This window comes from Equus asinus, chromosome 24, assembly GCF_041296235.1.
Source record: "Equus asinus isolate D_3611 breed Donkey chromosome 24, EquAss-T2T_v2, whole genome shotgun sequence".
Taxonomy (NCBI): Eukaryota; Metazoa; Chordata; class Mammalia; order Perissodactyla; family Equidae; genus Equus; species Equus asinus.
In genome coordinates, this window is record NC_091813.1 from 19764501 (window position 1) to 19908679 (window position 144179).

Consider the following 144179-nt stretch of genomic DNA (forward strand, 5'->3'; position numbering starts at 1 on the left):
TTTATAATTAGGCAATGTCTCAGCAGTTGATACATTTATATGTTTTCAATTTCAATTGATTTACAAATAAACCAATGGTATACTAAAACACAAGAACTGTCTTCTACAAGGAAATGAGACTGTCCATTGACCCAAAATGCAACTTTCCTCAAATGCAGAAGTGTGCAAAGGATACTCTCGCTAACATAGAGAAGAGAATGTTCTAAATCCATATCTCTCCCTAGAAATGGAGCTTTCTTGTGCAAGTTCACAGGAACTGTGATAAGGATTGTTGTGTCACAATCGGCAGAAGAGCCAGCCCTGAACCGTGCCATCCGCCCATGGTCCACAGCATGATGTATTGGAAATGCCAGCCTCAGACAAGCTACTTTCAATCAAGACAAGCTAGAATTGAGCAAGTGATAGGTTTTGCTGGTTTCATCCTCAAACTGCTTCTCAATCTCCCTAGGAAAACTAGCATTAGGATCTCATGAAGCCAATCAGGTCTCAGTCTATATTTCCAGCTCTCAGCCCTTCCCCGTAGACATCCTGCAGGCACCTCAAAATCCACGTGTCCAGAGATTAATTCAACTTTTCCGCCTCCTATGACTTGTTCTGCTTTCCTTTTCCTAGTTAATATCCAAGTTAGAAAGTTCAAAGCTACCTTCAACTTTCCCGCCTCCAAACACTTTGGCCATGGAGCTTAGGTGAGTTATCTCACCTGTTGTGTCTTAGCCTGGGTTTTGTTAAATTGCTGAATAGGCCCCTTTCTTCTCAAGTTAGCGATGAAAGTTAAATGAGAAAGTGTGTGGGGAGTGCTCAGAGCAGCCTCTGGGTCCAGTAAATGCTCAGGAAAAGGTGGCAGTTTCACGATTATCCCTCGCTGGACAACTGCGCGGGCTCCTAATCCATCTTCTGAGCGCAGAACTTCCCCACATTTTCCATGCTTATCTCTGCTCCCTTTAGGGCCCCCGTGGTGCACAGTCTATAATCATTTGCCTATTGCAGCTTTCCTGTCCTTGTGTCATCATCGCATGTTGGGTGTATGGGGAGCAGAAAACTTGTCTTCTTAGTTCACAAGTTTCCAGATGGAGAGAAGCATGCCCGAGCAGCTGCACACAAGGGCATGGGAATTCATCCCTCCACATTTGCACCTGACTCGGAGGACTAGATCCGGCATTGGGAACAGACGAGGTAACAGGATGAACCACAGAGGGAGGTGGTGATTAGCGTATTTTGCATGTGGGAGGAATGTGAATTGTTTTGTTAGGAAGTGGAGCATAATAGATGGTTTCCAAAAACGGCTGCATCAATGTCTCCCATCCCACAACCTTTTCGTAATGTGACTTTGCCACTTCTCTCCTCAAAAAGTAGAATCTGTTTTCTCTTCTCTTGAATCTGGACTGGCTTCCTGACTTGCTTTGACCAATAAAATATGATGGAAGCGACATAGGTCTCGTAGCTTCTGTTTAAAAGCTTTCGTAGCTCTGCTTTCACACTCTTGGAATGCTCTCCTGAGAACGCTGCCTTGAGACCAGTGCCCTGTAAGAAAGCCCAAGGTGGCTGTGTGGAGAGGCCACAAGCGGTAAGATCAACGTTCCGTGGCTGCCAGGCCCAGCCGAGCCCAGCTGCCAGCCAGTCTGTCACGTGGGTGCAGCCACATGAATGACACCAGGCGAGATCAGCAGAAGAATCGCCCAGGCAGCCCACAGGATTGTGAGGAAAAAATAAGTTGTTGAACTGTGAATGAGTACCTTAACCCTGGAGGAATACCCTCATAATCTAATCCGTTATGGTTTGATTTCCTACTCCCTACCCTTGAGGTTGCATGAGGAATTATTTTAGACAAATATTAAGAGTGTAACTTTTTTCACAGAGTATTATCCAAAACTACCTTCAATTTTCGATGTTGTGGTAGAGCTGTAATAGTCATAGTAGATTTTCCAGGGTGGGGAGTTAGTTCACTGGAGACCCTGATTAGCATGGGGAAGTGCTAAGGTGGACGCTGCGGCCGAGCGCTGTGATGATCCTGCAGCTGCCGCTGTGCCGGTCACCGTGTTGGGGTCCAAGCGCAAGTTTTGTTAAGAAAACTTCGAACACTTGTGGTTATGACAGTCAGCTTGATTAAACACATTCTAAAGAAAAGACATTCCTGCTCAGCGAATTAGGGGATGAAAACAAGGGTCTGAAAGCCTGAGGGTAGAGTTGGTCATCAAGAAGCAAATTTCACCTGGAAACATCACCTTAGTGGGAAATTTTACTTTGGTTAGTTCTTCTCCTGCACATAAGATTGCCAGTTTAACCATATTAATCCCCAATGGACAGAATTCAGAGGCTTCTAATTTAAAACAAAGAGTGAAATGAAATTTTATAGTACTATTAGATTGGTCTTCAATCTGACTTTGCAAGTAGTGAAGTCGATGCTAAGTGGTAGAAAGGGTCTTTCCAGAGGTGGGAGGTAGGCCAGCAGAGCGACCTGAGGGGCGCTCACAAACCACCTGGCGCCCCATGGATCTCGAGCGGGGATTACAGAGCATCCCCTGCTGAGAGAAAGGACCAGGCTGCCCTGCTTCGATCTCTGGGTATGCCTGAAGTCTCAGGACAATCCTTGCACTAGAGTTTTAGGTTTTAGGGGGTGGGGCATATATTGTGTTTTTCCTAGCTCTTCTTAGTCATATCCACATCTACAACTACATTCTTTTGTATTCTCAGCTCTCTGAAAATGTATTTCCTTCCTGTTGGGCGTTGGATCCCCTTGCTGGAAGAGCTCAGACCTTTCTGTTGCTGTGATAATAACACTTGCACTGCGTTCCTCCACCACGCTGAGCACCGCTGGGGAGCTGCCACTGGGAGTGACACTCGTGAGCATAGAAAACCATCTGACCCTCAGTGCTGGGCTGGCTGGCAGATCCTTTAGAAGCCATTTGCTTTTTGGTTAAAATGTCACAGGTTACTGGGTCAAGGAAATTTTGTTTTTAAAGACTGGCACCTGAGCTAACATCTGTTCCCAATCTTCTTTTTCTTATTCTTCTTCTCGTTCTCCTCCCCAAAGCCCCCCAGGACATAGTTGTAGATTCTAGTTGTAGGTCCTCTGGTTGTGCTATGTGGGACACCACCTCAGCATGGCCCGATGAGCAGTGCCATGTCCGTGCCCAGGATCTCAACCTCGAAACCCTGGGCTGTCGAAGCAGAGCGCACGAACTTAACCACAGGGCCACAGGGCCAGCCCCTGTGTCAAGGAGATTTGATCTTTGGCTTTTTAGAAATCAGAAATCCACATACCCCCCCTCTTTTTACTAGATACCATATTTTGTTGTCATTTAAGCTCAGGACAATTTCCTTTTTCACATGAGTTTATATGAATTAACAATTTTTGTCACGTATTTACACGCTAAAATCTAGATGGACAGTTCTGCGGGTAGTACACGTCACATTAGCAATGCTATTACCTACTACCATGTTCTTTTTTTGCCTAAGAAAACGATTTCAGTTCTGGATCTTCATTACTTTCAGAATTAAACTTTGGACTCTGGTTTCAAGATAGACATAAATACTTTTTCCTAGTTGTTTGAAAGGAAAACATACTTTGCTTCTTCATTAGAAGAGAAACAACCACCCCTCTGCAGTATGTTTTTAGAAGTCTTCAGACCTGGGGCCGGCGCTGTGGCCCAGTGGTTAAGTTCGCCCACTCCGCTTCGGCGGCCCAGGGTTTCGCTGGTTTGGATCCTGGGCACGGACATGGCACCACCCGCCAGGCCACGATGAGATGGCGTTCCCCATGCCACAACTAGAGGGACCCACAACTAAAATATACAGCTGTGTACTGGGGGGCTTTGGGGAGAAAAAGGAAAAATAAAATCTTTAAAAAAAAAAGTCTTCAGACCTTTAAAGGGACTTTGCTACCAGAACCCCATCTGTTTTCTCCCCCAGCCCTCATTGTGTAAGGACATAAACGACCTTGTTTCACAGCACACCCTTTGCCCGTGGGCCTTGGCTGCTCCTGATTCACTGCGATCTCAGTCGATGCAGCTTGGTTCAGCTGCTCTTAACATTTTCTGCGGTTTGGAGCCTCCTACCTGCAACTATTCCCTATAGCTTCAAACCCACAGCAGCAGAACTCTGGCCTTGTGATAGAGCACGCATAAGTAAGAAAACCAGCAGTCTGATGGCTCAATCCAGGGGTGGAGAGCAGAGCACCGGATATTAGGCTCAGAATGCACAGCTGGGCAAATAGCACATGCTGCGTTTCCAACGTACCTGCAAAACAGAATTCGTGGCTCCTCTTATTTCTTTCTCTTTTATTTTCACTATCACCATCTCCCTCACTTCTTTAAACTCATGGTCCTGTTGAGTACTTACCCCACAGGTTGGCAGCCTTATTGGATATTCCAGCCCTTCTTCCCAAAGAGACTGGGAAGTGCTTCCATCCTTTTCAGTTCTGACACTATTGGGGCAGCGGGACCCAGGCACATGCACTGCACCCTCAGGCATTTCATCAATCATGAGAAAGAGAAGCTGCAGGACACTGGGAAACGGCCCTCCCTGGCCTCCTAGGAGGACAGTTACCAGCAGCACTTGGACCAAGATGTGCCAGGATCGTCCCTTCAGTACCTCTGGCTCTTTCAGTCTCCAGATTATCATCTGATTATTCACGTATGAGAGTCTTATTTTCCACAGTCTAGACTCAGTGTAGCTTCCTGTAAACAGGAAAAACATGTTTAACCCACTGTGTTGCCCAAAGGGCGTGGCACATGGTAGGTGTTCAAGAAGTCCTGACTTAGGATCCAGAACTTTCTCCAAAAAGATTACAATTCAAACTGAGGGCAGTAACATACATAACATGGGACATAACATGGGGCATTATGACAATGGTTTTATAAAGATTCCTAGAGTGTCTCAGCAATTATTATTCAGGGGGAAAATTCTGTCTTATGACCTACAAAATCCTGTTTTTCCTCCAGAATTCAACCTAGGAAGCTGGCTTCCCATTCTGGCTGTAGTTCAGAACCCCCTGGAGTGCTTGCTGGACCTACAGCGGTCCTGCCCCCACTCCCCTCTCTACCAATTTTGACTAATTACATGTGGGACACACTTGGAAAATATGCATTTACTTTCAGTTGCCCAGGTGATTCTCTCCTGCCTGACAAGGTCTTGGTGTCCCCAGAGAATGCTAAATGCAGAGCCGTGTGCAAAGCAAAGTGGCGAAACTCACCTTCCACACCCTGCAAAATTGCTGGGGAGACTGAGAGTGTAGCACTCTGTGGTCGTAGCAATCTTCTTCCTATCAGGGCTGGAACAGGGAGGGGTGGAGATTCAAGTTGATCATTTACACTAAATATACACTCACTGTTGGTCCTCAAGGTGCCTCCTCATTGGTAAGCAACAGAATTTTCCCTTGTGTGATAAGCCCCTTTTCAGTTCATGACATTGGACATTGGAAATGTATTTGAGGCTGGTGCGCTGATAGTCAAAGTAATTAGGTAGTACTGGCTGCCAAATGAAAGTTTTATGAGGGGAAAATGTATATAAAGGGCAGGAATCATGTACTATTTGAAAAGTTTCTGTTTGCCTACCAGGGACATGGCTTAGACACAACCCGACGAGTTTGACTAGAAAAGAGGAAATGATCATACCCGATACTGGCTTTAATTCAAGAATGTGCCCTGCCCCCAAAAAACAAAGCCTCATACACTGTTGGAAGGAATGTAAATTGGTGCAGCCACTATGGAAAACAGTATGGCGGATCCTCGAGAAATTCAGAATAGAACTACCCGTATGATTCAGCTATCCCACTTCTAGGTATTTATCTGAAGGACAAGAAAACACTAATTTGAAAAGATAAATGCACCCCTATGTTCCTTGTGGCATTATTCACAATAGCCAAGACTTAGAAGCAACCTAAGAGCCCAGTGATGGATGAGTGGATAAAGAAGATGTGGTAGATAGATATACATACAGTGGAATACTACTCAGCCACAAAAAAAGATGATATCTTGCAATTTGTGACAACATGGGTAGACCTTGAGGGTAGTATGCTAAGTGAAATAAGTCAGATAGAGAAAGACAAATACCATAAAATTTCACCCATATATGGAATATTAAAAAACACAGAATTAATGAACAAACAAAACAAAAACCACATAGATATACAGAATAGATTAGCAGTTTCCAGCAGGGAAGGAGGTGGGGGGAGGGCAAAATGGGTAAAGAGGGTCAATTGTACGGTGATGCGTGGAAACTAGATTTTTGGTGTGAGCATGCTATAGTGTGTACAAAAGTCAAGTTATAATGTTACACACGTGGAACTTATATAATCTTATAAGGCAATGTTACCTCAGTTAAAAAAAAAAGTGTGCCCTGCATTTTCAGGCCCAGAGTCCTGACCTGCACCAACCCTGCCCTCCTCCCGCTGACAGGTGGCTCTCCCAATTAGAGACGCCTTTTTCTTTTACTCCTCATATTTCTGTCCAGCCTCATCCGTCCCCAGCCCCATAGCACAGTTCAGTCAACAGAGTTGACTGAGTGGGCATAATCTTTTTTTTCTATGGTGATTGTTAATGGTTGATTCATATACAGTTGATCCAATAGCCATATTGATCCAAGCAGTCACATAGCTATATTTCCATTAAAAACTGAGATTCTAAATCACTGAATCAGTCATGTCTCAGCCTGGCTGCCTTTATTATCAAGATTGTCTTATTTTTCACTAATGCATCAAATACGCTTGTGGACACAGTCAGAGGAGACTGGCTAGAATCTTCTTATCCATTTATCTGACCAAATAAGGCAGGCCCTTCAAGCTCTCCTCTCATGTAGCCCAGCAAATAGAATTATTACTGCAATTCTGCACATGGAAGGTACATTTCCAGTATTAAATTAGAGAATTTTAGAAATGTCATTCTGCAACCTGGCCCAGTTTTAGACCGTGCTGCTGAGAGAACGCCCGCCTTTCCAGACGCAGACTCTATATTTGCTTCTTCAGAGATTGCTGGACACTTTGCTGACTTTCTTATTCTGAAGCAAAGGAAGACACCCTGTTGCCATCCTTTTTCACAGTGTCAAAAGATGGTCAAAGAAGCAAGTGGCGAGAATGAAACAGAAATTGGATGGAGGCTTCAAGTCTAAGACTGCTGCTACTTGGTTATATAACCATGGATAGTCAACGCATTGAGCTCACTTCTCTCAGTCATGCATTTTTCCATTCAACATACGTTTCTTCAATTATGTGCAAATATTTAGAGCCAAAAGAGTCTCAAAAATAAAGTGCTTTGGGAGTCCATGTTTTCGGCTTGGAGAGACAGAGAAGGTCTCCTGGCCTTGAAGCCCAGCCCTGTGCCTGCCTTGTGCACAGTGCAGTGGCTCTTATCTTCATAAATCCCCCAGCAGTTCACGAGTCATGAACTTGATGAATGTGGCCCTTTGTTGTTATAGAAACAGATAGTTCCCATTATTCTTATTAGCTGTATTAAAATAAATCATCCAGTGAGGTTCTAGTCAAAAGGCTTGGACTTCATTTCCTGCAGGGCAATTCACTCCAAAAGTAAATCAGAATGGTATTTTTGACATTCACATTTAGGATCAAGTTATACCTGATGCTCCAGCTCTGATCCCTCCCCTCTGGCTTCACAGCAGGCTGAAAATTTTTCTCACTGACTGTGGTCAGTCCCACGTCTTGGCCACGCAGCCTTCTTGGCCACACCTGACGTGTCCTGCCTTCTGAATGAGTGGACACAATTCCCTCTTCAACCGCTGTCATCGCCTGTTCTCTTTACTCTTCAGGCTGCAGGGCTGTCTCCTGCAGAACTGGAGGTGAGCTTCGTGACCTCGGGCCCCAGGTCCTGCCTTCTACACAGGGTCTGACAGAAAGTGTCCTGAGTCTGGGAGATAGGAGACCTAGCCATGTGTGGCACATAATAGGCACTCAAATCAAAATTAACTAATTGAATCGAGCCTGTATTCTAGACTTGGGTTTACAACTAACTAGAGCAGGAGGTTCTAAGTTTGCCCACGTGTAAAATAGAAGAGTTAGACTGGGTCACCTTGACTATCTCTTGAGGCTCTGAGATTCTATGATTTACATCCTGCTTACTCACAGCTTGGACCCACAGTTTAATCTTCCTGTGTGGGACCTGATAGCCCCTGAACTGATCCATGAAAGGGTGCTAGGCAACCTCTCTAAGTCTCAGTGTCCTCATCTATAAAGGTGGACAACTATCCTGAGGTTGTTTTGTGGCTTAAATGAAATAAGGGATATGAGGTGCCTAGAAACATTCCTGACACATAGAAGGTGCCCAACAAATGACAGTTGTTGCTGTTTTCGTTACTAACTAACAGCTTTCCCCTACTCTGTTAACTAACAGCTTTCCCCTACTCTGTTAACTAACAGAGCTTTGCTAAGTCATTTGGCCTTAAGTGAACTAGAATATATAACTCAAGTCTCTAGTTTGAAAATATTCAGTCACAGACTCCACATTGGGCAAATTCAGACTCTAGTAATCACTCAGACACTTGCTAGCTGTGTACACTTGGAAAGGTCACGTCACCACTTAGAACCTCAGTCTCCTCATCTGTAAAATATGGATCATTATGCTTCTCTCTGGTTTTCTGTGAGGATTAATTGTACGTAAAGAATCTGGCATAAGAATGGCTCAAAAAATACCACTATGATCACAAGGCCATGGTGTTAGGCAAGCCTGGGCTCTGGGCTTTTTATAACTCCACCATCCACTGGAGAAAACAAACGTGTGTACTCTATTAAATTCCATTCTACAATGCAATGTGCAGTGATTTCTGCCAGCCTTCTCCATAATGGTTTTATTCCCCTCTCCCCACCTTATTTGGGAACTTCCAGATTATTATGAAGAATGTTGATAATAAGTAGGTGAGAAAATTTAAGCGGTTCCAACAATGAGGATAGTTACTACAGCCTACTCCCTGTTACAGTACTGCTAAAACACCAGCTTGGGACAGCTAAGTAATCCAAATAAGTGAGTAATACAAAAATCATTTTGATTAGACTTTGAAATGAGGCTTGGGATGTTGCAGTAACAAACTTCCTCTCCAATTAGTTCTGCCTATGATGAAGTCAATTCCTGTTTGCTGAGCTCACATCAGTGGAAAGCAGGAAGAGACAGCTCAAAAACTGACTAGGTTTCAGAGAAGCCCACCTTGCTCAGTGTTAAACATTTGCCACAGAAATCCTCCAGCGATCTACAACATCCGTAGAACCAAAAATTGTCCACTCACCAAGTGGGAAATGTGTGGAGAACTGACTCTGAACCCAGCAGGCCCTGGCCGTCCCACGCACAGGCATCTGGGTCCTTCCTGGCCATCTAGGGGCCTGGATGCAGCCCTCGGGGACATCGGACTGCAGACCCCGCTGTCAGTGGCTTTGTCCATGGGACCTCAGGCTCCCCGCTGAGGAATGCCAGAGTCACTGGGAGTTTCATCACCTGAGAGGGGCTGGGGACACCTCTGCAGGGCTGTTAACCCACAGCGAGGCGGCCTTCTGTTTAGATCACAGCTAATAAAAGACCAACCAGGCTGTCCTTAGAACCAGAAATGAAAACAATCTGCAACTCAAAAGGAGGGAGGTTTTGAAGGGCCTCTCTTTTTATTCTTATTCCAGCATCAAAACCCACATAAATATCCAGCGATTCAAGTGCCTGAAGGAGGTCTTGGCCCCCAAGGCGCCCGAAATAGGTCAGCTGCGACCTAGGGAGGAAAGAGCCGCGTTCACTTGAGTGAGTGAAATTGAGCCTTTTTTAATATTTTACTTTAGTTCATAGTATATTAAATTATAATCCATGGTATCTGGGAATATTTGGGGGAAAAATGTGGAGAAGGAGTAGACGCCTTCTCAACACCTGACAGTGTTTGTACTCTGGACATGAGGCTTTTGTGTGAACTTTAGAAACTCTGGATGAACTTTGGAACCCCCACCCGTCAGATAATTCTACTTCAGTTACTCCTGAAAAGCAAATTACTTTGAACTGATTCTTTTAGTGACATTATTGTCCCTTCCCTGAAGGAAGATGAATTTGGAGCACTAGATGTTGTGAAACAGGGGCAGCTGGAACCTGAGCCCCAAGCCTGGCCAGGGGGCAGTGAGAGGGGAGAAGCCACATCTGCTATCCTAAGTGTTGAGAAAACTCCCTGTGCAGAACATTGCGGCTGGAGGATCGTCTGAACCATGAAGTTCTGTTCTGTCTCCATGAACATTCTCTGTTCTCTCCCCTACCCACCTCTCCCTGTTCTGGTTCTGGTTTCATTGCCTCAGAGGAGCACAGGCAAGATAGGAAGCAGGAGGGTCCGTAGGCCCTTCTGGGTTTTGTTTCCTAAAAGCCAAACCCATGGACAAGGACAGGGTTTGAGGGAGAGGCGGAGGCCTGGAGGACACTGGAGGGAGGTAATTAGGCTTTGATTATGTCGTGAAAATGATACTCTTGTGAAAGATGACACGAGTGGAGCCATAGTAAAAAAGAGCTGGAGCAGCCATGTCAGAGGAATTGCCTCACACATCTTGTTTTCTTTAGCTTCCAAACTGCACCATACCACCAACACTCGGAGAAGTCAGTAAGGACAAGAACATCCTGTTTGTAAGGGCTGATGAAACTGGACCGAATCACTAACCAATCAATGAAGTACAAGTCTACTCTTTTGCCTGATGACCGAATCTCAAGCCAATCTCTGATGTACAAACCTAGCCACACCTCATCTAGTACCCATGAACTCTTTCTTAATACAGTTCGCCTCATCTTCCTCCCTTTTCCCATAAACACCCTGAGCCCCTCTCCTGCAACTGGGACACTATTTGGGTTTCTACCTTAATCTATGTTCCCCAAATTGCAATTCTTCGATCTCAGATCAACACTTTGCCTCTTAAACTAGTTTCTGTTTTTGTAGGTTGATACTGTCATGATGAGATTAATATCCTTTTAAGAAGAAGAAGAGAGATCGTAGTGACCTCTCTTCCCACGCACATGCCCCGAGGAAAGACCATGTGAGCACACAGCAAGAAGGTGGTTGTCTGTGACTGAGGAAGTGGGCCCTCACCAAGAATCGAATCTGCCAACACTTTGATCTGGGACTTCCCAGCCTCTAGAACTCTGAGAAATCAATATCGAGTGTTTAAGCCCCCAAGTCTCTGGTATTTTGCTATAGCAGCCCGAGCTATGGGGCTATAACACACAGGGAATAGGTTAAAGGCGGTTATTTAGAGAGCTTTTCATTACTTTTAGCCCTCTGTGAGCCTCCCTTCCAGATTCTGATGCAACCCTGGAAGGGAGAGAAAGGGCCCCAGTACTGACTAAATGAAGTCCAGGTCTATTCAGATAGAGGCTTGAAGTAAAGATTAAGTCAATGAATGAATTATAGAAAAAAACAGTATTTCTTGCATAAATGCTTTTGTGGATGGAGAGTCATACCAGCAAGAATAGATGGTGCTATGGTCGGTTTCTGTGTCTCCCCACCCCCAGCCAAATTCATATGTTGAAACCCTAATTCCCAGCGATGATGGTATTAGGAGGTGGGGCCTTTGGGAGGTAATTAGCTCATGAAGACAGAACTCTCATGGATAGGATTAGTGCTCCTATGAAAGAGACCCCACAGAGCTCCCTCACTCCTTCCACCATGTGAGGACACAGTGAGAATCCTGTGGCCCAGAAGATAGCCCTCACCTGACCATGCTGATACCCTGATCTTGGACCTCCGGTCTCCAGAACTGTGAAAAATCACTTTTCATTGTTTATAAGCTACCCAGTCCATGGTATTTTGTTATAAGAGCCTGAACAGCTTTTTGTTTTCAAACCATCCTGAATTTAAATTTTTGTTTTTTATTTTTTTTAATTGCAGTAACATTGGATTATAACATTATATAGTTTTCAGATGTACATCATAATATATTATGAATTCTGTGTAGATTGCATCACGTTCACTACCCAAAAACTAATTATAGTCCATCCCCTCACATATGAGCCTAATCACCCCTTTTGTGCCCTCCCCCACAACCATGGTAACCACCAATCCATTCTCTAATGCTATGTGTTTGATTGTCGTCGTTTTCACCTTCCACTTATGAGTGACATCATACGGTATTTGACTTTCTCCCTCTGACTTATTTCACTCAGCATAATACCCTCAAGGTCCATCCACGTTGTCACAAATGGCCAGATTTCATCATTTCTTAGGGCTGAGTATGCTGAATTTAAATTTTTTGAGAGTCCCACATTTCACTGATCAGAAGTAATAATAAATGAGACTCTTCTCTGTCTATCTTTTGTATTTTACCAAAAAACAGCCACATTCGTCTGGAGCCAGTGTTCTTGGCACCAGAAGAACTGTTTTTCTGCCTTTTGTCCTGCATTTTAAAAGACATATGAAGATGGGCAGCTTATTCAACCCCCCTAAACTGTGGGTTTTCATCTGCAGAACTGAGAAGGCACTTACTGAACTGACAAGAGCCATGACGAAACGAGGTCTTGCTATGCAGGCTCTCGCTGATCCACCCTTGGGCTCCATGGCTGTGCCACCCATGAATTAGCTCCTTCACCCGGCTTTAGACAGTGCTGGGTGGACAGGGGGTAAGTGGCAAGGAAATTGATGATGAAGATGATGATGAAGAAACTGCATACTGATAAGAACGGCCCTGAACATCTGTCAAGTGTTTTATGGTTCACAAGGCAGGTCCAAATATGTAATGTGATTTGATACTTCACAGATACTCTATGAAATAGGTACTGTCCACAACACAAAGACCCTTGCTTAGTGCCTGGCCGTTAGAAAGTGTGCTGTAAATGTCAGGTGCTGCTGTGGTCACTTGGGAAAGCCATCTCATCAACTCATCTTGACTCGAGAGTGTCAGGCTGTTTTTTGTCACAAGCTCTTTTACGTTTTGATTTAATGCTCTAGTTCTCAAACTTAGAGACTAACCGGAATCCCTGGGAAGCTGTCCACCTTCCTGGGTTCTGTGTCGGTAAGTCTGGGTGAGGTCAGGGTGGCTGCCCTCTAAGTGGGCCTGAGGGGACCGATGTTAAAAGCCACAAGTATAATGTGAAATGCAAAGGCTCTGGAGGCAGACCAGAGTTGGTTTCAAGTCACGTGACCTGGGACCTGTCACTTAACTCTCCACCCCACACCCAAAAACTAGGCCTAAAAATACCTCTGTCGTGGGGTCATTGTGAGAAAAAAGCCAAAAGTCTGCAAAGGCCCTAGCACAGCGGGATCTCAGTGCATGAGGACAGTGTACATGGAAGGAACCTCAGAGAAGTTCTGATTAATCCTGTTTGTATTAGAAAAGGAAAAATAGACATAGGAGGTTAAATTAATAAGTCCTCAAAAAACACTCATTGAAAGGTGACCCTGACGTTGAACATCAGAGCTGGGACTTGAACTTGTCTTTCCTGTGACGGTCAAACTCAGGACCTTCACAAAAGTCCAGGCTCCAACACTTGACCACAGAGCTCACTCTCATGTTAGATTGTCAGCGTGGAGCCCTCTCAGGACCATTAGAAGCCGTGGTGATTACACACAGCGCTAGACTGGTAATGGTGGACATTTACGCAGAACAGAGGGAAAAGATACATAATTGTAGTGTGATCTGGGAGAAGGAAGTATTAACTTCTCCCCCTCCCTCTCTTCCTCCTCTTCTTTGTCTTCCTCTTCCTCCTCCTCGTGCTCTCCCACCCCCCCCCCCCACCCCCCACCCCCCCCACCCCCCCCCCCCCCCCCCCCCCCCCCCCCCCCCCCCGGCGCCCTACTTCATTGAATGCGTTGCGTTCAATATGGAACTGCAGCCAAAGGGAAGATTAACCCTTAGGGCCCTGGAGGGCTTCCCTCACTGCTCCCCGCAAGCGTGAAATGTTGAGCTAGATACTGTGTTACCCTAGAAATCCGGTGCTGTCACTGCGCTATCATGAGCAATTTCCTGAATTGAGGAAGCACAGGATAACTGCCTGCTTAGCACAACCTGAAGTTGCTGGCTGTTGGCATAGGTAATTCTTCCTTAAAAATAAAATTTTTCTGCTCATCTCCTTCTTCAAAGTTGCAAAGAAAAGTTGGAAATATTCTACACATCTTGAATTTCAGAGCTGGATCTAAAGAGGAGTGCTTTCAGTCCTTTTTGACCATGATCTATAGTAAGAAATACATTTACATATGACCCAGCATGTGCGTGCGTGCATGCACACACACACACACACTATCTAATACGTATTCTGTTCTATTTTACATTATTTTGTTAGTTGTTATTTATTCTATTTCGTTTTCTACTGTTTGTTTGACCCATTAAATTGGTTTCTTGACTCATTAATGGGTCAGGACTTGAAGTTTAAAAACTACTGTTATAGAGATTATAGTTAAACTTTTCCATGTTATCCTAGAAAACACCAAAGCTCAGAAAGATGAAGTGGCTTTGCACATAGCAAATAGTTACAGAGAACAGCAAACTCCAAAGCAAGGAGGAGTGAAATAGAACGTAGGGGAGGTGGGCAGAGATGGGAGAGAGGAGGATAGTGAGGTCAGTAGAAGCAAACCGGAAGCTCTGTGTGTGCCAACACACATACATGCTCACACATACAAACTCCACAAACTATGGGAGCCAGGAAAGGATTTCAAATAGGCAGCTAACCAACAAAGTTTATGTTTCCAACTTTTGGTGGCCAGAACGCTGAGGACATAATGGGAGTGGAGCAGGGCAGGGACAATCTCTCCTTTTCTCAATGCCATGCCTTCTCTCCTCCTTTGTAGCATCTTCCAACGCTTGCACACATTCCCATCTGATGCAAAGATCTCATCCCTGGACTTCCTGATACCAACCCTGGTGACTTAAAAATCCATTTGGGTGATCCCTCTAACATCAGGGTTCATAGGTCTATGCTTCCTTGACTCTGATGACCTCCAGTCAAAGCCACGCCTTAGCCCATACCAGTGCTGGAAACTGTTCTCAGGTCTTATCCCATGGAATTCCCATATTCCTTTCACTTCTCCATTCACCCACTCCAATTCCAGCAGGCATTTATTAAATTTATTAAATTGGAATGTATGAAGAGTGGAAGATAGCAAGTTGTATAATACACAATCCTTGTGCTCAAGAAGATCCCAGCTGTGGGAAAGACAGACAAGTAAAGAATTACAATCCAGAGTGAGAAATGCTATGCTGCTGGTGGTGGCACTAATAGTAGTAGTAATAGTAATAATTAACATCTATTTGGTGCTATTACCAGGCTGTGTTCTATGTGCTTTATGGGTATGAACTCAGTCCTCCTAACTAGTACAGGTAATTTACATGGTAGGTGTTGGAGCCAGGATTCACAGGCAGATAGTCTGGTTCCAGAAGTCATGCCAATAACCACCACCCCATCATCAAGAGACACCTGTTGCTGTGGGAGTCCATTAGGGGGCTGCCTAATGGAGAACAGCCTGGAGAAGGTGACCCCTGACATGAGTCTTGAAAGGTAATTTAGATATAGCCAGTTGGAGCTTTGGGTTGAAAGGAGGTGATCCAGGTAGACAGAACAGAGTTGGAGGTGAAAAACGATAGAGAACATTACGGGTGAAGCAAATGGTTTAGGCTGGCTGGAATGTAAAATGCATATGTGGGAATGGCAAGTGATAAGGTGGGCAAGAGGTGAATTTTGTTTCTGTCCCCTGACACATAATGTTTGGGGCTCAAAAATGTTGACAAATGCCATGGCCACCTTGAAGTCTTTCTTTATCCCTGACAACCAGAGGTTTTCCTTCTGTTTTGAACTCAAATAGCATTTTGTTTGGTATTGTTCTTGCAGCATTTGCATTGGCCCTGTGCCCCACGGCCCCCTCACACTGTGACCCCCTCTGCCTTTGTCTTATCCTCTGCTGGATTTTAAGCATTCCCCTAGAGTAGAGCTTTGCACAAAGCAGACAGTCATTTACTCACTTACCCAACTCCTTCCGGGAAGGATTCAGGGGAGCGAATGAGTACATATTTGGCACATTTGGCCTCTGGTTCAAACTGAGACAAACCCGAGTCAGGTGTGTTGATGCAAACAAAGCATGTGTTTCACGGGTCGTGGAGGTCAGTGGCCATAGGAGAGGAGAAAGGAAGTTTTAGGAAGGACTAGGACTGCAACCCAGGACAGACAGCAGCCAAGTACGTAGAGAAGAGGAGAGCTGAAAGCCACTTTCTGATTTGGTGGGACTCAGGGAGCTGAGTCAGCAGAAAGAACCACAGAAGAGACCCCAGGTGGCCTGGGCATTTATTCCCTGGCTACTCCTGGGTCCTCTCTCAGGGCTCAGCCCAAAGGTTGCTTGCACAAGGGCCTGACGCAGGCCCTGAGTCCAAAGGACTCATCATCAGCGTCTGCAGTGGACAGTGACCTCGGCGCCAGCACTCACACACTCCTGGGTTGCCTGGGAGCCACCTCACTGCTCGGGAGGCCATGAGGCCCCCTGGTTGCTTTCAGTTGGAGATCCCAGTGCAGGCATCACCCCTGGAGTGAGAGCCAGGGGCTCAGACGGAGCTTGGGTTTCACGAGTCAGCAAGCAGGGCTGGACAACATCGTGAGTTTACGCCTGGACTGTACTCCCTGGCTGATGTGGTCAGAGAAAACAGCGGCTGGAGTCCAGCTGAACGGACCCTTATCACCACAGTGAGCTCTGTGAGGCCGCATCTGTGCACCTTATTGGTTAATAAAAGTGCAGGCCTTGGAGTGGGACCCACAAGTAAAAGCAGCTCTGCAGCCTACCAGACAAATCACTTGGTCTCTCTGAGCCTCGGCGCCTCATCCATAACAGGGGATAAGAACTCCCTTGAAGCGTCCCTCTGAGGATGAATGTGATCTCACCGTCAAGTGCCCAGTGCAGTACCTGATGCGTATTAAACACTCCCCTAGTTATGGTTGTGTGTTTTTCCTTCAAAACCGACTGGCTCTTCCTGTATATGAGTTGTGGAAACATGATAAACTATGCATCTAAATGTCAAATGATGTCTTGATTTATATTTTTCTTAATATTTTACATAATATTTTAAAAACTATTTTAAACCACTCCTGATTTTTTCAGGGTTTTATTTTGTAAGAATGTGGGCTGAAGCCCATATCTTTTGTCGTGTCTGGGAGGCATGAGGCCCTGAACAGCTGTCAATGACATTTCCTGAGTGCAACGGCACAGCGGGGCTCACGTCAGATGGCAGGCAAGAAAGCCCCGAGGAGAAGCAGGAGCCCATTTGCATTATGATCCTGCCCGTGGCCTTTCTCATGAAAGCCCAAGTGACATGGATGCTGGAAAGCTGAGGGAAGCAGAAAAATAGAGGGTGGTGAGGAGCTGGAGGCAGGGGTAATAAGACCCCACATTTCCTGGGATTCTTGGCTACGTGGCAGTTCTTCATACACATTTTCTCACTTCATCCTCGTAATGGTTATGTGAGAGATGGCTTATTCTCCTATTAGGAGGATATAGGAAGAAGAAATATCTCAGCGATGGTCAGTGACTTGCCCGAGATCACACAAGGCCTTTGCATCTGTGTCTTCCCGATTCCAGAGCTCATTTTCTTACTGGACAGAACAACCAAGGCTCTCCGAGGCTGGTCCTGAGTCTGCACCAACCACTGTGTTCAGGGACCAGACTTCATCTTCCTTCTTTATGGTTAAATTAAGGGGTTGGACTGATGATCTCCACAATCCCCTCCACCTCTCACCTGCTGCCCTTGTCACTTTGGAAAGCTCTGCTGAGTGACCCAGGGAAGCAAAAAGGAAATGCACGGAGTGAGTGCCTATTGACTAAATGCCAGATGTCGTCCTTTACTCTAATTAATATATGAATTTCCAGCCAACTTTTGATTATGAAAAATATCAAACACCTTGATTCAATAATTATTAAAACTTTGCCATATTTGATTCTTTCATAACTGTTTCTACTTCTATCTATCAGATATCTGAATATTTGAAATTAAGTAACGGACATGTTGAGATTTCACCCCTAAATATTTCATTCTGCATCTCCCAGGAATATTTTCTTACATCACCACAAACCATTATCACATGAAAGAAAACTAACAATAGTTCTCTATTTATAACCAAGTGTAAAAACCAGTCCAGATTAAAATTCCCTTCTTTCCAAAAGCTTTTGTAGCTTTTTTGGGGGACCAAGATCCAATCAAGTTTCACTCATTGTATCTGGTAAACAAACAGAGCAATCCTTCAAACTTTGGTGTGTGTGTTGGTTTCATGGCATTGCCCTTTAGAAGGGTGAAGGTCAGTTTGGTAGAATAACCCCTATTCTGGATTTCTCTGATTGTTTCTTGAGGCGTTACTTAATTTTTTCCCTCCAATTTTTCCTGTAAACTGGAAGTTGGGTCTAAAGGCTGGGCTGGAGTTAGGTTAAACATTTTTGGCAGCCATACTTCAAGGTGACTTGTGCTTCATGTCGCTTCAGTCAGGAGACAGAATGCAGGTTGTCCAGCAGGAGTGATGCTAAATACGATCACTTGACTAAAGTGACCACCCACAGGCTCTTCCATGTAAAGGTGTGGGATTCTCTTGAAAATCTGTGTGGCAGAGTGTGGATGGTCTGTTCCACAGCAACCTTGTACTCAACAGTATCAGCGCCTGTTGCTATTTACTTAATTGTATATATAATTTAATTGACAGTTGTAAAATGGTGACTTTCTAAATTATCATTTCTTCTTCATTTATTTGCAGGCATACCTCTGTAACTAAGAGCTTTTCCTTACGTATTGGGGATGAATTACAGCTCTTTTTAAAAAGGCAGGGTAAGTGCCCCTTTCTCTTCGATTGCTGACTTTGAGAGCAAGGAGTTGCTGTAGTCACTTGCAATGGTGGCATATTGGTTTTTTTCTGTCTCTCTTTCTTTGGACAGTCCTATGGACTTGTGGTTTTTCATTTATTTAATTTCTATAATGAGTTGCAGTCATTTTTGGCGTTCAAATTGCCCCAAATGTGGCCAGTGGGAGCTCCTTCAAGCTGGCTGGCTCCTGTGTCCTTTGAGATGTCCCCATCATTCTTTGAGCATTTCCCTGCTTTTTGGCACAGGAAAATGTCCTGGACTCATTTTGTACTTCCCATGCTCCAGACCCAGAATTAGCCCTTTCTCCAAAGAGCCCTGAGACCTTTCACTGGAGAATAGTATTTAAAAAACAAGATCTCTGTACTCAGTGAGCCCATTGCTATTGGAATGTCATTGTCTTCAAGCTCTTTCAGGGGATAAAGCTAAGAAATATATTTATTTACATCATAGTTCTTACTGATACTTCCAGTTCAAATTTAATATTACACGGCTTTTCTTAACTTTTTTGATTTTATATTTGTACCTCTTTTCTCTTACATAGAAAATCTCAGTTCCTAATAACATTAATGTATTTTCTTATTTACCATAGTCTACAATACACATAAAGTAGATTTAAAATTGAAATATCAGAAAATTACTCGGTGAATTTTAAACTGTTTTAGGGGGCATTTCCTTTTTGTCCTTACAATATGTTTGATTAAAGATGAACAGTGCATACTGTGTTCCAAAGTCACTTGAAAGAATTATTTTCTGTGTATATGTTAAAGTAATTTGTTTCAGTTTGATTTCAAATTTGGTCTGCCTTTCTTTTTCTTTGTGATTAAATTTGATTTTTGAGCAGGTAGAACATGATTGAGCATTTAAATGGCTCAAATTCAAAACTATATACAAATGTAGTCAGAGAAATCGACTATATTCATCCACTTCCCCTCTACCGTGCCTCTCTTCATCTCAACACCTGGCCTCTATGGGTAACCAATTATTTTATTTCTGTTGGTTTGATATTTTATATCTGTGTGCACAATATCCTCTCCCTCCTTACACAAAAGAAAACAAACTATATTCACTTCTCTGTGCCTTGTTTTTTTCCTCCCTAACAATATTAACAATATATCTTGAGAATCCATGTAAGCACATCCATATCTTCCTCATTCTTTTTTGTGACTGCATACGTTATTCAGCAGTCCTACTCTGCTGTTGCTGTTTAGCCCAAAACAAGCAGTTTTGCCCATTTTGCCTTTGTTTATACCCTTCTAGTCCTCATGGGCATTTGAGGTTGCGACCTCTGCTAAAGCTCTCCAGCTGGGCGAAGGCGGAGAACGCCAGGTACAGTTGATTCCCAGAGGATTCATCGCATCAACCCACTTGCCTTTCGTGGAGATGATGGTGAATAGGAACCGCAGGGTTGCTGTTTGCCCTCAGTTGCAGCCCCAGCAGCTGGGCTTTTTCCTGCTCAGGCGGAGAGCTGGGGAGTGACGAATGAGGGGATGGGTGTGGCTTTAACACAGCTTGGTTTTACCTTCTGCATCTACTCCCTTCCCCTTCTCCAGGAGGCACAAATGGGACTCATTTCCCTCTTGTGCTGATTTAAAGGCAATTAAAAAAACAAAGGAACGCAGGATTTCACTAACATTCAGAAGTCATACCATTTGGTTGAAGAAAGATTTTACTGCACACTGAAGCTGGAGCTTCTATTTTCAAAAATAAATATTTTATATTTCTCAGAATAGCTATAAATATACAGCACTCGAGTTCTTTTTATGCTGACTTTTCCCCTCATTCATCTCCAAAGCTCATATCACACACAATCTTTAGTTTACTTTTTCTGCTATATGCCATTCATCATTCTCAGAGAAACCAGGGTCTCCCTTTTTTTGAAATGATAAAAGTTCATTTCTCAAGTTATTTGTTCTGTTTCTGCCCTACTCTAAAAAAAAAAGTGGATAAACCAATTTGATTAATTTAAAAGGTTTTTGCCTTTCCCTAAAATGCTTTTCTTTTGACCTTTACGAGAGTGATATGGCAAAAAGAAACTGAGGCGATGAGGAGCACTTGCCACATAATCCACGCGCGCCGGGTGCGTGACCACCGCCCGGCTTGTGAATTATTTATGCTCCAGCACATGCAGAAGAAATTAACCTAGCTCTGAATACATCACCGATTAGTCCTTGCAGGAGAAGTGTCTCAAAGGAATCTGAAGAGTCCTGTGTGAGGGTCATCCTCCTTTTTAGCTTTGGAGTCGGGAGCAGGGTGAAGCAATGATAATTTCCTTTTCTAAAGGGAAAGGGAGGGGATCATGAGAAGGAAAAGGAACACGTGTGGGAAAAGAAGATGGAAAAGTAGATGTGAGAAAAAGTGGGGAAGAGGGAGAGAGGAGAACGGGAGAAAGAGAGAGGAATGGGGCATATTGCAGGGAAAGAACAGAAAGGGTGAAAACCATGTCCCAGACGTAGGTCTGGCGGGAAGATCTCTCCGCCGAGGGTCGGAAGGCATGTTTTCCAGTTCTGTATCCCCTGTACACGGTGCAATCCAGGGAATCTGAGGAATTTGGTTGTAAATCAAGCACTTTGGGAAATATAGTGCCTCCTTTTATTAGCAGCTAATATTTATGAGTGCTTACCACGTGCCAGGCACTTGTCCAAGCACTTGGCGTGGATTATGTCATTTAATTCTCACCCCAAGCCTAGGAATTAGGTTTTATTATTATCTCTGCTTTACTGATGTGGAAACTGAGGGACAGATGCTATGCAATCTACCCAAGGTCACACTAAGCACATGACTGTAGCAGTCACTGTTGTCTTGTTTGCTAGCATAAGCCCAGTAGTTTGGGTTGGCAATATGCCCACCCTCCACCCTAGTCCCAGGGGATGAATGGTAACAGACCTGAACCCACCTTGGCTCTCCCATTCTTTTTCCTGGTATACATTTTCCCAGCCTCCCTTGCAGTTGGCCATGTGACCCAGTTCTGACCAATGAGGTTTAAGGAGGAGGTCACTGGGGGCTTCTGGGAAAGCTTTTCCTTCAAGATAAGAGGAAAACCTATTTTTTTCTTGCCCTCTTCCTTCTTCCTACTTGGGATCATGGCATGAAGATGCCATACTTGCGGTTGTGGCAGCCACCTTGCAATCAGAAGGCAACAAGGCCAAAGGAGAACATCATCATGCTGAGGTTGGCGGAAAAGGAAGTGGAAAGTGTCCTGGGCTTTGAGGACGCTGTTGGATTGCTACAGTAAACCTGGATTCACCTCCCTGCACATTTCTTGTTATGTGAAATAATCAAGTGTCACTATGGCTGCTGGAAATTTGTCAGGTTTAGCCAAACTTGCAGCTGCATGTGTATCAACTGATTTGGGGACAGAAGTGGGTTTTGGACAAAAGAAGCCTGCCTCTGTTTCAGGCTGGTAGGCTGCCCTGCAGCATTGCAGAACTGTGTCCTCCAGCACCTCCTGCCTCATCCTTGCCTCCGAACAGAACACACTGCTGTTACTCTTAACCAAGGAACCACGGCAAATGTAACAAGTTATAGGAAAATAGACCCCGATGAGATCTTAACTACCTAAAATATTATTCTACTTTACTATCTAAAATGATAATGATGCATATTGCAAGTAAACTTTAGGTCATACTACAGAGGTTCCTTTCAACAGACTCCTAGTCCCTGTCTCCGCATTGTTCTCACACAACCGCTCACTCACTGACCTTTGTCCTAGCCGGAACTTTAGTTTGTGCTAAAACTGTTCATCCCGCCCCCGACGCACACTCTCTATTTTATTAATCTTCACATTCCAGCATCTAGTAGAGTGCCTAGTGCATAGCAGGAACTTGACAAATGCTTGTGGTATGGAATTAAAATTGCATAATACCCCCTCTATTGAACAGCTATCAAATTCATAGGCTTCTCAGGAATTACAAGGATATATTAATATTTTTCTGATCTTGAGAGATTATTTCTTAATAATTATTAAAAATTTAAAGAAATGCAAATTGCTGAAGACAGGAAGTTTAATAAGTTATTGATAGAGAGCAGATGTTCAACAAATTGAACTGCAAGATGGGGCTTTTAAAAAGCTGTATGTTCTGGGCAAATGTAAACTGTGGTCAAAGTAAAACAGACATTTCACTATGTTGTTCTTGGGCAAGAAGAAGTGAATGAATTTTTCAAATACTTCTGGTTTATAATCAGGAAGCAATTGAGACTGGAAGGACTACAATTCCACTACTAAGTGCTTCATCTTGTCATAAACTTAGTAATATCTGGGTTAGATCATGGCTTCTGAGTATGGTCAGTGGTATTCATAGGAAGTCTTGCTTCCTGACATCAGTGTTAAACGGAATTCCACTTCATGCAAAAATGCTCTCCTCTCGAAAGATGCTATTTAAACCCAACGCTCTCAGTGCAGTGGAGACCCAAGTGGAGCAATCTCTGCAATTTAAGTGGCCTCTCAGTGAACTGGAGAGAGATGGATGCAAAGAACTGAGGAAAAAGAGTGGTAACCTAATGGTAAAGTGCTCTACATTTTTGAAGTCCGTTGATTTTAATTTTAGGAAAGAGTTGAGGAATTTAAAGGTAAAGATCTCATTGTTCTTTTCAAAATCATTATGGCTTAAGGTATGAAAAAGTACTGAGAGCAGATGTTCGTAATTTCCATTCAGCAGACCCTTCAAAATCACAGGAAAAACAATCACTAAAATAATTGCTGCAACAATAATTAACACTTTGTTTGTTTAACCTGACTTTTCCATTTTCTCTAATTGTAGCTATGTATAAACATTTTCTTAGACTTCCTCTGTTGCAATTATTCTAAATGGCCTCTATACCTAGCATAATGAGAAATTATAATGATCTGAAAACACATTAGCAATGTATTCATGAGTCAAAATAGTTTCTGAATTCAACAATAGCCTAAATGTAAATTTTTGTTTATTATAATATGGTAATCATTCACAAAGCAGTGAACTAATAACCAAAATATTGCAGAATATTGCAAGTTCCTCTAACTCGTGTTGCCTAGAACTATTTAGGCAATATCAACTTTAACCTTTATTTTGTTATCATGCTATCATCTCCTGACCTGGAATATACTCTGGGGGTGGGGGGAGATTATATATATATATAGCTCCAAAAAAAAGTTCATTAGGAGAATCCTACAAGATTAAAAAACAAGACAAAACAATAAAATCTAGCCTTTGCCTCCGAGCACTCTTGTTCGATGCTCATCTTCTCAAATGAGCCATAATCTCCATGCGGGCAGGGAGCGTGTTTGATTTACTGCCAGCATCTAGCACGGCCTCTGCACACACTGAATGAACACAGCAGCAAGAAATGAACTGCACACCAGGCTTTCAGGCCTTGCTGTGGTTATCAGCCAATTTCAGAGCCTCCGTGTCATGGTTCCAGGATGGTGGCCTGTGCCACTCACCTCTCTTCTCACACCTTTTTTCTCATTTTCTAGCGGGAATAAGGCGTGGGGGAAATGAAAGTGTTTTCTCCTGACAGAGAGGATTGGGAAACTATTGAGTGGGTTGAATGTGAACTGATTTAAGAATATGTCCTGAAGGTTGGTTTCAAGCCTAATTCCTTACTTTATGATCTGTCTCCAGTCCTTAACACGAGTGCTGCAAGTTCCATCCATTTCAAGGATTGGTTAGTATGGTTCCTGTTAATTCAGATTTGATTTTATGAAGAATAGACAGAATGGGCCTGATGAGGCAACATAAAATCCAGCGGCTGGATTCTCTTAGGAACGTCAGGCTGCATATTTGACTTTACTGCTGCTTCATTTAACCAATATTCCTTTTATCTTAAGTATGGCCTCTAAACTTCATTAACATCAAAAATATTTTGTTAAGAACTTTAACTGAACATGGCACTGTACCAAGAGGCTTATACAAACCAGATCCTTGTTATTTAGAAAGTTAAAATCACAGACATGAAACAGAAGTATTTATAGGATTTATAAGCTTTATGCATGTAAATTTATTTATAGAAAACCATTCCCTGATTTACTTTGCATGATTAATAACAGCGATACTTATTGAGTCCTCTGTCCCAGGCACTGTGTGAAAGAGCACTTTCCATACATGTTCTCCATTAAGCCCCCAACAACAGGGTGGGAGGTGAGGTATCGGCAAGTTAAGAACATTGTCTAAGTCATACAGCTGTGACATTAATCTAGTTCTGGCTTGGAGGCCCATTTCTTAACCACTCTGACCTCCTCCTGCCCTTTGGCTTATAACCTCCTCATCCACAAATCTGTCACCCACTAACAGCCAAATGTGTCAGCTCAGCTTTCAGAAGAGCAACTGCCTCGAGCAGAGCAGGGATTGTGACAGGCATGGTGTGGTGACTGAAGTTCCTTAAAAAGTTAAATCCTCGGGGAGCTAGACAGTATTGGATGAAGTGCTGTTAAGAACAGGGCGGCCCTGACAGAGCAGAATTATCAATCAGATTCAATTCCAGTCTAAACATAAAATCTGGACAATTGAGGCTCCATATGGTTTAAAAGAGCTCTTTATTTAATCTGCAGATAAACCTTCATGAGGAATGTTCATGTTCCCTGATTCCCCTTCAAGCTTCTGTCCTCGCTTGTCCCCTGTATCACTCCTCAACTTCCAATTAGAAGGGACCATATCGTTGCTGCTACTGCCTCATCAGCCATCAGCCCTCAGGCCGCAGCAACCTGGCTCCTGCCTCCCCCCTTCTGCTGGAAGGTCAGCAATGACAAGAAACCATCATGATACTAACACCCCGTGCTCCTTGCAGATTTATTGGGAGCCAAACTCAGGGCTTTCTTTACCTTGGAGGGAGAAACCAGGAGAAGCACAGGGCCGATCAGGACTTGCAGACGGTTTTACCTTAGTTGGCTCAGTTTTTAAAAATTAAGTTGACACTGAAAAATCAGAATATTTCACACAAAAATGTGAATATTGGAGACGTGTTGTCCGGTTTGCTACAGTGCTCCTGGTGAATACATGTGCACTTGGATCTTGCTATCCTCTTTCATTTAAGTTACCTGCCCAACCCCTGTAGGAATATGACTTACTACCCGGTCAGGATTGTACAGTTGCCGGGAATAGACACCTGCTTAAACTAGCTCAAGATAAAAGACGGGGGTTAGGAAACAGCAACCCAAGGGCAGGAACTGTGGCAGACCTGGATTCACGGAGACTGAGACTGGCAGTAAGACGCTGCCAGCCTCGTTAGTGTCTCTGCTTCTCACTCCATAGCGGCTCCATTCTCGTCTTGTCACAGACAGACTTCCTTCTTTTTGTTCTTCATTTCAGATCCCTCAGTGCCTCAGCTTGCTTCGAGCTTCTCATCCCCACCCCACCCGCCTGGCAGCATCTTCCTTTATAATCCTACTGCTAACTGCCTTAGTCTTTCGATCTTCCAACTGTAAATTCCTCAAAGAGGACCAACATGTATTTTCAAGCCTGGTCATACGTCATAAATTATTTTCAAGCTGAAATAGGTCACATCAGGGGAGGTACACAGATGTGGTCCAAACATCTGTAACCAGGTGGAGTGGGAATGCCCTTCAGAAGGGCTGTGTGTTGACAGACACTATAATGCATAACTTAGAGAACATCCTAAGCATAATTAATCCTCATAACAATCTTGACTGATACCCATTATTTATATTCATTTTATAGACATGAAAACTGAGGCTTAGAGAGGTGACAAAATTTGCCCAAGGTATTAAGTGGCAAAACTGGAATGTGAGCTCAGGCTGCCTAACTAACAAACTCAAAGCCTCCATTTTCATGAGTATCTTTCTAGACTTCCATGTAAGATGTCAAGTCACTGCTCTCTTCTTCCTGTAATTTGAGACTCTTCTCTTGGGTTCTCTTTTGGTCTCGTACTTTTCTGATTGCCTTTCCACGCTTAAATTCCTTGTTCTCCTTCCAATTCTTAAACGTCGGAGTTCTCCAAAGACCTTCATGGCTTCTTCTTGTGTCTTTCTATACTTTCTTCTTAGGCAACTCCACAGGCTTCTACAGATTTGGATCCAGTCAGACACCACAATTTCTTAACCTGGGGTTCTTGGACACACACGCCTCCCAACCCACAAAGGACTGTGGATAGAATTTAGGGACTTGATGAATAAGAAAAAAAATAACATCTTCATGTTTTCACTAAACTCTAAACAAAATTTACCAATTCCTTTAATTATGAATGTAGCAAGAAACCATGGTATTAGCAGCAAACATTTGTGATTTTGTTACCAACAGAAAGCACAGGTGTTTTAAGATTTTCCAAGTGTTGCAAATATCTCAAAATTTTATTTGTTCCCGTTATATTTCAAAATTATGGTGGCTATTTAACCCACCACTAAATCTTGATATTTAATGTATTAATAAAGAAGCACATATATTACCCTATCAAAATTTAATATTTTGATAACTGTTTTGTAATATAAGTAGTTTCCTTTGTAATCCTGTCTCTTTTAGTTTCTGTATTTAGAAACTTTTTTTTTTGAGAAAGGGTCCATAGACTTTATTAGACTGTGAAAGGTTAAGAAACCCTGCTTTACAACTCTAGCCTATTAACTAACCTCATTACGGTGATCATTTCATAATATACACGTATATCAAATCATCATGTTGTACATCTTAAATTTACGCACTGTAATATATCAATTATGTCTCAATAAAGCTAAGGAAAAAAAACAACACTGTAGCCAGATGGACTAAGGCTTTAGTCCAGGGGTCCAAAAACTATGACCTGTGTGTCAAATCTGGCTGTTTGTTTTGTAAATATTTTCATGAGACTGCATTCCTTTTCATAGGAATGACTCCTAAAGGGGATCTAGCCTTAGGCAACGCGGGAGTAACCTCTCTGAAGCCTAATGACCTACTCAGTTTTCTGAGTTCTGTCTTCAAGTTTCAGCTGCCTGCTTTATCTGCAGACTTTACTTGTCAGATGGACATCTAACCCTCTCTGTGGGATGAGAGCCTGGTGTTGATCTTGGATGGCTAGCTTATATCCCAGATTTGCTTTCTCTTCTTGGTCACTCATCCACTTTGGCTACTACTGACACTGGGTCTCAACTCCGCACTGGCCCTGTGCGTTCCTGGACTGCTAACACTTTGTCCTGCATACAAGCTCTAGAGATAAACTTTTTCAGGGTGGAAAAACCAGAGCTAACCATTATCAGCGAACTATAATCTTTTCCAAGTATAGTTCTGATGATATCCTTCTCTTCCTCAGAATGCTCACAAATTAAGCACAAACTTCTCAGGACACCTTTGCTTGCACAAAACAGAAACTCATTTATGTTTGTCTTGTAGGTAAGTAAGGAACGAGGAATTTAGGATATGGATACAGGGACGTTACACAGGCCTCAAGAACACGGCTATAGGAACAGGTTGAATCATAAACAGGGATTGGCAAACTTTTTCTGTAAAGGGCCTGAGAGTAGATGTATTAGGTTTCAAGGACCACATCGTTTCTGTCACTCTGCCATAGACAACATGAAAAGGAAAGTGTTCCAATAAAACTTTATTTACAAAACAGACAACCAGTAGGATTTGACACACAGGTCATAGTAGGACTTTCTGAAATTCATCTCTGTCACCCTCCACATGTCTGATTTGTTGTTCTCTTCGTCCTGACTAGCTTCTTCAGCTTCTCTGGTCCTCATGTTGGAACATGGCTTCCGAAAGCTCTGAGCTTCCATATCACAAGTTACTCTCGCTTTCCCAGTCCTAACTACAACCCCTTAGGGTAGGGAGGTTGCCTGCCCTTACTTGGGTTAGGAGCTCACCCTTACACCAACCAGCCACGGCCAGGGGTCTGGGTCTTGCTGTACCAAACAGGGCTTTGGGGCACCACCCCTCAACCTCTTGGATCAGTGTGGAGGAACAGATTCCAGAAAAGGGCAGGAGCTGGGAAGACAACCCAGTGAGAATCCCTTGTGGTATGCATTCAAACTTACGTTTTCTGCATTGTCCCCTAACAGTCCCCTTATATGCCCCTCTGAAGCCAAACCGACTCTTTGCTGTTCTCACAGACTCTGCATATTCTTACCCAGCATCCCCTCTATCTGCCAGCAGAAATTCTACTCATCTTTAAAGTCTCTTCTAAAAGGCCACCCTTTCCCTCTCTTTCATTTATATCCACCCAACACTCTATGGGTACAGTGCGTCTGGTTCTGTTGCTATTTCTGCACCTGTCGTTTTCTTTTGCAGACAATAGGTGCTATGCTGACTGAGGAAATGACTTGTTCAACTTGTCATCCACTCGGCTACCTTTCAGACAATAGGCTCTGAGTTCCTATTTGCTGAGTTTAACCGTATCTTCAAAGCTGAAAAACTCCAAACTGAAGAAAATGTTGAGTTTTATAAAGTTGCATTTATATAGAAAATATAGTGTCTATCTTTAAGAAAATTATTTTAAAATTTATAAACATTTCCACATTTTTAGTCGTCAAATTAAAGTACGTTTGCAGAGAAATATTAACTACAGCAAAACTTATATTTAAAATTGTTGAATACTAAGAAGAAATAAATTTCCATTAGAATTGCATCTTCTGTTACTGTCCTAAATTAAAAAGGAATACTACAGAAATGACTTAAGTAATAGGAAAGGTTATAAACTTGGAATATTCAAAGCTGTTCTAAAAAACAAATGCTCCAAAACAATTAGTATTTGTGCAAGAAATTTGCCAAAGACCCAGAGACCTCGTCATCTAATTTCTTTCTTTCTAGAACGTTAATTAACATTGTTCCCAGAACTCCGCTAAGCTCCCCTGCCGAAAGGAAGAAAGTAAATACAGTGCTGCGAGGAAAACTGGTTCATTTCCACGAAACTGTGAGAGGCTGCGCTTTTGTGAAACAGAAAACACTTGCTAAGGAACTATTCCTAAACTATTAGCAACTACATAAAAGCTTTTTATCTAACAGCATCCTCCTGGGAGACTGCGTTGGAATGTGCCGCAGGTCTGAAAAAGGCACAGATTTGGCTCAATTGTAAACATTAAGTGCACAGAAGCGAAGCCATTGTGTAGGTTAGAGGGTGGGGCGGGCGGGGTCCTGACTCCCAATGCTGATAGAAGGATTCTAATTTCGCTTGGCATTTATTTTTTCCTACTACAATTACAGTTTTGCTGAGAAAAATAAAATATCGGTTGTGCTCTCATCTGGTTTCTACTTTTCAGTGTCTACAGAAAAAGAAAACCCCTCATTTACCTAAAAGAATCACTTTTCTGCAATCTCCAGAGCCGCTGGGAAAACAGAGGAGAGCCCAGTCCCGCCGCCCCTCGCCCGCCCTGCCGGCCGCAGGTCTTGGGGGCTCGCCCCGCGCGCCTGCTGCCCAGAAACGGTGGGTCCCCGCGGCACGATCGCGTCCAGTGGCGTTTCTGGGTGGGGATGCTCCAAACCAGTAAACCACAACACAGAACCCAAGCATGGACTTTGAACCAAGCCCTTTAGCCTAGTTTTCTTTCTCCTAGTCTCACCGGGATCCTCGCCACCCCCCTCCATAGCTTCTCCTGGCTTCGAGGTCCCCTCCAGCCACCTGGGCGCGTGCAGGACCGACGCGCAGGGAGGAGGGGCTGGAAGGAGCTGGGTCCACCAGCCGCTCAGGGGAGAGACCGGGACTACGACTCCCAGCATGCCCCGCAGCCAGCTCTCCCTCCCCCCCTCCTCTTCGTCCTCCTCCCCTCGTCCCCCCGCGGCCGGCGGCCGGGAGGCTCCGGGCTTTTATCTGCGGACCAGGCGGGAGGGAGCCGGGTCCCCGTGATCTTCCCGAACCGCAGCGCTCAGCCCCGCGGCGCCAGGGGCTTGTAGCCGAGTTTTCCCTCCTTGCCCGCGCCAGCCCGGAGCCCCGCGCGGGCAGACGGTCCGTCCGGCGAGAGGATGGTCATCCGCGTGTTCATCGCCTCCTCCTCGGGATTCGTGGCGGTGAGCACTGCGGACACCGGTGGCCGGCCGGGGTTGCGTCTGCGGGGTGGGGCGCGGGTGCGGGTGCTGCGCGGGGCGCGGCGCTCGGCTCTGCACGTCCCGGCGCGTCCGGCCGCGGGAGCGGGCGCCCGCAGGTGCTCCATCACACCGGGACCACAATGGAAAGGGCGGGCAGCTGAGGTGGGTGGGGGACCCCTGCGCACCCACATGCCCACCCTGCGCGGCCTGAGAGGGAGACAGCGCGGCGGGAAAATGGAGTCCGCGGGATGCCCCCCGCTCTAGTTGGGTGTCTCAGGAATTTAGGGAGGGGGTGATCCGAGAGCTTCGGGGGTCCCGCTCCCCTTGGTGTTAGTTCTTGATTTGGGACATTCAGCTTGGTTAGGTTTTGTACAGGAGCTTTTTAAGCTGCTTGGTTTGCCAGCCTAGCTCCCGAGTGAAACAAGTTGAAGTGGAAATTGCTCTGCACCCTCCTTTCCCCGCCACCAAGTATATTTCTCTAGTTTTATACCTGCGCAAAGAGAAGAGTAAACCAGGTTTATCCTGTCGTGCAAGGGTTTTTTTTGTTTGTTTGTCATCATTTTGCCTGGGGTGCTGTAAAATATTTTTACTTCTTTCTGTAAATGTGTGTGCGATTGGCTCCTTTCTCCCTGTAATGCTATGGTCAGTTTCTTCTTGGGGTTGTATAAATAGTGGTCTCTTTAATTATTTTAAGCTGTTTTGTTCGGTCGATATTCTGGAAATGTTTTTAGGAGGAAGAGAAGTTAAATAGCTAGATGTCAGACTTTAAGGAAAGATTCAGTAGTACACTTGATGGCCCACTGAGTAAGTTAGGTAGCAATATGTTTTACGTGATTATTAAGACTTGGTGTCCTTAGCTAGGAGTTAAATTATAGATTTAAGAGGCTCTTTGGTGAGAGATATAATCAAATACGTCAAAAAGTGCAATATCGATTGCTTAAAATTTGGTCTGGCCAGTTCCCTGCCCAGCAGCTCAACCAGATTGTCCCAAAATTTGTTTCCGAAGCGGGTCGGATGGGAGATAGTATAAAATATTGTTTGCAAATCCTTATAAACCACTGAGGCTTTTTATTCAAAAAGAAATTATAGTACAAAAAAAGACACCCTTTTGCCTTAAGAACAATAGATGGGAAACTCCACCTTATCTTTACGTGCAGGCTGCACTGTTCCCCAGACTCCTGGTAGTTTTGTGGTTGCTTAGTCATACCTGCCTTTTGTAGATTTCTCCTCTGGAGATAGGCTTAATGTGTTTGGATACCCATTCTATTTCATAGATAGATTTTTTCAGATGCACTGCTTCAGAAGAATGCTGCAAAACTTTTGGTTTCACCACCAACTTGCACGCTTCAGTAATTGTTCCAGTAGCGTTTTGTTGATTGAGGAGGAGATGCCCTATAGTATTAAGAAGCCAGGGCTATGTCGGACAAGCCAAAGTGAAAACTTAAGGTAGTTCCTTGGCTTATGCTGTCAGTAGGTGTAATAGCAAGATAGTTCTGGAACCCTGACTCTCTGTTTCCTCAATTCCATTAACAAATATTTATTGCCTGCCTGCTATGTGCCTTTTTAATTTTTAAATTTAATATTATGTGTTCTGCGCGTGAACCTAGACTCCAGAGACCCGAGTTTTAACGCGGGCGGTGATGGTGGTGTCAGCTTGGCTGAGGTGCTCCCTCTCTATCACATCTCTCGTCTGGAGAATGAAGGGTTGTGATGAAAACTCAGAAGTGCGCTCTAGCTTTAAAATGCTGTGACTTCACCACTTGGGAAAATGTGGATAAATCGTTGTAATAGCTTCTTTCACTTGAACAGTATCCATATTAGCCTGCAAGGTGAGTTTGTTCTTGTCCTTCAGTGTTTTCCTGTGAGGTCTCAGTCCTCTCACTGTCCTCTTGGTAGCATGTGTTCTGACTTGGTTTGAGTTAACCTGGAAGACATACTCTGTTATCACATAACGTCCAGCCTGTAAACGCTAATTATCTATTTTAATGGACCTGATCTTTTTCAGTTTCAGACAATGCTCAGCCAGTGAGTCTCTCCAGTTATAGTATTCTCTCTTGTATCTGTCTGCAGTTTTTCTGTAATTATGTAACATTGATACTTTGGGAGATGTTAAGTTTATGCTAATATACAAGAATAATGATTTCTAAGAGATAATGAAGTTGTTGAGGGCGACTGTTGGGCTGGCGAGGCGAATGGGGCTTATAGCATTAAGCTGCGTTAAGCTTTGCTAGCCTGGCCGTAATGTCTTCCCTCCAGCGGTGTTGTGCTGACCATTGGTGCTGTTTATTCCGTGACCAACAAGTGCATGGGAGAACAAATAATTTGGTTCCCAAGTTGGTTTGGTTTTAGCTGAAGTTTGTTAAACCACAAGGAAGGAAGGTGACTAGAATTAGACTTAGCTAAGTAAGTCCCGAGAATTTCCAGAAAGATACTCTGCCCCGATCAGCAGTAGATTTAAACAACCCACTTAGAGAAAATCTTCCTATCTTGTTCTGATTTCTCTGAACTCTCCAGCTTCAACACGTAACAGTGGTAGTTGGAATAATTAACACCACGGCGTGATTGCCCTCTTACCTTCCCCAGCTCTAGGTCAAATCTACTTTTACTGTGAAGTAAAAGTGATGCCACATTATTATGCTATGGGTACCTGAAAATCAGATTTCTTATGCAGCTGATAATGTTGCTGTAATTCATATTGTAGTGAAGGACATTTTATTTCAGTCCTAAGAAAATAGTGTCTTCATAGAAGTGTCATTTTAAAATTTAATTTATTCTGGTTGTATACCCAAAAGGGGAGGTCTTGGTAACTCTATTCAGGAAATATATTAACATGACTTATTAATTTAAAAACATTGAAATCAGTCAGTTCTTTCATCATTCATTATTTTATTCATTAAACCAGTATTTTCTAGGGGTCTGCTGCTTGCTCAGCTCTGTCCTTGGTCTCCTGGGGAGCTGGAGGAGGAGGGAAGGTGTGGGCCTCAAGGAATTCAGGCGGGGAGATAGGAAAGGTAAGCCACCTGCAATAAAGTACAGCCCAAGGACACAGGCCTCTTTCAGGAACCTTCTCTCCAGAGATAGAAATAATATAGGCGGCAGAGAGATGCATTGCAGGATGTCAGATAAGGAGGAAATGTGCCAGAAATCATAAAATATGCATGTGGGAGCCATAGGCAGATGGCAGGGAGAGGGACTGGCTTAGATATGGAGCCTGGCAGAGAGCACACGCGCCCACCCCGTTCAGGCTGGAAAGGGAGGGCAGGCAGCAGAGGTCCCTGTGGACCTCTTTTGAGGACAGGGGTGCCTCTAAGTCCCTGAAAGGAGCCCTCGATGACAAATCCATAGTGCTCAGCATCTCAGAGATGTCTTTAGCATCTGCCCCTTGCGTGCTGTCTAGAGCCTGTTGTCCCCAGGGAGCAAGGTGCCCTCTGGCAGGGAGGGAGCCCTGGTGTGTGATTTTGGAAAAATCTTTACCCCTGTTTGCTTTGACTCAAATTTCTCTAAAAGGAAATAAAGTCTTTCGTTCTCTGTTCAAGTTCCTGGGTTCAGTTCTTAGAGCTGGAAGAAAACCTGAAGAGATTTTCTAGTGACCTCCAACCACCTAGTTTCACAGAGAAGGAAATTTGGGTGTAGACATTAAGTGTCTTGCCCTGAGATCATTTCTGTCAGTCAGTGCAGAGCTGAGGGCTAAATGGAAACCAGGTGTCCTGACCCACGAGTGTATTCATTCCTGTATTCATTTAGCAGTGCATTCATTCCTGCCTTAGCTGACTCTGGCATTCATCAAACAATCATTGAAAACCTACTAAGTTCCAGGCTGTGTGTTAGGTGCTGGGTGTATGTGATCGTCAGAACAGTCTTAGGCTCTGGCGTCATGGCACAAATCAGTGCTCTCCACGACCCAAAGACTTGGCATGCAAACTGTTTAATCGGGGACCGTGAAGGACTGATGCTGGCCTGGGGGAGGTTTCCATGGGGCATGGTGAAAAGAGCTGGACAGCAGTGGATCCCTGCGTGTTTGAGAGGGACCCTCCCTGGGAGCAAAAATTAAGAAGTTGGAAGCAAAGTTGGAAAAGGGGGAGCTTTGTGCAGGGCTGCAACTATGTTTCAAGTTGGGGTGGGGGTGGCGGGGGAACACACAGAAACTGCTGAGAGTTGTCTGGCTCTGCAGCTGTAGAAGGCATGCCCTACTGGTTTGCATGACTTACAGCTATTTTAAATATGCATTGACTAGTTAAGCTGTTGCATCTCCGCACAGTGTATCCAAGGAAGCTTCGCTGTGTAAGGATGCCCTGGAAAGGAGTTCCTAGGCAGTTAAAAGTCAGGGTGTGACCATGTAGAACCAACTGGGCGTGATCCTTAAAGTGATTCTAATGCCAGAGTGAACTAGTCAGGGTAAGCCTGGGCTCGTCAGAATGTTTAATTCACTGAATTTTCAGTCACTTGGCAAGGTAGTTTTTTCCATTTTACAGATAAAGAGGCTGAAGTTAAGAGACCTCATTGAGATCATATGCAGTAGATGGTGGAACCCTGAGTCAAACTCTGGTGGGCTCCAAACCTTCTAGAGCAAAAGTTCTCCACTGTGGGCACTGTCGCACCCTTGGGGGAAGGAGAGTACCAGGGATGCTCTGCATCCTGCAGTGTGCCAGACTGTCCCCCATAAGAACTGCCCATCCAAAACGCCACTGGTACCCCTGACAAGAAACGGTGCCGAAGGGCATTGGCAGGGGTGGGTGTGCAGTGACGTTAGGGAAGAGGTGGGAGAGCATACAAGAAGTGATCAGGAGAAGCAAGGATAAGTTGGGGGCGCAAGGACAAGGATGTGGTTGTAAGAGAAGGTCAGATTAGGATGGCCTGTGTGTTAGTTTCTTAGGCTGTCGTTAACAAAGTACCACAAACTAGGGGGCTTCAATAGCAGAAATTTGTCTCTCATTCTGGAAGCTGGAAGTCGAGATGAAGGTGTCAGCAGGATTGCTTCCCTCTGAGGGCGTGAGGGAGACTGTCCCGTGCCTCTCCTATCTTCTGATGGTTTGCTGGCAATCTTTGCCGTTCCTTGGCGGGTAGATGTATCGTTCGATCTTCTGTCTTCATTTTCACATAGCGTTCTCCTTGTATGTGTGTCCTGCTCTCTGTCCAAGTTTCCCCTTTTTATTAGGACACAGTCATGTTGAACTTGAGCCCACCCTAATGACCTCATCTTAACCTCATCATCTGCAGAGATCCTGTTTTCAGATAAGGTCACGGTAATAGGTACTGGAAGTTAGGACTTCTGCATCTTTTTGGGGGGACACAATTCAACCCATAACAGCATGCAAGCTGAGGGTTGAAATAGGAAGGTTAACTGATGGAATTTTCCCCCTTTAATTGGAAAGATTGTGGGCAAATTTCTTGAATCTTAAAGTCAGCAGCTTGATGTGGAATTATAGTCAATGTATAAGGCTTATTACTAGAAAGAGAGATTTATTAATAACTCAAGTGAAGACCTGACTTCGGTTTTTCTAGTTCGTTTTATTTTATTTATTTTTTTTAAAGACTGGCACCTGAGCTAACAACTGTTGCCAATCTTCTTTTTTTTTTCTGCTTTTTTTCCCTCCCCAAGTCCCCCAAGTACATAGTTGTATATTTTAGTTGTGGGTCCCTCTAGTTGTGGCATGTGGGACGCTGCCTCAACGTGGCCTAATGTGCAGTGCCATGTCCGAGCCCAGGATTCGAACCGGCGAAAACCTGGGCCCATGAAGCAGAGCGCGTGAACTTAACCACTCGGCCATGGGGCTGGCCTCTCTAGTTCATTTTAATATTTCCCAAATTTTATATTTTTTCCATTCCACAATCGTTTAAACTTTTAAATATAAATATAATCATGGGCATGGACTCCTTCATGAAATTAGGGACTTTTTATCCACTTGCATTAGGACACTTGAAATAAACATTTCAGTCTATTTGAGGAAACTAAATTTTGACAACTGTTTATAATACGAAGTATAAGGTGGTTTCCACATTGCACGACTGCGAGACTACTTGGGTTGTGTTTTTTCTGGTTTTCAGTTTTTTGGGCAAAAGCAGGAAAGGAAAACAACTATTGCGAAAAACTCAGCAGTTCTGCGGGAGGCAGTGTGAGATACTAAGTCTAAAGAATGTTTCTTCTCAGATTTTTTTCATGTTTAATTTATAAAAAGTTCTAAAATGAATTGTGTTTTTTTTGTCAGTGAAGTTAGAAATGGGTGACAGAATAGAAAAAGTCTAGAGTCTTAGGAAATGTTTCACTTTTAAAAATAAAACTTAGGATGACTTTTCATTATATATGAAAGTTTAAAATACTTTATTTTGAAATGCAGATGTAAAAAAAATGGGATCAAGAAATTACTAGTTCAGCTGCTAAGTGTTAATTTTTTTCAAAGTTACCCTCCCGACTCTAAATTCAGAAGGAGACCCTTTTAGGGTTCAGCAGATTTTCATCAGGAGCTCCTATTAGGGGTTTTATTTTAGCTGTAGAGTTATTTAGAAACTTATTCTGATTTAAATCACATTCCTGTATTCATTATTTTTCTGATTGATTTTATATTATACTCTTTATCCATTGTGTGAAAAAGGATCTTAGCTTTCCAAATTAGAAGTTTAGTGAAAACTTATTTTTTCTATGAAGTGGCAAATGCTTCTTAACATTTGAGGGAAATTTTCCGCTTCTGATTATGTCTGATTGTCTTTTTGGGTCCTCTTTCTAGTTGTAGCTTAAAAACATGTCATTGAACCTCTCTGGTTCGTGTTTTTTAGACCAATAGTGGTCAGTCTGTGGCATTGCCAGGTTTTTGATTGGTGTTTGGGGTGGTGGGAGACGTGGGGTGGGGTGTTAGGGACGATTTGGGGGTTGGAAGCCCGGACCAGCTGCGGCTGAGCAGTCTGCTGCAAGGCAGTGTGGTGTCCCTTCTGTCCTGGTCGTAGGCTTATCTGAGTTTATCTGCCTGCACTGGCTGGTTATTCAGGAACTGGTCTATGGTAATTTAAAGTTAGTGTTGTTGTTTCTTTTGTGTTTTATTGTTTTTTCCAAACTCTAAAATAAGAATTCAACCTGGGGAAAGTCCTTAATTGAATGTTTTCCATCCTGGACTCAGGACAGCTTTGCTGTGGGACTGAAAGCTGAACTACGTGCTGGCAGATGGGGGCCCCCACCTGTAGACCCAGGCGCTTTTAGGCTGGTACAGCCCCCGGGAGAGTCTGGAACAATTTGATTGGTCTCCTAGATCTGGTTCCCTTTGTTATTACCATTGACAACTTACGTCTTCCTGAGGGGGCCTGACTCTTTGGGGCTAGCTCTGTACCTGGCAGAACCCCAAGAGGGGTTTCCTGGAACTGACCCCTGAGAGTGGAAGGGCAGGGCACAGCACGGATCAGGGTGTGTCACCTGGTTATGGGACCTTTGTGGGCTCTCTGCCAACTTTGCTTCAGAGCTCCCGTAGCTGGAAATGGAACGTTGGCTGTGACCGAGGGCAGAGGGTTCCCAGGGCTTCCAGGTGCATTTCCCATCTCCTACCAGTGAAGGCCCAAATCTGGAAATGGCTTTTGTTGTCTTGGATCCAGTGGCTTTGGGAGTGGAGGGCTGAGTAAGGGACCCAAGTCGGTGGCTTGCTCGACAGGTTAGTTCAGTGGTATTTGGTGAATGCGAGTGTAGTTTAAGTCAGCAGCTGTTGCTGTGTACCAATTTTTGTATTAAAAACAAAGCGAAGCCAAACAAAAAGCCCAAAGCAACAGAAGCAGCATAGCTTTTGAGTGAGTTTGTTTTCCTCCTGTGGCTTGCACAAGGAGTGGGCGTATGGTCTTCATTCATGACATTCCCTTGGGGTTGAAGCTTACTTTCTCTGCTGTAGTATTTGTGTTCATTAGGACGGGTTCTTTGAGGGGAATGGGCCACTTCCATAAGCTGGGGTCCCCAGTTGACAGGTGTTTTAGGTTGCACTGTCCTTTCACGATAAACTACTTACTAGCCAAAGTAGGTGTCTGGGTTGAATATTTGCTAATTTGTTTAATTCTGGAGATAGGTTATGTTCAACCCAGGCACCCATTCTGCCTCATCTGTGGATGGTCTGTTGTGGGAGGGCAGTGTAGCCTAGTGGGTAAGGCAGGGGCTGAGTCCGAATCCCAGCTCTGCCTGTTGATGAGGGATGTGGCCTTAGGCCAGTCGCCTCTGTGTCATCATTTGTAACAGAGGGATCGTGATGCTGCCTTCTGTCTAGGGTTGCGGTGGGCCTTGAACGAATGAAGTATTCCTCATAAGGCATTGGCAGAGTGCCAGGGGCATAGTAGTACTCAGTGCGTGTTAACTGTTATTTCTATTATATCATTGTTAGCAGCAGGAGTAATAAAAAAATAAAAAATTATAAAACTTTGGATCATGTAAGATCTTTAATGATCAAAAAAATTATGTACAATACATAGTACTTACTAAGCCGAGGCGGCATGCTGGTATAATTTTAGAGTTTTTAGGAAATTTAAGTATAAAGAATTTTCTGGTGAAATTTGAATTAATAAGAATGTTACAATTTGAAGTCATTCCCTAAACAAACCACTTAGAGTTCTTCTGTAATTTTTGAACATTTTATAGGTACACAGCATGTTGTGCATGAGTAACTAAACCATATTTCTTCACTGCCTACACAGTGCTTACTATGCAAATAGGCATGATTCTTTGCTGTAAGTAGTACATGATTTTAGAGTCCTGGTTTGATTTAAGGCTTTGCAAACTTGGCAAGTAGATTTCATCCTAAGTGACAGCTCTGATTGATGGATGTTGGCTGCCTGGAGAGCTGGGAGAGGGGTTTTGGAGCCTGGTCTGGAATCAGCTGGAAAACAAACAGCGTGATTGATTCTTGATGTCTGCCCTGGCACCGGGGGAGGGAGGCCGGGGCTCTGTCAGGTGTTTGCCAGCCCTGTCTTCCAGTCTGTGTACTTGGACTCTGCTTTCACATTTGTGTAACAATGTAGAATATTTTGAGTCTCTGAGTAAGAGCGAGGAGAAATATGAGATACCAGCTTGAATTGATGGATAATATCCTCTGCAAACATCTCAGCTCAAATTTTGGGGGGAAGGGTGGTGGAGAAGGGCCAGGATTTCTGTGTTTAGTGAAGATGAGTGATACTTCCCAGAAAGACAGTGATTATCCCAACCATGAAACCGAACACTGAGTCTTGACGCTTGTGAAGTGTAGGCAGAGGGCTTTCAAATCGGGCAGGTAGATGGTCGTAAAGAGATAAGGGGACTTTAGGGAGAAAGGTGCTGGAGATAGGAGAGGGAGCGAGACCTGGAATGGGGGATTCTGGGTGTGCGTGTCCCCTGTGCTGAGCCTCGGAGCACTGGAGGGTCAGGTGAACAGTTAGAGGTTACCTGTGCCCAGCAACGCGGTGGGATTTTCCCTGCCGCTTGTTTAATCCTTACAGCGATCCTACAAACTATGGTTTATTATGCTGATTTTACAGATGAGAATATTGAGTTACAGGGTGATTAAGTAACGTGCCTAGGATCACTTGGCTCAGTGAATCCAGATTCGAACCCCTGTCTTCTGATTTTGTGTCTGGTGCTTTCTTCATTGCCTCCGCTGCTGCCAGAAGAGCCCCTGACTGGAGACCAGTGAGAACCAGAAAGCAGGCTGGGATAACAGTGTGTGAGAGCAAGCTAAAGGAAGGGGGACGGGCAGGGCTGCTCAAGAGCAGATCTGGGGGTTTCCGCTCAGCTGTCAAGCAGGTAATTGTGGGCACAGTGTCTTCAGGGCATGTCAAAGCAGTGGCCTTGCTTCTGCAGAGACTGGTAACAGCTATAAGGAGCATGGGCTGAATCGGAGAGCTAATGTTCATAAAAATAATAGCAGCAACTACATTCACACCATGGACAGGAGGTACTAGGGGCTTTGTGTTTGTTATTTGTATTCCTTAAAGTAACTCTGCATGGTGGCCATCCGTATTCTCTCTCTCCCTCTCTCTTTCTTTCATAGGATAGGAAACCGAAGCTCAGAAACTTTACATACCTTGCCTTGTCATAGGACCCATCAGGTCCAGACACCCAGATTTGTGCCATCCTTCCTCCTAATGGCCGTGTCCCAGAGGAAGAAATCAGAGGGTAAGGAGAAATTAGAGTAGGCAGTGCTTCAAAGGGACTGTTGGATGTCCTGAAACCAGGCATATGATTTGCCTCAAATATAGTTCTCTTGCTGTGAGTGATAAAGTTGAGGAGAACGGACTTGGTGTGTTGGACTGGAGGGAGCAGGGCAGGATGGTAATATGAGAGTAGTAAATGTGCACAGGGTGGCTGGAACCCAGGGATGGGGTCGAGGGCAGAGATATTTAATCTCTTGGGACCTTTTGGGCAACATGAGGTCTCCTGGGACAAATGGTGGTGGAAGTGTCTGCCTTCTTTCTTTCCATCTTGGATCCTAGGTTCCTGGAAGATGTTTTCTCCATGAGCTGATCATTCCCTCTTTCTTACCCTGCAAATAAAGTGTCCTTTGGGTAGAAAGAGTTTATCAGTATATTGCAGCCTTCTGTGGGAGCTCAGTGCAAGAGTGACTAGAAAGTGGGAGTCAGGAGCCAAGCCGAGCTGGAGTCAGGGCTGTTAGTGGTTGGAGGGGAGGGCAGGAGGGCCTGTGCAGGCAGCCACTGTGTGTAAAGAGAAAGATGCAGTCAACATACATGGGAAGGTAGGAGGGGCCCACAGGAGTGGGTGTGCAAAGCTGTCGTTCATACGCTTCACTACCTGGTTTAATTGTTCCAAGATCTTTGTGCCTCTTTCATTGGCAGCCATCTCTCTTTCTAAGATCAGGTTCTTTACATGTAATTTACTGGGAGAGCCTTGTAAACTTGGTAGGTAGAAGAAACTTGTGTGATACAAGCAAGGTGATACATGGAAAGAATGTGGATTTTAGGAGCAGAAGACCTGGGTTTGAATTATGGGTTTGGTACCTTAATTAGAGGGTGGCTTAGCAAGTCTTTTAACTTCTCTGGATCTCAGCATCCCCATTTGGAAAGCTATTGGAGCCTAATGAAATGGCAGCCAGTAATGATATTATGAATTTCATGTAAATTTGTCAGCTGTCATTCTCTGGTCTTTTGTGGGTTTTAACCTTTAAATGAGCTATTAAGATTTAATTAAGGAAAAAAATGTTCTTATAATAGGACAGTAGGTCCTGAGTTCGATGGAACAAATCCATGGGCAGACCTGAAACTGACATTGTTTGTTAGAGTTAGTGGAGGCTAGAGGTCATGGTCTGGGTGCAGAGGCTGGAACCCGTTGGATTTTGGTTTAACACAGTGTTTTAAAAGTTTTTTGAGCAAAGATTTTTAAATACTGGGAGATGTCTTTCTCACACACACACATCATCTGAATTTACCAGTCTTCTGGAGACATCTGGAGATCTCTCGACCTGGGTGCCTCTCTCTATCCTGGTGGGGATCCTTTGAAGCTGATCAGCGGTGGCCCCTGCGGGGGCATGTACCCCGGCGGTCTCTACAGCCCCCTCACCTTTCCCACCATCTTCCCAACTTGGAGCCGTTTGTTAGTGAGCTCCGTGATTCTTTTTCTTATAATTGAAAGTCTTTCTTGGCATCTATGTCTGTCAAAAGTGGGAAACCACAAGATTATATTGAGAGGGTTCTGTGTGTTTCATGAAGAATGGGAGCCAGTGAAAGTTTTTTTGTGGAAGGAAGGACATAGTCCGCAGTGGTTATTAGGTGTTTGTTGGCTTCCTTCCTTTGTGTTAATCTCTGACTCCTGTGGGCATTTGAATTTTCAACTTGGTGTGGAAGCAAATTATTGTGGGGGTAAAAGGTGTCTCCTTCCTGTGTGTGCGTGTGCCAGGCTCGCCGTCACTCTGTAGTCGCAGAACGGCTGCTTGAAGTCCTCATACTCGAGGACAGGACTTCCTTGAAAAGCTTAGAAAGAGAGTGGCTCACACCCAGGCCAGGGTTTATCACTGGCATCACTAGTGACGTTTGGGGCTCGGTCGTTCTTTGTTGTGGGGGGCTGTCCTGTGTGCTGCAGACATAGAGCAGCATGCCCTGTCTCTACCTGCTGGGGCTGGTAGCACCCCTGCCCCCAGTTGTGACAACCGACACGTCTCTAGGCGTTCTTGGATGTCCCTGGGGGGCGGAGTCATCCTTGCTTGAGAAGCTCTGCTCTGAGCCATAGTAGCAGAGAGGAGATTCACAGGCTGAGAAGACTCAGCTTACAACTGGAAGGGACTGGAGAGAGCATTTAATTCGTCTTTTTCTTCTCATGAGGTACGAGCTGTTCGCTGACTGGTTCGTGTCTCCGCCGCTGTCCTGGTGCTTCCAGAGCCGTGCGCTGTGGACCGAGTTCTGCACTGGAAGCTGGGAGACTTCGAGTCCGGTTCCCGTGATGCTATTTAATCAGCTTTGTGCCTTTGGACAGGAGACGTAGCTTCTCTGGGCTTCAGGTTGCTCATTGTGTTGTTACTGTTGTTTTCCACTTGAGATATAATTCACACACCATAAAATTCACCCTTTTAAGTTGTACATTTCGGTGGCTTTTAGCCTATTCACTGTGTTGTGCAACCATCACCACCATCTAATTCCAGAACCTTTCACCGCGGCAGAAAGAAACCCCATGTCCATTAGCAGTCACTTAGCATTTCCTCCTGCCTCTCGCCGCTGGCAACCACTCATCTACTTTCTGTCTCTATGGATTTGCCTACTCCGGGCATTTTGCATAAATGGAATCATACAGTATGTGACCCTTTGCATTTGGCCTCATTCGCTTAGCGTAGTGTTTTCAGAGTCCATGCAGGTTGTAGAATGTATCAGCACTTCATTTGTTTTTGTGACAGAATAATAGTCTATTGTACGGATACACCACATTTCGTTTATTCATTCATCAGGTGATAGATAGTTGGGTGGTTTCCACTTTTTGGCTTTTATGAATAATGCTGCTGTAAAGGTTGGGTGCAAGTTTTTGTGTGACCATGTGTTTGCAGTCCTCTTGGATGTGCACCCAGGAGTAGAATTGGTGGCTCCCAGGGTAACTGTGTTTAACTGTGGGGAACTGCCACGCTGTTTCCCAAAGCAGCTGTCCCATTTTACATTCCACTAGCAATGTATGTGGCTTCTCACGTTCTCCACATTTTCACCAGCACCTGTTATTGACCGTCTTTTTGATGGTAGCCATTTTGGTGGTGTGTGGTGGTACCTCAGTGTGGTTTTGATTTGTCTCACTAATGACTGATAATGCTGATAGTGTTTCTTTTAAAGATCGGCACCTGAGCTAACAGCTGTTGCCAGTCTTTTTTTTTTTTTTCCTGCCTTTTTCTCCCCATATCCCCCCAGTACGTAGTTGTATATTTTAGTTGTGGGTCCTTTTAGTTGTGGCATGTGGGACGCCGCCTCAATGTGGCCTACTGAGGAATGCCATGTCCGCGCCCGGGATCCGAACCCTGGGCCACTGAAGCGGAGCATGCGAACTTAACCTCTAGGCCACGGGGTCGGCCCCTGATGTTTTTTAATAACTGGCTTAGATCCCTTTTTTAAAGAGCTCTTCTAGCTCTGAATTTTTAATTTTTTCTTCTATTCCGTATATAAACCAATACGAGTAACAGAAGTGAATTTTTAGAGGATGTGTATTTTGGAAATTACTTGAGTTAATCAATTTCCATACATGTATGAGTACCTTCTATTGCCCAGTGTGTGGCCGTGTTCAGGATGCAGAATGAGTATATGGCATGATCCTAACCCCCTCATAATCTGACTGGGGAGAAAAGATGAACGGGGAAAATGGAAGACAATCCAGAGTGACATGGAATAAAATGCTAACATGGCCTGTCCTGTAGGTGAGTCTCAAGGGCAGGTGTATTTATTTGAATGAAGACAAAGAAGGTCATAATCAGAGCTAATTAGAAAAATAGCATCTCAGGTTGGGAAGGTGGCTATTGTTAAGATTCTAGAAAATTACACTTAAATGAAAGGCTCCAGTGGAAAATTTTTCTTTTTCAAAATATTTTATATGAGCTTGTGAACTGGAACAGATGTTACCTTCCCTCTTCTTTTTTGTCACAGAAATGAGTTTGATTTGTGTCCCCCTGCCGCCCTTCGTGTTAGACCAGATGCCTCCTTTTCCATTGGTGTGTGTTTCCTGTAGTGTGAGAGCAGACACATGGACACTCTGCAGTTAGCTCCATGGTGACATTTTAATAGCTAGCTTGGTTCTAAGAGATAATTAACAGGGATGAGATGGTTAATAATTCACCTTTTGAATTCCTTTTCCATTAAAGGAAAAAAAAAGCATCATCCTTTTAACGAGACTAAGTCTGTGTGTTAGGTTGAGAAAGCCAAGAAAAACCTCATATCAAGCTAATCAGGAGCTTGTGACCACACTGAATGGATGGAATGCTTCAGAAAACATAAAGGCTGCGAGGGACACGGTTTATTTGACTGCTTCTTAAATAAGTGGCATGAAGAATCTATGTTTTTGGAGATAATTTTATTATAGTGATGTCAGAATTCTAGGACCCCCATGTGGGGTGAAGCTGAAGGACCTGGAACGAGGCAGCGCAGCCACTGAGAGACACTTGGCTGTTGTACATTCCTCAGGGCAGGGGGCTGCCCTTCGCCCAGACAGCCGGGAAGGGAATGGGCCACAACTGTCTGGACCCAAGTGAGGGAGTCGAAGGGGAAGCTCTGAGAGGTGACAGCTGCCTTCTGAAGGCAGAAATGGAGAATTCCAGAAGCACAGCTTTGGGCTCCCTTTGGTATAGAGCAAACCAGCAGACTTTTCACGTAAGTGACTCTGAGAATGTCAGTGCACCACATCAAAGTGCAAAGTGCAAATCCTGCTGATTCCGAGTCGAGAACAGATGAAATCAGGTTTGGCGTGTTTGGGTTTGATGCATTCTGCTCAACAATGCAGGGGCACATGCTGTGCCTTTTAGAAAGATTGCTGAACTAAAAATAGTTGAAAATAAAGTTATAATAAACTTGCGTTTAAAGGGATGAGCTTTATACAGAAAACCTCAGTCTCCAATTCTGGGAGAAAGTAACTTATTTGCTCCCGACTCTGCCCAGGTTGCAGCTGCTCTTTTCCCTTCCATGTCCGTTCTTCCTCCCTTCCACTATCATGCCTGTACCCTGTTTTTCCTCGTCATCCTAGGAGCTGCTTATTTTGTCTTCCTTCTCTTCATATTTCTGATGCTGGGCTTTTGTTCTTCGTCTCCACACCACTGTAGCTGCATGGCCTCGCCATGCACCTTCCCCACGAGCACTCCCCTTTTGGCTGCCCTCGTCCTATAGGTGCTCCTCTGTTACTGCCAGTTTCAAGTGGAAGTTGCTTGTTGGCAAGCCCTGTCTTCCCCGCCCCGTTAGACTATGCACCGCATCAAGTTAGAGGCCTCGTGTTGTCGCCTGTGTTCCCTTGGTCCTAGGGCAGCCTAGCACATTGCAGGGGCTCCACGAGGTCTCGTAAAACCTGTTGAGTGAACGGTGGCTCCTTAACCCTTTAAAGAGACTTTGATTTTTCTTTGTGCTGGCTCTCCATGCTCTCTCTCTCATCCTCCTTTGTTAATTCTTCACTTACTCTTTTGAGTTAAGACGGAATGGAGAATTATGTGGCTGAAGTTCTAGAGAAACTTGAGGTGGAGACGCCAGAATTTGGAGGCATTCTTCTAGAAGGACTTTATCTTGTCTGGAATGCAGGAATTAGGATCATCTGTAGGAGGGGCTAGTGCCTCAGGAGATTTGAGGAAGCTGTGAAAGCTCCTAATGGCTCTTAGTAGGATGAAGCAGGATCTAGTCTCCAGCTGAAGTTAGATAGTTAGAGTTTTTGGCAGACCAGGCACACTAGAGTTGCGCAGTAGCCCAAGGAGGGAGGAGAAAGCTGATGACAGAGCTAGCCCAAGACGAGGCGGGCCCAGGAATGCAGGTAAGAGCATCCAGACTTTCTCTTATAGATAGCCATTTGTGCCTACTATGGAAATGTGAACTAATTACATGATTCCCTGTAAAATGTAATTGTGAGAGTGATCTGCTGTCCCCCCAATTTTCAAACTTAAATAAAAGTCGTTTCTAGATCATCTCCTAGGATCACTTTTCACACAATTGAGGTTGACTGATGTAGAAACAGGAACCACATAGGCCAAAACACCACACGTTGCAGAGCAGCATCTCTGGCCGTTGATAATGGCATAGCCTTTGGCTGAAGTCCTGTAATTGTTGCCTGTGGAAAATACTGTCCTCAGCAAGATTTCCTCTTTGCTGCAGAGGATTTTGACTGTTAGAGCAAGTTTTGCTGGAGCAGCTCTTCCGCAAGTATCCTCTAATTAACAGGAAGCATGTGTGTGAACAGTTGTATATAGTTTTCATAGACAGTCTCGTAAAATAATGACATCCTAAATTCATATTTTATACTTGGCTGACTTTTTTCTTTCAGGAAGCAAACATGTAATCTTGACAGGGAATGTAAAAACAGTAAAATCAAATCACCCACATCTCTCGTTCCCTGTTTTTGCTAACATTTTATTATGGCTTCACATAGCTAAATAATGTTTAAAATGCAAGTTTTTTAAAAATGCAGACTAAACGTGGTTTAGTACACAGATTGATGGAGACATTAGTTAGAGCCATTTATATTGCATCAAGCAGGTGGGAAGGGAGACGGGTCAGCTCACAGGTAAGCGATGGGCAGCTCCTCTGAAGCTGCCCTCCTGAGTCTCGTGGGGATGTAGGTGCTATAAATCGCACACGGCCTTCATGCTCCAGAGGAAGTTTTAGTGAAGTTGGGAAAAAAGGCACAGATACACACCGCTGTTACCGAACAGTGCCATGCTGTATATCATTAGATGCTGGGTTGGTGGTGACCGTGGGTATAATAAGAGTTTGGTGAAAGATATGATCTGGGAGGGAGTGGTTGGTGAAAGTCCGTGTTTCTCAACATCAGCACTCCTGAGGTTTTGGGCTGGATAATTCTTTGTTGTGGGGGCTGTCCTGTGCCTTGTAGAACGTCTAGCAGCGTCGCTGGCCTCTGCCCATTAGATGCCAGTAGTACCCCTCAGTTGTCACAACCAAAAATGTCTCCAGACATTGGCAAATGTCCCCTGGGGGCGGCCAAAATCACCCCAGTTGAGAACCACTGGGTAGGCAGAGTTGAACTGAGCGCAGTGTGGGTTTGGGGCTGAGCCATGAAGAATAAGTAGGATTTGGGTAGGATTTGGATAAGTAGAATATGGAGACGATTTTAGTTGAGAGGAACCATTCCTTAAAGACTCAGTCAGTTTCTGGGTCAGTCACTCCTGGAGCAAGGCTGCTCAAAGTGTCAGCTGTTGACCAAACTTTGTTACTGATGTAAGTACTGCAAGTGAGGGTAAGCATTTAGAAACTTTTATAGCAAGTTTACGGAGTAATTTTATTTTATTTTTTTTACTATAATCATGAAAACGTCAGGCTTCTATTTTGTATGTCTTTATTTCATTTTTTCTAGAAATTCGTTTTCTGAAAGTATCAGTCTGTGACAGGTGGAACATTGAGACAACGAGAACAACAGCAAACTGGTCCTTTACCACTGATACTTGAGAAGCATCGAGGCTGTGACCAGACTGGATTTAGGGTACACAGTGGGGAAATAAGATGGGCTAGGGATGGCCCAAGTGGAACATGAAGTCGGACTGGTTTCTGGGATCTCACAGGTGCCTGGTGGACACGTCTTAGGCCTGGTTTGTTGTTAGTGCCATTGAGTCGATTCTGACTCCCACCGCCCCTGTGTACAGCAGAGCAGAACCCTGCACTGTCTTTTTGCACCATCCTCTCACCTTGGGGAGCTGAATCAGGCAGAGTTCCACTATTCATAGGGTTTTCATGGCCAGTTTTTTCAGAAGTAGGTGGCAGGTCAATCTACTTCTGAGTCTGTCTTAGTCTGGAAGCTCCTCTGAAAACTGTCCACCACAGGTGGACCTGCAGGTATTTGAAATACTGGTGGCATAGCCTTCAGCATCCCGGCAACACGCAGCCAGGTGGTGTGGATCCCTGACCAGGAAATGAACCCAGGCCTTGGTGGTGAGAGTGCTGCGTCTTAACCACTAGACCCTCAGGCCCAGCTCTTACGCCCGGGGGTCAATAAATGTTTTCAGGATGAATGAATGAATGAATGCTTGGAAAGCCTCCAAACAGAGCAGAATGGACCTAGGAGTAGGGAGGGGGAATCCACTGGATATTTTTGAGATGGGGGTGGCTTTAGGAGGGTATGTTGATGTCCTTTAGCCTGTCTCTGTGGTTTTAGTCTTTTAGCATCTGATTCCAGCACACCTCAAGATTCCAGGATTCTAAGGTGAGATGGAGACAGGGCATGGCTGGTGAGAGGCCTGGAAATCTACGAGCAGGAGAGTGCAGAGCTGTCTTTTTAAAACATTTTTTATCATGAGCCAATGAGGAATTGGGAAGTTCGGACGGGCAGTGATACATGCTTGAGAAGAACATTCTGGTCAGCTTTTAGATGGGAGTGTGCAGGGCGGTCAGATTCCTGGAGGTATGGCTAGCAGCAGGATGGCGGCTGCAGAAGGGGCAAAACAGGCAAGATAAGAGGAGGAGTGGAATTTTCAGGACTTGAGAGCTGAAGCCAAAAGAAGGAGGTGACTTCCTGGCTACTAGGAAACTGGGAGAGGATATGACTGTTGTAGCTCGTGATGGAGGAGTTGAGGAGAGAGGACAGCTGTGGAAGACACTGGTTTTAGTTTTTTAACATGAACAAGTAGTTACATGAGATTAAACATTTAAGTATAGTTTTGAAAAATAAAGTTATTAAATTTGAGGTGTCAGATTGTATAGACCCCTTTATCTTTTAAATTTTAATTGTCCTACTTAGCTGTCTTTTAAAATTATACCAAGAATTAGAAGCAAATATTGCTTCAGCAACCTATGATCCAGAATGTGAAGGGAGTTGACTAAGCTATTCTGAAAATATTGGTTCCCAAGCAGAAAATCCTTACAGGGAAATTTTCCTTAGTGGTGGGTGGGAAGAGTCAGGGCAGTGGCAGCCTCTCTTTGATCTCTTGTGAAATACTTTAAAGTCGAGAACAGTAGACCATGAAGTCGGACACCTGCCTGAGTTTCAGGGAACTAAATGAGGTGACTGGATTTAATTACATATTAACTTCTTGATCTTAATCTGTAATTCCAAAAGAGAGACAACTGAGTGTGACTCAGAATAGAAAGGAGTTTAAATTGATGTTGGTTATCAGTTTAAAAATACACCAGGCCTGTAAGCCCTAGGGGACATTTGTTAATTCCTGTTTGCTTGGCTGAAATCTCCGGTTCCTCCTGTTCCACTTTCTGGTTTTGACGTTAGCATTCCTTTTCTCCGTTCTTGTGTGCAGCAGAGATAGGAGAGTCAAAAGGGAACTCTCGGGAACACACAGCAGTGAAGAGCCCTGCTCGTTCCTGGGTTTGCCCGTCTAGACGGGGCAGGTGCGCTCCATTCTGTGAGTGACAAGCGTCTGTCCCCCAGTGTGCACAAGGGACCCCTGTCTGCCCTCATCACTTTCAGTCTGCTTTAGCCTGCTTCTCAGTCGGGGATGGAAGTATGGCCATGTTAGCCTGGGTGGAAAATGCACTCTCACAGAGCATATTTGGCTAGTGCGACAACATTGTGCTCATATCTCGGGGGAACCCATTCTCACTAAAGGGTATCTTCCCAGGAAGTGGGTCCTCTCTGTGTTTGAATCCAGTTTATAGTTCGGGCACTGTCTGTGCTTTGACTCTTGACTCCCCGTAACTCATAGCTTTCTTGGTCGAACTAACGTAAGGCAGAGGCAAGTGAGTCCCCCCGTGCCTAGCACAGTGCCTGGCACCTGCTAGACCCTCAAAATGTCCTAGTGGAATGGGCGTGGAGTTACTAGACCCAGGTATTCCCAGTAACTAGCAGAAGAGTATGCTTGTTGAAGAAGAGAATAGCTGATGAGGTTTGTGGCCTTAGAATAACAATTATACTCATAATGGTCACTAACGGGTTGACCTCTTTCAGTGTGCCCTGGTCTAGAACTCTGTGAGCGTTGTGTCATTTAATTTTCATTGCCACCCTCGGAGCTGAATTATGATCTGCATTTCACTGATGAGGAAACTGAGGCTTTGAGAGAATAGAACTTGCCCAAGGTGACCCAGATCTGCCCCTTTCTGACTGTTGGGGACTAGAACATAAATCAGAGCTAAGTGGCCCAAGTGAGGATCAGGCCACTGCCCTTGGCATCATTACCAGAGTGTTCTAACCATCATGAAAAAGTCAGAGATGAACCAGGGTCCCACGCAGACGTCAGAGCCAAGCTTGTGGTGGCCAGACTTACCTCCTCACCTTTGCAGCATCCCTGCTTTAGTGCCACCAGACTGAGCACAGGAGGGTGCTGGTTCAATAGTGTGTGTGTGTGTGTGTGTGCACACGCACACGCGTGTGTGTGTGTTTGTAAGAAGGTTTTCATTTAGGTTGGTTATTTTCAGAACATTGTTAAGTTGTGGACTTACAGGCGGTTCTGTTGTCATGCTGAGTCATTAACAAGTGGCACGTTGTTAGTAGAAACAGGAAAGTGCGGAGGAGGAAGTGGATTAGGGGGTTGACCTTGTGACAACAAAGTTTTTGTTGTTTTTATTTTAGCTGTCAAGTTTGAGGTGAATGGGACATTTAATCTTAAATTTCCAGCAAGACTTTGAAACTGTGGGATTGATCCTTGTGAAAGATGCCAATTTTGAAATGCAAATTTTGGATATCTCTTTTTTTTTTCCTGAGGAGGATTCTCCCTGAGCTAACATCCCTTGCCAGTCTTCCTCTTTTTTTTCCCTCTTGAGGAACATTAGCCCTGAGCTAACATCTGTGCCAATCTTCCTCCACTTTGTACGTGGGTCGCTGCCACAGCATGGCTTGACGAGTGGTGTAGGTCCACACCGGGGATCTGAACCCGGGGATCTGAACCGGGGCTGCCGAAACAGAGTGCGCAGAACTTTAACCACTCAGCCTCGGGGCTGGCCCCTTGATATATCTTCCTAGAGATGATAGTTGAAGTCATGGAAGTATATGAGGTCTTCAAGGGCAAAAGTATTAGTAGGACGAGGAACAGGTTATAAAGGATATTGCAAGCCATTGTGATGACTCAGGTCCGTTAGTACATGCTTATATTCCTGTCTCCCCGCCTCCAGATTTATTACCATGTCTCTTTTATGTTAACTTGTAGAAAATTTGTTATCATATAGTATACTTCTATATCTACAGTGAAACTGGCTAGTTTTCCAGGATTTCTGTATCAGTCTGGAATTTTCCCGGTCATAAGTATGCTAGAATGCTTCTAGACGAAGAATATCAAGATTTAAGCCATACTTTTAGAAAAGATGGTGGGAATTTTTTCCCGTCTTTTTGCTGGTTTTGCAAAATAAGAATTTATAAACTGACGTTTGAGACCTAGTATAAGAAGAAAGGGACTGAGAAATTAGACTAATAGAATTTAATATTTCTCAAATGTTTGGAACAGAGATTTACCTTGTGGCTTGAAAGTTATTTAGACATATTTTTACATTATAAAGGAAAATAACATAATCTTGTGCATTTGCATCTCTACATTTCTCCTGGTCCCCACAGTTCTCTAGTGCAGTGATCTGCAAAGTTTTTTGATCAAATATCCTAATAATAAAAATAATCCTTTGAGCATTTTTCCCCAATCTGTGTATATTTTAAGTAAATTCTATGAATATGTTGCTATACTAATAAAATGTCCACAAAATAGCAATTATAAGATGATGGGATACAGTGGAAACAATATTCCTAATTTTATTTTTTAATGATAAAAATTTCTTTTTCTCTCATCAAAACCAGTTTTTCTTAGAACAATGAGAGCTGACTACCAATACTATAATTTGAAGGCCTGCTCTTAATAGTTGTCATTGTTGAAAGCGTACCTCCCCAAAATACGTAGATGTCAATGGAGAATGAGCATCATTCAATTAAAGAACAGTGGTAATCATTTTTCTGATCCCATTATGCAAAAGTGGTTAAAATTTTGATAGTTAAAATCATAGTCTTCCCCAATGTCAAGTAATTGCTCCTAAAAACCAACTGAAAGATGTTATATTTTTACATTAAAAAAACTCACTGAAAATTTTCGTTTGAAAGACTTTAAAGAGATTAGAAAATTTTATTTCTAGGTTTTCATAGTGACAATTTTTTTCCCCTTTTTTGGGTGCAGAAGATTGGCCCTGAGCTGACATGTGTTGCCAATCCTCCTCTTTTTGCTTGAGGAAGATTGTCCCTGAGCTGATATCTGTGCCAATATTCCTCTGTTTTGTATGTGGGGTGCCACCAGTGCATGGCTTGATGAGCGGTGTGTAGGTCCATGCCCGGGATCCAAACTCATGAACCCCGGGCTGCCAAAGCAGAACGTGCTGTACTTAACCCCTATTCCTCCGGGCTGGCCCCTCAAGGTGACCATTTTTTTATGGACAGCAAACATTGTTCTCAGTAACAAAATAATATCAAACATTTCCTAAAATCCGTGTTCTAAAGTAGTTACTTGATAAAGTATCACCTTCACCTTGAAGGGATGAATCAAGAAAGGAGAGAGAGAGAGTATGTGTGTGTGTGTGTGAGGGTGTCCATGTGTTGTAATATCTGGTAGGTAGCTTCCTGCTGATGTCATTTGTCAACATGAAAAAGTCAGCACATTTGGAATAGTTTTCTTTTTTAATAAAAGAAAATCTCTAGAACATACTTGAATTTCCAGTGATAGGATAATGTTCTAAACATTAGTGTATTTAATATAATTTATGCATGCAATGACTAGGAAGATTATAAAAACAGAAAACATTTGTAATGCAACCAAAAGATCCCACCCCAAATATCTGTGTTACTATGGCAACTGTATAAAGTGTATTTGTAAATGTTGAATCCTCGTAAGGTAATATGAAAAGTAATTACTTCAGGGTGATGACATTATGGCTTTTTTTTTAATAAGAAATTTTTAAATTGAAAAGATGACAACATTATCAACGTGGAGAAAAGAAACCAATGCAAGTTGGTTAGGAAAACAGGACCAAAAATGTTGACTGGTTCAAAAGAAAATATGTTGAAAGTGTTTATTCAAGCTCAATAGTGTTCATTTGTTTAATACAAACATATTGAATGCCTAGTGGGTACCAGGGACTGTGCTGATGACGCGGAAAGAAAGAAAAAGCTCAATCTTCTCCATCATGGAAGTTGTATTGCTTTAATTTACAACGTATAATAACGGTTCTTTCAAATACTGCCCTGTATTTCATAGTCCATCTTTCTGACACTGATTCCATAAAACTCAAGTTTCAATCTCTTACAAGACGGCCTCTCTCACTGTTATCTTTGGCTTGGGAACCTGGTGTTTGCTTTCTAGTAAGATAAACTGAAACAGACACCAGAGACGGAGTCCTTTATGTGTAATCTCATGTTTAGTTAAACAGCGATAGAATGTTGACAGCAGATGGCTTTTGGGGCTTATTCCACACCTCTGCCCTACGCCCAACAGTGAGTGTTTTAATTAGGAGTGTGTTCATCTGCACGTAAGAGAGAACCTGCCTAACGTGAGCTTAAAGAAATACTCAGAGGGTTTGGGTCTCTGCTGCTGACTCTGGAGGCTGACTTGTTCAGGGCCTGTGTTTCTGGGATTCTCTTGGCCTTTTCCTGATGCTGGTGGCCTCACTGCCTCTGCGCCCCTAGCCCTCACACTGGGGTTCCAAGCAGGAAGGAGGAGGAAGGGCAGGGACGAGGACCCCCTTAATCCATCTGCTGCAGCAGGAGAGCAAAGCCTTGTCCAGAAGCTCCACCCAGAGGACTTTGGCTCACACCTCAGGGGCCAGATCTGGTCACATGGCTGCCCCAGCTGCAGGGTGGCTGGGCGAAGAGGAGCTGTAGTTTTCCAGCCTTCAGAGAAGAGGTGGGGAAGAGCTTTGGGGTGACCAGTCTGGTGTCTGCCACAATGCTTTGTGCTATTTGCGTCCTCTTTATGACAGTATAATGCTGAGTGAGTCCAGCAGGGAGGTATTAGTTAAAGAATTTGCCATGGAATTATACATCTTTGATGTACCCTGCTCTCTTCCTGAGCATTCCTGGGGTCAGCCCTTTGCTCCTGTTTTAGTTGAGAGGACCCTCCCCGTCTCTTGGTCCAGTCCAGCCCGTCCTTGTAAATTTGGTCGAGTTATGAGAAAACTCACCCTTTCTGTTCTCTTTCCTCTGACTGTCTCTGACCTTTTCCACATGAGATTCGTAAAATGGCCTAATCAGCCTTACATCCACCTCAAGTCAGAAAAAGAAAACTGTGTCTGAAGTGTGAAAGTAGGTGACATAAAGAACAGTTGCATCGAATTCCTAAAGCCTTTGAAAGTACCCAGGATCACTTTATATTTTTTGCAGAAGGCCGCATCTAGGGCAAAGAAGGAAAAGCTGATGTGTTTGAGTGAATGAAACAGGTTGAGCAAGTGTCTGTTATTGCTTAGCTCTTTTCTTATTTCATCCTCCAGTGAACCTGGGACAAAAGATTTTGGGTCCACTTCACAGATTTGGAAACTAAGGCCAAGAGGGAAGCCCAGTAATTTCTCCAGGGCTCCTCAACTGACAGCACCAGGATTAAAACCAGGACAGTCAAACTCGAAGATACATACTCCCCCTGCCCCACGCCGAGTTTTCCTTGTTTTTCGTTTGTGTTTCATTTGCTTTAAACTTGCTTTCCCACAGTTGCTCATTGAATCTCAATTAAAAAAACAAACCGTATCTTATTCAAATAGATTGTGTCTCTTTATTTACTAGCGACTCCCAAGGTCCCAGGGTGCAGCATCCGTGCTGTACACCCCGGAATTCAAACATGACAAGACATGTCTGGAAGCCTCTGGAAGGAATCTGACAGGGCTGCTTAATTCCGTTAAGTTGACTGGCAGCTTTCTGGGAAAGAGCTAATGCTACAGGGGGAGAGAGAGAGAGGAGGAGTGCAGGTTTACTTAAAAGTGCCGCAGAGTCGGAGGTGAGTCGGTCAAGTGCCATGTGACTGTTTAGCTTGTCCTCCGATCCAGGCCCAGGGCTTCCTGGAGCCAGGAGGCAGCCGGTGAAAGAGCCGCAGCGTCTTCGCTGAGATTTCCATGGGTCACTGAGTGTTCGTGCCACGTCAGCGGATCCAGCAGCACCAGCCCAGGCAGCTCATCAGCAGGCACCTGTGGGGGCGGGTCCCCAGGGTTTGGGTGCAGGCAGTGGGGTCCTCAGCACATCTGGGTCTTGCAGGGGTTTGGAGTTGGAAGGGTAAAGGTTTTACTGTCTTTGTTCGTGCTATTATAACAAAATACCACAGACTAGGTGGCTTATAAACAACAGAAATTGATTTCTCACAGTTCTGGAGGCTGGCAGTCCAAGATCAGGGTGCCAGCAGGGCGGGTTCTGCTGAGAGCCCTCTTCTGGGCAGAGACCTTGGACTTCTTGCTGTGTCGTCACGTGGGAAGGGCCAGGGGAGCTGTCCAGTCCCACTCCTGAGGGCTCTGCCCGTATAGCCTGATGACCTTCCATAGGCCCCCACCTTGTGACACCATCGACTTGGGGGTGTTAGGTTTCAGGATACGAATTCTGGGGGGACGCATTCAGGCCATGGCACCTACACACGCATTGCCCAAGGAGCTTGCTTCAGAGCTCCTGCAGATGCGTGGGGGCGGGCTGAGGATGAGCGAATCCTGTGGCAGCCGGTGGGAGCAGAGGCAGTACTAACGTATTCGCTTAATTCTCAGTCGCCATCAATTTGCAAATATCTCAACAAGTTAATGAAAACATTTGAGCCAGACAAAACACTACGTTATGCACTTGCAGTTTTTAAAATGAACTGACAACAGCATTTATTTAAACATAAAATTACATACAACTTCTTCAATATCATTGTCAATGTTAGAGGTGAAGGCTTTTTCGCATTCAGGGGTCTAGAGATTCTTCCGCATTATTTTGGTTATTTACAGTTACGTGTAGCATTCTAGATACACTGCTTTTTATTTTTTTTATTATTATTATTTTTTGAGGAAGATTAGCCCTGAGCTAACTGCTGCCAATCCTCTTTTTGCTAGGAAGACTGGCCCTGAGCTAACATCCATGCCCATCTTCCTCTACTTTATATGTGGGACGCCTACCACAGCATGGCTTGCCAGGCGGTGCCATGTCTGCACCCGGGATCTGAACCAGTGAACCCCGGGCCGCCGAAGCAAAACGTGCGAACTTAACTGCTGTGCCACCAGGCCGCCACCCCTGCTTTTTAAAGTCATACAGCTTTAACATTAAGTGAGAAATGCTGGTGTTTGATCTGCATTCCTGTTTGGCTAAACTTGTTAGTTACATTTGTTCCTAAATTCAGTTAGCCATTCACTTTGGTCTCTTGAACATCACCTGGAAATCTTCGATGTCCAGCATCGCAGTGATAACTCTTTAATCCTTCATTTCAGTTAATATTCACTGAGGCCTCCTGCAGACCAGTCCCTGTGCTTACAGAACTCACACTGTGGATAGAGATGACATAAATACAAGTACACTGATAAATTAATAAAATTTTGGTAAATTTCGACCGTAAAACTTCAGCTGAAGCCGTCCGAGAGGGCTCTCCAAGGAGGCAATACTTCCGGTGTCTCCTCCTGGATGACGAGAGCCAGCACTGCTGCTGCGCTGCCCTGCTGTGAGAGTCCCGTCCTTGGACAACTGTCTGCTGAGTGGCAGCTGTGTACCGGAAGCCGTTCTAGGCCGCGGAGATCCAGCAGTGCACAGAGCAGCAGACGGATCCCCTGCCCTTGTGCAGCTGATTTTCTGGTAGCAGGAGGTGGACAAACACGTAAAGCATCCAGTGTGTCGGATGCTAAATGCTGTGGTGGAAAATGAAGCATTGAAGGGGAGTGGGGGATTCTAGGGGCGTGGGTAAAAATGTAGAATCAGGCCGTCAGGGAAGGCTCACCGAGAAAGGGAACTGGGAGCCGGAAATGAAGCTCTCTGATCTAGCCCAGGCTTGGCGAGTCCTTTAGGCTTTGGGAACCATACAGCCTCTTGCAGCTGCTCAGCGCTGCTGTTGCAGGGCGAAGGCGGGTGTGGAGAGTATGTAAATGCTGGGTGTGGCTGTATTCCAGTACAACTTTATTTATGGACACTGAAATTTGCATTTCATATCATTTTTACATGTCATGAAATTCTATTGTTCTTTTGATTTTTTTCCCAACTGTTTAAAACTATAAAGACTAGTTTTGGCTGTGTGCCATACAGACAGTGAGTGGGCGAGGTTCAGCCTGTGGGCCATAGTTTGCTCTCCTGGATCGAGCCCAGGAGATTTAGCGGTGTCTCTTCCCTTTAATTGCTTTGGATGGTGTGTAATGGTGGATCTTTGGATGATAAGGTGAAATGCAACTTTCAGGCTTTTGTAGATATCTTCCTGTTTAGGTTTGACAACTTCGTTGTTGCTTTGCAAAGAAAATAATGAAAATTCAGCTGTTTATCCAGTGACAAATATTCTCTTCACGTGTATGAAATTTGTGTCTTACGGCTTTTATTTTTAGGCTCTGCTGTGCGCTAACAGCGTTTATTTTCAATCCATCATACTACAATATTTCTGGAGACATTTTTGTAGCAATTAAGAACTTTACCGAGTAGCATTGCGTTTGAATGCAAGCTATAGAAAACTTGGTAAAGCACTCAACTAATTAGGGGTCTATTTGTCTGTTTGTCAGAAAGGTTTAGAGTACGCTGCACAAGACTAGTGTGGCAGCTGTGAAGTGTCCTCGAGGCCCCGGCTAGTGTCATTCTGCTTGAGCATCCTTAGCGTGTGGTGTTTGCTTTCACATTTGCGGGGTGGTTTCTGCACCGCCAGGCCCCCTGTCTGCGTTTCTGCAGGGGAGAAGGGAGGAAGTGCAAAATGCGCTTTGTCTTGTCATTTGTAAAGTGGAACCTTCCCAAGGAGCGTCTTCCGTGTATCTCCCGGCCAGGCCTCTGTCGTGTGATCACCCCTAGCTACAGAGGAGTTTGGGTAAACAAGTTTTTGTAGCTGAGCACATTGCGTTCCTAAACAAAACCAGGCTTCTGTCATTAAGAAAGAAAAAGAGATTGGCTCCCGGGTAAATAACTAGCCTTCTGCCATAGCTTCTAAGCATGTTTGGAAAAAAACCAAACTGCATGAATTATAGGCACCTTCCTCTCATGGCTAAATGAACATGGGTGAAGGCAGCGATTCTTGTCCTGCAAGTTACTTCTTCTCTTCCGTGTGCTCCCCAAATTTCTTTTGATATTGACTGTAAGGTGCGTGTTGTTTCAGGACAGTTGAAACACGGGGAGGATAGAGTTCTTTGTGTCAAGGAAATGACGGAGTATGTTATTGCTATCTGAGCGCGGGGTTTGTGCCAGCACATCAAGTGGCCTCGACGGCTTCCTCTTGCCACGTGGGAAGCCTTTCTGTTACCTGGGCCCGACTTCTCCTATGTCCCTGCCTCCTGCACTAGGCTGTCCCTGCCCCTCAGGCCTGGGCCCCACCATTCCAGGCCACATTCACCTTGGCAGATGGATCTTAAAAACAGAGTGACTTGTCTTCCTTCCTGATGCTGCTGTCACAAACATGCACTTAAAAACTTCCTTCTCTATGTTAAATTTCTCCCTGTTGTTTATTTGGGTGATTTGCTGTAGTATTAGTTATTTTCCTAGCTCGTTTTTTCTTTTCTTTTTCATCATCTGGCCTTTCTTACAAGTGTGAGGAAACATGGAGGCCAGCGTGTGACGGAGCCGCCTGGCTCCTGCTCCGCGGCCCTGAGAGGCCTGGTTTGTGCAGAGCTCTCCCGTCTCTGTGGCGCCACCACTGCTCCCCGCAGGCTGTGCTCCAGGAAGCTCGCTTTCTCTCAAAATAAATTTATTCTGTTTCATCTTTTGAATATTGACACATTCATGCTTTTCAAACAAGTTTTCAGTTTACACATGTAGGAGTGAAAACTCTTGCTCCCACTTGTCCCTGTCACCAGGTCCCACTCCCCACCACCCGGTAACCACTTTTGTTGGTTTCTTACAGTCTTCGAGTTGTTCTAAAAAATGAAAATACAAGCAAATACAAATGTGTTCCTATTTTTCTCCTTTTTTCCCCGAAAAGAGTGCCTACTCTGTACAGTTTCTTTTTCACTTACTAATATATCTTACCGACCTTTTCATAGCAGTGTTAACAGTACAGAGGGAATTTCTCCGTTTTTCTTTTTAAGTTGCATAGTATTAAAGTGATCTCTTTGTACCAAACTTGGTCATGCCTCCCCTGCGTCCCTCTTAAAATAGAGGTGGAATTACTTACAATTTACTCCTTGCACTGCTGTCGTCATCAGCATTGTTAGTAAGGAGCTATCCTCTGCTTCATGAGCATTGTTACTGTAGAATCGTGCATTTGAATTTTTTAAAAATAATAACAGCAGCTATTTTTTTCTAGTTTTATTGAGATATAATTGACATATAACATCGTGAGAGTTTAAGGTGTACAACATAAGGATTTGTTATATGTGTATACTGTGAATGATTACTGCAATAAGTTTAGTTAACATCTATCACCTCACACCATTTGAATTTAAATATTCTTCGATACAGCTTTCACCTATTGGCTGTAAGAAGGGAGGGGTGTTGACACAGGGACACTTTCAAACCTTGCTAATGGGAATGTACATCGATGTGGCCTTGTTGAAAAGCAGTTCAGCTTGGGTCCTTCAGGAGCCTGGAAAACACCTCCACCCTTTGACTTGGGTTTCATTAGAGGGCTTTGTCCTAAAGCAGTATTGAGAGACACAGTCAAAGATTTATGAATAAAGATGTTCACAACATGATGTTATTCCTAGTGGTGAAAACAACAAGGATGCTAAATATCTAACAACAGAGTAACAGTTAACTGCACCTGCTAGAATGGCCAGGAAAATATTAAAATTCATGCTTTTGAAAAATTTTTAATGACAGGGGACAGTACTCATGATATATTGTTGAGTGAAAGGGGCAAGATGCATCTATTTTTACTGAGAGTGATCCTGTGAAAGGAAAGACCAGTCAAGCTGTAGAGGGCTACAGTGCAGCAATAAATGCTGCGTGTGTGTGTGTGTGTGTGTGTGCGCGTATGTGTGTGTGTCTGTGTATAGGGCAGGGGGGTCAGGGAGTAAAGAAACTGCCTGTCTTCGATGTATCCTAGCACTGAGAGAACGTGTGAGTTTTTAAGTGCCCACATTCTGGGGTGGTGGTGGATGTTATATGTATATACGTGATATGGAAAACCAGGGTTTGACTGTGTATCAGTGTCAATTTTGATCTCTCCCATGAACATTTGAAATGTGCTGGATATGTCGAGCTCCACACCAACATTAAATCCAGACCTTTTCCTCTAGATTTTCTCAGTGGTTGTCTGTAGTAGGAGAGGAGGGAACTTTTTGTTTGTTTGTTTTATAATTTCCAGACTTTTAAGAATGCAAACACATTGCTTTAGTAGCCAGAGGAGCTGGATTATGCACGTTGTGCTGTGCTAAGAAGTGTGGATGTTCTTCCAAGGGTGGTGTGGACCCACCAAAGAAGGATTTTAAGTAGGAGAATGACACAGTTGTCTTGACAAGAACACACACTAGAACCTTGATCAAAGTAGGTGACACTTTTGATCTCAGGGATAATAAAATCTACCTTGTAGCGTTGTAAGGGGGAAATTCAGTAGGATGGACGATCCTTTTTTGCAAGCTGAAGTTACAAAATAACGTAACTATATTCTGAAATTGTCAATGAGGAAAAAAGTTAACTTTTTCAGACAGGAGAAATGGCTTAATTGAAGAAAGTGAGATAATGTCATTATCAATTTGGATTTATAACCATACAGTAATTCTCTCATTTTCTCTCGTTGAGCTTAAAGATGTCCTATCTTGCCAGCTTTTTGTTTCTGTCCAGACTAACCACGCCATCTTGTTAGTCATTCATAAACTTCAACCCAGTGATCAGAATCTCTTTCTTTGTTCATGGCGTATGACAGATTTCAACCTCAGAGACACATGCCATTGAGGCTTTTAGGGGGAGTTGGGCGGGGGAATTGCTGGGGGCGCTCAGTGTGTGAAAGTTCGTTTTGCAAGCATTTTATCATTTGTGATGAGAGGTCTTTCTGGCTGCTTGACCTCTCAAAATGATTCTTTCATTTGGCCATTATAAAATGTACTTCACTGCTTACATTCATTCTTTATGCAGATTTCCCAGAATTATTTAGAAAAAGCAAGCTGGTTTTCTCATGTTTTACATGCTGTGTTTAAGATACTGAATATTGGCGTCCCATCTAAATTAGTTACTACCTACCTCAAATTAAGAAGGCTGGTAGCGTTCCAAAAGCCTGCGGGCGTTTGCAGCTCTTCAAGCACACAGCTGACCCCTAGTGACTGAAGAGGGAACTTGGAAGAGCAGAGAACAGGAGGGATGAGACAGAGTCAGGGCGAGGCGGTGCGGCTGTTCGCCCTCTGCTTAGAGGTGGAGGACATTTTCTCCTGTGAATTGGTGAAAGGATGCTTTCATGACAGTGGCTACAGCTGTGGAATATCTGAAAGAGGCTGCTGAGGGGAATGAAAATGCTGCTGCTCCCAGGAATCAAAGAAATGTCGACATCTCTGATGGGCCATGTGTACGTGGTTTTTAAGTGGTTTTGGCAGAGGGAGCTTTTGTGACTGTAGACGTCAGTTTCTGAGGGTGAAGGGGGCCCCCCGAGAACTAAGTGGACCTCTCACCTCATCCAGAGTCTGTTCCTTCCAGGCAGTCTGCGTTGTGCCCCCAAGTTCTGGGGAGTCCAGGTGAAGAAACAGCTGTGTCAGGACTTGCTTAGATCTCTGCTGGATGTGCAGTGAGTGGGCAGTGCGTGGCGCCTGTGGGTGGCCTGCTTTTTGTGTCAGTGACCTCTGACAACGAGAAAGCAAATCCAGTTCAATTTGGAAATGTGTACATATTGTTTCAGATGAGCCTTTCTGTTTACTTCTCTTCTTCTCTCTTTAGATAAAGAAGAAGCAACAGGATGTGGTTAGATTTCTGGAAGCCAACAAGATAGAGTTTGAGGAGGTGGATATCACAATGTCAGAAGAACAGAGGCAATGGATGTACAAGAACATCCCCCCGGAAAAGAAGCCCGCTCAGGGCAACCCTCTGCCACCTCAGATATTTAATGGTGACCGCTACTGTGGAGTAAGTGCACATTTGTCATCACACTGTTTCTTTTCATGGCTCAAATCACAGTCACCTAGAGTCCTGGTGGGGTTTTTTCCATGAGGCTGGTGACCTCTTCATCCCGTGCCTGTTCAGGTCCACAGATCTAACAGAGGGTGAAGTCAAGAGGGGACATGAGTCCAGGTCACAGACTATGTGGATGTGAGCGCATGCGTGTCTGTCAGTCTTCCTGTCTCTCTGCTTTGGAAAGGGAGTGGGGAGGGAAGCTGTGTGTGTGTGTTTAGGGTGTTCTAAATTTTAAAGCATATTTTTTGATTAACACATTTTGAGGAGGCAGAGTAGAAGGGGTAATTATGCTAGAATCTTTTTCTCTATATGGTATAAAAAACTGCTAATAGCTGATTATAAACAAGAATTTCATTTTTTTAATGATAATAAGCCAGATGGATCATTCTGAGCATCTAAAATATATTAGTTGCCTTCCTGCTATATGAAGCATGTGGGAAGATAAAGTCACTTTTGTCTGATTATTTATTTTCCTTCTCACTCTTTAGGTTAAGAAAAACAAATTGAGGGGCCGGCCTGGTAGCACATGGTTAAGTTTGTGTGCTCCGCTTCAGCAGCCCGGGGTTCACAGGTTCGGATCCTGGGCGCAGACCTAGCACCACTCATCAGGCCATGCTGAGGTGGCGTCCTACATAAAAAGAAAATAGAGGAAGATGGGCATAGATGTTAGCTCAGGGCCAAGCTTCCTCACACACACAAATAAATAAATAAATAGAGAAACTTCTTTCCAATGAGTAAGTTAGGATTTGCTTTTGCCACAGCTCTGTCTAAGTTGGTGTTTATTTTGGGACCTGGACTCCAGTTCTTTAAGGATGGCCTGGAGAAGGAGAAGGGGCTACAGTGCTGGGGTGTGTGAGATGAAATGAATAGCTAGGCTGTCATTAGAGTGGAGGAAAGGGATCACAGAGTGCTTTTGGCAGCTTGAGAGGAAATGCTTCCCTTCCTCTATGTATGAGGGAGAATGAGTTGTTGGATCATAAGGCCAAAGAGATTGTGCAGAGACCTTACGTCCAGTGTCGTGAGGAGAATCCTGAACATGGCGCTAGACATAGGTTTGAGCTCCATACACCTTCATGTTGGCTGGGATGCCTTTGGAAAATCACTTACCTCTTTAAGCCTCAATTTTCTCATCTTTAAGCAAGGGATGATATCATCTGTCTTACTTCATGGGATTATTTGTGACTGTTTCTAAAGTATTTTGGGGGTAGATTGTTATATAAAAGTAAAGGTGGTTATTTTTGTGGATTTTTTTATGTCATGATCTCATATTTTATTAGGGGAGTATGTGGAAACCAAGGGTGTATCCCATTCGTGATCACAGGCTGTAGAAGATACACTCTTGTGCCGGTAGACAAAATGAGGTAACAGTTGAAAATGTTTGTAAACTGTGCAGTTCAAAATAAAGTAAAGGTGTGAGTCAAATAGCACTAGCAGGCTTAAAACAAAAATCCAGCAGTTTTCCATTGCTCAGGCTTTGCAGGTATGAAGATGCCTTTATTCTGGTCTTATCGTTGAGTGGTAGTTTGGCTGGGTATAGAATTCTGGGGTGGAAGGAATCTTGATGGTATTGCTTCGTCATCATCCAGTTTCCAGTACTGCAGCTGAGAAGTCTAATGCCATTTTTCTTGATCTTTTCTATGTTTTCATCAGTTTCTTCTGTGCAAGTTTTAAAGATCTCTCATTCATATGTGTGTCCTAACATTTTTTGGTAAATTACCATGATGTAAGCTGCTTTTCATTCACTGTGCTCAGTGCTCATTAGGTCCTTATAATCTAAAAATTATGTGATTGAATTATCAAATATGTTTATATTATTTTCTTTGAAAATTTTCTCCCTGCTTTCTTCCGTGTGCTCTCTCTCTGTAGTACCTATTAGTTTGAATATTGGACTTCTTATTTTTTTTGTATTGTCCACTTCTCTAACTTTTTGTTGTACTTTCTGGGAGATTTCTTTAACTTAGCTCTGAATCTTTTCATTCAATTTCTTTATGTCATCTTTTTTTTTCTCCTTCTTTCTGATTTTTTTCTTTTAATAATCTTGTGCTTTTATGAGATGAATGCAAGATCTTAGCTCAATGGAGGTATTAAATATGATTTCTTTGAAGTTGTCTTCTTTTACCAGTATTGTCCCTGTTTCCACTAATTTCCTTTTTTTTACTTTGTTTATTTTGATCTTTCCTTCCAAGTGTGGTGGGCTTTCCTCGGTTGTCTGGTGATCCTTGTCTTGTTTATTTAAGAGGTGAGGCACTACAAAGCAACTTAGAAGCTGTGTGTGCCCATACAGGCTTGAAGGCTCGTTTCCCAGTGGGCTTTGCTGTGGGATGACAGGGTAGCCTGCTAGTTTCTCGTTACTGATACTGCTAGCAGTATCTGTAGGTCTTTTCTCAGGTGATGGTTTAATTTTTCCAGAGAATGACCCTTTATTCTCTTGCATTGGGAATATCAGCCTGGCTGCTGGAGTTCTGGCCCTGTGGGTGCGAGAACTGGAGGGTCTTACTCTGTCATGCACATTTTCACTTCGTGTCCCTGTTCTCACTCCTACTCCCTTCAACGCTGGTGTTTATCAGTTTGTTGCTTCCCAGAGGTCATGTCTATGAACAGTGTACCTTCCAGCTCCTTTAGGGAGAGCAAGGTAACCTGGAGTCCAGCTGCTGTTCATGTAGGCTTGTGAACGGTCTCTGTTGTCTGCCTTTGCCCACTCACCCCACCTTCACAAGAGCTGGTGCCTCCAGGTCCTCGTGTTTTCTGGGTGCCCTGCAGCTTGTTTCTTGTTGATGCTGCCTCTGCAGACACTGAGGTTTGACCGTCCTTTGCCATGTAACGTCCCTCATTGTTTTCTGCCCACTTTCTGTATATGTTGTGGTTCAGGGCTTTAGATGTCTCCTAGTTTTATAAAAAGAAAGAAATGGAGTTTCTGGTTTTATAAAAAAATCCTTATTGTTTTGTTAACTTTCAAGAGAAAGTAAGTAGAGACATCCTTGCTCTATCATGATGAAAGCAGAAGTCTTCAGAGCCCTTTGAATAGGGGAATGTACTGGATGAATGAAAGAATGTAATGTTGTGGAAAAAAGTTAATCCGGTCTTATTTCCACCTCTTTATAACTTTCTAAATCTCTATATATCTTTGCCCTGTGGAGTCTATGGAAATTTTTCAGATAGACTGTCTGGGAGCTGGCTAGAGGCTTACATATTGATTAAACTGTGCTAGATAAATGGCATCTTCTCTGCTAGAGTGGGGTTAGTCCCCTGGGGATGGTGACAGTCGTGCTGGTGTGTGCACTCTCGAGTCTGTTCTGGCAGGAGTGTTGAAGACAGTATCTGCTCTTATCAAGGTCAAGTAAATTCAACTTTGACAAAAGCAAAAGCATTAGAGGGCAACTAACCATGGCCTCATTCCTTTCACCTGCTCCTCTGCATCTTGCTGTCTTTACCCAGTGCTAGTTCATGAGTGGCCTTATCTGGTTGGATATAAGCTGTGGAAACCTGCCACATTGCAACTGACAGGATCCAGGAAGCATGAAGATCCTCCTATTTCCTGGAATTGCTTGGAAACTTATTACTATATTTTAAACTGGAAGCGCTAGGCATGTGAGACATAAACAGCTGCTAAACTATGTGGTAAGCAGTGTGGACAATTGTCTTCTCTGTCTCCCTTAGCATTTGAAGATCCTGCCTATTGGGAGGAATTCCCCCACTGAATGGAAGCTCCCTGGCATGCCCAGTCAGAGTCGCCGTGCCCCTGCCCCCGCCGCCCCCCGCCTGTAGAATTTTAACATTGAGGGGATGATGCAGAAACACACGATCAGTTGGAGGTGGCAGTAAGTGTCCGGGGGTGATGGCACCAGGCATAGCTGTGGCTGGTGTCCTAATGACAGCCTGGGGTCTGGCCTGGGTGTGTTCTTGTCTACCCAGACACAGAAAGTCCTCCTCTTTTCTGAACTTGTCCTTCAGCTTTAATGTGGATTCTGTGAGCTCCCCACTAGACCTCCATAAATTCCTTTCCTTTTAAGTTGCCAGTGTCCATTTCAGGTGTCTGTAGTCAAGAACCCAAATGGGCACAGACTGGTTGTCCTTGTGGTATCCCTGGCACGTCTTACCATGAACAAGATTCTTCTCTGGAAATGGGGTCCGAAAGGAAAACATCCCAACACCTAGGCTTTTCTGATGGGTTTTACAGTCTGCTTTGGATTTTAGAAAGCCCTTTAGACCTGTCCTTGTGTTCAAGGTTTAAAGTTTATTCTTTCTCTCTGGACCTGGCATGTGTGGAATACCAGAAATGAAAATGCACACATCTCCACAAAAGGAAAATATTTACTCCCTTTTGATTTCTTTCCTCTCTCCCTATTCAGCAAAAAAGTGATTTGGATTTCTTTATATATTTTTCTTGTTTTCTATTAAAAAGATTTTATTGTGATAAAAACACGTATTATAAAATTTACTGTCTTAACCACTTTTAAATGTACAATTCAGTAGTGTGACACGTATTCACATTGTTGTCAAGCGCATCTCCAGAGCTTTTTCATCTTGCGGAATTGAACTCTGTACCCATTAAACAGCTCCTGTTTGTCCCCTCTCCCCAGGCCCTGAGAACTATCATCCTTCTTTCTGAATTTGAGTACTCTGGATACCTCATAGAAGTGGAGTCACGCAGTACTTGTCCTTCTGTGAGTGGCTTATTCGCTTAGCATAATGTCCTCAGGGTTCCTTCATGTAGTATGTCTTAGTCCATTAAAGCTGCTGTAATGAAATACCACAGATTAGGGAGGCTTACAGACAACAGAAGTTTATTTCTCACAGTTCTGGAGGCTGGAAGTCCGAGATCAGGGTGCCAGCACGGGCAGGTTCTGGCGAGAGCCCTCTTCTGGCTGCAGACTGCCACCTTTCTGCGGTGTCCTCGAGTGGTGGAAGAGGCAGCCGAGCTCTCTCACGCCCCTTTATGAGGGCGTTAATCTCATCCATGAGGGCTCTGCTCTCATAACTTAACCACCTCCCGAAAGCCTTTGGGCGTCAGGACTTTAGCCTGTGAGTTTTGATGGGATGCAAACATTCAGCCTGTAGCATTGAAGCATGTGACGAGATTTCCTTCCTTTTTAAGGCTTCCATTGCGTTAATATAGTGCGTTTTGTTTATCCATTCATGTGTCAATGGATGATGGGTTGTTTCCACCTCTTGCTATTGTGAATAGCGCTGCTATGAACATGGGTTTGCAAATATCGCTTCAAGATCCTGCTTTCAACTTCTTTGGCTATAAAGATAGAGGTGGGATTGCCGCATCGTATGGTCGTTCTGTTTAAATTTCTTGGGGAACCTCTGTACTGTTTTTTCAGTGGTTGCACCATCTTACAGTCCCACCAACAGTACGCAAGGGTTCCAACCTCTCCACATCCCCACCAACACTTATTTTTTGTGTTTTGTTTTGAGAGTAGCTATCCTAATGGCTGTGAGGTGATGTCTCACTGTGGTTTTGATTTGCATTTCTCTGGTGATTAGTGATTTTGAGCATCTCACATGCTTGTTGTCCATTTGTCTATCATGTTTGGAGAAATGTCTATTCAAGTTCTTTGCCCATTTTTTAATCAGGTTATTTCATTTTTTGTTTTTGAGTTGTGAGAGTTCTTTGTATAGTCTGGATATTAACTGCTTATCAGTTACCTAATTTGCAAATATTTTCTCCCATTCTTAGGTTGTTGCCTGTCACTCTGTTGGTTGTATGCTTTGGTGAAGAAGTTTTTAAGTTTGTTGGAATCCTGTTTGTCTATTTTTGCTTCTGTTGCCTGTACTTTTGGATTCATAGCCAAGAAATCAGTTCTTGCCAAATACAGTGTCAAGAAGCTTTTCTCCTATGCTTTCTTCTAGGAGTTTTTTAGTTTTGGGTCTTATGTTTAGGTCTTTAATTTATTTTTAGTTAATTTTTGTATCTGGTGCAAGATAAGGGTGTGACTTCATTCTTTTGCATGTGGATATCTGGTTTTCCTAGCATCATTTGTTGAAGACACTGTCCTTTCCCCATTGAGCGGTCTTAGCACCTTTGTTGTAGGTCATTTGACCATAGATGTAAGGGTTTGTTTTTTGGGGGGGACTTTCTGTTGGTCTGTGTGTCTGTCTTTATGCCAGTACTACACTGTTTTGATTACTGTAGCTTTGTAATATGTTTTGAAACCAGGAAGTGTGAGCCCTCCACCTTTGTCCTTTTTCAAATTTGTTATGGTTATTTGGGGTCCCTTGAGATTCTGTATGAATTTTAGGATGATTTTTTTTTCTGTTTATGCAAAAAATGCCATTGAGATTTTGATAGGAATTGTATTGAATCTTTAGATGGCTTTGGGTAGCATTGACATCTTAGCAATATTAAGTCTTTCAGTCCATGAACATGGGATGTCTATTTATTTGTGTCTCCAATCATTTCTTTGAGCAATGCTTTGTAGCTTTTAGTGTACAAGTCTTTTACCAGCTTGGTTAGGTTTATTCCAAAGTATTTTATTCTTTTTGGTACTATTGTAAATAGATTATTTTCTTAATTTCCTTTTCCAATTGTTCATTATTAGTGCATAGAAACACAAGTGGTTTTTATATGTTGTTTTTTTGTCTTGCAACTTGTCTGAATTAATTTATTAATTCTTTTATTTTTTAAAAAATACTGGTAGACAGAATTGAGAATGCAGTCAAGTTTCATTTGCCTGGGGTCACATTAACCAGTTTGTGGATTAACCATCAAGAGGGAAAAAAACAGTGACGAGTTGGTGCAGGTTTGGCCAAGGCTAACAGTTGGGCCTTGGGTGAAGGTGGGGAGAGAGATGGACTGAGGTGGCACATGTGGCTGGAGTTACTCATGTAAAGCCCCGCCTTATTAATGAAGAGAAAACAGCTCAGTTGAGAGAGAGATGGCAGACTATTTTATTTTTAGTTGACTTTTCATCTGTTTTTTTAATTGAGTTCATAATAGTTTACATCAATGTGAGATTTCAGTTGTACATTATTTCTTGTCTGTCACCACGTAAGTGCATGCCTTCACCCCCCTGTGCCCACCATTCATGCTTCCCCTGGTAACCACTGAACTGTTTTCTTTGTCCGTGGGTTCATTCATATTCCACATGTGAGTGAAATCATATGGTGTTTTTCTTTCTCAGTCTGGCTTATTTCGCTTAGCATAATTCCCTCTAGGTCCTTCCATGTTGTTTCAAATGGGATGAATTTGTGTTTTTTTATGGCTGAGTAGTATTCCATTGTATATGTATACCACATCTTCTTTATCCAATCATCAGTCGCTGGGCACTTGGATTGCTTCCATGTCTTGGCTATTGTGAATAGTGCTACAGTGACATAGGGGTGCATATGTTACTTTGGATTGTTGATTTCAAATTGTTTGGGTAGATACCCAGTAGTGGGATAACTGGGTCGAATGATAATTGTATTTTTAGTTTTTTGAGGAATCTCCATACTGTTTTCCCTAGTGTCTGCACTAGTTTGCAATTGCACCAGCAGTGTATGAGGGTTCCCTTTTTTCCACACCCTCTCCAACATTTGTTATTTTTAGTCTTAGTGATTATAGCCATTTTAACAGGCGTAAGGTGGTATCTTAGTGTATTTTTGATTTGCATTTCCCTGATGATTAGTGATGTTGAACATCTTTTCATGTGTTTATTGGCCATCTGTATATCTTCTTTGGAAAAAAGTCTATCCATATCCTCTGCTCATTTTTTGTTTGGGCTGTTTGCTTTTTTATTGTTCAGTTGTGTGAGTTCCTTATATGTTATGGAGATTAACTCCTTGTCAGATGTGTGATTTTCAAATATATTCTCCCAGTTGGTGGGTTGTCTCTTTGTTTTGATTCTAGTTTCTTTTGCTTTGCAGAAGCTCTTTAGTCTGATGAACTCCCACTTGTTTTTTTTTTTTCCTTTTGTTTTCCTTGTCTGAGAAGACATGGTATTTGAAAAGATCCTTTTTAGTTTGACGTCAAACAGTGTACTACCTATATTATCTTCCAGGAGTTTTATGGTTTCAGGACTTATCTTCAAGTCTTTGATCCATTTTGAGTTTATGTTTGTGTATGACATGAAATAATGGTCTACCTTCATTCTTTTGCGTGCCACTGTCCAGTTTTCCCAACACCACTTATTGAAGAGACTGTCTCTTCTCCATTGTATGTTCTTGGCACCTTTTTGAAGATTAGCTGTCCGTAGATGTGTGGTTTTATTTCTGGGCTTTCAGTTCTGCTCCATTGATCTGAGTGTCTGTTTTGTACCAGTACCATGCTGTTTTGATCACTATGGCTTTGTAGTACATTTTGAAGTCAGGGATTGTGATACTTCCAGCTTTGTTCTTTTTCTCAGTTTGCTTTAGCCATTTGGGGTCTTTGGTTGCCCCATATGAATTTTGGGATTCTTTGTTCTATTTCAGTGAAGAATGTCCTTGGGATTCTGATTAGGATTGCATTGAATCTGTAGATTGCTTTGGGTAGTATGGACCTTTTAACTATGTTTATTCTTCCAATCCATGTGTATGGAATCTCTTTGCATCTCTTTATTTCATTATCAATTTGTTTTAGTAATGTCTTATAGTTTTTGTTATATAAGTCCTTCACCTCTTTGGTTAAATTTATTTCTAGGTACTTTATTCTTTTAGTTGTAACTGTAAATGGAATTGTATTCTCTTTTTGTAAGTTCATTATTGGAGTGTAGAAAAGCAGCTGATTTTTGTAAGTTGATTTTGGACCATGCAACTTTATTGTAGTTGTTAATTACTTCTATTAGTTTTCCGATAAATTCTTTGGCGTTTTCTATATATAAGATCACGTAATCTGCAAACAGTGTTTCACTTCTTCACTCCCTATTTGGATTCCTTTTATTTTCTTCTCTAGCTTAATTGCTCTGGCCAAAACCTCCAGTACTATGTTGAATAAGAGTGGTGAGAGTGGGCACCTTGTCTTGTTCCTGTTCTCAGGGGGATGGCGTTCAGTTTTTGCCCATTGAGTATGATGTTTGCTGTGGGTTTGTCATATATGGGCTTTATTATGTTGAAGTAATTTCCTTCTATCCTCATTTTGTTAAGAGTTTTTATCATAAATGGCTGTTGGATCTTATTGAATGCTTTCTCTGCATCTATTGAGATGATCATGTGGTTTTTATTCCTCAATTTGTTGATGTGGTGTATCACGTTGATTGATTTGCGGATGTTGAACGATCCCTGTGTCCCGGGTATAAATCCCACTTGATCATGATGTACGATCTTTTTGATGTATTGCTGAATTTGGGTTGCCAGAATTTTGTTGAGGATTTTTGCATCTATGTTCATCAGCAATATTGGCCTGTAGTTTTCCTTCTTTGTGTTGTCCTTGTCAGGCTTTGGTATCAGAGTGATGTTGGCCTCGTAGAATGTGTTAGGAAGTGTTCCGTCTTCCCTAATTTTTTGGAATAGATTGAGAAGGATAGGTATTAAATCCTCTGTGAATGTTTGGTAGAATTCCCCAGGGAAGCTGTCTGGTCCTAAGGTTTTATTCTTTGGTGATGCTTTTGATTACTGTTTCAATCTCTTTGCTTGTGATTGGTCTATTCAGATTGTCCGTTTCTTCTTGATTCAGCTTTGGGAGGTTGTAAGAGTCTAACAGTTTATCCATTTCCTCTAGATTATCCATTTTGTTGGCACATAGCTTTTCATAGTATTCTCTTATAATCCGTTGTGTTTCTGTGGTCTCCATTGTTATTTCTCCTCTTTCATTTCTAATTTTGTTTATCTGAGCTCTCTCTCTTTTGTTCTTTGTAAGTCTGGCTAGGAGTTTGTCAATTTTATTTATCTTCTCAAAAAACCAGCTTTTGTTTCATTGATCCTTTCTATTGCCTTTTTTGTTTCAATTGCATTTATTTCTGCTCTGATTTTTTTTTTTTTTTTTTTACTATTTCTCTCCTTCTGATGACTTTGGGCTTTGGTTGTTCTTCTTTTTCTAATTCAGTTAGATGTAATTTAAGATTGCTTATTTGGGATTTTTCTTGTTTGTTAAGATGTGCCTGTATTGCAATGAATATCCCTCTTAATACAGCTTTTGCTGCACCCCAAATGAGTTGGTATGGTATGTTATCATTTTCATTTGTCTCCAGATAATTTTCTGATTTCTCCTTTAATTTCTTCAATGATCCATTGCTTGTTCAGTAGCATGTTGTTTAGTCTCCACATCTTTGTCCCTTTCTCAGCTTTTTTCTTGTAATTAATTTGTAACTTTATAGCATTGTGATTAGAAAAGATGCTTATTATTATTTCAGTCTTAAATTTATTGAGGCTTGCCCTGTTTCCCAACATATGGTCTCTCCTTGAGAATGTTCCACGTGCACTTGAGAAGAATGTGTATTGTGTTGTTTTTGGATGGAGTGTTCTATATATGTCTATTAAGTCCAACTGGTTTAGCTTTTCATTTAATTCCACTGTTTCCTTGTTGATTTTCTGTCTGGATGATCTATCCTTTGATGTGAGTGGAGTGTTGAGGTCCCCTACTATTATTGTGTCATTATTAATGTCTTCTTTTAGGTTTGTTAATAGTTACTTTATGAACTTTGGTGCTTCTGTGTTGGATGCATAGATGTTTATAAGTGTTATTTTTTCACGATGGAATTTCCCTTTCATCATTATATACTGCACCTCTTTGTCTCTCTTTACCTGTCTTATCTTGAAGTCTACTTTGTCTGATGTAAGTGTTGCAATACCTGCTTTCTTTTGTTTGCCATTAGCTTGGAGTATTGTCTTCCATCCCTTCACTCTGAGCCTGTGTTTGTCATTGGAGCTGAGATGTGTTTCCTAGAGCCAGCATATTGTTGAGTCTTTTTCTTTAATCCATCTCGCCACTCTGTCTTTTCATTGGAAAATCAATCCATTTACTTTTAGGGTGATTATTATTATTATTATTATTATTATCATTTTTGAGGAAGATTAGCCCTGAGCTAACTACTGCCAATCCTCTTTTTTTTATTAAGATTATGATAGTTTACAACCTTGTGAAATTTCAGTTGTACATTATTGTTAGTCATGTTGTGGGTACACCACTTCACCCTTTGTGCCCTCCCCCCACCCCCCCTTTCCTCTGGTAACCACCAATCAGTTCTCTTTGTCTATATGTTAACTTTCACCTATGAGTGGAGTCATACAGAGTTCGTCTTTCTCTGTCTGGCTTATTTCAATCCTCCTCTTTTTGCTGAGGAAGACTGGCCCTGAGCTAACATCCATGCCCATCTTTCTCTGCTCTATACATGGGACGCCTACCATAGCATGGCTTTTTGCCAAACAGTTCCATGTCCGCACCTGGGATCCGAACTGGCAAACCCCAGGCTGCCGAGAAGCAGAACGTGAGAACTTAACCGCTGCCCCACCACGCCGGCCCCTAGGGTGCTTATTGATGAATGAGGGCTTAATGCTGTCATTTTATCACTTGTTTCCTAGTTTTCCTGCATTTCCTTTGTTTCTCGTCCTGTGTGTTTTGGTCTGCCCATTGAATTATGTAGTTGTTTATGATGTGTTTCTTTGTTTTATTCTTATGTATTATTTGTGTCTCTGTTCTGCTTTTTTGTTTAGTGGTTACCATGAGGTTTGTATTCAGAATCTCATCTATAGGATAGTCCATTTTCTGATGGCCTCTTATTTCCTTAGTCTAAATCAATTCAGTCCCTCTCCTCCTGCCCTCCTAAGTTGTTGTTCTCATATCTTATTCCATCTTGTGTTGTGAGTTTGTGGTTAAACTGACAGGATTATATTTGGTTTTGGTTTTTCCCTTCCCTTTATCTTTAATGCTACACTTGAGTATTTGCTATCCTATTATGATTCTGTCTACTTATTTATCTCCTTACTCTGTATTTTGTGACCCCTTTCTCCTTTTTTTTCCCCCCAGGTATGAGGGCCTTCTTGTGATTCTGTCTACCTGTTTATCTCCTTACTCTGTATTTTGTGACCCCTTTCTCCCTTTTTTTGCCCCCCAGGTATGAGGGCCTTCTTGAGGATTTCTTGTAGGGAGCATCTTGTGGCTACAAAGTCCTTTAGTTTTTGTTTGGGAAAGTTTTTATTTCTCCCTCATATCTGAAGGATATTTTTGCTGGATAGAGTATTCTTGGCTGAAGATTTTTGTCTTTAAAAGATTTGAATATGTCGTTCCATTCTCTCCTAGCTTGTAAGGTTTCTGCAGAGAAATCCACTGAAAGCCTGATAGGGGATCCTTGGTAGGTTATTTTCTTCTGCCTTGTCATCCTGGGTATTCTTTCTTTGTCATTCATTTTTGCCAGTTTTACTACTATATGCCTTGCAGTAGGTCTTTTTGCATTGACAAATCTAGGAGGTCTGGAAGCCTCTTCCTCACTAATTTCCATCTCTTTCCCTAGGTTTGGAAAGTTCTCTCATATTATTTCTTTGCACATACTTTCTGCTCCATTCTCCTTCTCTTCTCCTTCTTGAATACCTATAATTTGTATATTGCCTTTCCTCATTCAGTCAGATATTTCTCAGAGACTTTTTTCATTTCTTTTTAGTTTTAGTTCTCTCTCCTTCTCTGTCTGGAGCATTTCAGCATGTCTGTCTTTGATTATGCTGATACTCTCCTCTATGATGTTCCCTTGAACAGTTCAGGGAGTCCGTATTTTTTTTTATCTCTTCCATTTTGTCTTCCATCTCTAATATCTCTGATTGATTCTTCTTTATAGTTTCAATGTCTTCAGTGAAGTAGCTCCTCAACTCGTTGAATTGTTTCTCTACGTTCTCTTTTACCTCATTGAGATTTTGATGATAGCTATTTTGAATTCATGGTCATCTAGATTACATATTTCTGTGTCCTCAGTAATGAGTTCTGGGTACTTGTTTTCTCTCTGGTCTTGAGATTTGATGTAGTGTCTGGTATTGCTAGAGCTGGGTTGGGTCTTATGCATTTTGATATTATTTGATTGAAGTTACTGCCTCTTGCCACTGGGTGGGGGTCGAGGGCCACGTATTCTGAGCCCTCTGCTTTCAGCCCAGATCCCAGGCAGTGGAGCGGGCATGCAGCAAGTGGGGGAGGGGCACTGACTCCTGCCTGCTCTCCCTATCTGGTCTCCTGGCATGTTGACTTGATGAGGTCACCCCCTGCTAAAGATTTCACCCCATTAAAGGGCTTCCCTCTAGGCTGCAAGGGCCCTAGGGAGTCCTTGATGTTCCTGTGAATGAGTGTCCCCTCCCCCCATTCCCTCACGGAGACGCCCATGGTGATTGATTGCAGTCTTTAGGGGAGGGAGTGAAGTTCTCTCTTACCCTGTTCCAGCTCTTCTGAGGGGGGCTCCAGCCTCTCCGCCCTCCTTCATGTGGCTTCATGTCTCTCTGATGTTTTTGCCTTGTGTTAGGATGTCCTCTGTTGGAGTGTGGATGCCCCTTTTTGTTGTATGTTGCAGGGGAGAGAATCCTGGGCTAGTTCACTTCGCCATGATGCTGACGTGACTCTGATGGCAGACTGCTTTTATGAAAAATAACCTTTTGATCATTTTATATGAGGCAACTTATGGAAGATTATCTGTGTTTTAAAACTATTAAATTATTTTTTTCACACTTTCAGATGATGGTTGTAGAATGTTAAATTTGAACCTAAACATTGGGTTTATTGCAACCAAATAAGGTTACGTTAAAGCTATTGACTCGTTTTGTTTAAGTAATGATTTGGGGGCCAACTATGACTGCTGTTCCCCATTTTACCTTGGTTAATTGGAGCCTGAATGTAGACTAGAGATGGGTTAGACTAATCTTCACGAGGTGCAGATAGGCTAAACGACCAGCAGTGGTTCTTTGTGGCATCTCCTCTCCTTTTCTTTCTTTCCCATGAAAGGAGATAAGGACATGTGGTATCATCTTCTGACCATTGGTGGAGTCTCAGAAACACCCCACAAGAATACCTAAATATGTGTAGTTACATGGTTCCCAAATACAGTGTTTATGTAAGACTTTTGAGAGGATTGTCATGGGATAATATATTTTAAGTGTGTTTGGGAATCTTTTTTGAAGCACGAAGAGCCAAATCCCTTAATTATCAGTTTTACAAATCCCTGATTCATACATAAGATCTTATTTTTTTAAAAAAGGATCATATTTATATATATGTCTCCACACATAATTATAAGAAATGATTGTCAGCCAAAGGTCTCAAAAGAAGTTGTTGGAAAAAGATATTTAAAAGTTTTCATACTGAATTGGTTATCCAACATTATTATTGTTTATTTTTTCCTCAGCACTAAAATGAATATGAAAGTAGAGAGAATTTGAAAAATGAGAATGGGAAAGAAAGGGGGAGTGATCAATTTTACCTTTAAATGAGACTGCAAACATTTGGTCTATACATGTTCTATTTTCTTACAGGTAGATTTAAATTTTTAAAATTACTTTTTTTTTTTTTTTGAGGAAGACCAGCCCTGAGCTATCATCCACTGCCAATCCTCCTCTTTTTGCTGAGGAAGATTGGCCCTGAGCTAACATCTGTGCTCATCTTCCTCTATTTTATATGTGGGACGCCTGCCACAGCATGGCTTGATAAACGGTGTGTAGGTCCATGCCCAGGATCTGAACCCTGGGCTGCCAAAGCAGAGTCGTGAACTTAACTACTATGCCACTGGGCTGGCCCCTAACATCACATTTTTTGATCATACTATATATACCGTTTTGTGCTCTGCTTTCTTCTCTAACAACAATAGTTTCCATGTCATATAGACTTATTTTTTAGAGGTTATCTATTATTCCCTTGGGTAGATTATTATAATTAACTGAATCATTCCCCCACTGTGGGCTATTTAGTTTGTTTCCATCCACTTGAAACCATAGTTTGTAACTAGCAAGCTGTTGTGAAGAATGCATTAATTTGAATGTTATTATAGAAATTGCATTCTCATTTTAGTCTATTCCACTCTTCTTCCATTCCTTAGAGTCATCTATCAAACAACAGAAATATTTTGGGGTAAATTGTTATCAAGATATGAAGGGTTATTGTTGGTGGCCCCAGAATCTGGGTTCAAGGTCAAGAAAAACTCATTTGGTGAAATGAAAACTAGTAAAAGTTAAAACAAGATGAGTATCTATTGTGCTGCTGATAAAGCCAGAGTTAGCTTTCGCAGGGCTTGGGAGTGCCCAAAGTTGTAGAATAAAGACTGCCCATCTGCCCAAAGCGGCCAGTTGACTTGAAGATAAGTACGTTGCAAAACATAATATGTTTTAATAGAAAAACAGACCCTGATAGATTATGGGGCAGGATGCCCAATTTCCATAAATTTTTAAGATTAAACAAGGCTTCAGAGAAATTTCACATTTGCAGTGGCTGCATCAAAATGTATCCTCCAATCAGGAGTCGGGCCACCTGGTAAATACTTTAAGCTTTGCAGGCCACTTAGTTCTCTGCTGTGTGTTCTTTTTTGTTTGATTTTTGTTTGCTTGTTTTTGTTCTATTGTCTTACCCTTTAAAGACCAATCACAAGTAAAGAAATTGAAACACTAATCAGAAAGTCCCAAGAAAGAAAAATCCATGACCAGATGGCTTCTCTGGTGAAGTCTACTCAACATTCAAAGAAGATTTATTGCCTGTTCTTCTCAGACTTTTCTGAAAAATTGAAGTGGATGGGACACTTCCTAACTCATTGTATGAGGCCAACATTGCTGTGATACCAAAACCAGACAAGGACAGCACAAAAAAGGAAAATCACAGGCCAATATTGTTGATGAACATAGATGCAGACGTCCTCAACAAAATATTAGCAAATGAATTACAACAATACATTAAAAGGATCATACACCAGGATCAAGCGGGATTTATTCCAGGGATGCAGGGATGGTTCAGCATCTGCAGATCAGTCAATGTGATACACCACAGTAACAAAATGAAGAATAAAAATCACATGGTCATCTCAATAAGCAGAAACTCTTGAGAGACTCAAGTGCAGAGAAAGCATTTGACAAGATCCAGCATCCATTTATGATAAGATCTCTCAATAAAATGGGTAGAAGGGGGCCAGCCCCATGGCACAGCAGTTAAGTGTGCACGTTCTGCTTTGGTGGCCTGGGTTTCGCAGGTTCGGATCCCAGGTGCGGACATGGTACCGCTTGGCAAGCCATGCTGTGGTAGGCATCCCACATATAAAGTAGAGGAAGATGGGCACGGATGTTAGCTCAGGGCCAGCCTTCCTCAGCAAAAAGAGGAGGATTGGTGGCAGATGTTAGCTCAGGGCTAATCTTCCTCAAAAAAAAAAAAGGGTAGAGAAGGAAAATACCTCAACATAAGAAAGGCCATGACAAACCCACAACCAAGATCACACTCAATGATGAAAAACTGAAAGCTATTCCTCTGAGAACAAGAACAAAACAAGGATACTCACTCTCACCATTCTTATTCGACATAATACTGGATGTTTTAGCCAGAGCAATTAGGCAAGAAAAAGAAATAAAAGAGATCCAAATAGGAAAGGAAGAAGTAAAACTGTTGCTATTTGTGGATGACATGATTCTATATATAGAAAACCCTAAAGAATTCACTGAAAAACTATTAGAAATAATCAACAAATATAGTAAAGTTGCAGGGTACAAAATCAACATACAAAAATCAGTTGCATATCTATACACTGATGACAGACTAGCAGAAAGAGAAATAAAAAATAGAATCCCATTGACAGTTGCAACAAAAAGAATAAAATACCTAGGAATAAATTTAACCAAGTAGGCAAAAGACCTATACACTGAAATCTGACATTATTGAAAGAAATTGAAGAAGACATAAAGAAATGGTAAGATATTCTATGCTCATGGATTGGAAGAATAAACATAGTTAAAACGTCCATACTACTAAAGCAATCTACAGATTCAGTGCAATCCCAATCAGAATACCAATGACATCTTCACAGAAATAGAAGAAAGAATCCTAAAATTTATATGGAACAACAAAAGACCTTGAATAGCCAGGGGCCTGCCCGGTGGCACAGCAGTTAAGTTCGTGGCAGCCCAGGGTTCATGGGTTTGGATCCCAGGTGCGGACATACGAACTACTTATCAAGTCATGCTGTGTCAGGCGTCCCACATATAAAATAGAGGAAGATGGGCATAGATATTAGCTCAGGGCCAATCTTCCTCAACAAAAAGAGGAGGATTGGTGGCAGATGTTAGCTTATGGCTGGTCTTCCTCAGAAAAAAAAAGACCCTAAATAGCCAAAGCCATCTTGAGAAAAAAGAGCACAGTTGGAGGTATCACACTCCCTGAATTCAAAATATACTGCAAAGCTATAGTAATCAAAACAGCATGGTACTGGCAGAAAAACAGACACACAGATCAATGGAACAGAATTGAGAACCCAGAAATAAAACTTCTTATCTGTGTACAGCTAATCTTCAACAAAGAAGCCAAGAACATATAATGGAGAAAGGAAAGTCTCCTCACTAAATGGTGTTGGGAAAACTGGACAGCCACGTACAAAAGAAAGTAGACCATTATCTTACACCATATGCAAAAATTAACTCAAAATGGATTAAAGACTTGATAGTAAGACTTGAAACCATAAAACTCCTAAAGAAAATACAGGCAGTATGCTCTTCGCTGTTGGTCTTAGCAGTATTTTTTTAATACCATGTCTACTCAGGCAAGGGAAACAAAAGAAAAAATAAGCAAATGGGACTACATCAGACTAAAAAGCTTCTGCAAGGCAAAGGAAACTGTTCGCTTGAAAAGACCAAATGGGAGAATATAGTTGCAAATCATATATCCGACAAGGGGTTAATTTCCAGAATAAGTAAAGAATTCATACAACTCAACAACGGCAAAATGAACAACCCAATCAAAAATGGCAGAGGATATAAACAGACATTTTTCCAAACAAGATATACAGATGACCAATGGGCACGTGAAGAGATGTTCAGCATCACTAATCATCAGGGAAATGCAAATCAAAACTACAGTGAGATATCACTCGCGCCCATAAGTATGGTTGTAATTAACAGGACAAGAAATAACAGGTGTTGGAGAGGATGTGGAGAGAAGGGAACCCTTGTAGACTGCTGGTGGGAATGCAAACTGGTGCAGCCACTATGGAAAACAGTATGGAGCTTTCTCAAAAAATAGAAATACCATATGACCCAGCTCTTCTACTACTGGGTATTTATCCAAAGAACATGAAATGAATAATTCAAAGATTTTATGTACCCCTATGTTCATCACAGCATTATTCCCAATAGCCAAGATGTGGAAGCAACCCAAGTGCCCATTGATGGATGAATGGATAAAGGAGATGTGTCATATGTATACAATGGAATACTACTCAGCCATAAAAAAATGAAATTTTGTCATTTGCAACAACATGGATGGACTTGAGGGTATTATCCTAAGTGAAATAAGTCAGACAGAGAAAGACAAATACTGTATGATCTCACTCATATATGGAAGATAAACACATGGGTAAGGAGAGCATATTAGTGGTTGTGAGAGGGAAAGGGGTGGGTGGAGGGTTAAGGGGGAAAGGGGCACATATGTACGGTGATGGATGAAAACTAGACTATTGATGGTGAACATGATGCAGTCTGTACAGAAACTGAAATAGAATAATGTACCCTGAAATTTGCACAACATTATAAACCAGTGTGACCTCAATAAGATAAAAATAAAGAAAGAAAAGAAAATTTAAAAAAAATGGCAACACCATGCCTGGCTCACACGCCCCTGCATAGTTTACTCCTGCTGTGGGCGGTCCATTCACCTTTCCCTTTGCCTCCTTGGCTCCTTAGTGCTCACATCGGAGAAACACAGCATCAGCTGCTTCCGCAGTCTCCTCTGTGAGAATTAAGCGTATCCTCTGGCGGAATGGAGTAGAACATATTGATGGATGGAAATTTTGACCTACGTTGAAGCCTGTCTGCAGTAATTACGTGTTAATAGAACTCTGTTTAGAGGCAATAAGGGAAAAAAAAAAAAAAGGAAAGCTCAAGTCCAAACTTCTCAAGTTATCCACAGGAGGAGACGGATGTTATTATGTGGGGTTAATGGCTGCATCATCTACACGGTACTCAGGGCGAAGTGCTGAGAGTCTCCCCACACCCATCTTCCTCGCCTCAGTACTCAGTTGATGACCAAATCCTGTCATTTTTACCTCCTACTTAATTCTGTCCTCTGAGGAAGATCTCTCTTGCAACATGCACTTCAAACGGGCTTTGTTATTGAGCTGCTCTTTATTACTCCCCCTCCCCCATGCCCAGCAAACCTGTGCTGCGTTACTGCTATTATGACTTTTCTGTCATAGAATTTTTTTCCGTGTCTTTGCCTTCAAGCAGTCTCTGAGTTCCTTGTGCTCACCCTCAGCAGGCTCTGTGGCATATTTGTCTTAGTATCTGGTACTTTTCAGAGTGCTGGGAACAGAGAACATAGCAGAATTGGTTAGATGAACAGGCGAATAGCTACACAGATGTTTTCAGCTGAGCGGGTAGCTGACTCGTTCCAATGGGTCTCGCCTTGTCAAGGTTCTGAGCATTTGCATTCCCTTTTTATTAATAAAAGCCAAAGCCAAATCTCTCAAAAGCAAGTTTGTAGAACCTTCTAAATTTTACAATGAAGTCTATTTGGGAAGTCACCTCTTTTAGAAGCTCACTCATCCCACAGGTAGAATTTTTGTAGGAAACTTTTGATCTGAATTTGAAAATCTGTATTCCAAGTCCTTTGTCTAAAAGATACTTATCTAATCAAGGAGAGTCTTCTCCTTCAGATGTTTCACTGGAAATGATCTCACATGGCGTCCTCCCAGATACTAGGAGAGCAAAGTCAGGTGGAGGAGGGGTGATATAAATTCCTCTTTATCGCTGATTGCGGATCAGCTGTATGCCCAGAAGCATACCAATTTAATTAGATATTCTTTGCAGTTTTATCTCTTCTATATAACCCTGGTTTTTACTCTTCAGTCTATAAATGTTTAATCTCCCATTTTCACCTTACTGCGACGTTTGCCTCAATATTCTACAGTGATGAATCCCCGAGACGTGTCTCTTATAAAAACAATGACTTGTGCTGTGGATATTGACAACCTTCATCCAGACAGTTCCAGGCCACCGCACTTGCATGGTTGGCAGTGTATCTTAACTAATATCCAAGCTGGTGGTTTTCTTTTTGTTAAAATGTTCTCTCTTTCTGAAGTTAGTTAATGAAAAGAAAACAAAACTGTTAAGACACCAAGGCCACGTTAACATCAATGTTATGACAATAAAGCCTGTTGACAAGAGGGTCACAGTGAACAGCCAGTTTCCCTCCACCCATCTCTGTCTGCCACCTCCCCCAGCTTCCCAAAATGTGCCCTCTTCTAGGAGGTTCTGCTCTGTAGTCTCCTTAAGTTATCACCACTCTGTGTTTCGTGTACTAATATCTGTATTCCTTGCTTTTAAAGTTTAGACAGTATTTGTTTTTCTTTGAAAGATGAAAAGTTTGCATTCTTATAGCTTCTCTCATTCCTCTCACATTTTTATTTACACACACAGATGCACACATGTATGCACACACGTACACAGCATTGCTAAAGTTTGTCACATTCTGTTCTGTAACTATATTATATATGTAAATATATATTATATTTATATTGTTATAAATATATAAATACCATTCTCTACAGAATTGTTTAGCTGTGCGAACAGTCATAGAGGAGGCTATATAATTCTGTTTTGCTAAATCCTAGTGGCTTAAAGGATAATGACACAAACGGCAATATCCAACAGATTCTCTTAATTAATTAGCCTTTTCACTTACTCCTCTGGGTATTTCTTAAAATTTTATTACTGAGGCCGGCTCCGTGGCCGAGTTCCACTGCGGTGGCCCAGGGTTCGGATCCTGGGCGCGGACATGGCACCGCTCATCAGGCCACGTTGAGGGGCGTCCCACATCCCACAACTGGAAGGACCTGCAGCTAAGATATACAACTATGTACGGGGCGGGGGGGTGGGGCGTTGGGGAGATAAAGCAGAAAAAAAAAAAAAGATTAGCAACAGTTGTTAGCCCAGGTGCCAGTCTTTAAAAAAAAAAGGAAGATTGGCAACAGTTGTTAGCTCAGGTGCCAATCTTTAAAAAAAAAAAATTCTTACTAGTTCCTTTTCCTACGATAGCACAAAACATATTTTCCCATCCAATTTTAAGTGGTGCCCAGGTAGATGTATTTGCTTGCTCTGTCCTCTTGTGCCAGTATGGTCAGAAATGTGAAACATGAATTAGGAATTTAAAATCCTCATCTTTGGGCTTACTCATATTTTTGGTTTTCGGCATAAAAATTGCTGAATGAAGCTGTTTCAGACAACTCCATCTTACATTTCCTGCCAGAATTGGAACTGTCAACTATTTTTTCCTTCTGTATCAAGATTTCATAAAATAGAATATAGCATTAACAGTCCTTAACCATTTAATCAAGAAATTCTGCTAGAGGCTACCCTCAGGCTTGGAAGAAATTGTAAGAAAAGGAGCCTCTGCTCATTTTAAGCAGCAGCAGCCGCAGCAGCAGTAACTCATAGAGTTAAAAATAATTTTAAAAAAATTTTCTTTTGGGTAAACACAGTTTCCTTTGGCTCCTTTAGAACTGGTTGCTGCCACCATTTCCTTGTGGCCCACGTGTTGTTTTTGTTCCGTGCAGCCTCCTATTTGGATATGCCCTTGGCGTGTGGAAATAATACGGGGCTGTCACTTAATTGTCCTTGCCTTAGTGTGGGAGGCGGTGCAGCTCCTCCGAGTGGCTGCTGTGGGTTTTCCCCACTGTTCTCTTAGGGAACAGCAAAAAGGCAAAGAACTTTGAGGTCTTTGTCTCAGATGCTTGTCTAGGCTGCAATGGTGGAGCCGTGGCATGCGGTAATGTCCTTAGGAAGCTCGGTGGGTGGAGGAGGCTGCCGTGAGCTCTCCCTGTTCTTGGTTCTGTCTGAGCCTTTACATGTCTCTGACATTGGTTTTCACTTGAACGCAAGCAGAAGTATGGGTGATGGAAGCTTGCTTTTTCTTTTCAACAGCTGTTTAGCTTGCTTTATTTTTAAAATTTCAGCATTTGGGTAAATGTTCTATCAGTAACAGTGCTCAGTTATGCTGAGATCTATAGAGTCCAGAAATTTTTCTTTGCATAAGCAGTTGGCACTAGAAACAAAGTGAATTTTTCATCCTTTGTCTTAAATGTAATAAAAACCTACCAGCTTCTGAGTCTGGGCAGTTTTATCTTGAATATGCTTTGTGTGTTTGTGTGATATTAACTAATCATTATATTCTATAGACACAGAAAGTTGGTTGTCCTGAAATGTGCAGTTTGCAGACAAGCAATTAGACACTTCAGAGAGCGTGTCTTTGACTCTAAGGAATTCAGCAAGCCCATTTAGAAACTTTATAGTGGGTTTTTAAAATACAGTGCTTTGAACTTTTCAAGTACAATCCCTAATACATTTTTTAAAATATAAGCCTGATAAGTGAAATGAATTTGATAAGAAAGCAAATCTTTCTCTTTTATTGGAGAATGCCTAGGGCCATAATATCAGAATTTATATCTTAATAGCACATGATTTTAAAATTTCTAATACTGGGGCCAGCCCAGTGGCGCAGCAGTTAAGTGCACATATTCTGCTTTGGCGGCCCAGAGTTTGCCAGTTCGGATGCTTGGTGCACACATGGCATGGCTTGGCAAGCCATGCTGTGGTAGGCATCCCACATATAAAGTAGAGGAAGATGGGCACGGATGTTAGCTCAGGGCCAGTCTTCCTCAACAACAAAAAAAGAGGAGGATTGGCAGCAGATGTTAGCTCAGGGCTAGTCTTCCTCAGGAAAAAAAAATTTCTAATACTGTTTTACTCTTAAATTATTTCACATCATACTATTTAATTTATTATCCCTGAAAGGAGGTATTAACTATTAAGAAATGCTAGACTTTAAATTATCAATCACCTACGCATTGCCTAAACATGGTAAAAAAAAAAAATGTAAACTCTTACACTTTAGATTCACCAGGCCACTCAAAACCTTTCAAATGTCAGGAAGTAAATTTGTTACATAATTCTTTAAAACCCGTGAGTAATACAGTAGAAATGGGATTTACTCAAATTGTGTTCCTATGAGATTACCTAAAACATGACATGGCAGTCAGTAATTAGCAACCAGGACTCATTCATCACTTGACAAGCATTGCAACCTGGTGTGTGTCAGGTACTGTTCTAACACTGACTTTTCAAAATGATTTCCTTTAAGTTATTCTGCTTTGAAAGTTAATTACCAAGTAGTATATTTGTCACTTTGGAAGGAACTGATTAACTTAAGTCACCATTTCTGAACTGTTGGGAGGCTCCAATTCAGTATTCGGGCAAGAAGCCCCCTGACCATAGTGATGCGGCATTGAGTTAAAGGTTCATAAGATAAAAATAATGCATATAATTTTTATGACAGAAATATAGTCAAAGAGTTTTTTACATAAATAAGAAATGTTGCCATTCTGAGATTTCTAAATGTCTGAAATCTCTGAATACTTTTGTTTGTGACTAAAATTTATGAGGACGTTTATGGTTCAGTGGTTAAAGGGATTATTTACAATGTACCATATTTTCTCTACCTGTACATATTTTATTTATCTTGTTTTATATTTTTGAAACTTTTTTGTGATAAGAAAGTTGACCTTATTTCCAGTTTTGTGATTTGGAGAATTCTAGTCATTTTAACATTAAGATTTTTAATATACACACTGAAACCTGAATTATACACATCGTGTCATTGTAACTTGCCTTTTGATGTTTTACATGCACAATATTTTTATGTTAGCACTTCATCTTTTAAAGTAGAATTCACAGTACATTTACAGATTGAGTCAGGCACTGTTTCTCATTTTTTAGTTTTTACATTAGTTTTTTTATTCCTGCATTTCGCACTGACATCAGAAATTATTACTCAAATAGAAACAGAAAAGACCTTTCAAAATTCAAGAGCAGGGACAGCATTTTGATGACTAAGTCACTAGTCCTCAATTTTTTTCTCTCACTGTTGTGTCTTCCCTTTCCTGTTCAGTTCAGCCAGAGAGAGGGAGACATTTCCGATAGGTCTCCAGTAACTGCAAGAGAGGCTGGACTTACACCTGGACACAGCTAACAGCCCATTTAAGAGCACCTCCACTGAATGCGCCATCATTTCATAGAATTCTGGAGCTTCAAGGGACTTGAAGTATCTGAGACAGAAAGGAAGAAACAGTCTGAGGAGGTTAAATGAGTTGATCAAGGTCATATAACTCAGATAGTAGATTTCTGGACATCGTATCTACAGTTGCCTGAGCATATATACCACTCAGTTTCCCAGAAATGAATCTGCAAACAGACGGTGGTCACTGCAGGTGGAAGTACAAGACCTCTCTTCTCCCCAGTCTTGACTAAATCAGAGCGCAACCACATAGCACCTTTTTTGTCATATCAAGAATTTTAATCTGTTTTCTAAGAGCAGTGAGACGTGTTGATGGAAAGGATTTAAGCAGACAATATGATCAAACTTGCATTTTTAAAACATTAGTCTGTCCTTGCTTGAGAATAATTGGGTGGAAATAGGTTAGACTGGAGAAGGGTTGATGAATTGGGATGCTACTGCAGAAGTCCAGCTTGAATTAGAGCGATGAGACAGATGTAGAAAAATGGAGAGATTGAAGGGGTACAGAAGACAGTTACTGTCTAAGGGAAGAGAGGAGTCCTGTGATGCTTGATTTCTGACTGGTAGAGCCAATTAGATGGTGGTGCCATTTTCTGAGAGGTCTAACTTGTGGAGTAGAAGGAAGAACATGAATTGAGATTTAGACCCATTATGTTTAAGAGTCTATGAACAGTTACTTGCTTTTATGGAACCGGAACTGAGACAAGAAATCAGAGTTCGAGATATGGATTTAATGAGGACCTTGGCTGTGAATGAGATTCCCTAGGGAAAGAATTTAGACTGAGTAGTGGCAGAATATGGTATCGAGAGGAACAAGCACACCAATTTTGACATAGTGGATCTCTACAAGGGTGAGATAAGTCTGGCCATAGTTTAGCGCTTTTCCTCCTATTACCACGTTGAATATAAGTAACAAATGGTCAGGTAGAGAAAGTGTCTATTGAACAGGATTATTTCTTGAACCCAGATCAATGAAATGCTACTCAACTATTTGGAAGCATCTTTGTTACAAAGACTGTTTGTAACAACTTTTTCAGTTCATGGGATTTTGCCTAAACTGTATGTCAGATTTAGACCTGTATTATTTGTGACATACTTTCTCTTATAAAAATTCTAAAATTTTCCATAAAATTCTACGAAATCTGTAAAATCCTAGAGCCACTAGGAACCTCCTGCTGCCCAGCTGATATCTTCTTCACTTGGATGTCTCATATAATTTCTCAAACTTAATATTTCGAAACTCAACTCCAACCTTACCCTCAAAGCTGCTTTTTCTCTGCCCTTTCCATCAAGTCACAAAGCTCAGAGCCACTTTAATTCTTAATTCTCTCTAACCTCCTACACCAATTGCACAATCAAATATGGTCAGTTCTTCCCCCGCAATGTATCTCCAATCTGTCCACTTCTCTCCGTCTCCACCACCATTGCTCTGGTTCAGGTACCATCATCTCTGACCTGAATTACTGTGGTACTGTTCTCACTTTTCTCCCTTCTTCTCTTCTTGTTGCCCTCTCTCTCAGCCCCCCTCCCCACAGCTGACTTAGGTATTTTCTTAAAGGAAGCTAGAGCATTCTGCTCTCTTGCTCAGAACCTGTATATGATTTCCTTTTTGTACCTGAGATAAGATTAAAAATCTTTTTCTCAGTTTCCAATGTCTGGCATGTGCTGATCCCTGTCAAACCTGCCATGGTCGCTCTTCATGGGTGCTGTTCCCCGTCGTGAATGCCCTGTCCCAGCCCTTTACTAGGCCAGCTCTACTCATCCTTCAGATTTCAGCTTAAACGCCACTGTTCAAGGAGGTCTTTGCTGAGCCTCTCTCTTCAGATGTGTTGCTCCTTCTTGGCGTGGTCAAGGAAGGCCTCTCTTTGGAGGTTACTGGTGTTAGGGCTGATCCAAATGACAGAGGGAGCTACCCCGTTAAAATCTACAGAAGGAGCAGGGAGTGCAAGGCCTGAGGCTGAGATGACCATGGCTTAAAATCAAGCTGGCTTCAAAACCGTGAGACTCAACTTGCTAAAGCTTTTGGACAAGAGTGTCTCTACTCTACACAGAGTGAAAAATGCAAAGATTTCTCTTGAACTGTGTGGCATGCTTTGCAAGAAGCAGATCTCTATAAGTCATCGACTCTCATTTAGATTCCTAGACAGATTTCAAAAGTACTTGTGATGCCATTGGCTCCACTCAGCAGTGGATTCATTAGGGCTCAGTGATGCTGGTGTACAGAGTGCCCCATACCTGGTTTCCTCCTGGGCGAGAAGCTTCACAAAATACTAAAAGCATCAGTTTCAACGTCAAAGAGAAGTGGGCCCAAATAGCTGTCTCACGTATTGGCTGTCAAACTTGGGCAACATATTTCTTTGCTCTGAGCCAGTCTCCAACTGGGTGGGCTGTGGTGGGCATTCAATGACGTCCTGACTTTAAGGCACCTAGCACAAACCAAATGCCTAAAAATAATTCTGATCATTATCTGCTTATGATATTTACCTTTAGGATAGAGTTATCAAAGGGACTTCTACCAAATTTTAGGACTGCTTTAGATCAGCTTAGAGACTGTGCAGTATTATATATGCAAACTTTTGAAAAGAAACTATTGGTGAACATACTGACCAGATTTCCTCGATGGCTTCTTTTATGAAAGTAGGAAGATAAAAATGATTCTCTGTCTGAGGCAAAGATAAATGTTATAGAGAATATAGTCTCCTCTAGTTTTTATTTGATCTTTTTATTCTCTCTGAAGACATAGTCTCAAAGAATGTGGGAAACTTCAAAAGCAGGATAGAGGCACACGTTGACTGAAGGAGACCTTTATGGCCTTCTGTTTACCCAGTGATGTTTTTTAAGCCCTAGATAACGAAACATCAGGATTGGAATTGGGAGGCAGCCTTCCATGTTGAAGTGCTGGAGTAAAATCTTAGGTCAGAGTGATTCCACACAAAAAAACGTTAGTTTGCATGCAAGGGGAAGGGAGCGTGTTCCAATTTCATTTCTGTTGTCAATGTTTTAGATTTTAATCCTGTCATAATCCTGTCATTGGATTAAAAACTTGTTACATTCATCATCTTGCTCAAGGAAATGTTTTGGCTCAAACAGAGCAAATTTAGTAGATTTATGTAGCTCTTCCCTGGCCCGATTGGAGCAATGGTACATCTTTTATTTCCATAAAAAAATTTGTCACAAAGACCAAATACAAAGATAATTGTTTGCTTTTGTTTATTTTATCCTCCTTTTTTTCCTAGGATTATGACAGTTTTTTTGAATCGAAGGAAAGCAACACTGTCTTTTCATTCTTAGGCCTAAAATCACGGTTGGCATCAACGGTAGGTAAATCTTTTCTTGTTTTAAAATTCATCTCTCTTGAATTGTTCTTAGGGATCGAGGTTGACGATGTTAGAGGAATGCATATATAGCCTCCAAGCTTGTAGCTTTTGCTTTCTCAAATGCGCTGTTAGAGACTGCCCAGTGCAAAAACACACAGAGAAGCCCAGTTTTTTCTCTTTCCAATTTTCAATTGTTGCTGTATACTCAAGTTTATTTTTACTTATAATTTAGTTTATTTATAATTTATACCCCCTTCTTCCAGGAAGAATTTAAGGTAGCAAAAAGTAGTAAGTGCTTTCTGTTTTAAAGTGCAAGTTTATATTACCTTACATTTTTTGAAATAGCAGAATCAAAGCCATGTTTTTCAACTCTTCTGCACGTTCATTTACATTGGAAGGGCGATGGTCTGCAATAACAAATGGTCGGCCTTGAAAAGAATGCTGCAGTTCCTGAGTTAATCAAAATGTTTCTGAAGCAACTTCATTATGTCATATGTCCTGCCAAGAACGTAAAAAGCTCAAGCTCTTGTAATCTTTAGACCTAGAAATAATGTATATTATCACGACTTCGTAAAGCATGTGCATCCACTTTCAAAATAGAAAATAGCATTTCTTTATCAAATGAGGTAATGTTTTGTTATTTCCCCTTTTAAAAAACACTTTTTTTCTGATTATGAAAGTAGCCTAAGCTTATTTAGAAAAATTGGGAAACTACAAAGAAGTACAAAGCAGAAAATAAAAATCACCTCTTATCCCACCACTGAGAAAGAACCACATTAACATTTTTGGTGTATTTCCTTTCAGTCTTTATATACATAGCAGTCGAGGTTTTGACTGTATTTCAAATTGAGATGGAATTCTAAAGTGTCTATTTTTAACACTGAATTGGAATGAAAGTACATTACTGGGAGCTGTGATGTCTGTCATAGGGCTTCTGAGGCTGCCCAGCGTTTGTACCATTTCTGGAACACCTGTGGGAGGAAGGCAGAGACTATCGATAATATAAATTATACACCAGCCCCTGCAGCTCACAGCCAAGGTGAAATCTTGCTTTGTTTTTACATCAGTGAGCCCACAGATGGTTGTGGGTGGTTTCCATGCACATGTTTTAAACAGAGGCAAAACCCACACATGTAATATTTAAAGGTTCTTAAAACTAATTTTATAAAGATGGAACATTGGAATACTTGTTAGGAAAATTATAGTATTTTTATAACATGTTTCATCCAAAGATACTAAATCCAGATTTATCTTCAAAGAACTAGAAAAAACTAGGGTAGGGGTAATCTAATGGATGTTTAAATCCAGTGGACAGTATTGTCTATGCAAAAACCTTTAAAGAAATACTGTGTGCTTGCCATCTTTGTTCTCATTTTCCCCAAAGATGTAGATTCCTTAGAGACTCTGAAGGCTGACTTTTTGCTTTTTAAAAATATTGATTCTCTCAGAAATGTCTCAGGAAACCTCTGATCTATAAAATTTGCATCCTCACGTGACTCGCGGTCATAGTGTTGGAGTTGGTCTGCCATTGATGTTTACTTGATCTCAGTGGACCGTTCCAAAGGCAGGCAGGGCTCTGGGCCTCCCCGCCGTGCAGCCCACCATTTCAGGTGCCTGAGACACTCACTCACGCCTGAGACACTCACTCACACCTGAGCAGGAGCACACGGAACCAGAGTGGCAGTCCGTGGAGCGGGGTCTGTGCCGTGCCCTCAGGAGCCGTTCAGGGCCTCATGGGTTAACAGCAACTCAAACTTCATAAGAGAGAAATAAAAATGTCTTCAAGAGCAGTTCAGCATCTTCCTCCTTTCTAGGTCTTCATTTTTCACCTTGGTAGTAATTCAGTACACTGTCTACACTCTAGGCCCAGCAAGTGCAGGCCTAGACAGAGCATTCACAGGTGTGAGGTACTGAAAGGTGGAAGCTCCTTTTCTCCCCTCTGTGCAGCATTTACACGTAAAAGCCAGGGCTAGAAAGCCTGCAGGACCATGTAAAGACACCATTAGCCTCTGTGATTGCTTCTTAGCGAGGAGAGAGAAGAGGGATGCTAGGAAAAGGATGTTCTTGGCTGTACACGGTTACAGTGTAGACTCCGGGCAGTTCTCAAAAGTGGACAGAGCAGAGGGAGGTAGGAGGCCACAAAATCGTGGCCTGCAGGCCACATTGACTCTGGATGCTTTTGTCCTGCACAGAATTTTTAAAAGAATTTAAATGGTTTGCTAATATTTAAAATACAGGGGCCTGCCCCATGGCCGAGTAGTTAAGTTCATGTGCTCTGCTTTGGCAGCCCAGGGTTTCGCCAGTTCAGATCCTGGGTGCAGACACGGCACCGCTCATCAGGCCATGCTGAGGTGGCGTCCCACATGCCACAACTAGAAGGACCCACAACTAGAATATACAACTATGTACTAGGAGGCTTTTGGGAGAAGAAGAAAAAAAGAAGATTGGCAGCAGATGTTAGCTCAGGTGCCCGTCTTTAAAAAAAAAATAACAGATTTCCCACTTTGCTTGAAAAGTTGGAAGGTGTGGAAACCCTGGGGGGAGCCCACTTTCTCCCGTGGCTGGCTGGAGCCAGCAGTGGCTGGCCCACCATGGTACCTACCTAGCAGATAAAGGAGGCCTTTTCACCAATAGTTTTCAGGCAGAAGACTATCAATTGTAATTTTAGTAGATGCAGAGCGGGGCCTGAAGTAGAAGTCTCTGCTTTCGGATCTCTGCCATTCAGAGGTGGTGTTCACGATACGTAGCAATTGGCTACCCCTGGGTCTCTGACCAGCCATTGCTGGAGCAGGTCTTGGAGGCCCCCTGTGCCAGGTGTCTGTTTAGTGGTTGAATCATGGAGCCATTCCAGGGGGAGGGGCTGGAGTGGCACTTAGAGGATTGGGGCAGTGGCTGTTTACCAATAGATATGGCCATACTGGTGCTCGGGGCCCCCTCCGCAGTCCCCCTGAGTGAGGTAACCCCCACCCCACACACTCTCTCAGGTGTGAGTGGAACAGTACCTCTCAGAGGGGTCTCAGCAGTTGTTGAAAACCTGTGGCTTTCTTTCCACTTTTATATGTGGCAGGTCAGGTGCGTGTGATTTCATTCTGGGCTCTGACCCTGAAAACCAGTTGATAAGATTGCTCTTATCAGTCACGTGGAGTGGTTTATTGTGATTTCCAGCCACCCTGTTCCTGACATTTAAAATATCACTGCCAGGGTGAATTTTGTTGTCAATGCAATACAATAACTGACATTTTTCTTTTTTTTAATAAATAGGCAGAACCTTAGAGAAGACGGGTGGAAGATGATGGAGATGCATTGGGAGCACCCCCTGGTACTCAGCACACACCTCCTTACCTAATGCATCCCTGTGACAGAAGCCACATGCATCACCAGTAACTTTGCTTGCCATGGAAAAGGTGTTTCTGGAAGATGTGGGTATAATGGGGTTGCATGATTGCGCTAAACCAAATCAAGACTGTGGAGGGTTTTTCCTTATTTTCAGAATTGCCTGCAGTTGCCTCACTCCCCTGGCGGTGCTGTTAACCTGTTACAGGTGTACTTCCTTCATGACTGAAAGATAAGTGGGTGGCACCCTTAGAGCGAAAATGGTGCATCTGCCCTGGGTTGTTATTGATGCCAGTATTGGTCAGACCTGCTTCTCTTTAAGCTGCCTGGATTGTATCCTGGAAATTAGTCTGCACGCTATTACACTCTTTTGATCAGAAAGGAAAAAAGCAATGCTGCTTGACAAAGGGCTGAAGAGTTTTGCTGCAGAACCACAAACATCACTATTCCAGTGCTTTGTAATAAGACCTGTAGAAAAAGTTATATGTTCTGCCTTCCTTTCGGTAGTGGAGACTCGTACCCCCATAAATCCTCCAAGCTCCTACAGATGTTTCCAGAAATCACTGTTGCAAAAATGTGTGATCAGACCCAAGTGACAGGAATGAAAATAATTGCTGGTTTGGAAAATATATGTTTCTTTATCTCTTGCAAGGGGAAAGTTTCACCTAAATGCATAAGACTGCTTAAAGATATATTTTAAGAGGTGCACTAATTAGATAGTGAATTTCTAGGCAAATTATCTGACTTATATCTGAAGGCATTTGTGGCTCTAGCAACTTATTTATGCATAAGTGCATGTATTTTTAAATGCGGCTCCCATAGCTAGCAGCTTCTTATTCTATTTTGTGAAGGGATTATATTTTTTTGAGAAAGGAAGATCTTGGTTAGATATATTTTGTGAACCCTTGTTGAGGCATATTAAAAGATACTGATACTGCTGTACAATTTAGTTTTTTTCCTGTGTTACTCCTCCTTGGTCCTCTAACTTTGCTAGGTCATGTTTCTGGTCAGTACACAGTCCCAGATTTTGCAGAGTAATGTAGGTATGTGGTCTCATTCCATAAGAGCACCAGTGAGTTTTCAGAGCAGCATATATGAGAAAGGGGCCCGCAGAGAGTAACTCCGAATTGTGCTTAGTGTGAGTCTCTACTCCCTTTGGAGTGGATGCTTCTAAACACTGAACATGTCTACTTCATGAGGGTAGGGGCTGCTTTTCTGCATTCTTGTTCCTGCTTCCATTTTTTTAGAGTGTTTAGTTGCCAAACATGGAGACAGTCTTGAATAGGATAAAGTCTCAGAGGGCTGCTTAAAATATCCTGTTATTCTCAGCATCCTGGTGGTGGACCTGCTGTTTAGATTCCGAGCTGGAAGTCTGTAAGAAATCGAAAGAACAGAGTTAAAGCCCGGTCACAGGTGTTCTCTCACCCTCCAACTTGCTAAATGTGGACTCTTCTAAAGAACTGCCGAAGGCTAAAACTGAGGTCCCAGCCTGACTCACAGCCCAGGACCACAGCCAGAAGAAAAGCATGCCACAGACTTCTACTTGACTGGAACAGACAGACGATCCACAATTTTCTCTCCAAGGAAAACTGTTGTGAAATCATGGGTATTACTGCTTAGTTGGCATTAAATAAAATCCAGGTCAAATTCCATTTGATAAATCCCAGGGACTATCCAGCAGATTTTTTTTGAACTGGATTTTGTGTTTGAGTATGAGAGTCATCTGATAAGACTTAGAATTGCTGTTTATGATACAGCAATTTAAAATATCTTAACGTTACCATGATCTAACTTAACGTTTAGTCTGCTTTTGCCAGTGAGCACCAAGAGCAAAGTTAGTAAGGCAGAGGCTCTGCAAGTTCGATTCTGGCATTGTAGGGTCATCATAATGCTTGCTAGACCAAGAAAGCTACCCAGATGTCTGTCTTGAAACTTTGAATTACTACAGTTATGGTAGGCCCAGTAGGCTTCTCATAATTGGACCAGATGGATAGTAGTGCTAAATCACTACCACAGTTACACATCGTCTACCCCCGCCCCACTTTTTTTTTTTTTGATCAGCAAAGACGTAGGAGAGACCAGCCTGGCTGGTCCTGTGCTGGCTGTGAGTGAGCTGGACGCACATGTGTGACGTCCACCAGAGGACCCAGGCCCTGCAGATCCTGTGGGATTGCCCTCTGGGACCACGCCGTTCCGAGAACATTACTGTATCCGTATTTGTGCTGTTTTACTGGCTGAATTCCAAACATGTAATCATTTTCTTATTCCCTTCTTTAACTAGCTGCCTCTGGATAATCACAATTTTAAAGCCTAGGAAGGAAGTGGATGAGAAGACATAGATGTAATAACAAGGGCATTGCTAGACAGGGTTTTTATTTCCTGTAGTAGGCTTGTTGGGGCAAAGGAAATGTGCTGCTGAAAGTCAAATTATGCTGTTTTACAATTAGATAAAGTACAGAGTACCATCCTGCTGGGTCTGTGCAGACCAGGAGAAGATTTAGTTGGGCAAATACTTGTTTTTCCAAATTCTGGTGTTGTATTAAAGTCAAAGAGAAGAAAAGGAGGATTGTTTTCTTTCAGATTCCAATGTATTTTAGATTTGTTTCTGTTTTATAGATTTATTCAATACTCCCACGTAGATGTTTTTATATTTCATGAATTTAATAATGAACTAAACTTATTTTTGTCCTCTACTTTTGAAAGGTACCAAAGCCGCCTTCTGTTTTGTTTGTCTTGTTTTGTTATTTTAATTTGATTTTGCTATATAGGGTTTTGATTTTCCTAGAAATGCTTCATTTAACAGCTTAAGTGTCAGGGCCCACTTTGAACTGCGTAATTACTGTTTTTAGATTTCAGTTTGTATGCGTTTGTCTCCAAAGACATGGGTGAAATCCCAGATTTTATATTCAGCATTAAAGAAGAATAAATTCCAGAAAACACATGTTCTGAAAATGGAGTGTTTGTTCCCTGCCATTTCTTACACCATTTCTAGTTTGGCTTCTGTTTGGTTGAAACCTTCCTGTTTATTTGGGATGCTGTGCTCCTACTCCCTTCTGGGAACCCCATACCTGAAAGCTGCAGGCTAGTCCTAAAAATGCAGACAGATCATTTTACCGTTCGAGGACACGCACGTGGAGTCCTGCCTGTGTGTGTGTGTGTGTGTATGCCTATGTGTGTGTATTGGGAGCTAACCACAGAATCATCACAGACAGTGACCAGGACTGGGACAGTGTTAGATCACTCGTCCTGTGGTTGGTTCAGGTGGATGACGGTGGTTTCCTGGGGACACGGAAGCCTCGGGCTGGTGGATTTGCCCCCCTGGTTGGGTGGAGAGCACGGGTACAGTGGAGCCGCAGCTCGTCATGGCAGGGCTGCCTTCCATGCAGCCACCTCCGAAAGCAGAAGACAGCGCTTCTGAAGGCAGCTCCGAGGGCCATCTGAGCACTGAACTATTCAAACTTTACACACCACGACCGAGGGAGGGTGAGGAGGAGATGAAAGAGAACAGGCTGTAAGTTTGCAGAAATGTGCTAAATCACTAAACCAAGTCAGCCAAGTAATCACCGCCTACTTGTAACTCAGATTTTCAGTTTTCCCAGTTCTTCCAGAAGTGCAGGTCAGGTTAGTTTGGTCATCCTTCCAGTCAGCGTCTGTTGAGTCCCTAGAATGTAACGGGTGTGTCTGAGCGGGACGACTCTCCACCCTCGAGGATGGGAGAAACAGAGAGGCGGCAGCAGCAGGTGCAGCCGAGCAGTGAGCAAGAGCACTGAGGTCCGTGCATGGCGCTCCAGGCGATGGTTCGTCGGCTGAAACGTTAGGTATAATCTGTTCCTTTGTTTAGTACAAACATTCCAGTTTTTAAAATTATTTCATACGTGCAATGGAGTATATACACATACACACACATATATATTATGTATATATACACACACATGCTAAAATATAGAGAAATAATCAAACCCACCCCTGCGTGCCTGTCCCCAGCTCTCTGCCTTTCCTCTGAGGCACTGTGCCTCATCTCTGACCCTGTCCCGTCCCTGTTCGATAGCGGCAGCGCCTCTCCTGAGCTCTGTGTTGATCGTAGCCTTTCTCTCCTTTATCGTTTTACCTCCATGTGTGTATCTTTAAATAATAATAAATGAGATTAAACTGGATTCTTCTGTCACTTCCTTTTTATGTTCACAGCAATTGAGTGTTATCATTTTGAAACAAGCACCCTAGTTCGTTTGTTTTCACTTCTAGGTATTGTTTCATTGTATGAATATCACGGTTTTTCCCTTCTCCTCTTGCTGGACGTTGAACTGCGTCTTTCTTTGAAATAGAGGAGATGCTGCTATGAACATTCTTTATGATTTCTGGCGCACATACACAGAGTGGATGTGCACCTTGATTGAACTGCTGTGTTGTACAATAAATCACATCATCAGCTTTAATAGATACGGCCAAATTGTCTTCCTGAGTGACGGTACCACCTTATGCCCCCGCTGTGTACTGGAATTTCCGGTACTCTAGCTCCTTGCCAGTGTTTGAGATCGTCAGACTAAAATTTTTGCCAAGCACAGGAGTGTAAAATGGTGTCTCAATTTGCGTATATTTGAACACAAATCAGTTGAACGTGTTTTATTGTGGGAATTCCTATTCTAGAAATCCATCTTCAGTCTTTTACCTTTTTTCCTTTTGTATTATTTTTAATTATTAATTTTTAAAAGTTGTTTATACTTACCTTAATTAATGCTTATTTAACTATTAAAGTGAAGTGAAACCATATTTAGAGTAGAAAAATCCTCTGAAACTATTCCCAGAAGTATGAAAAGCATGTGAAACTTTATTCTATTTGGAGAAAATAAAGTTAAAAGCCTGTCTTGTGTGTTTTTATTGTGTGCTAATTTTCCGCTTATCAGCATATCAGCCAAGAGAAGATGTGCTTTGGAAACCTGTCTATGCTTTAGAACTGTTGCTTGCATTATAGTTCTGTTGGACAATACTGTTCTGTACCAACCTCTACTGAATTTACAATAGAGAAATAAATACCTTTAAAAGGCTTGGGGGCTTTGGCAAAAATATCTCCTTCTTTAACTTGTAATATGAAGGGAAATGTGAACATCTTCTGGAATATAATTTTCTTTTTTTTTTTTTTAAGATTTTATTTTTTCCTTTTTCTCCCCAAAGCCCCCCGGTACATAGTTGTATATTCTTAGTTGTGGGTCCTTCTAGTTGTGGCATGTGGGACGCTGCCTCAGCGTGGTCTGATGAGCAGTGCCATGTCCGCGCCCAGGATTTGAACCAACGAAACACTGGGCTGCCTGCAGTGGAGCACGCGAACTTAACCACTCAGCCACGGGGCCAGCCCCTGGAATATAATTTTCTAATCCTGCTGCCAAGATAAATGCGTTTCTCATTTTGTTTTTCTGTCCCTCTAATTTGAAGCATTTGTCTCTGAAGGAGGAGTTCTTTGTCTCCTGGAATAAGAGAGTAATGTGTGTGTTGTGGTATGGGGCATCTTGCTATGTGTCCAGCCTCGTGTTCCTAGATTGTCTTAGAAGGTTGATGTCCCCTGTTGAATTGGTCCACATCAGTGAACTAAGTCATGGTGGGATTTTTGTGTTTTTTCTTTTTTTAAAGATTTTCTTTTTTTCCTTTTTCTCCCCAAAGCCCCCTGGTACATAGTTGTATATTCTTTGTTGTGGGTCCCTCTAGTTGTGGCATGTGGGACGCTGCCTCAGAGTGGTTTGATGAGCAGTGCCATGTCCGCGCCCAGGATTCGAACCAACGAAGCACTGGGCCGCCTGCAGTGGAGCGCGCAAACTTAACCACTCAGCCACGGTGACAGCCCCTGTTTTTTCTTTTTTTAAAAGAAGGTATTTAATGAACCACACAGATAACCATCTATAATCCGCAGAACAGTGATGAATATTAATAGGATTTGTCCTAGATTTCCTAAAGTGTTAATTCTCTGTATCTGTAAAACTCATTTGAGCTCATAAGAGTAAGATGGATAATCTGCTTTTTAAAAGTTTCTTTCTGGTCTCTTTGCCAAAGATTAAAACAGAATGTGAATATCAAGGGAAAATCTCTTCCTCTCCCTGCCCAGACTTTTTAACCTTTTTTTTAAATTTTATTTTTTGCTACTTTCTTAACAAAGTAGTTTTGGGGGAAACCTGTATTATTTTTGTCGTTAAAATAATTGATGGTAACAGTATTTGTTAAGTGGGAGAATGTTTTTTGAATTATTTTGTTTGGGACCCTTGCCTGAAATGAGAGAGTGATTGCATTCTGGTCTTCGCCAGCCGGGAGATGACAGCCTTTTGTGTCTCACCGAGCAGGTTTGTATGTTGCTTTCGGTTGATTAGTTGCTATTCTAATGAACTGCCACACCTATGTGGGATTTATTCTTTGGGCATGGGTGGAACAACTTGTCTGAGAGAAAGTCTAGACATTTTTAATGCTAATTTGATTTAGCTTATTGGTATTGGTATCCCATCTGTTAAGTTGAGATAATATTTTTCTCCCTGTCAATCCATTTTATGTCATGTCCTAAAAACATCACTAGGTTGAAATACAGATTCTGGGCTCTGGGACGGTCCACAGCTAGGCTCAAAGATGACTCCAAGAAAATAGCTGTGGCAAAAAGACCAGCAGTTGGCATTGACTCTAATCCTGGACCAGACTCATCCTTCCCTCTCTCTCTTCCTGTCTTTAGTGGTAAAACACTCTTAATCGGCTCCCCGCCACGTCCTAACCAACTAGTACGGTAGCAGAAGTGATGACAACAGCAATGTTTTTATTCCCCAGATTGGCAGCCAGAAGGAGTGACTCCAGCTGCAGCTTCCCGTACTGTACTATTTTACATGCCTAATAAATATTTATGACTATTCTGCTTCCCAGTCATAAATGAGAAACTGAATACTGACAGATTTCCCATCCAGTTAGGTGACTGTGCAGACAGGTACATGCTTAGCAGGTAAAATGACTAAAGCATTCAGGCTGGTGGACAGTTTCTGAATGACAACAGCAGGAAATCTGTTCTCTGTCATTGACTCATTTAGGGACCAGCCTGCCCCTAACTGAGACAATTCCAGAGTGACCCAGTTCCCTAGGGACAGCTTTCCAGGAACCCCAAAACATAAACTGTTACATCTACAGTGAAGACGTACAGAGGTACTGCTGGAATCCGATATGCCGGCAAACGACAAGTTGATGGTAGGGGACTTTGGGTGGTGGTGGTGTCTACCTGGAAAGACAGCTGCCTTCCTGAAAATGTGTCACTTTAGCAGAGAATGGATTTTAAGTGTCGGTGAAGATCTATTTTCTCCCACGTTTTCGTCATTACTGAATATTAGTCATTCTCATTGCCTATGGCCTTCGATTTGTAGTATTTTCAGTATAGTGTTATAATTTACACTCAGATCTTTGCTGATTGGAGTAGTATCCTTTGCATGGCTTGTGGTAGATGCAAGGGTCGCCAAGTGACCATCCAGCCCGAGCCCGAGCACTCTGTGCTGATAAGTCATTTTCTTTCTCTTTGTACTTCGGCTCGTAACTTTTACCTGGTGAAGATCTGAGAAAGGAGAGAATAAGGCCTTTCTTGTTTCAGTAAGGGCACAATCATCAATCACCGATTAGGTGAAAATATGATGATATAAAAACCAGATCCATTATCTCTTATCTTGTGTTAGGACCATTGTGTGGCGTCTGTTGATCCCGAGGATTGATGAGTATTGATATGTACGTTTGCAGGATGTTGATGGCAGTCAGTACTCTGTAACTTACTGTGAGCAAATGTGTTTACTGTTGAGTATCTCAGAAGCTGCTGCTTCAGGGTTTTTTTTTAATACTATTTGGTCTGGGTTAGCTTTGTATGAAGAGAGAGAAATTACTTGTATGTCCTCTTTTTACTTGTATACAATAATTTGTTATATAAAAGCTGACCCTACAGTCAAATGAAAGACATGGTTTATTAGTATGTGTTCATAGTCTATCTGATAATTAAATATGTGGCCATGTACTCAAAAGTCTAGTTTTTTCTTACTGTATCCTGATTCCTTATGTCTTTTCTGCTAACAGTCACCAGTTGCTAAGTGTGAAACATGTTGTGTTAGCCTATTACCAATCAGGAGATAAACACCACATGGCGAGTTAGGTCAAATACAGAGAATTATTAAACTCTGATAAGAGAGCCACTCTCAGGTATGAGAAAACTCTATTTTGCCCTGAGGCTGAGGGAGACTACCCAGGAAGGGCACCCTGGAAGGAGGCGGGCCTCAGATCTCCTTAGAGAAGTAGCGTAGGGATGGCAGCTGTCGAAGGTTTCCGGGGCAAGGCTGGTCCGCGGTCCCTGGGCAACAGGAAGCAACCCCCAGAGTGCAGCGGGCCGGGCAGCTGTGGCCAGGCTGTGTGGCTGCAGTGCAGGCGGGCGGCCTGGAGCAGGTGGTGTCCGGGCCAAGCAGGCTGCAGGGAGGCTATCATCAGGCCAGGTGAGAGCTGCAAGGTCCCTGAGGGACCTGTGTTCTGGGACCCCGGGCTGAGGCAGCACCATCAGACCCACACCGCCGACCACCGTGCAGCCCCCCCACACGAGAGCCCCCTTCCTCCTGCAGCATCCCTCCAGTGCCCTTGACTGAGAAAGCGCAACGTTGTGCTCACTGTGCAGGAGAAAAGCTTAAAGGAATTCTGTCCATTATCAAAGAACGTGTGTTGCAGGGTAAATTTGGAGCTAAGACATGATAAATTGATAACTGGCAGGTGTCATAAAAGGATTCTCTTAGTGACTTCTTATCTGGAATTAGCCATGTTTCTTAAGAGCAAAAGGATCATCAGTGTTTTGTGAAGTACAGGTAATTTAAGTGAAAATTTGCATTACAAGCAACACTGATGCCTTGCCGTCCAGTATCTAAACTTCGTCTTCGGGAGCTAGCAAGTCAGTTGTTAGCTAAACCAATGAGTGTCTTGTCACAAAAATAAATGTTATAGGAAGACGCCAAGCTCAGGAATGTAACCATGACTTCTAGTCCTCCTTACTTTGTGGTTCTCAGTTTTATAAAGCTGTTGAAATGTTATTTAAAGGAAAAAGCATGATGCTTAAATAAATATTTAAAGCTTCTAGAAATGACTCTTCATGTAATCAGTTATTCAGAGGATATGCACCAAGCTATTTTTAGAGGATTGGTCTTAGCCTAGCACTAGAATTTCTCTTTAATTCCAAAACAATACATACCAAGGACCCACTGCTTCCACAAAGGACATAGCTGTTAGCTCTTTCTCTTTTTGTTTTTAATTTTCTCCTGCGGCGAATAGAAAATTGAAAAAACTTCTCTGTAAAGTCTGACCTATTCACTCACCCTAAAAAATCTGACTTCTATGGAAGACAAGGCAGAAGGTTATTAGGAAATGGTAGATGCCAGATCTAATTAAATCCAATGATTATGGGCATTCCCAGACTCTCGGTCCGTGGTGGCTAGTGATTAAGCGGTGGGTAGACGGAGAGAGAGATGATCCTGTCAGACATCTTTCTGTTATTAACTTTTAAGTGAGCCTGGAGTGAGAGAAAAATTAATTTCACTGAGTAATTGGCTTCAGAAGACAGTAGGCCAGGACGCTCCGTTCCTCGTCAGGGCCTCTCACAGCTTGCTGCTGGAACACTTGGTTTGCCCGTTTTCTGTTTTGATTTTCTCATCAGTATTGGAGGGGTTTGTGTGCCATCAAGACATGTTCACTAAATCAAGAGTAACAAATAGCTGTTCAGAGGACCAGCACTGTCTGGCCTTTGTGGGGAATATAAAAGTAAGTTCCAGTGCGGCTCTATCACACTAAGAGCTTACAGCATGGACATCATTGTGTGCCACCACGCCCACCTGTAGAGAAGATTTCTGTGGGGGTGGGGAGCTGCAATGGAGAGCCTCTGCGCCCTTTTAAAGCTTCAGTTCAATGGGATGGATTTGACCCATGTCTGTAAGTCAGCAGTGACATTGCTTTTAGTTGTGGGAATTAATTACCCATCCCCCACAAGCCTACACTTTGTCAACCATGAATACGTATGCCAGGGAGGTTTGGGACTATTTGCTAGTTTACAAAAGTACTAGTTAAACATTCCAGTTTCTCCAGTAGTCACATGGAAGAGCCACTGCTGGCTTTCAATAAAAGCAGGCCAAAATCTGAGACTCACTGTTGTTACGTAACTATCCACCTTTTCATTTTGATGGATATTCTTTTATATACATACTTTGTTAAACCCCTAACTATCACAGCCAGTTCAGTCACTAACATAACCTTTGGGTGGTTTCTCTGTTCAAGGGAGAACTCTGACCTTCCTGGGCCCTGATTAATTTTACCTCCAAAGTCAGAAATCAATATGAATTGCTTTTAGAAGCCTGCCAGCAGACTGCCAGTTTAGCAGTAACTAGATATAGCCCTTAACATGAGCTAACTGCTGTTCAGTGTTTTTCTTGGTTAGAGCAAGTAGGTGGATGATAAAAACAGCGTGTTCTCTTGTCTTACAATAACCTTGATGATAGCCACAGTTCTTTGCCTAACAATAGCTTTGGTTATATTCAAATTTGTCAGAAAATGACTGTGTAAATATTAAATGTAAGATTTGGAAAGCTCTCCTTTTTATGTGTGTGTGTATACACATACATACGCACTTATATATCTTAGTGGCGATTTGTCTCAATTTTTAGTTCTACTCAATCTTAGTTTTTAAAAAAAGAGAGTCGAGTATCTTTAAACAGAATATCCTTTCCAGCTATTTAATTTAAGTCTTGGCCTTGCCTATGAACTTCGACCTACAGCAGCCATCAGAAGTAAAATGCAATCATTACAAAGTAACAGGAAGAGTTACGGGGAGAGAGTGACAAGTGGAATTGCAGGAGTGGCAGCAACGCCACAGCACAAATAAGGACACGTGGACCCAGAAGGCAGATCTGGCATAAAGAGAGAAAGCAGAACAACTGAACGATGATTTTTGTAAAAGTTTGTCGTATGTTTTGAAATCAAGACAAACTAGTCTTCTGAACTTGGCAATATAGAGAAAAACCTCATAAAGTCAGGAAGGAGCTGCACTGAACGGCAGGTTTTAACCTTTCAGAACCCTCCTGAATTCACCCACCCACCTTCTTGTTTCACATTCAGATACCATATGTTTGCATTTGTAAGCTGTGCAGCTTCAGAATGCGGAAGAGCCACGTGTCAGTGGTGCCTGGTGACCTGTCCGAGTTTCCAGAGCTCTGCCCGCGTCCACTCTTCCCTGGGTGCTGCTTTCCACTTGTTTTGACAACCAGATCAGCTCACAGCAGCCCTCAGAACTGTGTGCAGATCGAGAGGGAAGGAAAACAGGCGACGGGGGCCGACAGGAGAAACAGTTTCTGTGTGTGTCTGTGCAACCGGGTGCATTGTTAATGAGTATTCTGATAGTCAAACAAAATCCAGGATGTTCCAGGGCTGATGTGGAAAAGAGAACAAAAGAATAAAATTAAAAAGTAGCCAGGTACATCGTTTACTCTCTTAGTTTGATTTTTGCACAGAAAACTAGAGCTAGAATGGAACAGGAAAATGGCAATTTTCTGTGATTTATACAGTATATGTAAATAATATAGGCGAAAAATATATATGTTTACACATATATAATATATATTTTGTGTATATTTTTTCCCTGGATAATCTTGAAAAAAATACCAAGCGCTTAGCCGGTGCGCACGGGCGGGCGCCCTTTGATCACAGCGCTTGGGTGCTGGCGACACCTAGAGGCCGGACGGCTGAGTCCAAGTTCCAGAGTGGACTTGGTGTTGCATCTTGAGCGTCACCAGAGAAATTAAACAGAGCTGTGAAGATCCCTGAAAGGAAATCTACCTTTAAAAAAAGTCTTTTTCAGAACATGCTTACATACGTTAAGCTGGAGCTGAAGGCCTGGGAGGGGGCTCTTGGCAGGCTTTCGGAGAGCGAGCGAGCGGGGCAGGAAGCCGCGTTCTCGGAGGAGGGGGTGGCCCTGCTTCCCGGGGGGCGGCGGCGCGCAGGGCTGTGGTGCCTGAGTTTACCTTAGTGCAGCGTTCCTGTTCAAGGAGTTCTAGAGAACGTACGGTAAACTTTAGACCCGATAACATTTCCCCCAGCACCAGCCACAGCGTCTTGCACCCATAGGTGACAGAAAATATTTTATTAAGCATGTCTCTGCGTTTTGGTGGAGTGACATAGTGGGGTGTCCCTCATCCCAGCCATGACCTAGCTGGGCCAGCCGAACACCTGTGGGAGTGAAAGGTACCTGGTCAGGTCTCAGGGCCATCGCTGCAGCTTCCCTTGCAGCTCAGGGAGAGAGAGGAGAGAGAAGGGACACGAGGCCAGAGAATATGAGCCTAGAGGCGTTTTTCTATTCGTGTATTCCTTAAAAACATTAATTGAGCACTGCATTAGTGACCTATTGCTGCTCTAACAAATTACCCAAACTTAGTGGCTTAAAACAGCACAAATCTATCTTGCAGTTCAGGAGGTCAGAAGTCCAAAACGGGGCTCACAGGCTAAAACCAAGGTGTTGGCAGGGAAGCGTTCCCTTCCGGAGGCTCTAGAAGAAGGTCCATTTCCTCGCCTTTCCAGTGTCTAGAGGCAGCCCTCGTGCCCGAGTTCAAGGCTGCATTACTCGCCCTTTGCTTTAACCTCACGTCTTCTCTGACGCTAACACTTCTTTCCTCCTAAAAGATCCTTGTGATTACACTGGTCCCACACAGATAATAACCTAGGATATACTCCCCATTTCAAGATTGTTAATTCCATCTTGCAAAGTCCCTTTTGCCAACATAAAGCAACACCTTCACAGGCTCAGGGCATTAGGATGTGGACATCTTCGGGAGGAGGGGAAGATAATGCTGCCTACACAACCACCTTACAGTCAACACTGGGCCAGCCAGGCTCAAGAGATTTGGTTCTTGCCTCTAATAGGGTGGGATAGGGATCATACAAATAAATGGGATTTTCCAGCAGTACAAACAGCAGTAATGGTAGGTAACCCCGTGAGAAACTAGCTCAGCTGAGGCAATCAGTTCACGCCTCCTAATCCAGGTGACATTTGACCTAGTTCTGAAAGATCAGGATGAGTTGGCTCTGGGGGGTAAAGAAAGGGAGTTTTAAGCAGAGCAAATAGCATATGTAAGAGTGCAGACGTGTAAAATAGCCCAGCAGTTTCCATGATTAATAAGACTGAGTTGTGTTGCTGGAAGTGGTGGGAGGTGACGCAGAACCTAATGGCCCAACCACGTTATGAGACGTTGCTCTTCCTACGATAGTATCTGTTTTGGGCTCAAAGAAAGAGAAAGTTGATCTTCTCTACATAAACATTTCTTCCCAGCATTCATGGCGTAGTAAATTCTGTTCAACTCTGGTCAAACAAACAAATATATTTTCATCTGCCTTTTTATTACCTACCTCTAATGATAAGAGAAAAAGGAGCTAAGAAGCTAGAATGAAGATAAGCAATTGATAATCCAAAGCAAAATGACAATATCTAGAGAAAGATGTATAATATATTTTTCATAAGACTCTTAATATACTTCTGTTCCCTCACCACTGCCTCATGAAAATTTTAGTGAGATTTTCATTAAGAAAAAAGATTACTGTGGTAAAGACCTCAAGGTGAATTGTTAAGAAATGTGAAACAAATGTGCTATTATTGAATCATTTCACACTAAAGAGCTTGTAAAACATGTATTTCCCTATTATTATGGAAATTTTATTTGATTTTTATCTTTTGACTATGGACTAATCCCCAGCTGGGGCTTATTTCACTGGCTGACAGAAGAAATGAGAACCGTGGCCAGAAGAGCATGAGGGTCACTGCATGGAGGTGGAATGCAGGTTGGGAGTGACTGAGGAATCTCAGGTATTTCCCGGGCAGTGTCAGGAACTGCAGCTGCAATATTCAGCAGGGACCAGTCTGTAAGCGGCTGTGGGATTTGGACATGAACCTGGAACTCTTGCTACTCAAAGTGTGGTCCAAGGAGGAGCAGCACGTGGAGCCTGCTACACCCCCCACCCCAGTCACAATCATGTTTTAACACACTCTTGGTGATTCAGAGTCAGAATGAAGTTTGAGAAGCACAGCTGTAGGTGTTAGAAGGCATTGAAGGATTTAAAGCAAGAGTGTCAAAGAATCATATTTGCATTTTCAGAAAATCACAGAGTTGGCAGCGAGAAGAGAAGATGGGATGTGGAGAAGAGTAGAGGCTGGGAGACCAATTAGTTTATTCAGAGACGATAAGGGCTTGAACTAGGGTCATGGCCAAGGAGATGTCTTATTAGCCGCTGGGGAAAGAGAAAAGGGTGACACCCACATTTTCTGGTGGGGTTAATGGACTCAATTCACCAAAATCGGGGAGTAATGGGGCTGCCTTTGGCCACTATGAGTCTGAGGTATTGGTGACACACGGAGGCCGTTAAATTCACCGTCGGGCAGCACAGTGCCTGTGAGGAGATCGTTCAGGAAGTCCTGGAGAACGGGAAATGAAGGACCCGTCTGAGAGGAAGAAAGAACAGCAGAAAGTACAGTATGGAAAGCTGAGAGACAAGAGTCTCAAAGAAAGGCCAGATCAAACAAACACTAGAACACATCCTTTGGATTTGACATCCTGGAAGTTTTGGGCGAGCTCCTTAATTATTTACATGTGGGGAAGAATTGCTGAAATTGAGAGAGAGTGACTAGAAGTGGAATAGGACCAGTGAATGCAGGTAGAAAGTTGCTGAAGTCGGGGCAAGTGGACTTGTAGTAGCAGGTGTGACTAAGGACTCTCCTGGAAGCGTGCAAGGCACTTGAACCGGGGAACGCTTCCGCGAGCCAGCTGAAGCATGGGGAGCCCAGAAATAAGAGAAATTGAGAAAAAGGAGATCAGAAGGGTTAGAGGCTCTAGGAACATTTTTACAGAAGGAAAACAGAGAAAAAAGTTGGAAATTAGTGATGGAGACAAAGGTAACTTTTAAAAACTGGTTTTTAAGAATGTCTTCAATTTTGTGCTATCGCATTAAAAGCAGAGTTCTTATGAACTCCTTATAGAGTTCTTACTATGGAGTTGAACTGCCTATTGTCTCACATGACTAATAGCCTCTCAACTATCTGTTCATGCTACACAATGTGTTGGAAGCGCTCCATGTGCTAGGCCTCCTCTTACCTCTCAGTATTTCACTCCTCGGTGTAATTCTTTAGTGCATTAGAAACCGGGTTGTCCATGAGCTACAGAGAGATGCTTTTTATCACAGTAACTTATTTTTTAGTGTCTTCAGAAAAATGTATGCTCCTGGGAATCTGTTCTACTCACGGAGCAAAGCCCACGGGAAGGCTTCCGTATAGGTCAATGGCAAAACCTCGGACACTTGGGTCACTAACTGTGTCTAATTTTACCTTCTCCTATTCCAGAATAACTCTCTGAAATTTGATTTAAAGCTACCCTTTGGTGCCCATAATTTTTGTGTTGCTTTTTAAAAAAAGTAATTAAAACCAAAAACGAGAGACTAATTACTATACTTGCAGGAGTCTTTATTTTTACTTAATCACTACATACAATAATTTCCTCTAAACAAAACATCATACTCTGAAAAGTTTTTAAATTGCCTACTAATTGGTTTAGTTCAGTCGTTGGCCCTACAGGGAGACCTCCCATACATGGTCTTCATTCATTTAACACTATTTGTTTGCTGTCGTCTTTCCCGGTTTACACATCTCCTTTCCACTTGCATGATGTACATAATTGAATTTACAGAATACTTAACCAGGCACTGACACTTCCATTGTCTTTCTTTAACCCCACCTCATTTACCATACCACTGCTCCTCATTGGGGAACCTGCTGTCCATTATCAGCCACCATGCCAGCACTTGTAGCCAACAATAGTCCAAGGATAACTTTGGATGTGAGGCAAATGGGACCAACCTCTGCTTTGTTAAATTCAAGCGATGATAACAGAATACTGGTTTGAGAACTGAAGTTAACACGTTAGGAGTGGCTGGGTCTTGGAACTCCAGCCATGTTGCTAGGGCTCTTTCTCTCCAACTCTCTGCTTGAGTCTGCGTCTAGCTTCATTTCACAGATAGTCTTCCATGCTGAAGGAAAAAAAATCTCCAGATTCCTATGGTCCTTAAAACTAATGACCATGTGCCAAATATCAGGGAAGACTTTGGCCAGTCTGGGTCACATAGCCACCCTACAAACAGCCTACCAGAACCACACGGAGTAGGGAGGGGCGGTTCTGCAAAAGAAAAGTTGAGGGGCAATTGCCAGATGTCAGCAGCCATGCTGATCAGATGAAAATAACAGATATCTACTACATCCCAAATAATGAGTGAAATTAGCCATTTGGAGATGTTCTGAAAACGATCAGAAACCACAGAAATCAAGAAGCGATAAGACCTTGTGAAAAGCAGAAGTTGACTTAAGTCAGTCAGGCCATGACAGTATAGAAGATCGTGGTCTGAATGATCACAATAACATATCAGGAGGAATGTGAAGAGAAAGAGAGAGGTCCTCATAGGGAAGGGAAGGCAAGGCCAGAAATTTCCAGCAAGCCCTAGAAGGTCCCTGACGGGATGAGCAAGTATCCTTTAGCAAACGCATTGAGCACCTACAGCGTTCCCAGCCAAGGACTTTCAAACTTTTTGATCATGAGCCACATTGGGAAATATGTCACATATCAAAACCCAAATACACACACACACAGACCATATAATATAATAAAGCTATATTAAACAACATTTGCTCCTTCAGTATAAAGTGTTCCCTGACATGTTCCGTTCAGTCTATTGCATATCGCTAAGATTCCTGTGTACTAGTTTGCCACGGCTGCCATAACAAAACATCACAGACTGAGTGGCTTGAACAACAGAAATTTATTTTCTCACAGTTCTGAAGGCTGAGTCTGAGATCAGCGCGTCAGCAGGATTGGTTTCTTCTGAGGCCTCTCCCTTGGCTTGTAGATGGAGTCTTCTCCCTGCGTCTCCACACAGCCTTGCCTCTGTACGTATCTGTGTCCGAATCTCGTCTTCTTGGAAGGACACCAGGTATACTGGATTGGGACCCACCCTAATAGCCTCATATTAACTTAGATACCACTTAAAGGCCCTCTCTCCAAATACAGTCGCATTCTGAAGTAGTGGGGATTAGGACTTCAACATAAGAACTTTGGTGGACACAATTCAGCCCATAACATACTGATTTCTACTCAGAGACTTAATTTCACTGCCCACTATTGGGTTGTGACAATTTTTAAACACTGTTCTAGGTGAAACAGAGAGTGCCTTCCATCAATTTGCTGTCTGGCTCAGGGCTGAGTATGCTTTTTCCATAAAGGGACCAATAGTAAACATCTTAAGCTTTGCTGATCACATATGGTCTCTGTTGTATGTTCCTCTTTGTTTTTCTTTACAACACTTTTATTCTTAGCTCGAAGTTCACACACAAACAGACCACGGGTTTCATTTAGCCAGTGGACTGGTAGTCTGACTGCCCACTTGGCAGGCCCTTCCTTCAAGCCTTACAGAAGAGGATACTATATTAAGATAATCTTCCTCCATCCTGATTCTAATTCTCTTTGTGCAACCTCTGGAAATAATTTGGCTTTCCAAGTAGTTTGTCCAGCTTCTAAGAAAAAGTCTACTGATCAGAAAACACAATATTCTGGATTACTTAGCAGCTATTTTCTAATTTCAAACTAATAAATTGGCAATCTGATTTTCACAACTTCTGTGTATGTGTGTGTATTTGTGTGTGATGTTTGTTTCAGTGAACCAGCTCAGCACAACATATACTGAAAAACTTTGGTTTGGAGGGCCTGTTTCCTGAGAGCTAGACCTTGGAACGTGGTCACTACCAACACGGTGGTTCCATCCTGGGTGGCCCCAGTCTAGGAAAGTAGACAGCATCCCTTTCCCCAGAACTATCAATTTTCTATAAAAACAAGCGATTGAATAGGAAGAATGGCTGAAATCTGACACAGGCATTGTGTTCTTGCTACTAAAAGGGCAAACCTGGGTTCCACTCCATCCTACTTGTTGTCCTTTTAGGAATCATTTCACTTTTCTATCCATCTCTTTGCATGCAGACTGTCTACAAAGATGGCTGCCAACACATTTTCCATCCCTGTACCTGAAGACCACTTGCCCCATCAAGAGGTAGAGTCTATTTCCCCTGCCTTTAAACTGGGCTGGCCTAGTGACTTGCTTTGACCAGCACAATGTGGTGGGAGTTGATGCTGCACTAATTGCAGGCCTAGGCTTCATGAGGCCTGGCAACTTCTGCTTTTGCTCTCGTGGGCCCTAGCTACTGTGTAAAGAAGCTCAGGTTGGACTATGTATAATGGCAGACCCCATGCTGAGACTCAGCTAGCCCTCAGCTGAGGCACCAGGCATGTGAGTGAGGACATTTTGAGTGTTCCAGCCCCAGCTGAGCGCATGGCTGAGTGCAGACCCCCTCTAATCCTGGCTGACACTGTGTGGGCAGAACCTCCCAGCCCTGTTGACCCATCCCACGGAATCACAGGAAATATTAAGTTGTTGTTTTAATCCACTAAGCTTCAGGGTAGCGTGTTTCACTGCAGTACACAGCTGAAACACCGCATGAAGTCTCTGTCTTCTCACGTCCCCCCCCCAGCAGAAGGCCTCAGAGCTCCACCCTCCCGACATTGGAGGACAGCAGAATGGAGGCGGAGATAACTCAGGAAAGCTCCCGGTGATCCTGCTGGTACCCTCTCTCAGTTAAGGACAGTTTGGGCTGTAACTAATAGACAAAGCCCTAGTCACAATGGCTTAAACGACGTGGAAGTTTAGTCCTCTGCCACGTGAAAGCTCAGAGATACTTTGTGAATAGCTGGTCAGAAAGAGCATAGAGTACCCAGGCATTTTCTACTTTGGTCAAGAACGTGACTTTTCCAACACAGTAATTCTCTAACTATCTGCCCCCCAGTCAGCATTCTGGATTTCAGGTTACTGAAATGATGCTCGCTCCTTTAGAGCCGCTCCACACCAGCTCTGAATATAAGAGTGCTTTGGTTTTAGCTCAGAACACCTGAGGGGGAAGCTCCTCGGACTTAGTTACGGCATTCTACTCTCCCTTTCACTGCATCAGGCTTGAAGAGAGACCAACTAATGAGAAGTATCTTTTTGGAGAAGCCAAGAAGCCCAAGGCTGGATTGTCTAATAACCAGCGGAGGTGAACTTCGTGATAACTGTCAAGCTTCAGGGCCCTCATTCACACAGCTCCCTTTCAAGGCAATGGGAGGGGCCCGAGCGACGCGCTCATATGAGCATGTTTGTGTAAAAGTCACCATAAGAGTGGCTAGGATAGCTGCCTCTTTCCCTTCCGATATGTTCTCTGTCGCTTTTTCTCTTATGTCAAGTGTGTCGGAGTGGCCGTGGTCCAAAATTTGGCTAAGGGGAAGCTGAACTGCGGATCCGCTTGGTCTGAGAGCTGTCTGTGTGGTTCACGATGACTTCTTTGTCCAGGGAAGTTACTGCTCACTGGCTTGGTGGGGGATGAGCTCCCAGAAGACTCCTACTGCCCCTGTGCTGCTTCACAGCATCCTGGCACACGGCTGCAGGGCCGGGGCGTCACGCTGTAAACGTGTCCTCCCACAGCTGCCCGCAAAGCCCATGGGCAGAGAAGGGAAAAGAAAGGTGCGACGGACGGAGCCGTGAGCTAGCCGACGGAAACTTCCTCCAGTCATCTGTGTGCGAAGTTGTACACAGAGGATTCAGTTCTCACTGACGCCTTGTCAGAAGAGAGCTTCTTTTTGGTCAGGAATGCAGGCAATAAATAGCACCTATAACTATAAAGGTGCCATATACTTTTTTTCGTTTTTCATAGAAATTGTGCAAAATAAAATTTAATGGAATTCCTATGTTTGGAAAAACAAACCTGGAGCATATTAGTGAGAATATCTGTATGTGAATCACTCATTTTATGTATCCTGACCTATCAGATTGAGTCTTAGCAGTTTTGATACATGCTGTCTTGACATAGCCTAGTGGTTCCAGGCAAAATGACCCACAAAATTGAGTGTTATCAGTTCAAGTAATATTTAAGATTAGTCGCTGCATAAAAATTTTGAAATTTTATAACACACGTATGGAAGAAATTTGCCAAAAGTTTCCTAAAAACATACAGGCCATTAATAATGAGTTGTGAAATTAGAAAAAATTTTTCTAAACTATCAATAATTTTTTAAAAGTTCAATCAACTATGCCAGGAGAAAGCATGAATTATTTCTAATTTCTCTACAGAAAATTGGATTAAAAACTGATTTTCATATGAAGAAATGATCAAAGAACATACAACCAAAAATGTAGGAAAAGTTAGACGTGTAATTATAAGAAATATGCTTTTTCTGGATTTGGGAGTGCTGGTATTAGTCAATTTTTTAAAATTTGTAATTTTATGTAATATCTTTTCTCACTCCAACCAATGTTTCCTTTCCTACCCAATTTTGTATTGTTAATCTTGTATAAACTCCAGGCCCCATGAAGTTTGAATCCATCCCTGAAGACTAGGAGAAGATCTCAGTGGGCTCGGCTGAAGGAGAGCAGCGGTCCGCCCGCAGGACGAGGCGTCCTACCCCCGTGTGTGACAGCCGCGATGCCGAAGTTCAGAGATGGTGCTTCCGGGATCCGCAGGCACGTGTCTCCAGAGATGAAGGAGGCGAGGCTCCCAGGCTGTGCAGAAAGTGTGTCTTGGGATGTCTGGCCAACGGACGGCATCATTTTGTTACTGTTCTGGGTCTTGTTCTGGTCTAGTCTAGTCTGCTGAGGTCCGCACTGTGTCAGGGAGCTGCGGCCCCCAGCTGGCGTGGACCGCGCCCGGCAGGGGGGCGCTGTCCTGGTTTCCGCCTCTGGACTCTTTGTGTTCGAAACACTTATTGCTTGAAAAGAAAGAAGCTACTTCTTTTTCCTAGCCAAAAAGTGAGTGTTAAATAAATTGTTTAAGTTTAAATTCTATCCACAGGCATATTTTTAACCGATAAATCAGTGAACTTTGCTGTATTTACCTTCATTTTCTTAATTTCCTGCTTTAAAATAAACATTTCTCTCAGAGAAATTTAATTTTAAGCAGAGATGAGACATTTAGTAATCAAGAATAATCATTACCCAAAATAAGTTCTCCTTTTCATTTGAATGTATATTCCCGGGACGGTATCTCAACTCCAAGTATGTTAGGTTGGTTAGGAAGACATGTGCATGACCCTCTAATTAGGGTTCAGGAAGTGGCGCCCAGCAGACGAGTAAAATATCCCTTTATTTTGACATTGCACCGTTGTTGAATTTATGGAACAAGAGAAAGTACCAGAATAATGATTCACCACTTCTTAGTGTTCACTGCAGGCACTGACCTGAACTGCATGATTTTTAAAAGAAACTGGACATTTTAAATGTTTTATTTTCACCTGAAAAGTACCTAAATACTTTTTTCTGAGCTAGCAATTTGTCTTTTCTTTTGAAGTTTTGTTTTTTCTTTACTTTTGGAAGTTTCCTAGAGCTTTTATAACCTAATCCTAGTTGCCTAAAGAATCACTTTAAAATATATAAGAATAATTTAATACAGAAGTTATTTTCTTAATGGAAAAGCTTTTACAATACACCAGTTGCATTTTATTTTTAAATGTAACCATTTATTTTCCCTTTCTGTTGGCAGAAATAAATGATCTGAAATTAGATCATTGTACCCTTTTATTCTTATGGAATTTAGTTCGTTTAGTAGTATAATCACCCTATTGTGCAGAAATTAATCTAGAAACATGTTTCAGTTTCAGCGCTGTCAATTCCTGTCCATGCTAGTTACTCATGAACTTGTGGATTAATTAGCAAAAGATTTAGATGTTTTGGGCACATTCTTAAATATAAAACTATATAGTCTATGTCTTCTCACCATCCACACTAAATTTACTTATACAGTGAGATAATTAATTCTATTCCCCAAGAAATAGTGGTTTGAAGTTTTTGTTAAATTTTTTTAATAAGCCCTTTCCTCAAGCATGCAAGGTCAATGTGATAATTGGTTTTCTTCTATTTCATACCTACAACAAGCCATCTTAATCATGGAATACTTTTCATGTACGTTCCTTTTTTTCCAGTCATTTTATTCTCATGCAAACAATAAGTGCATTTATGGTCAGTGTTGACAAGACCCTCCATATCAGATGAAATGGGCCTTTGGGCCATTCATTCCAAGCCAGTCTGGTCTGCTCAAATCAGGGCTCACTGCCTTCTTCAGTGCATCATCACTGGGACTCAATGACTCCTAGTAAAAACTGTGCACAATGTTAAATCTGCTGGTAAAACTAACAAAATTATTATTCTTCAGTTTATAAAAAATAATTTTATTTTATTGTATGAGTCAAGATTTTTAGGGTTTATCACCAACCCAAATGGTAAAAATCTTGCCTCTTTAGGGCACTATAAAAACAGTAGCATCTGCTATTGGCCATTCTGGTGAAATCTCTAAGGTGGAAGTCCTTAGGCTCCTCTTATAATCTTCACAGACAGGGGGTCAGGACCTTTGTGTGAGCTCTGAGCATCCCTTGGGATGGTCTTCTCCAAGCTTCACAGCTCTGATTACTGTTGCTCAACATTCCCAGTGGGGATGTGGTTACCTGTCAGCCATGAGGTTGGTGCTGTAGCCACTATTTCACTCTAATTGTGGCCACACTGAAATAGTCAAGAAAGAAGGTGATAAAAAAAAAAAAGATGGTGAGTATGCTGTGTGTTTTCAGCAGCTTCCTGAATAGTAAAGATATTTGACTTGATTCACTCTCCAGCATTACACTTTCTCCACTCCCTTCTCTCCAGGAATTTGGAGAGAAGCTCTGGGAAGTCTGGTCAGGAGATAAGAATATTACTCAGGGCTCCAGTCTGAGCATGTCTCTCTCCCCGATTCAAGGTTGATGGCTTTAGCAAATGTCCTCTGAGTCTCATCCCACTTGAACCACTTTCCCTTTTTATTCTTTAATCCTTCGTTCAGGAGGGTAGGGGACATCTGTGGTTCCCCAGTTGTTTAGGACACTTTCTAAGGAGCCAGTTGCCTGTGCCAATGCTTCTACTCATTATCTTTTCAAAGCAGTTCATCAGCTCCTTGCGTAAATAAAGCCATTGGCTGTGTGGCCAGCAGTTGGTCATGCCATGATGTGCACCGTGCTAGCTGCACAATTTTCGTTTTTATTCCTGGGCTCTTGTTGTTTTTGTCCTCAGAAGCTCTAGAGGATGTGTCTGGTAGGACTACTTCTTTCCTAGCTTGTAAGGTCCAAGGTACACATTCTATTTCTTACTGCTTCTCTCTCTCCTACTCGGATATTATCAGACTTGTCTGTTTTCTTTGTGCTTACATAACTCTTCCCTGTGCTGTCACTTTGACAAATACCAATGTCTTATCCTTCTTCCTTACAGAAAGATTCGAGGTTTCTCCATTGTCAGTCTGGGAAGCCCTTCATCCTGGCTTTCAAAAACCTTCCCAAACCCCTGTCCCTGCCCTGTTCCTCTCTATCTCCAGTTTCTCCCCATCATACTCACCTGCTTCAGCTTGGCTGATCTCTCCTTTTGCGGAGTGTGCCTTTCTCACACCCAACACAGAGCCATTGCTTGTCCATTTTCCATCTGGAATGCCTTTCTTCCCCTTCCCTCCCGCCAATAAGCCTTCAAGCTCAACCCAAGTCCTTCCTTTTGTAGGGGGCCTTTCTTGACTACTTCTGCTGATTTTTAGCTCCTTTCTTTTTGAATGGTTCTATAACTTATTTCTAGAATTTCTCATTTGTCACTGGATTATCATCAATAATTCATATGTTTTTTTAACTCCCCAAGGAGATTACATATTTTTTGGAAATAAGGGCCAAAAGTTAGGCTTCCCATCCTTCCTTCCCATTGACTCTACCACATCCTTCCCATGGGAGGCACTAAATAGGCGTTTGTTGAGCAAATGACCTGCAGCACCTGGTGCTGCGTGGCAGATGGACAGTTGCCTGATATTGAACTGATCCTCAGAAAGGTTAGATGATTAATTGCCTTAGGTCACATAGTTTTCTTTTCATTTCTTTTTAAAGATCGTCACCTGAGCTAACATCTGTTGCCAATCTTCTTTTTTCTCCTTCTTCTTCTACTCTCCAGTAAATAGTTGTATATTCTAGTTGTAGGTCCTTCTGGTTCTGCTGTGTGTAACGCTGCCTCAGCGTGGCTTGATGAGTGGTACTAAGTCTGCGCGCAGGATCTGAACCGGCGAAACCCTGGGCTGATGAAGTGGTGTGTGCAAACTTAACCACTCGGCCATGGGGCTGGCCCCACAGTTTTCTATTAACTGTCCAATTTCCTGCTTTCATCATGAATGAAAATTTAGCAGTTTACATGTAATGTAAACTGTTAAGTAACTCTCTAATCATTTCATCATCTCTCAAATCTTCTCTTGTGTTCTGGTTCCCCATGAGGCAGCCATGTTTTAGTGCAACCCATTCCTGGCCTCGGTATTTTGTGATATCTTGTATGCAGATCTTTCTCTCACTATTGATGATATAGTACAGGGGTTGGTGAACTTTTTCTGTAAAAGGCCAGAGCATAAATATTTTAAGCTTTGCAGGCCTTGTGGTCTCTGTCACAACCACTTGACTCTGCCATTGTAGCATGAAATCAGCAGTAGATAATACGTAAACAAATGAGGTGGTTGTGTTCCAACAAAATTTTTTATTAACATCAAAATTTGAATTACATATTATTTTCATGTGTCATAAAATAATATTCTTTTGATTTTTTTTTTTTACAATCATTGAAGAGTGTAAAAACCATTCTTAGCTGGTAGGCTTTACAGACACAGATGGAGGGCTAGATTTGGCCTGTCAACCCCTGATACAGTGTACTGAAGTGCAGCATAGACATCAGCCAGGGTACTTTAAGTGGAGGTAAGAATGGCTTGAGCCGGGTTCCCTGGCCTGTGGAATTTCCAAGCTGTCCCTAAATTCCTGTCTGTTCTTGGTGGACATATGCTCTCATGACCTTCTCAATCTCCTGATTCCTCTTTCCTCATGTCTGGTCTCTGTTCTGCACCATGCTGCCCTCCTATGAAGTATCACCCCTTCACTGAGCTCCTCAAAAAGTCCCCACCCACACAGGTCTTCTTGAACAAATCAAACTTACTAGAGATTTCAGAGGTGGAGTTTGTCACAGAAATATAAGCATGTCCAATGAAGTCGTAACATTACACTTCTTAAAAGGTTGTTCTATCACTTCACCACTCGGTTTTATTTTTCCCAAATAAATACTATGTCTTCTTTAAGGGGACTGGCTCAACTTTTTATAAAAGCAGTACATTTTCTCTTCTTTCGAATGTTGGACATTCATTTGCTCTTTCATTCAACATCCATTTATTGAACGTCTAATACAGTGCTGTCCAAAGAAACTTTCTGCAATGATGGAAATGTTCTGTATCTGCACTGTTAATACAGTAGCCACTAGCCACATGTGACTACTGAGCATTGAAATGTGCCTAGTGAGACTGAGAAACTGAATTTTAAATTATAAACTTAAATAGCCACAAACGGCTAGTGCTACCATATTGATGAGCACAGATCTAACAAGCGCAGGCCACTTAGATGCCCCAAGAGGCTATATTAATACTCAATTCCTAAAACTTAGCACAAAGTTGGGACTGGGCCTTCACTGCCAGTGGGCAGGCTTTACTAATTAAAATTCCATGGTCTATCATGGCTGCCTTTTAATCAATAACGTTTAAAACTTTCACTCTTTACTCCTGTCATGTAACTGAAGAGAGTCCCTGGCTTTCACGGTTCTCTCTTCTTTTCCACTTCAGTTGTACACAAATGCAAAAGTTCTTTTCCCTCAAAGGCATATTCCTCACGCAAAGTACATCTTCAGCCACATGTCCAAAGGCTATATCAATTCCAGCTGTTTCTTTACCAAGTGCATAGACACAACAGCTGGTCTTTGTTTTTAGTGCTTCTCTATTTAGGCTAAATATTTCATCTTAAATACTGTTTTAGTATGTTAACATGAAGATGATCCATATGGAAACTATCCTTTGGAAATATTGATGGTTTATACACAAAAGGGTTGATCCAGCTGGATTAGGAAGGTTTTGATATAGTGCTGGGGCATTTCTCAGAAATGTTGATGGAACCTTAATTTAATCACTGCAGACAAACACAGTCCCTTGGGCAATGAAGTCGAACTTTTGGCATTGTCACATGGATATAACTAACTTTTGTATTACAGCAAAGCTGGAATCATTGTTACCAGGCCACTTGGAACATTCTGTCAGAGAGTATAATATTCAAATACATGTGGATTTTGGAGAATCTTGGATCTACAACTGCAGCGGCTAACTTACTGTTGCAATTCACTCCAATTTTATGGGTCAAAACAAGATGGTATCTAAGAGGGCGAGCATATTCTGGAAACCAGGTATGTCTAGCCTTCCCTAGCTGTTTGAGTCTTTTAGCAAGTGGTAGGGGTATAGGGTTCAAGATATAAGATATTGATAACTACTTTCCAGATTAAAAGATAGATTAGATATAAAACACCCAGTTTAGACCTTGTCATATAATAATCACCTGACAAATGTTAGTTCCCTTTTCCCCCACTTTGCTCCCTGGCCTTTGAGACTTCAGTTCTTGGAGAGATGCCATATTTAAAGGAGCCTTCTCCCAGGGATGTTGTGACCAGACAACCCACCTCTATGCAACAGAGGTGCCCTGGAGGGACTGTGAAACAAGGCAGAGGGGAGAGATAGCTCTGACCAGGCTGCTCCACACGGGTCACAAGCAGTAGGAGATGGCATTCCTCTCTACTGTAAGTATTATAAACCCAGAACACAAAAGATTCTCAGAGAATGTTCCAGGAAACATGAGCTCAAATTAAAAATGACTTAAATGCAAGAGGAAATAAACTACTATAACTAAGAATTAACAGAAAAAGCAAACTGCAGAATTAAAGGTTGGATATTCGAGACATTTGATACCAGAATATAAAAGAGTATTAATATGCATAAAGGAATACAGAAAGTATTGAAAATATGAGCGGGACAAAGAGATTTACAAAATGACCAGACAGGATAAAAAAATAAAACTTATGGAGATAAAGAAATATGTAATTATTGAAATGAGAAACTCCACGGCTAAGTTAAATAGCAGTTAGACCTAGCTTAAAGATTTGTGAATTGGAAGCTAGAGCTGAAGAAGTTACTCAGAATTAAATTAGAGAGTAATAAGATAAGAAATATAAAAGAAAGGCCTACAGTGAGAAGTTTTAACTATACTCAATCCAGAGTTTCAGAAGAAGGTAATAGAATGGAGGAAAGGCAATATCCACAAAGACACTGAAAATTTTCCCAAACTATAGAAAGACTCAAATTCTCAGATACAGGAAACCCAAACAAATCTCAAACCAGATAAATAAAAAGCAATTTTTATTTAGACACATTGATGTGAAGGGACAAAGAGGAGCTTATGAAAGAATCCAGGAGAAAAAGAAGGATTATACTAAAATTAGATTAGCAGGTAGCTTCTCAATAGCATCAATGAAATCTAGAAAGCATCTTCAAAGTACTAAGAGAAAATCACCATCAATTTAGAACTGTATTCTCACAGAAACTATCTTTTAAGATGAGAGCAAAATAAATAAAATTTCAAACAAATAAGACCCAAAAATGTTCATTACAACTCTCTGCATAGCCTAAAAATAACATGTAATGTCTAATTAAAGAGTAATTTATACATTGTCCTGAATGAACATATATTATGTCAATAATCAGAAAACATAACTACCAGTCATACATGTAGCACTATGAGTAAGACAAAGGTACTCCCCCATTTGAAATGTCTATGACCAGTGCCTAGCACAGGGTCTGGTACAGGGGAGACACTCAACAAATATTTGCTGACTGACTGAATATTTGACCTAATTTATTGTTTTTCCATTCATTTGACTCTTCCCATTTGGGCATTTATATGAGCATGTCATTTTCAAAGCCACCAAACCTATCAAGGTTCCATTGATTATCTTCTAATGACCAAATTGGCTTATCTCGGGTTGGAGAACTAATAAGAACTATTTTAAATAAACCCAGTGTCAGTTTATGTTGGAAGATAGTTGCTAGTAATGCAGTGGGGAAGAGAGAGATTTCAAATCCCACCCCGTAAGTAACAGCGCTCGTCCAATTCCGCGGGGTCTGTAAAGATCTGTGGAAGTACAGTATGGGGAGATCTGCTTTGCTGGGGGAACAGGAGAGGTGATTTTTAACTACATTTTGCCATAAGCTCAAACAAGGCTGTAAAGAGCAATGAATCACGTGGTGGAAAAGCACTGCTTGGTTATGAGGTGACCTGGGATCCAGCTGCAGCTCTCTGTGCATCCAAGCTGAACACTTTGACACTGAGTCTTAATTTCCCATTTCTGAACCATGCGTCTTGAAGTAGGTGACCTCAAGGGGGTTTGACACATTTGTGATTCAATAATATTTCACTACAGGAGTGATTTTTGTAATAGCTTTATTATCCCTGTTAAGAAAACAGCGACAGCAGTATCTTTAGCTGTGTTTTCAGAAATACCATCACCGAGGCTGCTTGACTCTCATTGTGGTCTGAGTCCACCATCAGTGCTGACTCACCCTTGACACACAGTAGACACTAGGGTCCATGGTACTTTAGGGCCCATGAAAATGTTTTAATTTCTTTTAAAATCAGAAGGGAAAAAGGAGCATAATAATGATGAATATGTAATAATGCAGTTTTGATTATATTTGTCTTTATACCAACTCAGTTATAAAATACAATTTTCAGTTTTTGTTTTAATGAAAGAAAGGGTCCACAAGTCATAGTGCTGTCCTCTCCACTATAGGTCCTGACGTACAGGAATTTATAAAACTTCTGGTTGATGAAAACTAGGAGAGACTATAAGGGTCTCTATCTTCTAGGTCCAGTAGTTGGTACTTGCTGGTCACACTTAAAGCAAAGCTACATTTTAAGAGTTAAACTAGTAAATCAACATAACGAATGAGACCAATAATTTAGAAAAACTACTTAAAATACAGGAAGCCTCCAGGAAGAGCAAAGTTGGGGTATCTGCGATACAAATATAACCATTATTGAGCATCTATAGTGTACCAGGTGTACTAAGCTTCTTATGTGCACTCTCATTTAATCCTCACAATAACCTTTTTAAAAATTTTTTTTAATGCAGTAACATTGGATTTTAACAATATATAGCTTTCAGATGTACATTGTAATATATTTCAAATTCTGTGTAGATTGCATCATGTTCACCACCCAAAAACTAATTATAGTCCATCCCCTCACATGTGAGCCGAATCACCCCTCTTGCCCTCCCCACCCCTTCCCCTCTGGTAACCACCAATCCAATCTCCATTGCTATGTGCTGTTTGTCGTTGTTTTTATCTTCTACTCATGAGTGAGATCATACGGTATTCCGTATGGTTTGATGGCTTTCTTAGTGATATGTTTGATTTCTTTTGTCTTACTTTTTTTGCTTACTTATTATAGGTTTCTGATTCGTGATTACCATGAGGATCCTATATAATAGTCTGTGTATATAATCGTTTATATTGAGTAGATAGACTCTTTAGCTTGAACTCTTTCTGAAAGCTCTACTTTTTCACTCCCCTCCTCCCACATTTTATGTTTTTGAAATCATATACAGTCTCTTGTTTAGTGTGTCTGTCCATTACCCTCTTATCATTGAAATAGGTGATTTTAGTACATTTGTCTTTTAACCTTCGTATTATTTTCACAGGTAGGTGATCTGCTGCCTTTACTATATTTTTACCTTTACAAGTGATTTTATTGCCTGTTTTTTTTTGTTTTTTTGTTTTTTTGTAATTGTTTTTATCTCCATTTGTGGTCATTGCTTTCCCACTTAAATAAGTCCCTTCAGCATTTCTTGTAGAACTGGTTTCATGGTGATAAACTCCTTTAATTTTTGCCTGTCTGGGAAGCTCTTTATCTCTCCTTCCATTCTGAATGACAACCTTGACGGATAGCGTATTCTTGCCTGTAGGTTTTTTCCTTTTAGCACTTTAAATACCTCATGCCATTCTCTTCTTGCCTGGATGGTTTCAGCTGAGAAGTCTGCTGATAGCCTTATGGGCTTCCCTTTGTATGTCACTTGTGGCCTTTCTCTTGCTGCTTTTAGGATTCCCTCTGTCTTTTATTTTGGACATTTTAATTATAATGTGTCTTGGTGTGGGCCTCTTTGGGCTTATCTTGTTTGGAGTTCTCTGTGCTTCCTGTACTTGGATGTCTGTTTGCATCCTTAGGTTAGGAAAGTTTTCATTTATTATTTCTTCAAATAAATTTTCTGCCCCTTTGTCTCCCTCTTCTCCTTCTGGGACATCTATAATCTGAATGTTAGTGCGCTTGATGTTGTCCCAGAGTTCCCTTAGACTGTTCTCATTCTGTCTAATTCTTTTTTCTCTTTTCTATTCTGCTTGGGTGATTTCCTCTAGTCTTTCATCTAGCTCACTGATCCGTTCCTCTGCATCCTCTACTCTGCTATTGAGTCCCTCTAGTGAGTTTTTCATTTCCAGCATTGTATTGTTCATTTCTGGTTGGTTGTTTTTTATATTTTCCAGTTCTTTGCTGATGAGCTCACTGTGTTCATCCAGTCTTCTCCCAATATCTGTGAGCATCCTTATGAAATTTTGTTTGAACTCTTTGTCAAGGAAGTTGCTTATTTCTGTTTCATTTAGTCTTTTTTCTGGGATTTTATCCTGTTCCCTTGCTTGGAATGTATTCCTTTGTCTCCTCATTATGCCTCTTTCTCTGTGCTTATTTCTATGCATTAGGTGAGCCGGCTATGTCTGCTGATCTTGGAGAAGTGGCCTTATGTAAGAGATGCCTTATGAGGCCCAGCAGTGTGCTTCCCTCTCGTCACCAGTCCAATGATCCAGGAGTGACCCCTTTGTGGGTTACTTGTGTCCTTCTGCTGTGGCAGGGTTGCTCCCACTGCAGGTACCCAGGGAGTCTAATCTTTCCTTCCCTGGCCAGCTGTTTGTAAATCCGGTTTGGGAAGCCTCAGCACCATTGACTACAAAGTCTATCAGCACACTCCTGTTGCAGTTTTCCTCTTAATTGGGTTGGTACCCAGAGTAGCTGGTTGCTAGGCTCAGGGGTTTACAGTTGCCATAGGCCTCAGACCTACAGGGCTATTGTCAGTTCTCTTAGGACTGCAGCTGAGTGGGGCTGGCCCTAGGCATGGGGGCACTCAATTGTTTCAGGCTTTGGAAGGTGGGGCTGATCCTTTTTATGGCTATTTGTGAAGCACAGGTCTTCTGTCACTGATAAGCCTCACCCCCCCACAGGACCACACACACTGTCAACACAGTCCTGGTCCTTGCACACTTCCCAATCCCCTGGAGCATACCCTGACACCCAACTGCAGAGGCCCCCACCTCTCCCCCAATGCCCCCCACAGTTCACCTGGTCCTCACACAGGCCCTGCCCCACAGAGGCGGACACCCTTGCCTGCCTGTAGAGGATCAAGACACCCAGAAAATGCAGGCCGAAAACTAGCCTGAGGGCTTGCTGTTGGGTGGGGCCAGTCTCTAGGGCAGGCTGCCTGCCTTGGCTGAACTGGATTAAATCTGCACTCTGGTGAGTGTAGCAGATCCCTGGGCTAACAGGCCAAGGGAAGAACCTCCGTGGCGCCCCCTGGGGTCTGTGTCAGCACGCCTGGACCAGCTCAGAACAATGGCCCCCACCAATGTCTCAGTCTCTAGAGAGGTCCCTCCTCTCACCAAGATGCCCCCAGAGACCACCTGGTGAGTCTCGTTTCACCAAAGGACTGTCAGCCTTCACTCTGGTGATTTTAGGTTGCTGCAATGAGTGAGTTTGTGCGTGGGCCCTTTAAGACCCAGGTCTTTTCGGCTTTCAGCCGATAGCTTTTCTGGGGGTATCCTCGCTGCAGTTAATAGCCAGCAAAGCCAGACAGCAAGACCCCCGTCTCAGTTGGGCTGCGTCTGCAGGATGCTTAGAGCACTATCGGGCCCGCTCCGGACCTCACTCCTCCAGGGAGGGCTGCGGACCTTAGGGTGTCTCCCGCCTGGCCAGCTGAGAAGCTCCGCTGCTTCCAAAGGTGGCTTTTTTCCTCTCCAGCAGGAATTTCTGCCTCTTCTGCCTTCGACAGGACTGTCCCTTGTTGTGAGGGTTCTTTTTGCCCAGTTTTCAGTTTTCTATCTGGGGTAATTGTTCCAAAAATAGTTGTAACCTGGTTGTGTTCATGGGAGGAGGTGAGTTCAGAGTCTGCTCACAGCGCCATCTTGACGAGATCTCCTGTCCTCACAATAACCTTATAAAGTGAGTATTATTATTTGAACCTCATTTTATAGAGGAAGAAACTGAGACTTAGAGAAATTAGGTTAATTTACTGAATGTCACACATTTGGTAAGTGGCAGAAATAGAGTTTGAACATGGAATTTGGGGCAAACGCAATAACGCCCCAAAAAGCCGCTCCTCTTGCGAAGGGCACTGAAGCCCTGAGGTGCTAACCCAGAGCCCAGCACAGGCAGAGTGGGTCTGCGCGGAGCACAGGGAAGACGACCTCCCAGGGTGGGTGCCAAATGGATGAGATCTCGACGTGACAGGTAAAACTCAAAGGCTAATGGAAGAAAATTGCATTTATTTTATGACCAAGTATTAGATTAAAACCTCTTGGGACACAAACCAGTGGAACTCTGTAACTGCAAACCTTTCTCAGGTAAGTAATTGTCAACGGGCCTTTCAGGAGGAACTCTTGAAATGTTTTTAAAATTAATAACAGATTGACAAAGTTGTAGAAAGACAACTGGTGAAAATTTAACCTTCCTAAAATCTAAGTTTTCAATGGCTATGAATCAAGAGAATGAAAAATTTTGAACTTAGTTATAAGGAATGTAAAGAAATGACCATTCCAGCAGACTGATGAGAATCATAAAAGAGAGGCGCAGCAGACGAGGTGATAGCAGGCCTGAAGTAGAGAAGAGAAACCCAAAACTTCCTTTAGCCGCACGGCTAGTGGCTCCAGGGATGCCTAGTGAAATAACGTTGGAAGTTATTACAAATACCGCAGCACACAGCGCTCATAGTTTGCAGCAAAGAACTGTGCGCAAGCTAATTTAGAGGAGTGTGTTTACAGTTCTTATTCCAGATGGCCTTCATTAAGTTATTCTCGATGACTCCTTTTGTGATCGTTATTAAGCGTTGAGTTAATGAGCTTCTCTGGTTTTAATGTCTATATCCAATTGATCTCAGTTGGTGTATTAACCATGCCTTTTATTTTCTGATGCTTTGACATCTTGGGACCTTGCTGACCCCGGAGGGAGGGACTACCTGGATAGCAAACGACTCGCCTGTGAGTGCCTTTCATCTGCAAGCCAGCCATAGAGAGCCTGCAGTCCTCAAGCACCTCCTCTGTGGGCTCTCACGTTCTGGGCCCCCACACACCCATGCTCATCACCACGGGGCCAGGTACCAGACGACAAGGTACGGCTCCTATGCCCCAAGCCTGCTGACATTATTCAGACTAGTCAATCTTAAACCTGTCTACACTGCCTCACCAGTTCCTTCCCATGAAAACCGCAATAAAGGCTCTTGCTCACATTTTCCCACTCCCTCAGCCTCCTGACCAAACCTGGTGCTTTCTTTGTGGCCCCCCGTGGTGTGGCCTGCCCCTTCCTCCTGAGATCTGTGAGTGTAACAGACTATCTTTTCTATGGCAGTTGTCTTCTGATCTGTTGGCCTTGCCATACCTGGACAGTAACCAGACCTATATTTTAAAATGACTGGTAGTTGTCTTTAAGATTCTGGTAACCTGGGTGGGAAGACCAAGTTAGAAGCTCTCTTCACTGAATGCCACCTTAGCCAGCTCTCTTCATAGCCGGGTGTGTGACGCACATTACTAAGGAACTTGAGAGTGTTTGTTCTACTTGTTCATAGAAGAAAAACACACCATCTGGCCAATGTTAACATTCTGGCCACTAGATAAAGAATTTCTGTGGTTGCGTGAAATGTAATTGTATCCAAACCCTTTCGTAGCCACAGGAGAACGCAAAGGAGAAGGGAGCCTTGCTGCAGGCACGATCCCTTTCACTGCTAGTCCCTGAGGGAAAGCCCAAGAAGGCACCCCAGAGAAAGGAGGGTGCGATGCCCTCAACAAATCAGAGTCAAGAGTATTAATTGACACGAAATAAGAGTAAATACATTTAAATAAGAGGAATATGAATCATTCTCATGGGCCAGATGGAGGTTTGGAGGGTGGAGCAGGAATAAAATTACATCTCACAGTGTGATGTGTGTTTGATTTTAGATATTTTAGGAGACGAGGAGCCCCAAGCTGGATTGGAAGGCGCCTCTGGTCCTCCTCCTCTCTGCGTCACAGAACCAGAGCTCTCTCTTCCCTTCCAGACCCCACTGCCCCCCGGCCCCAAGAGTCAAGGGGTCTGGAGAGCGGTCTACTCACTTCTCTGTGAGCCAGGAGAAAGCTGGAGAAGGAGCAAAGCCCTTCACTAAGAAATGGGACGGTTACAAGACATCACAGTGGGGATGAGCTGTCACCAGTTCTACAGGGAACAGCTGTGTCTCGGGTCCACATCCGCCATGTTGGGGTAATAAGAGCACTCACCCCTGAGGTTGGGGTCAGTTGAGAGATGTCTATGAAGCACTGGGCGCACAGCCTGGTCCATATGGCTGTTCGTTAAGAATTAGCTATCGCTGTTATCCACATAACGCTTCACAGGTGAGGAAACTAAGGCTTTAAGAGAGACTGCATAACTCTCCAGGGCTTGTTGTTGGTAAATAGCCAGGCTGAGCTCAAACCCAGGTCTGACTGACCCCAAAATCCACACACCCAGTACTATGCCTCTTCCTCTTGGGCAACAGAAGGCATTCCCTGTTGTGGGGGTGCGCGGAGGCCTGTGGGAGCCAACCTTCCAACTCCCCCTTCCTTTGATCCAATTCCACGCCTGCCAAGCAGCCTTCCAATGCCTTCCTGGGATCCTCGTGTCAGAGGGGGTGCTCTGGCTAGCAGAAATGTATAGCTAGCTGTTAGGAAGATTTCTGACCATTAATCCCAGGATCAATGAATTGACATTGTGGCTAATACAGAAGTTTTTGCTTTGCTTTCTGTTTTTTGTATCACTCAAACTGACAACTTGGGGAGCGCTGGCAAAATTCAGTTCCTGACCCTGGAAAGCTGGTGCACAGACCTTGGCTGTGGTGACTCTAACAAGGGATCGTCACACTACGCATTGCCTTCTGGCCAGGTCAGTCTTTCGCCTTCATCCCTCTCGGTCTGTCTCGGGCACTATTGAATTTTTCTGACAAGGCCCCAGTTTATTTTGCCATCTGTGTCATCCTATGACCTTAATGTGGATCAGCGTTTTTGTTTTTCTTGACACTGAAATAATTTTCCATCTCGACAGCTGTTCTTTTCAGTCCAATGAAAAGTTTTAAATGTGGTCATTATTCTTGATCTTTCATCACACAGAGAAAGCTAGAATTTCTCAATATTACTTGTAGGAAACCAAGGATTCACTTTGGAATAAGGGAAGTGAAAGTAAGAGGAGGCCTCTATGAAAATTCTCCAACCTTGGGGAGGAAATACTGGGATTGAGTTAAATGATGTGACTTATTTGCTTTCTTCCAAGTTTGTGAGAATATTGGGAATTATTGTCTAAAATTGATGGCATCATGGTGATTGCTTTTTTCTTGGGCACTTAAGTTCAGGCCCCAGATGGGATGTGTTGGTAAAAGGAATACAGCAGGCCTCACCCAGTGCGGAAGCTACTCTCTTGGATCATCCCAACATCCTGGACAAGCCTTGGCCTTCCCCTGAAGTCCAGAGGAGCATGAGTGTTTGCATAAAGCTGGGCTCGGTACCTTCTCTCAGAGGAAGTTTTCCCTTTTTCTTGGAGGGAGATGGCAATCTTTGCCAATCTGTTCCAGCCAGTGGTAGGCACTACATACATGTATGTGGAAATAAACAAAATCCCGCTGTGGGTAAACAAAGGAAAAAATGTTCACCCAATCTATTATAAAGGATGATACTATGCTCTTGTGTCCCACTCTAAGTGAATTTAAAACTCTAATCTTTTTGCAGATAAATGGGGAAGTTATTTTCACTTTATAACGTTAATTCTTCATAGGAAGATTCCTTTAGATACTAAACATTGGTTTATCTGAAATAATGGAAAAAATATACATAAGGGCAACTTTTAATAAATCTTCACTGTGCCCTGTATCGATGTTCCAGCCACACGATGTGGTTTCTTGTTCCTAAACTACCATCCCAGTTCATGTCTCTGTGCGTTTGCACAGACTCATCACCCCACCTGGAAAGTCCTCCCGCACTTTCCACCTGTTGGAATTCTCGGATTTCCAGGCCCTTCCGAGTACTAACACTCACATGGCACTTCTAGTAATCGGAATTGGTCTTTCCCCCTTGTCCTCCCGCAGCTCTGTTTGTGTTCATTGTGAACACGTTTTCCACTTCCTGATTATAAGCTCCCTGAGTGAAAGGAACATGTCGACTCTTTGTACTTCCCAGGGCGACATGCCTAATAGCCTGTCTTGCCTAGAATGTTCTCACATTTCCCCTTAGGTACCCCTTATAGCAGAGGAGTGTATGCCTTCAGACTGCTTTAGGATGGAATTTCTTTGAAGCTGTGTTTTATCTTAAAAATTCAAGTGAATTTTACATTCAAATTCATCATATAGTATTAGTAATTTTCATACAAAAATGTTTAAATTGACTCCTGCATAAAACTTAGAATCCAGAAACTGCCCCACAGTTTATGCTTGCGCGAGTTAGACTTTCTAGCACGTGGCCCTTGGAATACACGTTTCTCAGTTGAAAAGAGTATAAGTAGAAGCTTTAAAATATTTATTGAATTGAATTAAACAGGTGTAACATAATGTAAAGTAAAGTATTTGTTCCAAAAGCCAAGTAATTGAGAAGATATAGTCAAGACAGATAGAGGTTTCTTGTCATTAAGAAGCCTAGAATAACGTTTCAGAGAATTATTTAAAATAGCATAGGCCCCCAAAATGCACTGTACTCACAATAGCTGATGTTGTCCCCCACCTCCTGTGGTTCTCACGTTCGACTTGTGAAGTGATACTGTCAACACGCTTGCAGCCAGTTGTCCTGAAAACCCACAAATGCAAGTCCCGCGAGAGGAAAATGGCCTCCCTATTTTCCTTTGGTGGGTATTTTAGCCTACAAGCTTCTGGACCCGTGTCTATTTTCATATTATGCTAGAGCAAAGCTGAAAAGACTTTATAAGTAACTGACACTAGTATTAATATCTTATCTGTCTGCTGAGGAAGGATAATTCACTTTTAATAGACATGTCTGAAAGAGATTTCTAAAATGGCCTGGGAGAATACCAGATTAATAGAAAGCCTTAGGAAATCAGTAAGTTGCTGAATTTGAACGTATAAATAAATACAACATGCCTAACGCTTACCCTCTGCTGAAATAGATACAAATGCTCAGGCACTTGAAGAAATCACTTCCTAAACAACATTCCTATGGCCCAAAAGTTGCTAAACGCCTCCAAAAGGAAATATCTCCATGATAACATAAGAATAATGTAATCCAGTGTAATACAGAATTCTCTGGATTCTGTGGGGAAATGTACTTATGGAAGAACCAGACACTCTTCATTATAACCTCCAACTACAATCAAATCAATGATGGCAAAGTGCGTCTTTAACCAAACAAGGCAACCTGAGCATAGGTGTGACTGTTCTCTTTGCATTCTCCACATATCCTAGCAAGACCCCTATTAATGTCTGTTGAATGGAGGAGGGAAGTAGACCGCCACAAACAGCTACATGACGGAATTTTCTCTCTGTAGTAGTGTCTCTCCCTATGGCTCTTAAATTGCTCTTCTAATCTAGCCCGGTGTACTTGGGCCAGGTGTGAAAAAAAGTGCTTTTATATTTTTCTCTCCTTGAATATTTGCTTGTAATTGTCCTTCCTTGTCTACTTACAGACCAATAGAGACGTGCTTTTCTCGCGTTTGGCTTTGACGACGTAGCGGAATACAGGGCGTCCACTGCTCCTTTCTTCATGCTTATCAAGCTGCCCTGGTCCTTGCGCTGAAACAGCCATTCTGCCTTGTATGGCTTGGCTGTCTTTCCAGTGCTGCCCTTATTCTGAGTATTTTCTGTTGCACTTTGCTGGAATCGTATATATGAAGTAAAATCACCGAACCGAGGAAGATCTGCTTGCCTGGGGCTCCCACAAGGCAAACAGCATCCAGAGGAGCAACTCATCATGGATGCGATGATGTCTCAGTCACACTGTGACTGTGCGCGCAGGTTCAATCAACTCCGCCGCAGACGTAATTCACTGTGGATCCCTTTTGTTTCGCTTATCGTCAGAATGAATACACACAGGAACCCCTTTAGCCCCCACCGTTTGTCATCGGCTGCCACGTTAAACATTGATTTTATTTTCCCAGGTCAGAAATGATGAAATCAATATCTAACACGGCCAGTTGTATTTGCTTGTACCTTTTCATTCAGATTCCCGGACAAATTTTAAACATTTTACACTGCATTTAATTTAAGGATTAAGTTTGTAAGCTTGTAGATTTAAATGTCAGTAAAGGTTAAGAGTTAATTGTACATGAAACTGACTACATTAAATTTTAAAGCGAGAGTAGTTATTATTAAACACACGTGGAGGTATTGCGTTATTTTATTGTTATGATCCATTCATTAGTTCATTTGCCCATTATTCATTTGGCATACATTAATGCAGCATTTGGTATTTTTCAGAGAACTTGAAAATAAAAGGTTATTGACATATAAAAGTGTTTTTAAACTGTAAAATTTCATTAAAATAATATATCTGAAATACTTTTTGCATTTCAATTTATTCAGTCATTCGCAAAATGTCAGGCACTGACTGTGTATGGCCCAAGCCCTGAGCTAAGAAGTGTGGGTTCACAGACCAAGAAGAACTGGCCTGCCCTCTCTGGGAGCTCAGAGGTTGGTGGGGGAGAAGCCGGCACAGCAAAGGAGAGGCTTGTTAAGAAGTCACGGAAGAGGTTATCTCCTCCTTGGGAACCTCCTAGGTCTCCTGCTCCGCGGGCACCACAGAGGGCAGAGGGGGCAGAAACCAGAGAGGAGAGGAACGTCAGCTTGAAAAGGGCTGGAGGGGTTTAGGGATGTTGAAAGATATAGTGCCTGGAACAGGGACGATAAGAAAAGTGACTAGAAAAATGTAGAGGGCCACGACGTGACAGGCTGTAGTGCCGAGACTTCATCTTTCAGCCATGGGAAACCACTGGCGATATTTACGTTAAACAGTTGCGTGTCAAGTCAAGGCTTTTCACCCTGTACCGTAGTTTATTGTGTTACTAATGCACTTTATCGTATGGTAAAGTTAACAACAGCAACGACAAGTCGGGGGTGGTACCATAGACCTGCCTTTGGTCCTGCACCTTACTATGCACGTTACTAGTCCTTTGAGAGTGTGCCGGCCACTGTTTTAGACTCAGAAGATGCGAGTCCAATTGCCGTTCATTAGCCTTGTAAACTCGCATAAGCCACTTGGTTTTTCTGAGATCTGGTCTCCGTATCTATCAAACACAGGCTAACGATACTACGCTCCCAAACTATCTCACAGGACTGAGTGAAAATCAGGTTAAATAATATACATGAATCTTTTCTTTTTTTGAGGAAGATTAGCTCTGCGCTAACATCTGCTGCCAATCCTCCTCTTTTGGATGAGGAGGACTGGCTCTGAGCTAACATCCGTGCCCATCCTCTTCCACTTTAGACAGGGGATGCCTGCCACAGCATGGCTTGACAAGCAGTGCCTAGGTCCACACCCAGGATCTGAACTGGCGAACCCTGGGAAATCAAAGCAGAAGGTGAGAACTTAACTGCTGTGCCACCGGGCCGGCCCCTATACAAGAACCATTTTTAAGACAGTGGAGCATGATACACATGAAAGGTATTATCATTAACATTATAATTATTTAAAAGCTGCGGTAAACCTGAATTACTTGGCAATTTGTCATCAGAAATAATCTTCTTTCCTGGATCACCAGATATATAATAGCGAATTTGTAAACATGTGGTAGAAATTTCCTTATTTAAACAAATTCTTTGAGAATTGGCAAAAATGTCTCCAGGTGAATTGACCGAAAATAAGTTGAAAATAAAGGGCTCATAGCCTCTGATGTGAATGGTGTCCCTAGAGTTGTGCAGTGCATCACCTGCACAACCGCACACAGTGCCTTTGCCAACCTAGGAGTTTGATAAGAGAGTAAGGAGGGGATAATGGGAAAGCAATGTTTAAAGAGAATTGAGCTGAGAATTTTCCAGAGTTGAAGGATGTGATTTACCAACCCAAAAGCACATGCTCAGAGTACTGAGCATGATGAAGATAAATACATACTTCTAGCTCTACTGCTAATCGGCTGGGGACGCTGATCAAGACACTTCAGCCCCAGGTGCTCTGGTTTCCTTATCTCTAACAGGAAAACATTAAGAACACTTAGCTCACAGGGTAGTTGTGAAGTGTAAGTGAGCTCATATTTGTTCTTAGCACACTGCTACAGAACAGGCATTCAAACAATGTTAGTTACTATTACAAAGGAATGACAAGAACTGACAGCATATGTGTCACGGGCAACAACAATGACAGAAGGCAATACACTAATATCCTTAAAGTGCTAAAGGGACAATAGCTATCAACCTAGAATTTTATGTAACCTACGTAAATTATTATTCGAGACAGAGATAGAAAATAAAAATGTTTTCAGATCAAACTAAGAAAGTGTACAACCCTAAACCCTTACGAAAGAATTATTAAAGCATATACCATGCAAAAAGAAATGACCTCACAGGCCTAAATTACAAAAAAGAAAATTCATCATAAAAAGGAATTAAAATGTCTTAATTAGCTATTGAATATACAGCTTTTACTATTTTTGTATGTCAAAAAAATTTAATAATAGGAGGGGAGGAGCTTTTCGTGAATTTCTAAAACATGATAAGCTCTGCATCCTACACAGGAAGAAGATTAAAATACTGGAAAACTTCAAGTCTTGTTAGAAAAATATATAGTTAAATATTCACATTTTAAAGTGAAAGGTAATTTGTCGGCCATAAAATACAAGATATAGCTTCCAAATTGGCAGGGAAAAAATTAAAGAATATAAGAATAACGGTTAGCAAGAAGTATGAAATAAGATGGTAGAAGCAAGACATCATTGTTTGCAATAGCCTAAATCAGGGAACAACATTACCAAGATGAGAATGGATAAATTAATGTTTGTATCATTGTTCAATGGTAAATGAGAGAGTAGGTCATGTGAGTGAACTGGAGCTTAGATATCAACAGGATAAATTGAAGGAAAAAGCAAGTTGCAAGGTATATACTGAGAGTGATAACATTTATCTAAATTTCTTTTTTTTTAGAGATTTTATTTTTTCCTTTTTCTCCCCAAAGCCCCCCGGTACATAGTTGTATGTTCTTAGTTGTGGGTCCTTCTAGTTGTGGCATGTGGGATGCCGCCTCAGCGTGGTTTGATGAGCAGTGCCATGTCCTCGCCCATGATTCGAACCAACGAAACACTGGGCCGCCTGCAGCGGAGTGCACGAACTTAACCACTCGGCCACGGGGCCAGCCCAACATTTATCTAAATTTCTAAAGTATAAAAACATGGGAGGGAAGGAGAGAACTAAAATTGGCTAAAACCCAACAAATTTGTCTAGAGTTAATATTCTCATGTATTAGAAATTTTTTGTCACAATTTCTCCCACTTATCTGGTTCTTTTTATGAAAGCTTAGATGGTTTTGTAATATCTCATGTGCATATTTGACATTCTTGTTTTTCAGATTTATTTTTCCTTTTTAACTTCAAATTCTTTTTAGCCCAATATTTGAGCTCTGCTCTGCACATTGAGGAGTTTTCTTTTTTCCTTCTCCCAGGGCTCCTGAGCAAGGGAAACAGATGGCTGATCTAACATATGACAGCTACGCTGCCTCTGATTCCCAGGAATGCGACTCTTTCCAGGCATCTTAAATCTGCCCACAGCTCACAGCCTCACTACCAGCCCAGCGCTGACACGCCGACTCCATCACAGACTCAGAACTGTTCCAGCTTTGGCCTTAGCTTCATTGCACATCATACATTTTCAAATAATTTGGACAGTCAGTAACTGTCCAAAAATGTTGGATTAATCACTCAGTGATTGTTGCCTTTCTCAGCAGCAGGATCGTGCTGGTCACCTCCCCCAGCTGTCTGCTCTCTAGTGTAACTGATAGTGCGTCCCTGGCTCCCCATTCAGTTGCACATCTGCACAGTCTGTTTTCAACGGTCTCTTATAAACTCATAGGATGTCAGAACTTGGAAAAGAAAGATTTTAGAGACCTGTTGTCCAATGAGCCCATTTAACAAGTGAGGAAATTAAGTTCAAGAAGTGAAGTAAATTATTGAAGCTCACACAACCCGTAAATGGTAGCATCAGGACTTAAGTTCAACCCTCTTGATTTACACTTTTAACAGTGGGGAATTTAAAGTCCCTATAATCCATTTTGTACTTTTAAGAGGCTACAGCATGGGGGTGATGGGAAAGCAGGCTGTGCACGCATGGTCTGGCTCGTCTGCCTTCTCCTCTGGGGTGCTCCTCCACGTCAGGAGAAAACTGATAAAGTGGGAAAGTCAGGGAAATACTGAATGGTTAGTAGTTTTAAGTGATTAGATTTCCTGAAGGAATCCCAAACCCATACAAGATCCTTATTTTTAATAATCAAGCACTTTCTCATCGAAACTTATAACCATTTCCTACTATCCAAAGCAAATATAAAAAGAAAGTAAGGATTTCTTAGGTTAAAGGTGCAATTACTAAGTGTCAGTTTGAGACCACAATCTGAGTACAGCGTGGGAACAGACTTCATGGAACATTGTACACAGAAGGGCTAGGGTAAGAGGACATGAAAATGAGAGTTTCCGAAGGAGAGGGGAAAAGACTAAGCAAATTCTAGAGTAATTTAAGAAGTTTTAGAACTAACCTTAAAAATAAGCAGTGTGAACTCATAGTGTTGACCGAGATTGAGTCAACCCACTCCAGTCTGTCTCTCACTGATTATAACGAAAACTCTGGACAGAATATAAAAAGTAACTGCTTGAGGACTCTGAGAAGTAAACACAGCAGGCCGAACGGGGAAGGAAGTCACAAACTGCAGCCCAGCCAAAGCACGAAGAGGACTTTCCCGGATTTCTGTCCCTCCTTAATCTGCCAGTTTCAGTCTGATGCTGAGCCAGGTCTGGGAACTGTGCAGTGGACGTGGTCAGGAAAAGCTGAGAGAAAACACTTCTTTCTAGCCAGAGCCTGTTTCCCCTCTCTTTTCCTCTGCCTTGCGCCAGCCCCAGCCGTGAGGCTGCTCTGCTGCAACACCAGTGGCAGCATGGCACGAGCATCTGAAATCCCGGAGACAATTCCTCTCTCCAATGAGAGGGACCAGGAAAAGGAACTCCTGGGTTTCTCTCTCTCTCTCTCTCTTTCTCTCTTATCAGTTCACCTCCAGGGAAAACCCAGGTGTACAGAATTACATGACAGTACTGGGACTTAAACCCTGAGAGAAGGGGATCCCTTAGGTCTCTCTATGTACACGTCCCAGGCTGACTCTCAAGCTGTGCATGTGCAGAACAGAGCCAAAAAAAGCTTAGCTTAGCAAAAGATTTGAGAACAAAACCATGATCCAACCTTACCGCCCAAGTCTCAGACTGACCCCTCAGTGGTTCATGCACACAGGCTTTGAAAACCAGACATTGGAACCACCGCCCAGGATCTGTAAGCCAGAACTTGTCATCCAAACTTATCTAGGTTGTTTGCTTGCTAAAACAAATAAACAAAATTAACATTATCCAGAGGATTTTAATGGGACCCAGAGTCTCACAGTATAACATTGAAAATGTCCAAGATGCAAAAGAAAATTACTGAACATATAAAAGTCCAAGAAAAGCTGAATAATTCTGAAAGGGAATGATAATCAACAGATGCCAACCACAAGACGACACTGATGTAGGAATTATCAGACAGACAGTTAAATCCAACTACACATTATAACCACTGCGTACTGTGAGGTAAAGGTGAACATTTTTGAAATAAATGGAAAAATGTAAATTATCAGCAGATAAAGAGAAACAATAAAAAAACCCCTGAAAAACCAAGAACTGAGAAATACAATATCTGAAATAAAAAATTTACTAGATAGGCTCAGTAGCTAAATGGACAATACTGAGAGAAAAAATGATTTTGAAACAGTTAATAGACCCTTACATGTGGGCTAATCTCAAATGGTCTAATTTACTGCCAATGAAGTCCCAGAAGAAGAGGAAAAAGAGATGGATGGAGAAAATATATTTGAAAAAATAAGGAGTATAAACTTTCCAAATTTGGTGAAAGACACAAATTTACAGATTTAAGAATGTCACTGAACTCTGAACCAAGTAAACCCACAGAAAACCACACCCAAGTACTTCATAATCAAACTCCTAAAAACCAAAGATGAAGAAAAAAAACCTTAAAAGGAGCTAGAGAAAAATGACACATTTATAAAAGAACAAGGATTCAAATAACTGTGGATTTCTTACTAACAACTCCAAAAAAATACAACTGTCAACCTAGAATTCTATACCTGTGAAAATATCCTTATTTATTTATAGAATACTCCTGTCAACAATAGTGGAATATACTTTCTTGTCAAGTACATGTGAAACTTTCACAAGATAGACTGTATCTTTGCCCCCACATAAATAAATAAATAAATAGAAACGAGAAATTGAAGAGCATTGAAATCATACAAAATATATGCTCTAATGATAATGGAATTAAACTAGAAATGAAGAAGAGGAAGATATCTGGATAATACCCAAATATTTAGAAATTTAAAAAAGCACATTTCTAAATACTACATGGACTAAAGAAGATGTCTTAAAGGAAGTTAGATAATATTTTGAATTGAATGAAAATGAAAATACCATATGTCAAAATTTTGATGGCAGCTAAAGCAATGCTTAGAGGGAAAGTTATAGCATTAAATCTTATATTAGAAAAGAAGAGGTCTCAAATCAATGCTTTATTCTTCTTGAAGAAACTAGAAAAAGAAGAGCAAATTAAATGCAAAGCAGTATAAGGAATGAATAATACAGAGCAGAAATCAGTGATATTGAAAAGAGAAAAAAATGAAAAATATCAATGCCATGATAAGCTAGGTTTTGAAAAGATGAATAAAGTTGATAAACCTCTAGCCAGACCAGCCAAGAAAAAAGGATTGCCAGTATAAAGATGAAAGAAGAGTTATCACTACAGACCCTAGAGAAATTAAAAAGATAAGGGAATATGACAACAACTTTATTTCCATAAATTCTATAACTTACGTAAAGTGGATCAATTGCTTAAAGGACACAAGCTACAAAAAATCATACAAGAAGAATAAGTAACCAGAATAGTACTACATCTTTTGAAAAATTGAATTTGTGTTGCAAACTTTCCAACAAAGACAATTCCAGGCCCAAATGGTTCCACTGGAGAATTCTACCAAATATTAAAGAAGAAATTATACCAATATTACACATTCTCTTCCTGAAAATGAAAGAAGAGGATATACTTCCCAACTCATTTTCTGAGGCCAGTATTATTTTGATTCCTAAACCAGATAAAGACATTAAAAGAAAATAAAACTACAGAATGATATTTCTCATGACCAAAGATGCAAAAATCTTCAACAAACTATTAGCAAATAGGATCCAACAATATATAAAAAGGATAATGCACTATGATACAAAGCTGGTTCAACATCAGTAAATCAATCAGTGTAATTCACCATATTAACAGATGATTCATAATGAAAACTCGCACCAAAGTAGGAATAGAGGGGAACTTCTTCAACCTGGTAAAGAGCTTTTACCAAAAACTCTACTGCTGATGTTATACTCAATGGCGAGAGACTGGACACTTTCTCCCTAAGATTGGGAATAATGCCAGGATGTTCTTTCTCATCATATTTATTTCTCATCATATTTACTCTATTTAGTATCATGTTGTTAGTTTTAAACAGCCCAATAAAGCAAGGAAAAGACAAAAAGACTAGAAAGAAAATAAAACTATCTCTATTCAAAGATAACACAATTATTTTGTGGAAAATCCCAAGAAATCTACAAAAGAGCTCTTAGAACTAATAAGTAAGTTTAACAATATCACAGGATGCAAAGTTAATACACAAAAATAAGTTGTATTTCTATATACTAGTAATGGACAATCTAAAATTGAAATTATAGGAAATTATCCGCTCCAAAAAAATTACATATTGAAGTATAAATCTAACAAAATGTATACATATTCTCTATGCCGAAAACTATAAAGTGCTCATGAATAAAATCAAAGTAGACCTAAACAGAGAGATATGCCACGTTAATGAAAGACTCGATATTGCTAGTAAGTTATTCTCCCCAGTTGATCTACAGGTTGAACAAAATCCAAACAAAACTGACAAAATATTTTTTAGATAGCAAAAAATTGATTCTAAAATTTATATAGAAAAGCAAAGAAACTAGGATAGTCAAAACAATTTTGTCAAAGAAGAACAAAATTGGAGGATGCACACTGCCTGATTTCAACGTTTCCTATAAAGCTACACTAATCAAGATAGTGTGATATTGGCGAAAGGACAGACATGTAGATCCATGGAACAAAATGGAGAGCTCAGATATAGACCCGCTGAAATACATCCAATTGATTTTGGCAGTGATGCAAAGGCAATTCAGCAGAGAAAGAATAGTCATTCAGTCATATGCAAAGAAAAGGACCTTGACGTTGTACACTTTATGCAAGATTATAAACCTAAATGTAAAATATCACACTATAAAACTTCAGAAGAAAACATAGGAGAAAATCTTCAGGACCTTGAGTTGGGGAAATATATCTTGGATATGACTCCAAACGCATGACTATAAAGAAAAAATTGATCAGACTTCATCAAAATTTGAAAACTTGCTCTGTGAAAGACAATGTTAAGAGGCTGAAGAGACAGGCTACAGACTGAGAGAAGATGTTTGTAAATCACACATATAATGTGTGACAAATAACTTGTATCCAGAATACATAAAGAATCTTAAAACTCAACAAAAAGGAAGCAAGTAACCCAATAAAAAATGGGCAAAAGATTTGAATAGATACTTCACCAAAGATAGATATATAGAAAGGCACCTGAAAAGATACTCACCATCATTATTCACTAGGGAAATTCAAATTAAAACCACAAGATACCATTACACTCCTATTAGAACGACAACATTTCTTTTAAAAGCTAACAATATTAAGCTCCTTCAAAGATAAACAGTAAGTGGAATTGTCATATATTGCTAATGGGCAGGCAAAATGGTAAGCCACTCTGGAAAATAGTTTGGCAGTTTCTTATAAAACCACACGTGCAACAACCATTTAGCCCAGCAATTCCACTCCTGGGTATTTTACTCAAGAGAACGAAACTTAAGTTCATACAAAAACCTGTACACAAATGTTGGTAATAGTTTTATTCATAATTGCCAACAAGTGGAAACAACCCAAGTGTCTTTCAACTGCTGAATAGATAAATACATTTCAGTACATCCATCCAATGGAACACTGCTCAGCAATCAAAAGTAACAAACTATTAATACCAATCACAAGATGGACGAACCTCAAATGCATCATGCTAAGTCAGGGGTCAGCTTGCAATTTGGTCTACAGGCCAAATTCTGCCACACTTGTTTGTTTGTGTATTGTCTGTGGCTGTTCTCATGCTACTATGGCAGAGTTGAATCGTTGCAACAGAGATCATATGGCCCACAAATCTAAAAATATTTGCTACCTGGCCCCTTATAGAAAAAGTTTGCCAATCCCTGTGCTAAGTGAAGGAAGCTAGACACAAAAGACTACATATTGTATAGTTTCATTTATATAGCATTCTGAAAAATGCAAAATTATTGGGATCACAACAGATCACTGGTTCTCAGATCACAGGGTGTGGGATTGACTGTAAACGGTCAGCATTTTGGGTGTGATGGAGCTGTTCCGTACCTTGCTGTGGTGGTTGTCTCATGACTCTATGTATTCACTAAAGCTAACATACCTGATATAGCTGCACGCCCCCTACCCCAAAAAATGTGTCTTCCTGTATGTAAACCAAAAACTAAATTTAAAAAAAAAAAGGCAAAAATAAGTGCTGTAAAAATGGTACATGTAGTACTTTGGACTTTTTGGTTGCAAGTTGCAGAAACTCAAATGGTTTTTAAGCAGAAAAAAAGAGATGCTTCATTGTTCAGGTACCTGGAAGAGCTCCTGGGGAAGATGACAGACCTAAAGGCAGAGCTTCAGAACCAGAGATGAGACCCGGAGCGCTCAGGGCCAGGCTGCTTCTCTCTGCCTGGCTCTCAAGTCTTAGACTCTTGGTCGCTCTCTCCTATTGATCTCCTTGTGGCAGGGAACCTGTCCCCTGGCAGTCTCAGTTCAGTAACCCAGCCAGAAAGAGAGAACTTTCTTTTAACTCTAAGTGTTTATTTATCAGTTCCAGGGAAGGACGATGACTGGCCCCGCATGGTCACAGGCTCACCCCTGATCAACCACTGCTGCTGAGAGGTAGAGGGCACTAGGATTAGCTACCCCCACCTCTGTGGCCCAAGGACTAGGGTCTGTCTTGAGAAGAAGGGGGTTGGAAAGCTTTGGGGGCAGACAAAATCCAGTTGCAGGATCAGTCGACTTCACTAACCATAGCTTAATAAAATTAACACAACCAACCGGTATTTTATTTCTGATCCACATCTATTTATAATTTCACAATTGTGTCCTTACACTAGGCAAACGCTGACTTGAAGGCAGGTCAAAGAAAGGTTTTGAGGCATTCTACCCGAGCGGTCTGTGACTTGTAGGACAGGGAGCCAATCTCAGTTAAGTGTGAAAATATTTATTTCAGGTCCCGGTGTATTTCACTGAAGTATTATTTCAAAAAACGATAAAAAGGAAGTGGCCAAATGCTGGTGGTGTAGCCCAAATTAAAGACCTTAGTATGTAGATCAAGACTGTATTGCACTGCCTTTATGATTCACCTTTTTCCTTTGAAGTATCAGTCTTTAAACACTTTGGAATTCTTTTTAAAAAGCAAATCTAGATGGCCTCTCTTGTTAAAAGATAAAAGATGCATAATTTTAAAGATTTTCTCAGGAAGCCATCAATCATGAAGATTGAGCTCCTTTTACTAATTTTCCTACCTCTGTGTCGGTGAACTGGAACCAATATTCTATTTAAACGGAGAACAGACATACGAAAGCCTTAATTTTCTCTTTTCAGGCCGTGTCTGTTATAAAGAAATCATTAAACAAGGTAGAAATCCCTTTCCGGAGCAAAAGACACTACGCTTCACGACCTTGTTTTTTGCTTCCTCATTCCACATTGTCACTGCAAGGGCTCCACCTGAAGGGGTGTGCTTACGCAGAGAAAACCAAACACACGCTGATCGCAAGGCCTGCGTTACCGACTAGTAACAGGAGGAAAAGACAAACAAAAGCTGGCTTCCGTTTGCCCAGCCTTGTGGCTCATCGACCAAGGAACACAGCCCCCGCTGCTCATTTGTGGGCCTGCACTGATGACTTCTTCCCGGGAGGGAACCACAAAGATTCAGAATTGTTCACCCTCGAACCCTCATACTTCCAGCCTAGGGAAGCAAGAGCAGAGCAAGACATTGGAATACAACTTGCCTGAGAGCAACTCTGAAGGATTTCAGAGAGCATTTATGCCAAGTAGTCTCAAGTTTTTAAACCTAATTTAATAAGTATACGTCTTCTTTGCAAAATAACACTGTACATATCAGAACCATTTTTATCTTTTTCAACTGGAAACAAAAGCAGAGTTTCCCGTTGCTGGCGAATCCTGTCAGTAGTGCGGCGGTTGCAAAGAAGTTAATTCATCCTAATTTTTTTCTCCTGTGCGTTAAAATTATGGTATCACATATTTTAAATTTCTCTACCATTCTATTTTAAAACTACAAGTTGAAGTGATGTAAGATACTTAAAGTTGAGAATTAAAAAGCAATGTTATTAGGGAAAATCTCGAAATTATCCCATTAAACTAAAATCATTTATATTCATATTAAGTAATGCCAATCTGGTACAATCAAGTTCAATAGAAGGAGTATTCAAGAACTGATTTACGACTTTTTCTAAAATGTGTGGTGGTGTGAGAAGCTGATAAAAATCTTTCCTGTTTTCCAGAGTTGAAGACAAAGGCCAATTCTGAGAATGAATGGTAATAAGTACCCCCACATTCTAGTTCAAAGAACAATTGGAGGTGTGTCTAAGGGTTTGTTGATTGACCTTGCTGTTACAAAACCTCCATTTCAACCTCAGCCTCCCTGATTGAAATGAGCTGGACCAATAGGAAGAGAGAGCCAGGTGGAAGGCAAGTTTGTGAGGGGGCTGAGGAGGGGGCTCGAGCAGTGGTGTGCCTATAGGCTC

The 144179-nt window shown here is 42.3% G+C and overlaps 1 protein-coding gene across 3 annotated transcripts; it reads left to right on the top strand.

Annotated features, from left to right (window-relative positions):
• Window positions 1–30184: 30184 nt before the first annotated feature.
• SH3BGRL2 (SH3 domain binding glutamate rich protein like 2) lies at window positions 30185–98523 on the top strand. Of its 3 annotated transcripts, none has more exons than XM_014861057.3 (4): window positions 30185–30662; window positions 62665–62850; window positions 90250–90330; window positions 93592–98523. In XM_014861057.3, exons 1-4 carry the CDS (start codon window positions 30618–30620, stop codon window positions 93601–93603), a joined length of 324 nt encoding a protein of 107 aa, XP_014716543.1. In that variant the 5' UTR covers window positions 30185–30617; the 3' UTR covers window positions 93604–98523. The 3 variants fall into 3 exon arrangements, with proteins under 3 accessions (XP_014716543.1, XP_070352458.1, XP_014716540.1); XM_070496357.1 differs by having other exon boundaries at window positions 30457–30842; window positions 93592–96615; XM_014861054.3 differs by lacking the exon at window positions 30185–30662 and adding an exon at window positions 44960–45449 and having other exon boundaries at window positions 93592–96615.
• The last annotated feature ends 45656 nt before the right edge of the window (window positions 98524–144179 follow it).

What these genes read in the sequence shown, in the direction of transcription:
- SH3BGRL2 (XM_070496357.1), top strand. Translation starts at nt 30,618, where the DNA reads ATGGTCATCCGCGTGTTCATCGCCTCCTCCTCGGGATTCGTGGCGGTG. An exon ending in GGAAAGGGCGGGCAGCTGAG is followed by an intron (nt 30,843 to 62,664) that starts GTGGGTGGGGGA and finishes TTCTCTCTTTAG; the next exon opens with ATAAAGAAGAAGCAACAGGA. An exon ending in ATGGTGACCGCTACTGTGGA is followed by an intron (nt 62,851 to 90,249) that starts GTAAGTGCACAT and finishes TTTTTTTCCTAG; the next exon opens with GATTATGACAGTTTTTTTGA.